General features: G+C 37.7%; 2 protein-coding genes and 1 non-coding gene across 4 annotated transcripts; 1 reads left to right on the forward strand and 2 right to left on the reverse strand.

Annotated features, from left to right (window-relative positions):
• Positions 1–14012: 14012 nt before the first annotated feature.
• Positions 14013–29796, forward strand: LOC145990132 (uncharacterized). 2 transcript variants are annotated; one of them, XM_083125793.1, is made up of 5 exons: positions 14013–14106; positions 20399–20521; positions 20947–21088; positions 22005–22142; positions 29398–29796. In XM_083125793.1, exons 2-5 carry the CDS (start codon positions 20399–20401, stop codon positions 29739–29741), a joined length of 747 nt encoding a protein of 248 aa, XP_082981919.1. In that variant the 5' UTR covers positions 14013–14106; the 3' UTR covers positions 29742–29796. The 2 variants fall into 2 exon arrangements, with proteins under 2 accessions (XP_082981919.1, XP_082981920.1); XM_083125794.1 differs by having other exon boundaries at positions 29413–29796.
• Positions 29797–39006: 9210 nt separating this feature from the next.
• ca (RCC1 and BTB domain containing protein claret) lies at positions 39007–104542 on the reverse strand. Its single transcript, XM_083124992.1, has 27 exons — positions 104369–104542; positions 101826–102025; positions 100092–100231; positions 96726–97033; positions 93555–93813; positions 91406–91593; positions 89505–89672; positions 87441–87784; positions 84921–85098; positions 81865–82070; positions 80003–80214; positions 77921–78048; positions 76103–76246; positions 75819–75956; positions 72908–73037; positions 71115–71239; positions 67133–67287; positions 62385–62481; positions 60741–60926; positions 51458–51991; positions 50303–50539; positions 48079–48264; positions 46648–46806; positions 44731–45552; positions 42186–42292; positions 41253–41362; positions 39007–39810 (listed from the first exon to the last, which is right to left on the reverse strand). The coding sequence occupies exons 2-27, from the start codon at positions 101981–101983 to the stop codon at positions 39323–39325; spliced, it is 5907 nt and encodes a 1968-aa protein (XP_082981118.1). The 5' UTR covers positions 101984–102025; positions 104369–104542; the 3' UTR covers positions 39007–39322.
• TRNAA-UGC (transfer RNA alanine (anticodon UGC)) lies at positions 41991–42065 on the reverse strand. The gene has a single exon. It is a non-coding gene; the product is annotated as a tRNA-Ala (tRNA).
• Positions 104543–122381: the final 17839 nt, after the last annotated feature.

Consider the following 122381-nt stretch of genomic DNA (forward strand, 5'->3'; position numbering starts at 1 on the left):
GTCCTCATTCATATATCTTGATCCTTAGTTGTGATTAGCAGTGGAAAAATTCAATATAACAAATATTCTTTGTTATGGGTATTTTGGAGTGCAAAAAATGTATAATATAATGCGATAGCATGTGCATAATAGATTTTAATGCTAAAATTTAGCTGTGGCTTAAAACATTTTATAGAGCTCTGAGATTCCAAGAGTTGAATTGTAGGCTCAAATAGAAATAAACTTGACAAGAAGCAAAGACGTTTTGATCTAAGCTTAAGTCAAGTAGTAGGTTCCTTTAAAATGCTAGAATGCATTATGGCTCCAAAATGTGTTCACAAAGGGCAGAATAGAAAATTCGTGCCGTGACACTGTGAGTTCAGGAACAACAGTTATTTGAGATTTATAATTTTTGTGCGCACATCATAATTTATACATTTCTTGCATGAATTGATTTGTGATGTAAGAAATCTTAGTTTCGACACTCTGTAAATCTGAGGATGTTTGCTTTTGATGCAGGGACTTAGATTCTTGTCTTGTTAGCTGATGTTACTAGACAAATGGATGAATACACAATGAACCATAGGTAATTACTCTACATGTGGAAAATTATAATTAATATATTTTTGGCTAAATAAAGATTAATATAGAAATTATGCTCTCAGATTAAGAATGAAGCTCTTAATGGTGCTTCATTGTTTGATAATAAATAAAAATGTTATGTAGCTACATTGTTTTATGTAAAAATGGTTCATATGGAACTTCATTAGATAATGGTTGGCATGTAGAACTTGATTTTTTTTTTGTTTGTTTTTCAACATTATTATGTACTAAAAACTCACTATGTGTAGTTGCACTGTATTGGTTCATGATGAACATGTTCTTGTTCTATTGTTGGAAAACAAATATTCAGTTATACTCATTAAAAAAAAAATATTCAGTTATACTCAGTTGATTATAATGCTAAACATGAAAACAGTTTGTAAATATAGAGGCATTATATTAATTATTATATGTTAAAAGTCTCAGTAGTGCTCAGATCTGTTGTTGATCTGTCGTCCCTTGTTGAGCGCCAGTATGACAATATAAATAATACATTGTCATAACAACATTTCAAAAAGGTTAGGCTAAGTTCAAAGTTCTACATTTGTGCAATATTATAATAAGTTAGTCATAACAGTTATTTTTGACTGGCAATATGAAAAACAAATATCTTCAATCATATGTGTTCTTTCAGACCAGAAAGATATGATATATTCAAATTTATAATTAAATTTATTGAAATTGTGTACATTTGCATTGGCATCAAGGTTTATATACAAAGGTCAACTCTTTAAAATTGTTCAATGTCTTATATGATGTCATACTTGGTATTTTGTATCAACATTCAAAAAATGGTAATTGTAATCATTAGATAAGTATATTGTAATATACATAGTAAAATAGCTGTAACAGAGTAAATATGTACATTTACAACACAAACATTCAAGCTGTTAAGCACTTATGGACAAAAATATAAAACAAAAACAATTGAAGATTGCACATACTAAAAGATTTTTCTTGAATTAGTTGCTCTGAGACTAGTTGTCTGTGACTTTGTGAGAAGCTCAAGATGGAACAAAGATAAGTACAAATTTAGCATTATGGAATGGAATTATTTGTACAATAATTGTTGCTTTTAAAGCATTAAACTTGGCAATGTGATAATAACTTGGATGCTAAAGTTATATAGAAGCCTTTTGTGACTTGAATGAACTTTGATCATGATATAATCTGATAAAGATTCGAAAGTTGTGGAATGACACTGATATGTATAATAGAGGCCATGTTGAATTGGAAGCAGTGAATAAGTATCTGTTTTCATCTTGCTTAAGGGACTGGCTTGTGAATGTTACGGTTCCTCAAATGAGTGCTTGGAGGAAGGTCGCATAGAGTGACACTTATATGTTCTACATTTGGAGGTGATTTGAGAAGATGATGAATTTCGAAAACTGAAGCTCAGAATTGTAGATACAAAGACTGGCTTTATCCTGGAAGGAGATAACAAAGATATATATATATATATATTTTCTATGTATAGCATTGATATCTTATAAATATTCTTGTAAACAAAGGCATAATTTGATGCTATTGTAATTTTTGTTGTTTCTAGTTTTTTCTTTCATTTTTATCAATATAATAATTATAAAGTTATCAGTATATGTAAATTTAAATTTCCTTTCAATATAGCAGATACTGAGTTTGAATTATACTGACTTACTTCGTTAAATCGTGAAATTATTTGCACCCTATTAAAGCATTGTTTTCAGCTTGCAAAAAGAATCTATTAAAAATGTTCTTGTTCGCTTCACTCGCAGTATGATTGTTTTCTGTAATGCATTGTAAATTACCAGAGAGAGAGAAATAAGACTTCTCTTAATAGATTTTGACTTAAATGCATGAACAATTGTTGGGGGGAAAAGTAGCGTGCACATTTGAGAGACAATTTATATAACTTTTGCTGTTGGTTTGTTATGAGGTGGATGAATTGATTATGTAATGAACATAAATAATAGACCTATATGCTGTGTGTGTGTGTGTATACAGGGTGTCATTTTAATGGCGCCCACGGACCACAGATTCGTATAGAGGACATTAAAACAAACAACGTTTCTCAGTAACATTTGTCTCATTGGTGCATCGTTTCGGCGCTACAGCCGTTCAAAAAGACCGTTTTGCCACCTGGATGCTGGCAACCCAACACAACATTTGATCGTATCTGTGACGTAATTTCCTGCGGCGAAATGGCGTACAGCATGGGTGCAAGGAACACACAAATTTTGTGAAAAATTATAAACTACCAACCACATTATTAGCTGTAAAACGAAGCGAGAAACACGTCCAGTAGACCGAACATCATAGTCTACCAGCTAGAAGGTCAGCAGTCATCTCAGGGGAAGGGGAAAGTGAACCAACGATATGAGAAATGGTAAAAAAATGTATTCAAAATGAAGTGTTAACATCGGATTTTGCCCCAGCCTATATGTCAAATATCAACAACAATAAATTTTATTGGACTTACAGCTAACATGTGGCTGTTTATGCCCAGTTACATGTCAAATATTTGCAAATCTTGTTGCAAGGTTGATATCTACAGGTTTGTGTCCAGATGCCTTGTGGTACTTTTGGGCTGATAACGGAAGTATCCGAGGTTCACGTTGTTACATTACAGCTAAAACACGTACAACCACAGTAACAATGTAATGATGAATCAGTAAGGAATATACTGACCTGTTTACAGTTGCAAACTATTACATGTGTATCCGGTGCATAGATAAAAACAGTCGTCGGAGAGCTTGTATTATTACTACTTATATCCCTGTATTTTTCAACCATTTTTGCACTTGCCTCATAATGCCCTGAATATACATTATATTATGTGTTGCTTACCTTTGGAATTTTGAGTTCTTTCATTTCTATTTTGTCATCTGTTCAGTGTGACACAGACAACTAGTATCAGGACGAAGTGGATAGACTAAATTGTAGATGCCAACTTGGTAACTAAATTTGCAAATATTTGACATGTAAGCTGAGACAAAATTTGATATGGCCATTTCCAGTTGACTTCTATTTTCTTTCTTCCATTTTTCGTATCGTTTGTTTACTTCCTGTTAGGTTACAGAACATGTTCTCTCGTTTTGTTTTACGGTACATAATGTGGCTGATTGTAGCTATGTCATTTTTCATAGAATGTGTGTTCCTGGCAACCCTGGAACGCATTGCTTCATGACGGGATATGACGTCACAAATACAATTAAATGTTGTGTGTGGTTGCCAGCATTCAGGCGGCAAAACGGCCTTTTTTGAACGATAGCGCCGAAATGATGCACCAACGAGAAAAATGTTAGTGAGAAAAGTTGTTTATTTTGATGTGCTCTATACGTTTCTGTGGTCTGTGAGCGCCATTAAAATGACACCCTGTATATATATATATATATATATATATATATATATATATATATATATATATATATATATATATATATATATATATATATATATATATATATATATATATATATATATATATATATATATATATATATATGTATTAAAGAAACTTTGAGTAAGTACCCAATTTTGTGTTGGCATGAATTTTCTTATTTTACATCACTCCATTTCCATTCAAAAATATAGTTTGTGTGATTGTTTTTCATTATTAATTAATGTGAAATTGTACATTTTTTTTTAAAAAAATGTTTTAAATAGTTTGTTCCAACATAAATGCTTTAACACCGACCTCTACCACCTTTTTGTGTAATTTACGAGGATGGTAACGTTTTTAACACTACCACTACTACTAATAATAATAATAGTCATAATATTGTAATTATTATTATTGGTACGTTTATCGTGGTACTTGTCCCCCCCCCAGACAAAAGTTCGTGGTTGCGCCTCTGGTGCATGTGTGTGGTTGTTGAGAGGCAGTAATACGCAAGGTTGAAATAGAGAAACATCTGATTGTGGCCTTGAATTTTTTGAAAATTTGCCTTGAAAACCGGGAATTATACACGATTTTTATCGTGGTCCTAGAGTACCCACCCTGCAGAACCTTAGTAGAATGCATTTAGGAACTTTATTTTAATGCTAAGAGAACCAAAGCTGGCATGCCTAACCTAACTACGAAAGCATATATTGAACAAAATTTTAAGTAATCACTAAAACTCCACAGTATGTATTAACAGAAGTAAATCGAAATCAAACCATCTTAAACTTGCATTCGTAGCATGATGAAATCGCAATAAAACAAAAGGAACTTGGCCCAATATTTCACTTTCTCTAGGGGGTACAGAGGGTCAAGGGTACCCAAAAACATTTAAAATTTGATTTGGTATCATTTGTGAAACTGTGATTCTTTGCATTTCATTTTCAGCAGTTGCTTAAAATGGTGGCATAAATCAATGATTTCACTATGTTTTCTTCAGGAATCTTTTTTAAGGATCGCATGCCATCTTTCACTTCCTTGCAATGAAATAGATCAATATGCAGCTAAAACTTACCTATCCTAGGAACATCTACAACACTGCTGTGTTTTTCTTCTTCCGCATTCTTCTTGTGATCTTGAGAATGACCAGAAGATACACTTGATTGCTTATCATTTAAATTCACATCAACACACTGATCAACGGCACTTGGTTCTTGCGCACCACTGCTAGTGGGTTGGGGTATTTCCACTATGTACGAGGAACCAGACATAGTTTGCAACAGAACAGCATCCTGGTTTTCAGAACTGGAGGCACTTTCCTTTGAATCAGCCATTTCAACACCTGTAGGAAAATATAAAAACATTGTAGAAACAGGGAATTAAAAAAAACAAAAAAACATTCAAAGCAATTTGTTGTCCATTCATGTCATTTTGGCAGTGAACATTTACAGGAGAACAATAATTTTATGTGTGTTTTTCTTATTGTATGTTGCTTTTCTGACATTCATGGTTAATTGTGGTGATTAGTATGAATGATGATTTGATGAAATTGATGAAGGGGTTGGCTACTCACAAAGGAACTCTAATTTTAATTTCCCCCAATAATACCTTAAAAACGAAGTCATGTCTACTATAGATGATATTTCAATCTCTATCATAAGATAATACGTTCTTCTTCTTCTCATGGCAGAACTTGAACCTGTGACACTTCGTGGGGGAGATCCTGAGTACAATACTCACTGCACTCAGCGATCACACACAGTAAACATTAAATATGGTCTCTTTGCATCAAAACATATGCATATGGTATAATGAAAATTTAAATGATTTTTAAACCTGTGATAAGGCACATTTTATTTTTGATGGAAACATTACATACTGCAATGTTATAACTTTTCACAAGATAGAGAATACACTTTAATATGTGTCATGACAAATTGTGCAAAATATAAAATTTCAAGCTGCACAAAAAAACGTGGGATTAAAAAGGATTTTAAAAAATGAGGAGAAATTATTTTATAATACTGCAGTAATTACAAAACAATCACAGATCTAACCTGTAAAAGTTTATCAAAATTTGTTTAAGCCAGCTTAGATTAGTTAGGCAAATTAATCTAAATAACAATCACCTGTATTTACAGTTATTAAATAAAATTAACTGGATAGATATTTATTCTATTAAGAACACTGAAGCTAAGTTTACAAAATTTATGGAAATATTTCTATGGACGGTTAACCTAACTATTCCAATGAAACCAGTGAGACATATTGAAAATAAAAATGATAATCGTTGGTATACAATAGAACTATATAAACTTAGGGATGAATGTTGTAAGCTATATCAGCTAAGCAAACTATATAATACCATTTATTAGAGTAAACTGTACCAACAATATAAAATACAAGGCTCGTTCAAGGTTGACCGGTACATTTATTTCTGCAGAGGAAATAGGTAGCAGAAAGAAACACCAAACTATGTCAGTTTTTCAAAGTATTCTCCGTGCGCTCCGAGGCACCATTGCCATCGTTCTGGCAGCTCCCGAATTCCTTTGGCGTAGAAAGAACTTGGTTGTTGTCGTAGCCACTGGAGGACATCGCTCCTCAGTGCTTAGTCTGTTGTGAATTTCTTCCCTCCCAGATGGTCTTTAAGGGGTGCAAACAAATGATAATCACTGGGGGCTAAATCCAGACTGTAGGGGGGATGGGGCAGAACTTCCCAGCGCATGTCGGACAGAGTTGTTGTTGTTGTCACATTGGCCGTGTGAGGGCGGGCATTGTCATGGAGAAGAATGACATTTCCAGACAACATCTCAGGTCTTTTCTTGCGAATGGACTTTCGTACAGCTCCACTCAACAATGTGGAGTAATACTGGGCATTAATCGTGCTCCCTTTGTCCAGAAAATCCACATGGATAACGCCCTTCATGTCCCAGAAGACACTTGCCATGATCTTTCCAGCAGACGGCTGCATTTTGCTTTGCTCACACCATTCGTACACTCTTGTCCGCGACATCGTTTGTTCACCATACTGTGCTTGCAATCGTCTGAAAATCTCAGCTGGTTTCACTTTCTCCTTCACGAGAAATTTGATTACACACCGCTGCTCCACAGCCACACTGCTTGCTGCCATGTTCGCTGCAACTGCTGCGCATGCACGAAATAAGTCATGCCGGGCGCTAGTTACTCGCGAAGGAATACATTACGTCACCCGCATGTTTCATCATGATCCGGCTATTCATCGATTTTTTACGTACGAAAATGCCAGTCAACCTTGAACGACCCTTGTATATAGGAAACTGATTAAGCAAGCCAAAATGGATTTTTATAATAAACAAATTAATCAGGCAAGCAATAAAAGTAAGGTAATGTGGCAAATTAAAAATAATTTGACTAATAAAGATACAAGTAATAATGATCTATCAACTGAAATCTCATCAGATGATTTTAATAATTTCTTTATTGATCATGTTAATAGTACAACAGAACGGATTTTGACTAATGATAAGGACTATTCCTATTACTTAGATAAAAATCAGTCAAGGTAACTCATATTTATGCAATAGGACACAGACTGTGTATAGTGAAGGTAACTACTCTAAGGTTAAAACAGTGAAATATGGTGTACCTCAAGGTTCTGTATTGGGACCTCTTTTATTTAATACATATATTAATGACTTACCAGTCAACACAGATAATGACCAAAGTGATGGATATTTATTTGCTGATGACTTTGCACTTAAAGTGAATTCACAGAATAAAAAAGATAACAAATACTAGATAATCGAACAAATATTCTCAAAAACTCGTGTGCAGCCAATAATTTAGCTCTGAATCTAGAGAAAACTAGTGAAATAAATGTTACTTATAATAATAAGGCAGCAATAGAAGGCACGAAGCAATTAAAATTTTTATGTCTATATATTGATGCACATCTAACATGGAATGATCAAATTACTTATACAGCTAAAAAAATATCAAAAGGTCCGTAGACTAAGTGAATGTGCAGATAGTGATGTACTACTGAAAGTATACTATGCTCAGATACATAGCATTTTGAATTATGGTGTGCAAGTATGGGGTAATAACAAGCAAATAAATAAAATATTTAAACTTAAAAAGTTTTCAATAAACAGTATAAATCACCAATACAATACAATAAATCGAGACAATCTAAGTATAAGAAGATACCAACATAGTAAATCTCAAAAAAATATACGACATATATGGCAGTAAAAATTTACAATCATCTACAAATGCGTAGTTTTAAGAAGTTTATTCTAAAAATTTTGAAAAATGAGTGTCTCTATGAAGTTAATGAATACTACTCAATAAATTTTGAGAAATATTTGTTCAAAGAATTTTATACTCAAGATCTTGATACATAATCTTTACAACATGTAACTAGTAATTATTTATTTTATTTATTGTATAAATAAATAATAATACAAAGGCTATCACAGAGAAGGCGAGGCAGATTTTTTCCTGGCTTGGCAACACTGCCTATGGTTTCGGCACTCGTCACGTGGTGTAGGATGACTCATTCTGTTTCCCTAGCAAGTTGTCACATGTTGCGAAACCACGGTAGTGAGCAGCTGTGTTGATTTACGTGGAACGTGATTTGTTTACCCCTCCAGGTTTTTGTGTATAACATTGCTTTTTGCGATGAGTATTCAAGATGAACAGCGACATACCATACAATTTGGTTGGCGTTTGGGGAAAAGTGCAGCGGAAACATATGCAATGTTTCAACAGGCATATGCCGATCAAGACAGACTGAGTAGAGCCACAGTATTACCAAGGAGTCATAGAGACTATGTGCCAGCACGTAGCAAAAAAGAACTCCTTCATATTGCACCATGATAACGCACACCCGCATACCGCGTGGGCTTTTCAGGATTACATGACAAAGAGAAAAATATAAATTTTCCTGCATCCAGCATACAGCCCGGACCTTGCTCCCTGCGAGTGGCTATTTCCTCTTTTAAAGGCAGCTTTACGTGGTCGTCATTTCATGACGAACAAAGAAGTGATCACCGCAGCGTAAGTTTTCTTCAGTTCGCTACCTGACGACGAATTTTCAAAGACATTCACAAAGTGGCAGAAGCGTATGGACGCTTGCTTAGCTGTCAATGGTGCCTATTTTGAAAAAAGATGTACGTCTACTCGATATGGTTGATTCTGAATAAAAATTTTGTAGTTTGTAATTTTTTTGTTTCATTTTAATGATTCTTGGAGGGGTCCATGTACATGCTTGTCTTTTAACTGCTACGCAGTCACGACTTTTTGACCTATTGTGCTCATTTTGGTCTCATTCGGCAGCTAATGAGCCAAATTTTCACCCTAGCACATTTGCTAGCCAATGAAGGTCGCTGTTTTCCTACATGAATTAGTCTCACCTTCTCGGCGACAGCCTTTGTATAAGTTGACAATATCGATGCATTCTTGTAATGTCTTATGGCAATAAAGATCTTATCTTATCTTATGATCAGATAGGCTAATCAAGACTGGATCTACAGTTTAAAGGGATGTCCAGCCTCTGCTGGGTAACAAAATGGGATTCCTTGGTAACAAGGCAACAACATTACCATTACACCATTGAAGAGACATTTTACAAGTTGGCATACTGGAAATAATTGTGGTAGTAGGTTTGAACTTTGGAGAAACTAATTTATGTATTTTAAATGAATTAAAATTTTTCAGTGACTATTTTCATCGAGTGGTGAAGTTAGCTTTTGAGCTATTTTCACTATATTTTAAACCATGCATGTGCATGATCTACAATCTGGCCTACTACATGTATGTGTGCATTCTTTAGTTGTTGACGTGTATCACTTATGTAGGCGTGCATTTATTTTCGTATGGACAAAAACAAATAATTTTTCTGCACACTATGAAGTACGAAAAATACCACAAGGTGTTCCAATATGAATTTGTGCTGGTAATATGTCACATGACGTAAGTATGAAGGGGTATTGCATTCTTTAATGCTTTCATTGTTAGGTCAGGCTTAGGTTGTTAGCATTCAAATTATTTCTGTAAATACTCCCCAACACAAGATCATGTAATTTCTTGTCATAGCACTTCCTGCTATTGTCAAAACTTGGTGACAGTAGTAGTTGCACCCATTTTTAATTTAAATTAACTCCTTAGCAGTAACTTAAGTAATACTGTCAATGAGATTTTAAGACCACTTTATGCAGTTAGGCAAATTGGGACTGGACCTACATTTAAAAATGGATCCGAACCACAATGTGCCTTCACCGGGTATCGAACCCCTTGATTACAAGGTGAAGACGTAACACCTATGACATCAGGAAGGCCCCCATATACTGCCAATGAATGTAATAAAATATTATAAAACAGAATGCTATGGTCAGGTAATTAGTTTTGCTGGTGAAAATAGCCCCATAAGCTGTTCTCAGCACCTGGTGAAAATAGCGGCAAGAATTTACAATACCGGACCCTTTTGTAATTTCTATGCTACTGCTTATACTCACAAAATAATTAGTCACGATGATTTATCTGAGGTTAACATGTTGGGGTGAGGTGTAGAAATTGTTCTTTAACGTGTAGAAGTTGTAAAATAAGCTTTTTTATTCTTGCAATGATTCTCCGTATACAAGTATGGGAACCACATTTGTTGATATGAACAATTGACGTTCACAATTAGTTACGCTGTCTACAGCGTTGCCACACTGTTGATTTCATACTTGGAGAGAATGGATCGTGTAAGAATGGTGGAAGAGAACAGTAAAAAAACTTGTTAATTACAGGTAAGTTTGGAAACAATGCATCGATCGTAAAATTGCAGGATACGAAAATGGCACCTTCGATGAAGTACGTTTGCCGTTAAAGTGCTACGAAAATAAGTTTTTTTATCGGTTCGTTATCACAATTAGCGCAAAACCATTCACGGATAGCCCCACTGACCATTCTCGGTAAGGTTAGGTAGTTAGGCAAGCATACTTAAAATTTGGAGTCGTAGTAATGTCAGGAATGTATATTTCGTTTTTTAAGTATTCGAAACACAAAATCTTCCAGTAAATAATGAACAATCGTGCATGTCTGTTCCGATCACCGAACACTCAATTTAGCTTATTTTGCAATTTCTACACGTGATCCCCAAATTTTAACTTCAAGTTCGTTATTATGAGGCCTCAATTAGTGAGTATGCAAAATATTACAAAAATCGGGGAGGGGTCCGGTTTTGTAAATTCGCTCCAAAACAGCCTTATATGGTATTCTCACCACCTGAGTTTACAATACCGGACCACTCTCCAATTGCTATGAAATTTCGCCTACTCACTAATTGAGACCTCCTAATCATGAATCTGCATGTAATAATAGGCAGTCAAGTATGGAAAGATGCCATTTTCCCAACATGAAAAAATCAGCGAGCAATACACCGTTGCCAAATGTACTTAATCAAACGAGTCCACATTCCTAAATAATAATTTTTCATTGTATTTATGCTAATGGAACCTAACCTAACAGACCTAACCTTGTAGGCATTCCTCGAACACAAGGTAGGAAAATTGTTGTGCGTGTCCCCTGCCATTCTTCCATGCTGAACACAATGTAACTGAGAATGCAACAGTGTGGCAATGCTGGATACAGCGTAACGAATTGGGTCTCACTTATCGCACAACACTTGACCAACCTTGTGTTCTGACGTCCAGGCAGAAAGCTTTTCAATTTGAGTGTGTTTAGTTCTCTTAACGTAAATAATAATTTTTCGTTGTATTTATGATAATGGAACCGATAACGGTTCTGATTGCTTTATGATTTCTCCTAGCACAAAGACTAATTATCGTACAATTTTGGAAATCATTGTCACACGAAATTTGAACCTTCCTTAAAGTAATGAGCGCTGTTTGGACTCGAAAAAAGTTATTTATGTTGAAAAAAACAACTTGAAAATTACCTTACGCACTTCTCATGGACAAGATATTCTCCGTCGACAACCAACAGTAAATATCGTAGAAGCGTGGGAATGAATGTAGAAGTAAATCGGAACCTTAGTAGAAAGCATTTAGGGACTTTATTTTAATGCTAAGGGAACAAAACCTAACATGCCTAACCTAATCACGACAGCATATATTGAACAAAATATTAAGTGATCACTAAAACTCCGTAGTATGTGTTAACAGACATAAATCGAAATCGAACCATGTAAAAATTGCATTCGTATCATGATGAAATGGCAATAAAACAAAAGGAATTTGGGCCATGGAACCTAACCTTGTAGGCATTCCTCGTCTGACGTCGGAACACAAGGTAGGAAAACTGTGTGACAAGAAATGTGAAAGAAACATGGTTGTCAATTGTTTTGTATGGAGAACCATCGTGGTATTTAACAAGGTTATTCTACAACTTCTACACGTTATTTTACAATTTCCATGCTTGACTGCCAATTAGTACATGCAGATTTGTGATTAGGAGGTCTCAATTAGTGAGTATGCGAAATCTCATAGAAATTGGAGAGTGGTCCTGTATGCGAAAAGAATTTTGAGAATTAAACTGCACATGGTTTACACTGAATACAATTATCATTGGTTCTCTGCAACCATTCATACACGCCAGTTAGAAGAATTGTAGTTCAATCACGATTAAACCTGGTCAAGTTCAAATTATCCATTATTATTTTCATTCATCTTTCTCTTACATAAATAAATAAACTTTACTGATGCTGGCCCAAGGGTTGTAAACGGCTTAAACCCAGTACTGCATAAAAGAAAGTGAATTAAGATAGAATGGACAATTTGCCTGGTAATGTACATGCATTCCACTCAATAACGATATGACCAACTGAGAAGATAACACATATTTTAATATGGTAACATCATTACGCAGATTGTTCTCTTGTCAGTTTAGTGCCTGAGATCTAGCCTGGGTGTTATTGTGGAAGTCCCCTTCTCAATTTCATCTCACCATCACTTATCCTCATTGTTGTAATTACAAGAAAGTGACAGAAAAGACACATAACACAACAAATACTAATCGTCTTCATTCTTTGTAGCACCTGATATGAGCCCTCCAAACATTATCTGTACTGTATACTGGGCAAAATCACATTGAATTTAACAAATCAAATATACAAGAGGTATCAGACTTGAGCAACAGGTATCATCGAAATTTTAAGAAAAATTTACTAAAAACGTTACCCCCATAATGACAGTCTCTTTAGAGTTCAATGATGAATAAAAACCATTATTCAATACTTTCAAAATTCAGAACTGTTACCAACATTGAATTTAAGTTACGAAAACGCACCTAACTTTACAACACAGACATGTCAAAACATATGTTTAGCGTTATGTCTCTCTCTCTCTCTCTAAAGTCATGCAAATTAAAATGCAACCACGACAGCATGTAATATCTTACACAATAAATGATTATACCTCAAACGCGGAACTCGTTTCTCAAGACCGTTTGCATTAGGAAATGCATAGAACATGTTTTCTTTGACTGTCACATCATCAATAGACAAGGTGAACGGAAAATTGCAGAGCAGGTAACAGAGAAGATACAGTTACGTATAACTATTCGCATGGATCTTGATACTTTCCCTAAAACTTAACACAAAACATATGCCAGCAAATTTCTTAAAAGTGATGTAGTAGATTAGTAAATGTATAATGTCTTGTTATACTGGAATTATGAATATGTTGTATAATGCGTTGAGTACTTACCCTTGTTATTTTACAGTTTCGTTGTTTATTTTTAGTAGAACAGACCAGGAAGACATGCCATTGGGATTTTGCAGTGTTGGCAACACAGATGTAAATGAAAGAAGCAGGTGTGGACAAATAGCATAAATCTGTCTGTCACCATTTCTCTCATTACGGACTCGTTCACTATCTTCTGGCGAAGAAAAGTACTTTTAGATGCATTAGGATGGAACAGATTCAAAACACAGATACTCTGGTATGTATATAATGATTTTTGAGAGCAACAAAACTTTAATAAATGATTATTTCGTAGCTACCCCACTCATGGGCAAACTGAAGATTATTTAGAACAGGGGCTTGTTGCAAATTTCTACAGCGTGAAATGCTTTACTCTACAGCCTACTCCACAGCTGTGACAAGCAGATAAGCACTTTTTTAAAAAAAATATAGAAAAGAACACTTGTTATACCGTGGAAACTGTTGTTCTCCAAGGTACAGTTTTAGTATTTTTAATGAAATAGAGCATTAAATTAGCATAAGTTAGTTAATGGAATTTTCACGTGCATCGACAAATTTGATAGTGCAAATGTTTGATGTGCATGTTGTATAATTGCTACCCAAGGCATGCATTACAAGTTGGAACCAAAGTATTGGCATTCATATAATATAAAATGAATGTGTTTGTCAATTTGCCCGTAAAATAAAAATTATCAAGACCGGTATACCATGGAATTAACCTTGGTATACTCTACATAAGTGCAAGGATACGTTCCCTGGTGACGCTATATAAAGTACAACAAAAATAAAATTGAGTTTCTGTAGACTTTTGAAAGGTCGTGGAAGTGTTTTCTCCCTTCGTTCAACTTATTCGGCCGGTTTGGTAATATTTCAGTAACCACCAAACTTCTCTAATTCCTTTATTTTCTTATTTTTCACAATTTACGTATTCTGCATTCCTAAGGATTCTTGAAGGTGGCATGTCGTTTTTTCCACGCAAATAATCTCAATTTTAGACATATAGAGTAATTTTGGTACTATTATCGTATGAGGGAAACACCTACGAATCATATATTTCGGACTTCTTTACATTGCTAACGTGTTATTTTCGAATGTGGAACATTTCCTAAAGTGAAATAATGCATATCAATGTCTATTTCTTAGATTGACGAGTACTTACTGTTACTTGTTGTTTCGAATCTGTAACACATTATGGCCGTGATAGCGTACTGGTTTAGGGGGCGTTCTGAGAGTGTTTTGTCGATTTATGCAGTGCTGCAACCTCGTTCACCGGAAAATATCTACTTTCGTGCCCGGATTTGAAATTATGCTAATACCTCGCAAAACATTTACGTTAGCTCCACAAACCATTGACGTTAGCCCCAAAAACCATTGACGTTAGCCCCAAAAACCATTTTCCATAAGATTAGGTTAAGTTAGGTTAGGCAAGCATAGTTAAAAAATAAAAATTAAAAATACTCGACACGTCATGTTCTAGTGAAAACATGGCGAGGCTGAAACACTGGCTACGGGGTTGCATCATCTTAACACACGGAACATTGCACTCTCGTGCAGAAAGCAAATGGCGGGAGCAGAAACAGCGTGTCGGACAGACATTTTCGCAGAAAACAACATGCATTCACATTAAAATGGATCAAATCTACATTCAGGAACTTCCACAATGCTACAGAAAATGATTTCCGTAATTACTTTCTCCTGTAAATTTGAAGGAATCCGATTCCCTCATACAATAATGATACCGTAATTTTTTTATGTTCGCTTTCGCTTGCGTTACATGCAATATGACTGAGAAATCTTGACTAGCGTTGTCGATGATCTGTGGTTATGCGGTGTTACAACCTCCTTCATCGAAAAATACCTAGTTTCGTGTTACTGATTTTGTATTTTTTTCCAGGTTCGAAAAACCCCACGAACCATGCATGGATAGCCCCACGAACCATTCATGCATAGCCCCACGAACCATTCATAAATAGCCCCACGAACCATTTCCGGTAAGGTTAGGTTAGGTAGGGTCACGTATGTGTTACAATGGTGAAAAATTGGTTTCGAAAAAAATATGCATAGCCCCACAAACCAGTTGCGGAAACTTTCCTTCTTCAGTTACAAAAACACATGTTTGGAAACACTGACCGGGATTACGTTATCACACACAGGCTACATCCACCTGGAAGTAAATGGATGCAACAGCTTTCGTGCATGGGTCACACATTTATATCGAAAAATAGATGATTTACCGGCAAAATTCAATGAACCATGGGAGAAAACACTTTCCCGAACTTCCACAATTATAAATAAACTGCATTCGGTAAGTAATTTCTCCTGTAAAATTGAAGAAATACGTTTTGTGGATACGAAAATTTTACCGGTAAATCATGTATTTTTCGACATTAATGTCTCTCTGATGCACAAAAGCTCTTCCCGCCATTCGACTACGTGAACCAAATGTTCCGTGCGTTCTATGACGTAAACCCCGGTCAGTGTTTCCAAACTCGCCATTGTTTTGCCAGAACATGACAATTTTAACTGTTTGCCTAACCTCACAGAATCTAACCTAACCTTGTGTGCATGGTTCGTGGGGCCATTTGGGTAGAACTTTCGTATCCGCAAAACGTATTTCTTCAATTTTACAGGAGAATGTACTTACCAAACTGACCTTCCGTACATTTTTGTAAGGTCGTGGAAGTGTTTCTTCCCATCGCTTAATTTATTTAGCCGGTAAATCATGTATTTTTGAAGCTTAATGTCTCTCCAATGCACGAAAGCTGTTGCCTCTATGTCCTTCCACTATGTGAATCAAATGTTGTGCGTTCCATGATGTAACCCACAGTCAGTGTTTCCAACCACACCGTTGTTTTCCAAGAACATGACAATTTTAACTGTTTGCCTAACCGAACCTAACCTAACCTTGCCGTACATGGTTCGTGGGGCTATTTATGAATGGATCGTGGGGCTATCCGTGAATGGTTTGTGTAGCTATCTGTGTATAGTTCATGGGGCTATCCATGAATGGTTCGTGGGGCTATCCGTGCATGGTTCGTGGGGCTATCCGTGCATGGTTCGTGGGGCTATCCGTGAATGGTTCTTGGGGTTTTCGAATCTGAAAAAAAAAACAAAATCAGTAACACGAAAGTAGGAATTTTTTGATGAAGAAGGTTGCAACACTGCATAACCACTGATCATGGACAACACTAGTCAAGATTTCTACGCCCTAATTGTGTGTAAAGCAAGTGAAAACGAACAAATAAGATTTACTCGATATGTTGAAAATTGAGATTATTTGCGTGAAAAAACCAAATGGCACCTTCAAGTATCCTTAGGAATGCAGAATACGTAACTACCAATGTGAAAAAGAAGAAAATAAAGGAATTTCAGATGTTTGGCAGTTACTGAAATTTTACCGTTTTTCTCCCTTCGTTCAACTTATTCGGCCAGTAAATCATGTATTTTTCGACATTAATGTCTCTCCGATGCGCCAAAGCTCTTGCCTCCATTACATTTGACTAAGTGAACCAAATGTTCCGTGCGTTCGAGGACGTAACCCCCGGTCCGTGTTTCCAAACTCGCCATTGTTTGCCAGAACATGACAATTTTAACTATGTTTGCCTAACCTCACAGAAAGTAGGTATTTTTCGGTGAAGAAGGTTGCAACACTGCAAACCCACTGATAATCGACAACGCTTATCAAGATTTCTCCCCCATATTGTGTGTGAGACTCCGCCATATTGTGTGTGAGGAATGAACAATAACTCGATATGTGGAAAATTGAAGCTATTTTCGTAAAAAAAAGCGAAATCCCACCTTAAACAATGTTTCGCAATGCATAATAGGTAAGTACGAATGTAAAAAATTATGAAATGAATGTGTTTTCCCTATACCATACTGTTACGCCATAATAATATGTCGAATTTTTGTAAATCAATATATTATTTACTGGCATACGCAGAGGGGCTGATGGGACTGCAGCCCCTTCCGAAAATTTTGAGGAAATCAACATTTTCGGTAAATTGAGTGCAAAATGCATGGAAAGGTAAATGCAAATGGTAAAGGTTCGGATTGTTTTATGATTTTTTCAAATTTTCCTAGCAGGAAGACTAATTATCGTAGAATTTTGGCAATCATTGTCACACGAAATTTGAACCTTCCTTAAAAGTAATGAGGTTCTTCATTTTTACAGAAGAAACTACGTAATGTTCTTGGGGCTATCATCAATGGTTAACTATATTTGTATTTTTTGGGCGAAGAAGGTTGGAAACACTGCATATCCAATTAAAATCGACAAAACAAAAGCACGACGCGCAATGATCTACGAAGGTGTACGCGCCATATTGTGTCTTACGCAAGCGAAAAAACCAGTACTCGTAATGTCAAACAATGAAATTACTTTCATGAAAAAAACGTAAGGACACCTTAAAGAATGTTCCACGAAGCAGATAGGTAAGTAGGAATGTTAAAAATGACTGGTAACAGTTCCGTATATCGGAGACATATTTCTTTATTTTTACAGAAGAAACTACTTACGGAAATGGGTTTCTCTAAGGTTTCCAACGTTTGTTGAGGTATTTTCTGTCATCGTGGAATCTATCTAACCGGGAAATAATGTATTTTTCAAGAGAAATATCTCACCGATGGACAAGTGCCATTGCTTTCACTACGTGAACCGGATGCTGCATACGTTTGATGACGTAATCCCCTGTCAGTGTTTCCAACCCCATTTATTTAACTATGCTTGCCTAACCTAACCTTATCGGACATGAACACAATAGTAGGTATTTTTCAGTGAAGAAGGTTGGAAACACTGCATACATACAACGGTAGTCAACCTGTGCCCGCCATATTGTGTGTTATAGAAGCGAAAAAAGGAATAACAAAAACTACTGAAAAATTGTGTTTGTTTTCGTGAAAAAAGCATAATGGCACCTTGAACTATGTTCCGCAATACACAATTAGTAAGTACGAACCATGCGAAACACAAAATATCCGATTTTAATGTGTCTCCGATATAACGAACTGTTACCTGAAAATAGCTATTTATGTTGAAAAAGAACAACTTAGAAATTCTCCTACGCAAGCATGCACACTTCCCATAGACAATATGTTTTCCTTTGACAAGCTACAGTAAGTATCGTAGACTAGTGGGAATTAATGTAGAAGTAAATCGGAGCCTTAGTAGAATGCATGTAGGGACTTTATTTTAATCCCCTGCCTAACCTAACTTTGAAAGCATATATTGAACAAAATCTTAAGTAATCGCTAGAGCCCGGAAGTTTGGCAAAATGCATCTTTTTATCTACTGCATATATTGATAAAATTTTTCCGGATATACGTTTCTTATGTTGTTTCGAATGTTTTGGAAGCCTTTTCATTTTGCCTATTTTGCCTATTTGGGACCCCACTGCCTATTTTTAATTATAATACCTTTTTTAATTAAATTTGGCATTTTTTTTAAAAAAAAATGTGTATATATATTATTTTTCTCCCAAAAAACGTTGTTGGCATTTATTTTTCTTCCGTTTATTATGTGAATAATTTTCGCCTTATTTAAGTAATATTGAACTCACGGATGTTTCAACATTGCTGAAGGAGAAAAGTGTGAGGAAAAAGTATTTCATGCTGAGTCAGGATATTGCCTTTCGGTTAACATTTCTTGTGCATGATTGACTGCTGAAGTGGACAGGTTGATTTCGAACACAAAGAAAATATTTCTGAAATCTCCCTCTCGAACCCGAAAATTTCAGGAAGTTGCGATTGAGCTTAGTTTACCTCAGCAACCAGTCTTGACGAGATAGGGAACCTGGATATCAGCAGCTATATATTATGCTAACAACCTTCAAAAAATCAGTGAAGTGAAAAAACTCCTGTGCTATTCAAGTTTACTTTTGCACATTATGGTGCATTGCCAGAGACAATTACAATTATAGCATCCATGAAAATCTTCGAGGAATCTATGCAGCAGATGATGGAAGTGCCAGGAGAAAAGGGGTCAGCTGTTGCGGAAAAGTGCTAACGGGTAGTGAGTGCAAATGAGGACTTGAAACAATTGAAAACAATTTGTGATATTCTAAAAGGTGAAAATGCTGTTACCAAAATGAGTCCAGCTACATTAGCTTGTTATATGTATGCTCCTATAACTTCTGTCGAAGTAGAAAGATCATTTTCTATTATGAAAAACATTCTCTCTGACAGACGACTATCAATGAATGTTTAGAACTTAAAAAGCACCTTGTAGTTGTGTGCAATCAAGACGGAGAAAATTGAAATGCTCTTCCCAATTCAGATTTTAACATTTTGCTAGAAATTATAGATAAAAGTAAGCGACTTCTAAATGTGCCTTTTTTCGGTTTATTTTGCCTTTTTTTTCATTTTTAGTGCCTATTTACCACATTATAAATGCCTTTTTGCCTGCCTATTTTAACAAAAATAAATGCCTGAACTTCCGGGCTGTAGTAATCGCTAAAACTCCACAGTATGTATTAACAGAAGTAAATCAAAATCGAACCATGTTAAAATTGAATTCGTAGCATGATGAATAAAACAAAAGGAACTATAAAATAACCCCCGATTGTTATTTTTGAGTGTGGAAAGTTCTAATCAGTCCCGATCAGCCTATCTGTGCATAAAGTTGAGTTAAAACGAAATTTAAAACACTATTGTTAATATGTCCTTGATAGAGCAGTACTATTGTCCGAAATTCTTTCATTAATTTTATAAGCCCTGTGTGTGTTTGTGTGAACACTTATGTACATTTTTTTCTCTCCCTTTCTGTTAGATGGTACAACAAAACAAAGAAATACAAGATGGAAACTTTGTTGTTGAAACTAGCGTGCCTCTTTTAAATACCGAGGATGTGACTGAAGACAATGAGTTTTGGCTTGTGCAATGTCCAAAGAATGTGAGTATGCCTTTTCTATCTTCTATCTGGTACTGATTGATTGGTTTGGTTTTTAGTCCACTTTATGCACAGTAAGGCTAATCGGGACTGGACCTACAGTTTAAAGTGGGATCCGAACCACTATGTGCCTCCGCCGGGTATCGAACCCGAGACCCCTTGATTACAAGGCAACGACGCTACCACTGCGCGATCGGGGAGGCCCTATCTATCTGGTACTGATTCTGCCTTGGAATCAAATTGTCATGAAGGGGTCAAATTTCAAATAATAATGAATCTATGGTGTACGTATAAGTGAACATGATCTGCTAGCTGACTGAGGTGCCACTACATTTGTGACCAATTTCACTGTGGCATTGTTATGCAGCATTTCATTTACATAAAATATATTTCATTCTAATTTAAACTTTGTATTATTTTCATTACAGATAGATCCAAATGTTTTTGTTGGGCATGAGATAGAAGAACTTATGTATAACTCTGATAAATATGAACTAGTTTCTCATTCAGCAGGTCAAAATAATTTGCCATGTATAATGAAGGGCGATGATGATGAAACATTTGAGCTAGGTATGTATTTAGTCTTTTTTGTCCCTCTCCATTTATTCCCTATCTTTGTTTATTGATGGTTGCCCGATATTTAAATATTCTGGTATCCATGAAGAGAAGCAAAAAGAAAAAAAAAACAAGTCCCTTAACTTATTTAAAAATCTGGTTTGCACATAGAACCTGAAATTAAGCTTTGAAAGTTTATAACACAAAATAGAAGTGATGTAGGGATGACTAGTAAGAAATTTTTGCAGATACAATACCATCAGCCTGATGTGAAATTACAAATGTTCCTTGAAGAACCTAATTTTTTTTATCTCATTAATTAATGAATATAACCAGGTGGCTGTAGTGGACTTTGCTTTGAAACACCTCTACACATTTACCACCTGATATTTTTATGGAATATCTGTCACATAACATCTGGAAAATTTTATGGCACTGTTTCAGTAGTACTGTAGTATTATACGGACTACCTCCAATTAGTATGCTATACGTACCTAACTTTCATATGTAATTAGTACACCATAAGAACCTAACCTAACTAATTAGATATGAAGGTTAGGTTAGGTACGTACAGCGTACTGATTGGAGGTAGTCTGTATAATACTAAAGTACCGTTTGAATGCATGTTTTTCAGAACTTGCAAAGGCTATATTTTTTTCACTCTGGAAAAGCAGCAAAAGCACAATTTGTTCTTTGACATAAATATTTTTACCAAAACATGTGCATACTACGAAAAAACTGTTCACATATTCATAACTACATACAGAGCTATTTTCCTTGCTGATGATTACCTGAGAAAGAGTTGAAAGCTTGGAGCTAAGTTTTTAATTTGTTTTGTGCTGTGCTTTGGATTTCATAATGATTCATTCAATTTTTTAAAAAAGTTAAGTTGATTTAACAAATTTTAAAAAGATGTAATTCTTCTTTCAAGTTCTCCTACCTGTTGAGGGCCAAGTTTGTGTATCAGAAGTAGTGGCTCCGCCTGACAATCGTCTCGAAGAGTTGCCTCAGCCTAAAAGGACTCCTTTCCCAGAAGACCTGAGGATCCGGCATCCATTGTTTGGGAGAGGTATGTTGGGGAGAAAAAGAGGAAAATACAATTTCTATCATAGGCAAGAACAGCATTTTGTGATTTATAGGGAACTCTTAACAGTTTCCCCTTTCACACAAGGAACTGAACGTGGTGGTGTGTCTTGCATTGTGCCCTTCCTCTTCCACGAAGCCAACCACTGGCAGTATGTTATCTATCTATCTATCTACCTACCTACTTATGAGGGACATTCAAGTTCAACCGGGAATTTTGATTTTTTTTATACGAGGGTCACTATTTATATTTTGAGCCTAACAATGAAAAAACAGGAATTTGGCATTGAAAACTGCTTTATTGTTTTTCGAAGTATTCTCCTTTATGGTCAATACACTTTTGCATTCGTTCAAACCATTTGTCAAAGAAGTTTTTCCAATCTTCTTGAGACACCTCCATAATATGGTTTTTGAACGCATCAACGGCGTCTTCCGCCGACGAAAATCGTTGTCCATGCAATTTATTCTTGACATTCGGGAACAAAAAGAAGTCATTGGGTGCCAAATCAGGACTGTACGGCGGATGACCCATCAATTCGATTTTTTGACTGTTCATAAAGTCTGTTGTTAGACGAGATGTGTGACAGCTGGCATTGTCTTGATGAAGAATGATCCGACGGCGTTTGTTTGTTTTCCGTATTTGACCGAAGACCTCTGGCAAACAAATTGTTGTGTACGATTCAGAGTTGACCGTTCTATGTTCCTCTAAAGGCACAGTTGCCACATGACCAGTTTTCCCGAAAAAACAGGCGACCATTTGTTTCGATGTGCTTCAAGCGCGAACAACTTTTGTTGGATTGGGTTCATCTTGAAACACCCATACAGTCGACTGCTGTTGGATCCAACGAGAACATACCTTTCTCACAGCTAAATGATCATGTAATATTTTATATATGCTGGTGGAACTAATGCCTATGGTTGCCTCAATCTCACAGTATGTCACATGGCGATCTTGCAGTATTAGGTTTTGCACAGCATCAATGTTTTCTTGAACAACAACTGATTTTGGACGACCTTCGCGAATCTCGTCAGTGAGCGAATGGCGACCACGATTAAATTCGTTATACCAGCGTTTCACAGTGGCAAAGTATGGGGCTTCATCGCCAAATGTGGAAGTAAGTTGATCGATGCACTCTTGTCTTGATAATCCACGTCGAAAATCGTAAAAAATCATCGCACGAAAATGTTCACGAGTTAATTTGATTTTATTGTTGTCGCGCAATCTCCAAGGCAACATAAACAACACAAATCAAGCTATTGACAAAACATTTGAAGTACGTTATGGTCAATAATGCCAGACGATTCCATGCAAACGTCAAATCGCGCCTAACTTCAGTCAGTGTTGCCAAGGCTCAAAATATAAATAGTGGCCCTCGTAATGATTGAACATATTTGGACGGAAAGAAAAGATTTTTATGTCTCGATGTAATCCTGTACACTAACGTATCTACCAGTGTTTCACTAGTGCTTGGATACCAGCAACATAGAAAGATTTCTCAGTACCTCGGAGCCATGATTGGAATTCTTGTTTCACCTCTTCATCACTGCAGAAATGCTGGCCTGGGCAGGGGAGGGCAGTTACTGTCAAGACTAGTTCCTGTAGTATGTAGAACAGCCACAGGCTGAACCTCGCCCTTTAATAAAGGAGAATTGAATTGAATTGAAATGAAATCACATGGTGGGCAATAGTGTGCTGGAGTGAGAGGATTCTGCTCAAGTGCTAAATAGTTTGCATGGACGATGCTAGATAGCATATTGAATCAGTAGCTTCTTCACTCAAGCGAATAATGCTCGAACAGGCAAAACGACTGGTATATGCTCGAATAGGGTGACCAGACACATACATGTAAAAAAAAGAGGACAGAGGATGGTGAAAAAGGAGGACAAAGTCATAGAAAAGAGACACCACAAAAAATGGCAACTCATTTGGCATTACTCATAATTTAATCAATATAAAAGAAACCTACCAAGACTTTGCTCACATATAATTCTGATGATTTTCTAAATAATTTCCTCTTACCTTTAAGCAACGAAAGCAATCTCTTAATCTATTATTTAACACATGACAATCATAACTAAGAATATCTATAGTTTGAAGCACAGAATTTTTCATTTTTACAATTCTTGGGTATTAGAATACAATATCACCATAAGTGAATGCAAATGTAACAAGTAAGCTTTGCTTTAACTAATTTCCAAAAACAGAATTTAAATTTTAGGTAGTTTAGATAGGATCAAAAAATATGATTTTAATGCCAGGAACAATTCTACCACTCTTTCAACAGCAGGGGAAAGTGACAGCCACTTTACACTTTACCTCATATTCGTTTCTTCCACCTTTTAAATCCTGGATATTTTCTTGCAAGATAATTGTTGAATTTACACTTTCGCTTCATTATTTCATAAAAGTAAATGTGATGTAATAATCAAAATTCTCACTTTGCGTTTCTGTATCGCATATGTATGACTCGAAAATGAACTGGCAGACCTCTGTGGCAGAGTGGTTAGCACACCGTGTCACAATGTCAGGTCCCGGGTTCGAATCAATCCCAGCCTCGGCATGGCTGTTCTTTGTGAGTGTCCCTTCATTAAAATCATCATATCATCGCTCATCCTCATCGTCACGATTAGTGGCAGAAAAAAGTGAATTAAAATAAACCATATCAGTCAATCAAAAAGGAACTGCTCAAATTAAATGTTTCACAAGTCTCAGATTGTGAAGCAACTAATGACTAGGGGTGTGCGGGACAGAACTTTTTTGGTTGGGATGGGGAATTTTTTTAAATCCCGACATTCGGGATGGGTAAAATCTGCAATTTCGCAACCAAGCTGGGAAATTTTCAGGAACGGGAAATGATAAAAATTTCCCGATGCTGTGGAAATCGCGAATTTTACGTCATTTCCTTTTTTCCCCCCATTTCTGAGAAATGTCAAGACACTTACAATGCAGAAAACATCAAGAACTAACCACTTTTTAAAATGACCATTTGGAAGTTCTGAACTGCTCGGGATCCCGAAATTTCTGGAAATCATTTCCTGAAGTCTGGATTGAGACGTTAATTTTTTTTACAGACTTTTCTGGATTCAGTTGGGAAAGTGATCATGTTCAGCTCCCAGATGCTAGGTGAGCATTGCTCTAATATTTAACGTGATGTGAATATCATTATGCCTGGAAGCATTCTCTATGCAGAACATTTGCTATGGTCGATGCTATACTTTTTCTAAAAAGGAGGACATTTACGAATTTCTAAAAAAAACAACCCGGACGCCGGACAGATACCTAAAAAGGAGGACGTCTGCTCACCCTATGCTCGAAGCCCAGTAGTACATGTATAACCGTAATTTATCTGTGGTAGTGGGTTCTCAAATATGGATCGTTAGGTGAAAGATGCAGTGAAATTGAAACTTAAGTAAAAATAGTGATATATGAAAATGAAACATGATTGTGGGTTGAAACTGCCAGGATGGGTGTTTTACATATGTGTCTACGATTGTTGTCGCATTAAAATTATATTCCATTGTAAATGCCCGAGTGTGGGAAACTTGAACGGGTATGAGTTAGCAAAAGTGATTCCAAGCAGTACTCTAGTGGGCAGTATGCAGGCATGCACTGTCTTGCAGAAACAGAATACCTTTAGTGATGAAACCAGGTTGCTTTTTTTTTTTTTTTTTATTCAGAACCTAACCATTTTAAATATTCTTTACGCCACTGACTAGAAGTTGGCAAATTTTCAAGGTGTTCCACTTATCGAATGTTCACTGGAACATATGTACTCTTACAGGCTTATCTACCATCTCGTTTAACAAGTGACTCACTTTGCCAGCGATGCTAGTGCTCCATGCGGTAATGGGATACACTTGTCTCTTGTAAGTAAAGTGGGTGTGTTTCGTTATTCTGAAAAAAGTCTTAGCTTGACTTGAGCAGTCCTTGTATATAGATAGATATAGCAAAAGATATAAATGCCAAAGACCCAATTTTGATACCAACCCTTGAACACTGTAACAATTAGATGTTCAGAATATGGAATGAAATGTAAGCATTCCATTGCAATTATACCACATCAATTTACTACCATTTTCCTTTAAAGCATTCATGTGATTACATCGGGATATTACAGTAGCTGCCATTTTTCCATGTAATACTGGTTCAAAATAACTTTGAATGTTGTATAATTTCCAGACTACTATAAAATATGTCCAATCAGTTTGTATTAGTTTCTTCATTCATGAAGATTCAAGTAACTAGCATGTGTATGAACACTGCTTAGTATCAGATATTAGAAAAAGAAACTTATTAATATATACATATCTACATGTTTGAATATTGAAGATACATGAATACTTGTAGTAAAAACATTACAATAGTTTATACTCAAAAGTAATTCATATTCTTTATAATCTGTTTTAAGGGGAAAATATCCAAGTACACAAATTCAAAAGACTAGGTAATGGCTGTGAGTGTGTTTGGCTTGCAAAAGTTGTAACACACTTCTTTCGTGAAACTATAGGGTGTTCCGTATAGGATGCCAAATTAGAAAATTAATTTCACATATATGTAAGCAGTAGCATCTTCCATTTACGTATGAAAGACAATGTCATGCATATGTCCACCCCTACCGAGTCCCTTTTCACAAAATTATTGATAACCCCCTCAAAGATGTCTGTCCCGATGCCTCCAATCACCCGTATGATTCACACTGAACCAGTTGACTAAAACTTCAACATTAGTCTGCGAACTGTAGACTCGTTAGGTCTAAAATTCCTTCCGAAAATCGTACGAAGTTTTCACACTGTCTACATTGCACTTTCACCACTTTGGTAAAATGTCTTCACAATGAGAACACATTGCTCAATCATAAACTGGTCCATATCGTAACCACAACAAACGAGTAAAAACAATTGAGGCTACATTAATCGGCATGACAACAGATCTGCCAACCTCTAAACAAAACAATAGCACTCGATTCAAATTCGGCATCCTATACGGAACACCCTAACAGTTGGGCTGAAAAGTTCGTAGGAGGAAAAAGTCACTGGGGGCCAGATCTGGAGAATATGGTGGATGGGGAAGCAATTTGTAGTCTAATTCATATAATTTTGCCATCGTTTTCATTGATTTGTGACACGGTGCATTGTCTCGATGAAACAGCACTTTTGATCGATTGTGAGCACGCGTGGCACCCATTTTGCACACAGCTTTCGCATGTTCAAATATTCATGCACAATATGTCCAACACGTTCCTTTGATATTTTTAAAGTCTCAGCTATCTCGATCAACTTCACTTTACGATCATTTAAAATTATTTTGTGGACTTTTTTGATGTTTTCGTCGGTAACAGCCTCTTTGGGGCGTCCACTGCGTGCATCGTCTTCGATGCTCATTTCGCCTCGTTTAAATTTAGCAAACCACTTCTCAACGGTTGATTTTCCTGGTGCAGAGTCCGAATAATGTTTATCAAGCCAAGCCTTGGCTTCAACAGTATTTTTTTTCGCCAAAAAGCAATGCTTTATTAACACACGAAATTCTTTTTTATCCATTTTTTCACAATAACAAAAGCTGCTTCACTCACAATGCTATATCTCACGAACTAATTATCCGGCAGCTGTGAAATTTATACACGTATCTTTTGAAGGTTAGTACTAAGTAAAAATCACATGGATTTAATTCTAGTAACGCCATCTATGAGTCAGCCTACGAACTTTTCAGCCCAACTGTTATATTTTGCATCTTGTTCTCTATTAATTTCAGTAGCCACTGCCACCATTCTCTCAGGTGCTTGTACTGTTACACCTGGTCCACACAGGCAGAAAGAATGATTAAAAAGTGCTTAACGTCTAAGCATTCTTTCCGCATTGTGTCCGTAAGGTAATGCAGAGAAAATGCTGACAGTCAGCGAAAACTGAAAATACGTAACTTTCAAGTGACAGCCAAATATATTTTGGTCAGGAATGTAAACATTTAAAAAATGATATTTTCACCAAAACAAAAAAGTTGATCCCCTTCCCTTTTTGGGAGATGGGGATGTCTTTTATGTCGGTGTATTTTGAGATATTTATTAGCAACCTTTTTTTTAATTACTCATCCGGAGTAATGTGTTTGCCTGCCGTGTGTTATGAACAAGCTCTCATACATGAGTCGTGACTTACCAACAAACAGATTTCCTCTCTGCATCTGAAAGCTGAAAAAAACGTTCCTGGACTGAAACTGGTTGCTACCATATTGAGCTGCATTATACCTATAGAATTGGCAAATCTACGGCCAGTGAGGTTGTCGGAACAGTTTGTCATGCAATATAGGACACACTACAGAGCCAGTGCTTTCCTCACCTCAACCAATGGAAGAGAGGTGGAATAATATTCCAAACGGCTTCGAAAATCATACTAATTTTCCACACTGCATAGGAGCAATAGACGGGAAGCATGTAGTGTGAATAAACCAAAGATGAGTGGTTCGTTGTACTACAACTACTGAAAGCTCTGCGAAGTTTGGTAACAAAGTACAGCAAATTTCATTCCACGCCGAATCTTTTCTGTTTCTGTCTTTACATTCCTCACACCAAATATCCCAAATACATGGCCTCTTTTCCACTTCCATAATAAATACTTCTGTGTTTCATTTATCTATATCTAGATCACCCATCTTCACTTGCAAAAACAATGTTTATCAGAAACACAACGCTAGAACTCAGCACCACGTGGTGTGAAACAATGCACAAAGCACGTGACGTGATCATTCAGCCCAGCAGATGTTCCACTCGTGTGGACTATACCATAAGACACAATAGAAATAGCAGTCACCCCAGTCTTCGTTCCGCACTTTGTCTGCTATGGGCGATGCTTACGGAATGCAGCAGACGTTCAGCATCCGCAGGCTGGTCAGTCCGTGTGGCCGATCCTATTACTTCCTTCAGCCATAACAACCAATGCTTAAAGAGTGATGAAACGCTAAGCATTCTTTAAGCATTTTTTCGGCCCGTGTGGACCGGGGCTTAATCACCAAGCAATGGCAGCAGTGGGCACCAAAATTCAACATATATATAAAAAAAAAAAAGTTTTGCAGGTGAGTGAGTACTTTCTTACCATTCACCAAAACATAACTTAATACTACTAGCGGATTCTTAACTGGAGTAGTGAATGCCTAAGAAATTATATTTCAAGGAAACCACAAATATTCTAAGATAATCATTATGTTTGAGTTGCATGCATGAACAGTTTTCACATTCCATAATAATTATTTGTAGAAATCGCCCTTTCAGATTATGAATCCAAGATTATCGTCAAGGATACTTTGCCATCACCACACAAGAAGAAGAAAAAGAAGAAAGGGAAGGAGAAAGAGAAAAGGGATTCCAGCTCTTACTGTTTCAATGAGGATGAAATTACTGACGACAGCTTTCAAACAGAGAGGAAAAAGAAGAAACACAAGCACAGTAGTTCATTCACAGAAGATACTCAGCACAGTAGTTCATTCACAGAGGATGTGAAATCTCACAAGAGAAAACGTCATGAAAAAAGTCAAGATTATGAAGAGGAGGACACTACCTACATACACCACAAGAAAAAGAGAAAGAAAGAAGCATATTAGTGATTGCTATGCATAATTTGTAAATATCTTTTGAATAAAAAATTCTGAAAATCTTTAGGATGTTTATATGTAGATGGAAAAGCAGAGAAATTTTTAACTTCTATTTTTGCTTACAGCTTACATGAACTTAACTAATGCATTTGATTTTTACTTAGCATTGCTTTTCTGCCACTTTTTGTTAATCGCGATGATGAGGATGAGTGATAATGATATGAAACTGATGCATGGACACTAACAAAGATGCCCAGGTTTGGATTCGAATCGGGAACCCCTGGTGTCAGTATGAACTAATGAAGAATACAGGGAAATATTCCTGTTCCATTTTGTGAACAATTTATAGATCAGTTTACATTCCTTCCTATTTTCCTTTGATGTCACACTTGCACAGTATCTAACGGATCAACAACCAATTATCTCTGATATTTTTTTAAAAAAATAAGCAGTTAACCTGTAAGGCTTGACTTAATTCCTGTTGTTCCCTGTGGAACATGGGACATCAACAAAGCATCTCCACCTGGTCCTACTGACGGCAGTTCTCTTCACTGCATTCCAGCTCTTTCCTTCCTCCAATGCCCCAGCATGAACAGTTCTTTGCCACGTCTGTCTAGGCCTGCCTCTTTTCCTTCTTCCCTGCAGGTTCCAGTCTGCCTCTATCTCAACAGCCTCATTTTCCTTCCTCAACGTATGCCCTATCCAATTCCATTTTCGCAGCTTTATCTGTATGGACACCTCGGTTTCTCCAGTCTTTCTCTAAAGTTCTTTGGTTGTCATAGATATCTTCTTGTTTTTCCATACTGGATAGAGCCTCACAAAAGTGCCATTTGCTTTTTGGATACGTTGAGAATTATCCTGTGCAGCCCCTCCGTCTTTTGCCACCACACTACCCAGGTAAGTAAAGCTATCCACATTATCAATAATCTCTTCACCGATACTAAATGGGTCTGTTTTTATGGAGTTAATCCTCAGTGCCTTGGTCATCTTGGAGTTAAATCACAAGACCTACTTTTTTTTTACATTTTCTATCAAATCTGCTACTCTCCATTGCTCTTTAATTTTGCCTTAGAATATGCTGTTAGGAAGGTAAAAGAAACTAATGAAGGACTAGAATTAAACGGTGTGACTCAGTTGTTAGCATATGCAGATGATGTAGACTCATTAGGGGATGATATAAATACAATCAAGAATAATGGTAAAATATTTTTCAAAACTGCTAAAGAGATAGGTTTGGAAGTTAACAGAGAAAACTAAATATATGCTTACAGGTCGAAACCAAGTGTTAGGTAATAATCAAAATCTAATTATTGATAACTCGTTTGAACCAGATTACAAATTCAAATACTTAGGAGAAATATTAACATGTGAAAATTATATTAAAGAGGAAATAAAAAGTAGGCTTAATTCAGGAAATGCATGTTACTTCTCTCTTCATAAACTTTTGTCTTCTCGTTTAAAATCTAAGAAACTAAAAGTTAAAATATACAAAACAGTAATTTTGGCTGTAATATTATATGGATGTGAAACTTGGTCCCTTACATTGAAAGTATTTAAAAATAAGATCCTTAGGAAAATATTTGGACCTAAAAGGGATGAGGAGACAGGTGAGTGGAGAAGGTTACATAATTTAGAACTACATAATTTGTATTCATGTCCAGATATTATTAGAATGATTAAATCAAGAAGACTTAGGTGGGCAGGCCATGTGGCACGAATGGGAGAGGAAAGAGGAGTTTACAGGATTCTTGTTGGAAAACCTGATGGTAAGAGACCTGTAGGAAGACGAAGATGGAGGGACAACGTTGAGATAGACCTAAAGGAAATTGGTAGGGATGGAAAAGAGTATATGGATCTTGCTCAATATAGGGACAGATGGAAGGCCTGTGTTACTGCAGCCATCAACCTTCGGGTTTAAGAAGGCTAGAGAGTTAGTTAGTATCACCATGTGCTTCAGAAAAGAAGCACAAATCATCTGCAAAATGAAGGTCTTCTAGTCTGTTATTCAATCCCCATTTTTCCCTCTCATTACATTTTGCATCAATCACAATCTGGAACATTGTGGGTGATAATATACAACCTTGCCTCACTCCAGACTGCACATCTATTGGCTCACGCTTCCTTGCACATTGCCTTTCTGTTGACTGAGTCAAATGCTTTCTCAAAGTCAACAAAAACTGTATCGAGATGAGATGACCATTCTATACATTGCTCCAAAATTATCCACAAGGTGTTAATTTTATCAATACAAGAGCAATTTGGTCGAAACCCTACCTGTTCTCTTCAGAGTTTCAAAGTCTCAAGTTAACATGTTCCATAATTCTGTTTAGGATAACTCGAGTGAAGACCTTACTCGGAATGGAGAGAAGTGCTATACCTCTCCAGTTGTCACACTTTGATGTATCCCCCTTCTTCCAGTCCTTGGACATCTCTCCCTCTATCCATATCTTCTCAAATAAGGGCTGCAACAGATTTGCCGTGGTGTTTATGTCACTTTTCACCACTTCCGGTGGTGTGTTGTCAAAACCCTGCTGCTTTACCATTACATATCTCTTTCAGAGCAGGTTTAATTTCTCCTACTGTTGGAACATCAGTCCTAATTCTTACACTGGGGTCAACATCACCATCTTCCTGCTCAATCTGAGCATCCACAGAGCGATTAATAGCCCAGTCAATGAAGAACAAAAAAAATACCAATGTCTGAAATAATTCCGTAAAAGCTGAATTTTGGTCCATTGTTAGAACACTACTAGTAGTGCAAAGTCCCAAAAGTCCCTGTTCCTCCTTGCGGTGCTTTCCCCCAGCACCCCCCAAACATCAATTTCGCATACACTCAGTTATTGACCCATATCTCCATAACCAATGGTCGTAGGCAGGTAATCCTTTTTTAGTCTTAATTCTCATTAGATGGGCTACAAAAAAAAGATTGTTTAATTTTTCGATAATGTTGGTGATTTTGCTGAAATTAAAAAAAAAAAAATTCAAAAAGTGAATTTTTTCTAGTACTTTCTGAAGTTTTTGCCTTGTAACTTTTCAACCAATTAAATGACAAAAAAATGTTTTGAATAAAAGTTGTAGCCTAATTTATAAGCTTTAAAATGATATCAGTTTTAATATATTTTAATGAAACATGTGCCATAAAATGTGTCTCCAAATGGAGGACAGCACCAAAATCCAGCAGTTAAGTCTGGAATCCTTGACTTTTCGATAAAAGCATGAGATTTGGTAGAATCAATTAATATACCACTTAAGACATGTTCAGTCGAGTAGCCAAATGCTATCTTGAAAAGAGTCTGCCATATTGGATATTTTTTATTTGATATATCTCTGGAACGGTGGCACCTGTCAACTTCAGAATTTTTCAGAAATACTCAAAATAGTGTAAACTTTCATAATATAGCAATAAATTTATTTTTGAAAAAAAAATAGTGGTCTTGTAGAAAAACTCACTATAATACTTTGTGAATATCTCAGTTAAAAGTCTTAATAATTCTCGATCCATACAGTAGTATTGTATATTTGTTAACTTGACGAAATGTTTGTTAGAAGACTTTAGACGAACTAAACCCTTAAAATACTATTTTTTTTGTATTTATAAATTTACCTCAAATAACATTTTTAAGATAAATACAAGATATATAACCCAAGTTGATTTCTGAAAATATGAATGAGAGAAAGTCAAAATTGTATCCTTCACATTCGAATAATGTAGTGGAGGCAAGATTTTTCATTCAACACTTGAAACGTCCAGTCCAGTGTTAACTTGGCGTGTATTTTATGATTTCTCTCTAGTTATCACCAGTAAATACTTACATACATTGTCAGCCATTGACATATCCAAGGACCTCTGTCTCTCTCTACTCCTCTGTCAGAAATCAGCAGAGCTAGTTTAGAACAAAGGCACTTACAAAGATACCAACCCTATGGTTATAAGCGCTGGAGGCTCTTTCATGATACAGAAATGTTATTATTCTAATATCCTCATATTGACAAAAGTGGATCACAATATCCCATTCTAATCATGTCAAAACGAGTAAAAACAATTGGGATATTTCCAATAACTACACATTCCCGGATGGCCTTAACCTCAAAACACATTTCTATCCATGAACTTTTATCCTCTCGCATAATATCTATGAAACAAAGTTAAAATTAACCAAAAACAAAAGAAGACCAGTAATTTTGCCTGTAGTATTGTATGGATGTGAAGCTTGGTCCATTGCATTAAAAGAGGAACGTAAATTAAGAGTATTTGAACATAAAATCTTCAGAAAAATATTTGGACCTAAAAGGGATGAGGAGACAAGTGAGTGGAGATGGTTACATAATTTAGAATTGTGTAAGTTGTATTTATGTCCAGATACGTATTATTAGAATAATTAAATCAAGAAGACTTAGGTGGGCAGTTCACGTGAGACGAATTGGAGAGCAAAGAAGAGTTTACAGGATTCTTGTTGGGAAACCTGATGTTAAGAGACCTGTAGGAAGACCAAGACGAAGATGGAGGAATAACGATGAGATGAACCTAAAGGAAATCAGTCTGGATGGAAAACATTGGATTGATTTTGCCCAGGATAGGGACAGATGGAAGGCTTGTATCGCTGCAGCCATAAACATTCGGGTTTAGAAATGCTAGAAAGTGAGTGAGTCACTTAAGCTGAGTACCTTTCAGCCTTCAAGATCTGATGAATTAAGAACTTGCAAGTAAAGAAACCACCTGTTGCTGACATGTTATGAACTAGATGAGTTGATAGCAATGAGTGGATACCCAAACTTCAACCCATTCACGTGATGTAACAGCACTGCTGTTTTTGTTTCTTAATGACTAAATAAGTCGTAATGATGTGACATGGGTTTGCCGTCACTCAAAATCTGCAAATCTTCTGAAAACACTACAGTTCCAACTTTTGCATATTGATATTGAATATACGTACTGTACATAATATGTATTCAAAATATTGAACTGGGTTTAGTGGTTCCCGGCTAGCCACAACTATATGAAGACGATAAGAGTGTCATGATGTTGGGAGGCTTCACCTTGAAATGACGGCCTTAAAATGCATGGCGGTGTTCTTACTGGAGGAGTCTAGATATAAACTCTGGAGCAAACCAAAATTCCTTGTTATTTGGTACAAGGGATTCATTTAGTAAAGCTTCACATGTGAGGAAAACAGCACATGCCCATCAGACTACAACATATGTACTCTTCAAACTGCACAAGGATGTATACCTTGTCAATTGTAACAGAGAACCTGACTCAAGATATCTCAATTTGGAAGACTAGTGCATGCAAGGAACTAAACGAGCCCAAAACTCTCAGTGTAACAACTTAAATTGAGTGAGAACTTCACATTGTTCATCTGGGAAAGAGCCTTCATGAAATAAACTTCTTTTTATAAATCAAAACTTTTTGAATCTGCAGTGGGTTTTTCACGCTCTAGACCATTACAACCGGGGAATCTGTGGAGCAAGTGAACGAAAGTAAGTCTCTTCCCAAGAGGGGCTCGACCAATGAAATTTTGCAAGGAAACTGGGTTGCGTGGATGGGCAAAAGGGGCTGCAGTTATCAGCTGTTTGCATCAGTGTGTACTGCTTTGCTCGCGTTCTCCCCTTCTTTTAATTTAATATAATCAATTTGATAGAATTTCAATTACTTCTACTTTCAGAAATCAAATTGGGTTGTACATAAATTGAATTTATCTTAAAAAGGTTATTTGAGGTAAATTTATAAATACAAATAATAGTATTTAAACGTAACAGATCAACTACAAATCAAATTTTTCACATCAGTCAGACACTTGAAAAAAAGTGGGAATATAATCAAAATGTCCATCAGCTATTCATTCATTTAAAAAAAGCATATGATTCGGTCAAAAGAGATAAATTATATAATATATTAGTCGAGTTTGGAATACCTAAGAAGCTTGGTAGTATGATAAAAGTATGCACCACTCAAACAAAGTAAAATTCGTGTGGGTATTAATGGGTCTGACAAATTTACAATTCATGATGGGTTAAAACAAGGAGATTCATTATCTCCATTGCTCTTTAATTTTGCCTTAGAATATGCTGTTAGGAAGGTAAAAGAAACTAAAGGAGGACTAAAATTAAATGGTGTGACTCAGTTGTTAGCATATGCAGATGATGTAGACTTATTAGGGGATGATATAAATACAATTAAGAATAATGCTAATATATTTTTCAAAACTGCTAAAGAGATAGGTTTGGAAGTTAACAAAGAGAAAACTAAATATATGCTTACAGGCCGAAACCAAGTGTTAGGTAATAATCAAAATCTAATTATTGATAACAACTTGTTTGAACCATTTTCCAAATTCAAATACTTAGGAGTAATATTAACAAATGAAAATTATATTAAAGAGGAAATAAAAAGTAGGCTTAATTCAGGAAATGCATGTTACTTCTCTCTTCATAAACTTTTGTCTTCTTGTTTAATATCTAAGAAACTAAAAGTTAAAATATACAAAACAGTAATTTTGCCTGTAGTATTATATGGATGTGAAACTTGGTCCCTTACATTGAAAGAGGAACATAAATTGAGAGTATTTGAAAATAAGATCCTTAGAAAAATCTTTGGACCTAAAAGGGATGAGGAGACAGGTGAGTGGAGAAGGTTACATAATTTAGAACTACATAATTTGTATTCATGTCGAGATATTATTAGAATAATTAAATCAAGAAGACTTAGGTGGGCAGGCCATGTGGCACGAATGGGAGAGGAAAGAAGAGTTCACAGGATTCTTGTCGGGAAACCTGATGGTAAGAGACCTGTAGGAAGGCCAAGACGAAGATGGAGGGACAACGTTGAGATGGACCTAAAGGAAATCGGTAGGGATGGAAAAGAGTATATAGATCTTGCTCAAGATAGGGACAGATGGAAGGCCTGTGTTGCTGCAGCCATGAACCTTCGGGTTTAAGAAGACTAGAGAGTTAGTTAATTAGGTAGTTAGTATTTTAAGGGTTCAGTTCATCTAAAATTTTCTAACCAACATTTCGTAATGTTACCAAATATACAATACTATTGTATGGATCGAGAATTATTAAGACTTTTAACTCGGAGTTACTCACATAAAGTATTATAGTGAGTTTTTCTACAAGACCACTATTTTTATTTTTCAAAAATAGATTATTGCTATATTATGAAAGTTTACACTATTTTGAGCATTTCTGAAAAATTCTGAAGTTGACAGGTGCCACCGTTCCAGAGATATATCAAATCAAAAATATCGAATATGGCGGACTCTTTTCAAGACGGAGGCCATCAGCACGCAGATGGCGATTGGCTACTCGACTGAACATGTCTTAAGTGGTATATCAATTGATTCTACCAAGTCTCATGCTCTTATCGAAAAGTCAATGATTCCGGACTTAACCTCCGGTCTGTGATAAAGACGCACTTTTTTGGTGCTGTCCTCCATTTGGAGACACATTTTATGACGCATGTTTCATTAAAATATATTAAAACTGATATCGTTTTAAAGCTTATAAATTAGGCTACAACTTTTATTCAAAACAATTTTTTGTCATTTAATTTGTTCAAAAGTTACAAGGCAAAAACTTCAGAAAGTACTAGAAAAAATTCACTTTTTGAAGATTATTTTTTAAATTACGGCAAAATCACCAACATATTGAAAAATTAAACACAATCTTTTTTGTAGCCCATCTAATGAGAATTAAGACTAAAAAAAGATTACCTGCCTACAACCATTGGTTACGGATATATGGGTCTATAACTGAGTGTCTGCAAATTTGATGTTTGGTGGGGGGAGCACTGCGAGGAGGGGCGGGAACTTTTGGGATTTTGCACTAGTAGTGTTCTAACAACTGACCAAAATTCAGCTTTTATGGAATTATTCCCGACATGAAACCTTTATTGACTGGGCTAAAAGGGCTGCAGAGAAGTGTTCCTTCCAATGTTTCAGTTTGTACTCAATATTTGTAAGGAGGATGCCATCTTTACTTCTCACTAGTCTATTTCTCTGCATCTGTTTCCTTGACAAAACTTTGTCATGTTGTAAAGTTCTTTTAAGATTTCTCTTTTTTGTGGCTTCCTCCGCCTATTGGGACAAATTGTCTACCCAATTTCTTCAATCCCTACAAACACTACTCTTTACTTCTTGATTCTTCTCTGTATACTTTGTGTGTAATTCTGCCTTCCTTGTCCTGCTCGAGTTTATTGCGTCAATTATTTTTAATCTTTTGCCAGGTCTGCTCAGTCATCCCATCTTTTTTCCTCCTATCCTTAAAGCCCAGAACCTTTTTACTTACGGTACTTCTGTGAATGCAGATCAGATTTTTGTCAATTTTCTTTCAATGCTTTCATTTTCCTCATTTACATCGGTCAATACTTGGAATCGATTTCATTGCTAGTTTTAGAAGTCTTCTAAACAACCTGGATGTGTTGAATTACACAAGTACTGTGATTCAGAACTGTAACTCTTTGTCATTTATGAAAAGATTCAGTTAACATTTTATTATCTAAATTAAATTTATGTGCCATTTTTTTGAAAAAAAAATTACCGGTAAGTCCTCACCTGTGTGTGTTTAAGGACAGGAGTCATATTGGTCATACTGGAAGACAGAGGGGAAACCTACAACAGTTTTGTACAACACACCTTTGGGCATATGGTATGGGGGAAATATAGGACTATACACAATGATGATTAAGTGCTTTCTAAAATTTTTGCTCACAAAGAGTGTCTTAAAAGTATCCATACACAGGAAATACCACTTCACATGTACTCAATGTGGTGGCATTTGAAAATCAGGCACAAATCAATTCATCTGCTAGACCCGGTATACATGCTGCAATATCTTCGGTGTCACACGAAAGCAAGTGTCGATGATGCAAACCTGAAGATGGTGTGGGCTTTTCTGATGGTGCACAGATTCTAGTGGAGGCACGTAGTGGTGTGGATCCCACTTGAGACTGTAGGTTCAATCCTGATTGGCCTACATGTGCATAAAATAGACTTAAAAATTCAGATTCAGGAAACACTCAAGTTCTTGAGTTGATCTCATAGGGGTGAGGTCTGGCGAGCAGAGTGGCCAGCTGGTTGTCATTGGCCAATCCAATGGTTGGGAAACAGATTGTCTCCTATGTACAGAGACTTTTGGGACATACTATACACACAATTTTTGCAAGTAACCTATAGGCACTTTAAAAGTGCAGAGCACAGATATTAACCTAACAAGTCACAAGTCTTATTGTTTTTAATACACTACTGTTGTGGGATCAGCAAATAAAATATAGATGTGAGTAAAATTTTAATATTTTGATCTCTTATGCACATTCTGGTTTATATACACATTATGTTTATATTTCTGATGGAAAAAACCAACAGAAAAAAAATTACAGTTATTTACACAAAATACAAAGTCAGCTCCCAAGAATTATCTATGTAACAGTCCTGTATATACTGTGCAACGTGCACACTATCTCTGTTAAAGCTTAGCTTGTACATTTCATAAAACATCTTTGGCAAAATAAATTACAAGGAGAAGTCTATATGTTTTACAAAAAGAAATAAATGTGGGGGAAAAAAATATAAACGGACATGGAAAGATCTTTATACTTGAGATTGCAAATGCTGCAGAACACATTTAGGGCAAACGACATCGATTGTTTGAGATTCGGAAAACAGTCCTCGCAACAATTTGGCAGTGTTGGGAAGTGGGTGATGGAGTTGCAGCAAACCAAGTTCCATATCAGGTAACACTGATTTGTAGAAGACGTCGGAAGTGTAGTGATGGCCACAAGAAAATACCAACACCTCTGAGTCTTGATAGTGTGATGTTTCTTGCAGTTTCTTGTGCGCTGTTTCCTTACCTTTCTCTTGAGATTTGCAAACCTTTTTCCCCATTACGTCATAAACAGAGGTCTCCCCCAAATTGATTGATGACTGGAGCCCCTCCATCCCCAACCCTTCCAGAATCCCTTCCATCATCTGCTCGGAGGTGAGCCCTTGAGAAGTTAAAACATTGGGGCTTCCTGCGACGGGAGCCTGCATTGATGTTACCTGAGCCAGAAGTTCTATGTATTCTGGGTAGGCCTTTTCTGCAAAAGAAAAGAAAATTCAATATTCTGTACTCACATTGGTGTTGCTTAGTATTGGTATGAAATACACAAGAAATAAAGAAAAAAAAACAACTTTTGTTCTTGCTGTGGTACAAGATACTGTCTTATGCCTTGAACTGAAAATGCACGTTATTAAAAATTTATACCAGGGTCTTTCTAAATATGGCACATGGGTCATGTTAAGGATGTATTTAGAGGGGTTCAGATACTGCCACCCCCTCAAGATTTACCAAGTACTAAAATTAAATAATCAGAATAATTTTTAGCATTGTTGTATAATCAAGCATTATTTTCATCAAACTTACAAGAAGGCAATAATTAGATTAGGATCATATGAGTTTGAACTGAAGATGCCTGCAAAAATTTATACACACTACTACAATATGATGAAGAAATGCCTCACTGTCAGCTTCATAACTGAGCAAAAGCTCCCTGCACACATCAACACGTCTCTCCTTCATTTCCGGTGTCAAACGTTTCAGAATCCACTTTCCTGAACCTCAGTATGTCATGACTGATATGGTGGGCTGATCCTACACTTATTTCCATCTGGGAAGCAATTTCACCGATAGTAATATGCCGGTTCTCCCGTATCAAGTTCTCCACTTGAGCAAAGTTGCTTTCCGTGACTGCAGTGACAGAGCGACCTGGATGCGGAGATTCTTTAACACTGGTTATGCCCTGTTTGAACTTCTCAGCCCACCCGTACACTTGTGATCGACTGATACAGTTGTCACCGTACTGAACTGTCATGCAGCGATGGATTTCTATCGGTTTCACGCCTTCACTCAACAAAAACCTCAACACTTCGCTGCTCCAGCTTGGAGCACTCCTGTAAGGGTGATGGCATCTTGTGTAACTGTTTCCCAGCATCCCGTGCGAACAATCACGGTCCAATTTTAGATTTTTTTTACTACTTTTCCGGTTATTTATTGAATGCACCTTGTATAAATAGCTTGCAATTTATTTAAGAAATTCTGCCATTTTGTTTTATTTTTTATGGATATAAACACATAATTCATATGACCTGGTTTTGTAAACATATAAATACACAGTTTCTTTTTCAAAGCATTTCAGGCACCTGGTTACATAAATTAAGGGAGATTTCTCACCAAACTGACAAGTGACATGTGACACATGCTATTTGGGAATCTACCAATCCACAGCAACTTTAAACACTGTAGCAGCATGATAGACTTGACAAGCCTATAGTGGTTGGTAAAATCCTCAAGTATCAGCCGACACATGTTGCTTTGGTGTGAAATCTCCCGAGGAGATCACTACACTATTCATGATTTTCAAGAAATATTTTTCATTTTGATGTCAGATCAGTTATAACCTTGGCTTGACAGCATGTTATGTGATAGCACAACTTACGAATCAATATGTACATAAAATTACTGCTGCTGCTTACTACTTACTTTCATTTATGTATTTCAACAACGTAGTACACAACTGAAGGCAAAAGCAGGTTGACAAGTGACTCAAAACCACCGTGTTGTCAGTTTCCCCTTCCATGTTGCTACCTTTGCTGAAGTAAAATAAAAGAGTATATTAGCTTCATATCACATCTGTACATGCAAATAAAGCACAAGACCATGTGCCACATGATGCCCTTACCATTTGAAAATCTGGAGGTAATTCCAAGATGGCCACCATGATGCACACTAGACCCATCTGGTGTATCCCCCACTCCCATTACCCTTACCGAAGTTTCATCCTTCTCCGTCAATCCATTTTCAAATTAAAAAGGTGGTGCTTGACTTTTGCCTCACCTTGTAATATCTTGCCACACCTCAATGCCATTTTATTCCAGACTGTACTTGATCAAATGTTAATTTTACATTGTCCTGCATTGTATGTTCTTTTGTTGTAGGCTTCTGAAAAATGTAGAACCCATATTCCCCTGCATATAAAAGTAAAAAGACAAACTTACAAACACAATGCACAAATCTGTTTAGTTCTGGTATGAAATGACTTCCCCTACAGCAACTAAAGATACTACTCAAACTTGAAAAATGTGCTAAAGAAATGTTTTTTTGTTCATAAAAATAAGTTATTAACATGGTTTGTTTGAGTTGTTGTTTTAAGTCCACTTTATGCACAGTAAGGCTAATTGGGACTGGACCTACAGTTTAAAGTGGGATCCGAACCACTTGTGCCTCCACCGGGTATCGAACCCGGGACCCCTTGATTGCAAGGCAATGACGCTACCACTGCGCCATGGGGGAGGCCCAGTTATTAACATGGCAAAATGGAAGAGGAAATGAAGGGTGAACATAATATACGAAGAGATGACATCAGTCTAATTTCCCTAACTAGTAAAATAATAAGATTCTATTAAAAATACGTACCAAAATAACATCAGTCCAAGAGGATAAAAGAATTTCGACATGTGACGCACCAGGAGGTCTTCCAAATGATGCACTGGTAGAGAGTGGCTCAACCAAAACTTAATACCCTGAAAAGAACCAAGAATGCATATCTTTTCACATGATACTAGTAAGTGGAATGGCAAAGTACCAAGCAAAAGAAAGGAATGCCTTTGTTAGTTTCTATACATAAGATAATGATGGGCACCAAGAGTGGGACGTGCCCCTTAGGAAACTAAACGGCAGTCTAAAATTACACATTTCGCACATATACAGGATGTCGGAGAAGTCCCTGTGCCCATACTTGCATGTATCATGTTGCAACTGTGTTGAAATTTGGCTGGTATTCTTTAATTACAACTTTACATTCACTTTATACTCGCAGGAGAATTGGTAGTGAACTAACTCAACCTGTTCATTACAGTCCCTAGGGTGTTCACAACTTTAGGTCTTGAACATTATTAAAATAATTATGTATGCATACATGGGCTGATCCACCATAATTAACACTTTTATTTTTTATATTGTTGTCATCATGGTAATATTCTGTGGTTGATTTGTTTGCTAGCAGGTATGTTAAAATGTAAATACATATATTATAATGCATGTCATATACGACGGCTATCCAGAAAGTAACTCACGTTTTGGAATAAAAAGAAGACAAGTGAAAGTAGACATTTTTTATTATATACATTTTGAAGCGACACTTTTACACTACTTTTCGACATAATCGCCGTACAAGTTTAAGCACTCATCATAGCGATGGACAAGCTTACAAAGTCCATTGTGATAAAAAAATGGCGGCTGTCACTTCACCATTTCTGCACACCAGCCTGAAGGTCTGTGTCGTCATCAAAGCGCTGCGTTGCTAGCCAGGTCTTCATGTGGGGAAAACAAGTGGTAGTCACTTGGTGTGAGATCAGGGCTATATGGCGGATGGTCGAAAACCTCCCAATGAAAGGTCTGTAAAAGTTCCTGCGTCCGGTTGGCTGAGTGTGATTTTCACGAATCTTGTCATTGATTTTTGCGACCAGTTCATGTCACAATCCTTGGTCGCCCACTTCGGTCTTCATCGTGAACGTTTGTGTGACCATCTTTGAACATGAGGCACTAATGCCTCACTACAATTTACCGTAAACTTCACACAGTTGTCGATGAATATCAATCGCTTTAGTGTCTTTGGCTAACAAAAATCGTATGACCGACCTCACTTCACAACTGGCGGGATTTTCAATCGGATCACTCATGTTAACAATGTATTATGAACAGAGCAGAAGCGACACGAACTTCACACGTCCACAGCTGGATGCGCACTGAACGGGCGAAAGTCCCTGCACAAAATGGCGGTGCTCGCCCCGCCGAAACATGAGTGACTTTCTGGATGACCCTCGTATAACAAGGGAATATACATAAAATATGATCTAGGGGTACAGGGACACTGTGCGTTCATTTCAGTCACAGTAATTTATGCTCATTATTATAAGAATCCGATAATTTCAAGCAATACGAGTATATAAATCTCGCAAAAATAAGACTTCAAAGTGAAGTAGTGTTGGAAAAAAATGTCTCCAAGGTACCAGGTGACGCAAAAGTCAGTTTACCCAAAAAGCACATTGATAATAGTATTACGATAGTGTATGTGCTTCTTGTACTAAGTAATATTTTTTAGGTATACGGTTGGGAACATTGGGAACTTGAAAACAACCCCACTTATTCAGATCACTGTTTTGTATTGCAGCAAGATGGAGCTCCTCCACATTATGGACGTGATGTTCATTTTTTTTTTAGATGACACATTTGAAAAGTGGATAGGATGCCGTGGTACCATTGATTGGCCTGCGCGTTCTTGTGATTTGACGCCATGCGATTTTGCTTTGTCGGGAATTGTTAAGGATGTGGTATACTCATCATCACCGGCAGATTTGGGTGTACCGAAAGACTCAATTATCAATGTGTTTCATGTCATCAACCATGATACAAGGTTACTGCATCGTATTTACAATTCTGTTGTTGATCGTTGCACACAATGTATTGCAAACAATGGAGGATACTTTGAACAAAACCACTGAAACTGGAATTTTGTGTATCTGCTTGTATTTTGTATGTATACTTGAATTTTGTGTATAAACTTGAATTTGTATATGGGTAAACTGACTTTTGCGCCACCCTCTATATTTGTAACATTATTTTTTTTAAAATCACCAAGTTGGCAGAAATCTAACTCATATATACATGTACATAAACAGGGGCTTCACTGATGATGGATGGTAACATCATTGTCTGGTAATGAAGAGGGTCTGGGTTTGATACTTGGTGTAGGCACATCCTGATTGGCCTATTTGTGCATAAAGTAGACTTTAAACAAAACTCAAGCATACATAAACACTATTGTTACCACTATTATAAATATAAAATACAATCATTTTATAGTAAAGGTGTATATGAAAATACCCACAGAGCAATAATCACAGTACTATCATTGTAAAGGGAAAAAGTAGGAAGGAAGAACACACAGAACAATACTAACCTGTTCCAACAAACGTCTCATCATAGTGTGACTGTCTTCTTCCATCACAGACACATAATATTCAACAACCAAAGAAGCTTGCAGAACCAAATGATTCTTCTCTTTGTCGAGTTGGTTGTTCTTCATGTGATCACCAACAGGTAGCTTGATCCCATTTCCAACCGGCGTACCGTCGCCGTTTGCCTTGTCACGTGAGTTCGAATTGCACCATGCCTGTTTATTGGCTGCTTCCGGACTTTCCTGCGCACTCAACTCCTTTTCTGCATCGCAGGGTGAGTTGTTCTCGGTCTCCTTCGTCCCGTTCATCTTACAAACTTCGAGCTCCTCGTCCTGTCTGCCATCACCAGGTCTGGTTTGAGTGTGAACCTCTGCTTTTGCACCGTCAAAACCATACATGTAATTTCTTTCAGACATCTGTTCCTTTCCCCCTTGAATTGCGAACGTGTGCATTTCCTGCTGCTTGCTCTTGTTTTCAGGAACTTTAGATGTATTCGTGCCACTATCCTTTTCGGGCAACTTTTCACTTTCTTTAACGTTCCTATTCTGCATCATCACACTTAACGTCTTTCCTAGTTCGGATTTCAGAATATCTTCTGGTGATGATCCCACGGAAATGTTTTCTTTATCACCACCACTACCCGAGTCGGCTTGATTAACATCCGTGACCAAATGGCTGATGTTTTTGTCTTCGGAAGATGAGGTTTCTGCAGGAGTATCTGAACTCAATGCAAGGGCTTTTAGTTGGTATGCTAACGCCAGGTGATAATTCCTGTCAAGAGCTGCCAACTTTGCTACTGCTTGGTAATTCCTTAATTCCACACACTGAAACAAAGCAAAAATTAGAAATGTACTATTAAGAAAGCACTAGAAGCTTAGTTGCTAGGCTGAAAGAAACACTTCATTACTTGAAAGTATTTGTATTTTCTATTTCTCTTACTATATGTGTATATCGCTGTTCTGCTCTTTTGGCTAATTAATGTAATTTCAAGCATTTTGCTGACACAATGTATGAATATTTCATTTTATAACTCAAAACTTTGCTATTGTGGTTAGTAATGGTTAGAGGCACATATTTTTGGTAAATAAAAAAGCAAAATTTCGGTACAAAAACAGTCGATTTCGGGTTCAAAAGCGGTAAATAAAATAAAATTTCGGTGTTATAGTGGTGAAAAAACGGATCAAAAGTGCTATATAAAATTACATTTTGGTTTTAAAATTGTGAATATAATCCTAAATTTGATTTAAAAACTGCACTTATTACACAAAATAAACTTACCCCTTATAATAGCACATTTATGTAGTTACCAGAGTATTAAGTTTATTCCTGTGTAAAGGGGTCTATTTTTGCTTCTCAAATATTTACCGCCGAATTAATCAATTTTCCGTGAATTGCCTAACTCACAGGATACTTCAGACTTCAGAAAGTGTCGCGTTGGTATATAAACGGTAAATTTCGTGTTTAGGAGTATATTTCGCATTTTACAGTTCATTTCGCATTATTTCGTGACAAAACTTTGTAAAAAAATTCGCCTCACACCTTTCAGAAACATGGAAAATGAACATTACAGAATGTTATTTCATATTTCGCGTTTTCGTCAATAACGAAATTTGCATGCCTCTAGTAATGGTTCACCTTTACTCATAAAACTCTTGTGAGCCAATTCTTTTTAAAATAATGGCAATATTTTGTTGTAAAACTCAACATTTTGATACTACAAATGTGCAGTTGTTTTCAAGATATACGTGGAATATATAGAAAAATTATACTACAGAAGGAATATTTTTTCATATCATGAATCAAAGTTTATGCACAAAAATTTGAAGTAGTCTAGAATATTTATAAATGTTAATATACAATTATTAACATAAGTGCACTTGAACTTGTTTAGTGAATAGAACCTTAACTTATATACATACTTTATTAAAAACATAGGGTTTATCATAATGTCCATAGAAAAATTCCAGCACATAATGAAGTGTTCGAAGGCCATAGGAAGACTCCTCAAAGGTTTTTAACGAAGGCATGTGGAGGAACCCATGGGTTTTCTGCATCCACTTTTCATTCTGCCTCTTCATCTGAAATGAAAGTGAAATAAATATTCCATGCTATTTTGTATTTATACGCTACCATTCAATCTTAATAGGACATTTATCATTGTTCATTTTTGTTTCTATTCTAACACTATTCTTCTTTCTCCAACTGATAGTGCGAACCAAACAAGCAACTTATTACTGATTCAGTGTGCAAATCACTACTCTATCTCACCCCCAGAAATCTTTACCTCTTTTTCATTTATTTTGCAGATTTTTATTTGTATTTTTGTTATTTAGCATCCTTTTTGACATTTTTGGCTAATCACAACTATGAGAACTAGTGAAATTGATGAGGGAACACTCACAAAGAACACCCATGCCAAGGCTGGGATTCGAACCCATGGACCTCAGTGGCAAGATCAAAAGCCAACCACTTAATGTGCTCAGCCACCGAAACAGCTTATTTAACTTATTTTTATTTATTCAGTAGGTACAGCCATTCCCTTTTGGCACCCTGTCCTGTACACATGGGTGGGTTAAGGGAAGAAAGCAAAGGATGAAACTGGCCCCATCCCTGGAGACAGAGCTATCCCTCACCTCAGAAATCTAAGTTAATTATATCTGCTCTTTAAAATCTAAAATTAAACAATCTTCCTTTTCTTTAGGTATAAAATTTAGGTCCATGAAACTAACAACAAATTGCCAATTAAGAAAAGAGCATAGCAATAGCTTCCCCATATCACCTAAAATTAAGTGACTGTTCTAGGTGTGTCAAAGATTAAATAGTCATAAAATAGGTAAATCGCAATCATCCCTCAAATACAGGTGTAACAAAAATATGAAGCAATATATCAGGAATGTATTCCTCATGCTTCGAGAAGAAATAAAGTTTATATCTACATGGGTCTGGTAATAACAAGTGGTTCCTCTACGGAGCCCTCTGAAGCCCGTTCAAAGCATTGGATTGTGGTGAAACTAGGCTAGACACAGAGGTTATGGAAACCAGGTTGAAATTTGGCGCTGAAATAACAACCAGAAGTCAGACATGCAAAATTTTATTTTTCGTTTGTCAGTACAGTAGTGTTCAATATGCACGCCGTCAACGTGAATGACCCTTTGGAAGCATAAGTGATCAGTGATTTAGCAACAGGATATTGTTCACTGTGCATCATGCCAACCTCCGTGTGGCGGAGTGGTTAGTAGCACAGAGCACTATGGTGTCAAATGAGTGTTCCTTGTGATTGTCCCATCATCGATTTCACCATATCATCACTCATCCTTTTACTTATAACTTATATTTACTTAATAACTTACCCAAGCATTTTCATCATGCATGTATCCACTTCCAAAGCAAGCTGCGGGTGGTAAGCCCGGGACTTCTTTGGGTACATCACAGGAGTTCTGCATCCCATGGGGGAGCTTGATCACCCTCTTTGTGGTCTTCAGCATCACGAGCTTCCCTTCCAAGTTCTTGTTGTCATCGTGAGGAGGCCTGCCAAGCTACACACAAATTTTTCTTTCTTAATTTTGTGGGAAGGATATTCATATTTCTTTTATGAAGCAGATTGATGACAGCCATACCTCAATAAAATACGAGGCACATTTAAAAAATAAGGGCCGATAATTTACAAAAAGTGACTGGCAACAGTGATCAAATCGTGCCTGTGCAGTAACATAAACTAGTATATTAATAACCCAGAAATTATATTTTCACTAGTCAGCTGTTGATTATCTGTGAGTTAGAGCATGTTAAAATGGCTGGCCGATTACACAATCCCTCCAGTTGAGAAGTACGGTTTGTGATTCAATTTTCTTAATGCCAAAGGTCATAATGCTGCTGAAAAGCACTGACATTTGTGTGAAGGGTATGGTCCGAGTGTAATGAGTAAAGGAAAAGTACCGTAACAGTGTGCATTCACACCCAAAAAAGGGCGAAAAAGTTCAAGCAAACTCCATCTGCACGAAAAGTCATGGCAACTGTTTTCTGGGATTAGTAAGGTGTGCTTTGGTGGATTTCATGGAGCCGTGGTAAACAATCATATCGCAAGCGTACTGTGACACACTATGAAGTGTGTCACAAAACTAACGAAGTGGAATGTTGTGCTCAGGAAATGTTATCCACGACAATGCTACACCACACACACTCCAGATGATTCAGAGGTTCGGATGGGAACTTTTTGATCACTCCTCGAATAGTCCAGACCTTGCACCTAGTGAATATCACCTCTTCCTGCACCTCAAAAGAGGGCTTGCATCTCAACGATTTGAATAAACTGAGGTGTTGAAAACTGCAGTGTTGGATTGGCTGAACTCCCAGGTAGCGAACTTCTATGCAGAGGGTATAAAAAACATTGTTCCATGGCACCAAAAGTGCTTGGAAAATAATGGTGACTATGTTGAAAAATGAATTAGATATGTGTATGTTTGTAAGCACTAATAATGTTGCTACACTTCTTTTCTTGCTGATATAATTAATCGGCCCCTTCTTTTGAAATGCGCCTCATACAAAACCTGGGTATTTCATTTGGTAAGATCATCTTGCTTAGTGTTAAAATACATCTACTTACAAAAAATACAGGACAACACCCAAAACTCTACAATGATATCACAGACTTAACTTACATTTTTCTACAGTCATGGCTTAAAAACTGGTTTAAAATACAAGAACTTCATTATATATCTATATTCTCCACACGTGTCTTTCGATATGAATGTGCGTATGTACATACAGGGATACGAGAACAAGTATGTACATGTGTTAAAATTAAATTCCTGTTTAAAATAATAATTGAGACAATTACTCAAGAAAAAATATTTTAATGACATTGATTTCAATGAGCCTTGCCTCACTCACAAAAGGTTGTTAGTGAATAAATAATTTAAAAAAAAAACTTTTTACAAGTAACATGGAATTATTATTTTAAACAAAAGCAAATATGTCCGAGGTGTATGAACGAAAAGAACAAGCTGCAAACAATTGCAATTATATGTGAAAAAATTAAAACATACGAATAACATTTCTTAGGCAAACAGGAAATAAAATAAAGAGCAATGTTTTGCCTTTAGTTTCTAAAGACGACATGGACATTTAACATGTTCGGATGAACATGGATATGGGCCTCCTGAATAACATAGTGCTTAACATCTTTGCCTTACAATGAAGGAGTCCATAGTTCAATCCCTGATGCAGGGAGTGCCAACAAGTGTCCACACAGTTTGATTTAATTTATTCACCTTAAGAATTAAATGAATCCAGGGCTTGTCAAAATGAAGAGCAGTGTTTTGTTTTTAGTTTTTAAAGACGACATGGACATTTAACATGTTCGGATGAACATGGATATGGGCCTCCTGAATAACATAGTGCTTAACATCTTTGCCTTACAATGAAGGAGTCCATAGTTCAATCCCTGATGCAGGGAGTGCCAACAAGTGTCCACACAGTTTGATTTAATTTATTCACCTTAAGAATTAAATGAATCCAGGGCTTGTCAAAATAACACAAGTAACACACACATTTGCAATTTGATAAATTCCATACCTGTGCTTGGGAGTTGTTACCCCACACCCAAATCTTCCCTCCGTTCTCCAAAGCAGCTGTAAATTCACAGCCACAGGATATATGGACAAATTTTCTCTCGGACATTGTTGACAAGGGAGTTGGAATCGGCACCTCCTTTCTCGAGCCATTGCCAACCTGCCCATCCAAGTTTCTTCCCCATCCATATATGACTCCATCCCCTGTCACTAGAGCTGAGTGGTGGCAACCACAGGACACCTGAAATCATTCAATTAAAATACCAAGGTATCAAAATAAAAATTAATATTAAAAAAAAATATTAACATTTCAACATTCAGGGTGCCTTAAATTTTGTACAACCAAAATTCGACTTTTTCAGCTTTTCCAGAACAACTCATTAGGACAATTCATGTATTTACATGTGTGTGTGAGAAGGTTACTACATTTTAGTTAAACACTGTTAAATATAAAATGTTGGATAGATGCTACATAGGTGAACTTTTATGTAATACTTGTCACATATTGACTAATGGTAAAGAATGTATTTTTATAAAAAAATCGTAACAATTATAGCATAAATAATACATAGAGTAAAATTTAATAACATATGTATTAATCCTAATATCAACAAAACAACCCAAAAGTACAACAAGACAGTGGTAAATGCCAATAGGCACTTACTACAGTGGTTTTCTACTTGAAAATAGTTCAAAACATGACTCCTTTTCCTAGAGTATATCGTGTGCAATTTGTACTGTAACTACCGAGAATACTCAGTGTATCAAACTGAGGAATAGTTTGTCCACAACAAATTTAAAATGTCTTGTTTGTCCTTTTCCTCTTTGTTCAAAAACCTACTTTTAGTGCACTTCCACAAAAATATTAATTTGTCCACAAAAAGTAAACTCAGACTTTTCAAGGATTTCCAGACTGGCAGATACCCTGAACATTTTGTATTAATAATAATAATTACTCTGACACTGAACTATGAGATCATTTTTTTCTGTTACATGAGTGGAATGTGGGAATAAAAAAAAATACAAATTATTTGTCCTCTGTCTTTAATTTACTCAATGTTCATTGAAAATAACAGTTGCAAAGCCTGGCTACATCACTAATTCATAGCATAAATAGACACACCCGCTTCATCTGAACACTATCAAATGGTGTACATACCTGAACAATGGGGCCTACAACAAGAGAAGTATCCACCAACTGAGGCGAGAGATGAGCCTGGTTTTCTTCACACTGCAGATGAGCAGGATGCACTTCACTTTGCTTTCCATTGCTTTTCGTCGATTCCTCCGTCTTGGAATCAACAATGGAATCACCTGAAACATCACTCTTTTTTCCCACATCTTCCGCATTGGTGTTCACGTTACCAAATTCCTTCAGTTCTGCACTTGGACTACACAGCTCACCGACAGGCAGCGGGTAAGGGTCCACCGGGGAAGAAGCACCCTTCGCTGGAGAATCAGAGGCAGGCTCCACCTTTGACTTCCTGTCTGAAATATCCTGGCCACACAGATTACCCACCGGTGGACAAATTTCACTGTTGGATGGTGCCACTACATTTGCTGGATTGCTTGCCAACTGCTGCTGCTGTTGCTGTTGGTATATTCTGGCCTTTTTGTGTGCCTGTGCTTGCAGGCGTAGAACTTGAGGGCTTGATCCCCAGGTATAAATTTTATTCGATGCACCAACTGCAAGCTGAAAATTAAAAAGAAAAAAGCTACAGTATTTCCTTCCTTTTTTGGTCACGTTCTGATGTAGTTCCTTCAACTCCTGATGATACAGACTGGATGTTTGTGAAACAGTGTTTCAATTTGTGGGTGCTGTGCTTATCAAGATTATATATAAATTAGGAATGGGACAGATTAAATGGGACTCTATTGGTATAAGCCGATACAAGCATATTGGTGTATCGATTTATTGGTAAAATTACTGATTATTTTACTAATCTGGTACATTTATTTATTTATTTATTTATTTATTTACTTCTTCTTTTGGATGGCGAAGTTAAGGCACAAGCCTTTTCTTACACTTAACCATCTACTTCACATTTTACAAATTTAGTTGAAATATCTAAAAGTTTGCGAAATATAAAAGATCAAAATACCAAAGAAAAAAAAGAAAAAACACAAAAAGAGAAAAAACAAAAAAGAAAGAAGAAAAAACACAAAAAAGAAAAAAAACACAAAAAGTCAAAACACAAAAATACAGATATATGCTGTAAGAAACGTAAAAAATGCACGTACAGCATGAACACACACATAACAAAAATACTTAAAATACAGAAAAGTTGGTCGGTGTTTGTCCTGCAAATTTAGATAAAGAAAGGTTTCATTCTATTTTCTTTCCTTGTTTTCAGTACTGGTAAGTTGCCTCCAGAAGATGCTTTCTTAATTTTGATTTGAAATTGCAGAGAGAAGAAGAGTTTCTTATGTCATTGGGGAGGTCGTTCCACGTTCTGGTGGCAGTGACAGTGAAGGAATTTCCGTAAAATGCTGTCTTGTGGGAGGGGATGGTGAGCAGGGAGTTGTTTCGTGAATGGGTAGCAAAGGTGTGTGCTGCGCTTAGGGGTTGAAATCGTGAAAATAGGTAAGGGGGTTCTCTTGAATGCACTATTTTGTAGAGCGCTGTAAAAGCGTGGAAGCGACGGCGTGTTGAAAGGTCGAACCAGCCTAGGTCTTTGAAAGCCGGGGTAAGGTGGTCAAAATGTTTGATGTTATAAATGAAACGTACACATGCATTTTGTATTCACTGTAAACGTCTTGCTAGTTCACCGTTGAGGTCAACATACGTCAAGTCGCAGTAGTCTATTTGCGACAAAACTAGCGATTCCACAAGTGTTTTCTTTACCTCTCATGGTAAGATGTTTTTTAGGTGGTACAGTGAATGTAATGCTGCGTAAGATTTCTTGCATATGGCCTTCACATGGTCACTCCAGGTGAGGTTTTCGTCCACAACAATTCCCAGGTCTTTGACCGAGAGTGATAGTGATATGGGTTTTCCGTCTACAAGAATGTCCGGGATGGAGGACTTCGCTGTTGTGGATATGAGGTGCTGTGAGCCAATTAAAATACATTTAGTTTTCTCAGCATTTACTCATAGACCGTTTGCCTGAGACCACTTGCAGACGTTCATGATATCAGCGTTTAGGGCTTTGATGGCCATATTGATGTTTGTTTTAGGGAACGATAAGTAACATTGGACGTCATCAGCGTACAGATGGTAATTCGTTGATTGAAATGTTTCCGATATATCATTTATGTACATGGAGAACAGTAGCGGAGACAAAACGCTTCCTTGGGGAACACCGCAATTTATCGGCAGCCATGACGACTTATTTTCAGAAACTAATGTGCATTGCTGTCTGGCTGCTAAGAATGATCGAGTCCAGTCAACAGCGGGTTGGGAGAAGTTGAAATAAGATGACAATTTTGCCAGCAGGATATCGTGGTCGACGGTTTGGAAGGCTTTGCTGTAATCGAGGAGAACCAACACTGTCAGACATCTGTTATCCATTGCTGACCTTACATCATCCACCACTTTAATGAGCGCTGTGCTGGTGCTGTGTTGTGGGCGAAAACCGGACGGGAAGGGGTTTAACATATTTTTCGATTTTACATAATTAAAAATTTGCTCGTGCACGATGTGTTCAAATACTTTTGACAAAGTGGGGAGAATACTGATCGGTCGAAAATCTTGAGCGCTTACTGGGTTGGTGATTTTAGCCAGGGGGCGTATGTGAGCGAGTTTCCAAATATTTGGGAACGTGCCAGTATACAGGGATGTGTTGAAAACGTCTGCAATTGCAAACGAGATGTGGGAAGCGATACATTTTAACATGTTTATAGAAATTTCATCTGCTCCGGTTGCATTGGATTTTATTTTATTAATTGCAGTTTGGACCTTAGCATGAGTTATAAAAGAGAAATCAAAACAATTTTTGTTTTTGCTTTTGTGAACACTTATGGAGTCGATCGCACGTTTCTTAATTTTAGGATTTATGTCTGATGAGTTCTGAAAATGACCATTTAGTTCTTCAGTGGAAATGCCAATTATTTCATTTCTATCACGTTTTTTCCCAACGCCGAACATTTTAAGTTTGTTCCACAGCGATTTCGGTTGCGATCTATAGTTTAAGAGTTGTCCGGCAAAGGAAAACTTTCTCTTTCGTATTTCCTGCGTGCACCGATTCCGAAGAATGCGGTATTCTTCGAAATAATCACGCACTGACTGCAGGTTCGATTTGAGTGCGGACTTATATTGCCTGTATGCTGCATCCCTGCGGGACATCAGCTGCAGGATCTCGGGGGTAATCCACGGGCTGGGAGGTCTCGCAACTCTCTTTCTTTTCACGGGCGCGTGCTTGTCGTAAATCTGTAGGATGAGGTAGTTTAGGAAGTTCACTTTCTCATCCACCGTTTGAAAAGAAGCGACCAGGTGCCATGGCATATTTTCTGCTTCGATATTCAGGGCTTGAAAGTCAAGTCGTTTAAAATCTCTGAGGGAGATTACTTTTGGTTTGTATTTATATGTTTTAAGAGAATAGGACATAAAAATAAGATCGTGCTTCGATATGCCTGGGACTGGGAATTGTCCTAAATTTAGAATTTTTTGTGGGTTAGTTGTTAATATGTGGTCAATAAGAGTTTCGCTTTGTTGAGAACGATGTGTAGCTTTTAACGAGCAGGCTGACAGGTTGAGAGACAATATGGTGTCTTTGTAATTCCGTACTTCCGGTTTGGAGCTCAGGAGGTCGAAGTTTAGGTCGCCTAATATAACACAATGTTCGTATAATGGTAAAAATTTGGATATTTCCTTTTCAAAATTTTCAAAAACTGTTTTTGGGGGTCGATACACTCCGCTGAGGAGGATTTTCTGGTTGTTTATATTTAGCTCAAGTATCAAATATTCCGAACTACCCGAGTATTCTCCTTGAGAACAAGAGAGGATTTTTACGGGAATGTTTTCTTTTAAATATATTGCGCAGCCCCCTCCCCTTTTGTTTATCCTGTCGCAACGATAAAGCCTGTATCCCTGCATTTCGACCATGTGATCTGGGATCGCTGGAACAAGCCAGCTCTCAGAAACAAGAATGGCATCGAAGGACAGAGACGCAAATATCGTCCGGAATTCATCGTAGTGAGATAAAAGACTCTGCGAGTCGACGTGCGCTGCATGGAACGCCCTCAGGTGTTTGACTAGCTCCTCCTTCAGTACCGTTACAGCAGGGTGAGAAGGGCAAGGGGAAAGTGAGGGAGGGGAGACAGGGGGTTGAGCGCTGGACTCGCCTTCCATTTGGCATAGCTGCCGAAAATAGACTGTGGTTGGACTTAGTGTTGCCATATCTTCTAATTTGTTACCCAAACACAGCGCGTCTGGCCTGGGAGAGAGGGAGAGAGAGAGAAGAGAAAGGAGATATATATGTATAATATATTGTTGGACTTACCAGTACTGAAACCAGGATTCCCTTGCGGCATGGATAGAAGTAGACGTCCACTGGAGAACACACTCATGTTGTTGATTAACATTTGCACAGATTTAATATATATGTATATGCTATATATTTTTGGAGGGACACACACAGACTCGACACAAGCACATAAACTTCTAAGAAAACACATACACATACATAAACACATACACTTAGATACGAAGACACAAACTAACATATAAAAGTAAGCAAAAACACGCAAACATAGATAAGTATCTGGCTTGGTGGCGATTATGCAGTTCATCATTGCACTTGGCTTCTTCTTCACGTTAGCGTTACAGAAGAGTTTCAAACTCGCGAGCCGTGTTGATAGTTTTTCTGCCGTTGCTGCCCTGGATGATGATCCGGCCATCGGCGGTCCAGCAGTTCCTCACCCCGAACGTCTCCTTGGCGCGGCGGAGAAGATGTTGTCTCGTCGCCGTCAGGGACTCTGTTATCAAAAGGCCGCTTCCTTTTAGTTTCTTTTTGTTTTTATATACGTGTTCCCGAGTTTGGTACCTCAAGAACTTAACGATGATGGGGCGGTGTCCCTGCTGCACAACTTCGGCCGACGTCCGAGTACGTTTGGGGCCCAACCTGTGCAGGCGATCCACATCGAAGGCGTTAAGAGTGATGCCGAGTTTCGATGAAAAAGTGTCCGTGACAACCCTCATCGTGTTCTCGTCTGGCGTTTCCGAGATTCCATGGAGGAGAAGGCAGTTTCTCCTGCTATACTGCTCAGCAGCGTCTGTAGCTTCCTCCTGTGATAGCATTCTGCTGTGCAAACTATCCATATCTGATCGCAGCTCCAATATCTGGTTCTTAAGATCCTTGATTTCTTCTTGGAGGCATTCGAAGATGGTGCTGTTTGAAACTGTCTCTGCGGCGGCCGTTGTTACCGTGGGCTGACACTGTGGCAGGGACTTCAAAGCCTCCGACACTTTGGAGTCCAATTTGCTGAGAGTTGCCTCCAGAAAACTGCATCTCTTGTCCAGGCTGCTGCTGTATCTATAAATATCTATAAATATCTTATAATTTAGTGCAAAATTCTGCCATTTTGTTATAATTTTTATTTGATTTTATTGCCTTTATTTTACTTTGCCTTTTTTGTGCCACTTTTGGCTAATTTGCGAAGATGAGTGATAATAATAATAATAATAATAAATTTTCTTTATTCAGCGGGCGAGGTTCGGCCAAGGGCTGCTCTGCCACCTAACCCTTGTCAATATGATAATACATATGAGATGATATAAACTTATGGAGCAGTAAGCTAAACGTAAAAAAAAAAAAAATAATAATAATAATAAAAAAATAAAAAAAATTAAGAAAGAAAAAAAAATACATAGGAATTAGTTGGATACAAAGGAATTATGATATGATTCCATGCCCAGGCCAGGAATCGAACCCGGGACCCCTGGCATCGTAGTGCGATGTGATAACCACTCTGCCACAGGAGCTGGCTACAGCGAAGAAGTTGCATATTTAGACATTTACTTTTTTAAAAAAGTAGGGAATCGAGATTATCCATAAAAATTATAAGACAATGGCAGAATTTTGCACTAAATTATAAGATATTTATGGATATATCGGATCAGTCAAGTAATTGGTAATTTTATCGATACATCTATATCGGCCAATACCGATAGAGTACCGATTAATCTGGCCCATTCCTAATTTTTATGAATAATCTCAATACCCTATCTTTCAGTAAATGTCTAAATATGCAACTTCTTTTGCACTGCAGTCACCTGGAAATATCCATTAATTAAGGAAGTCAATGAACCATTCAGGTTCTTCAAGGACCATTTAGAATTTCATATTGGATAGGTCGAATATCAGTTATCGGTATTAGTAAATTTTATATCAATACTTTATCGGTATCGGCAAAAATTTCATATCGACCCATCCCTAATATAAATATGTGTTTACAGAATATGGTATCACAGTGCATTTGAAATTGAAAATGTCGGTCAATGAAACTCATTTTTTTTCGGTCATTTCTCTATGTCCCGATGACTTCAATATAATAAAACAATGTTTCAGTGAGGATTTTAATTGGGCTATGCCTTTACCTTTCTTCCAGCCTGAACATTTTAAGCTACATACAGTTTCCTTCAACACATTACAGTTTAACTGGTGTGTACTTTCCTTTTTCAGTCTGAACATTTTTAGTAGGGCTGTGCGATATTTTGATATATCACTATCGAGTTGATATTTTTAAAATATCAAAACATCAATATCATAATCAACCTAATCATATTGATATTGATAGTAGCATTGTCAGTATCAATATTATTGAGATTGGTGATGACCAGTGCCCGAAAACATTTCTTCACAGCTAGGCGCCAGCTGAAAATCAGGCGCGAGGAAACTACCTACTAGCAATTGTGCATACTACAGTGTGTTTCAAAAGTTGCACAACCCAAACTTTGAAAATGTATATCATGAAATCCGTAACAAGCATTTACACCAGGTTTTCTGCACTAAACTTACACCAGGTTTTCTGCACTAAACTAATCATGTACACTATCACTGGGTTAATACATTTATGTTAGCATCTATCCAAATAAAAGCAATTACATTATTTTAAAAAATATTGTTAATTTGCTGAAAACATCTGAGAATCGATTTTCAACAATATATACTAACGTAGAAATTGTCAGCGCAAAATGCAGGTTCGACCAGGACTCGAACACGGGTCTCTGATACCGTGCGATTGCTCTAACCACTGAGCTACTGAGCCAGCCTGGCCTCGCCTGATTATTCACTGTCGCTGTTTTATCTGTGTGGAATCTTCTCTGCCAGTGCTACCGCAACAGGATCTGTTAGCTTTGAAATACAGTAGACTTCGACATTGCCTGGTTCCTCCCAGCGTAGAGATGTTAATTATTGAAGATCAGGCACCCACGTAGAAATTTTAAGCGAAAAATGCATTAACATCTCTACGCTGGGAGGAACCAGGCAATGTCGAAATCTACTGTGTTTCAAAGGCAACAGATCCCGTTGCGGTAGCACTGGCAGAGACGATTCCAAACAGGTAAAACAGCAACAGCGAGAAATAAGGCAAGGCCAGACCGGCTCAGTAGCTCAGTGGCTAGATAAATCGTACGGTATGGCAGAGACCCAGGTTCGAGTCCTGGTCGATCCTGCATTTTTCGCTGAACATTTCTATGTAGTAAATCTGTGTGTGCCTAATATTCAATAATAACACCAACTCTTAACAATTTGTGGGATCATTTGTTGGTGTTTGACTAGTCGTAAAACAGTTGCTTTGTGAGGTACAGCAGAAGGGGATTTTTCTTGGAAAACCTCTTGCACATGAGTGTAAGAATGAGTAGTAAAATACTCTTCAGCAATGCACACGCGCTGCTCCAAAGAATACGCCATGCTGAATAAATTAAAAGAACAGGCATAGTAGCGTCGGAAGTGAGCGAAGATAATTCAGTGTAACCAGAGGCAGACTAGGATTCTCTCAAGAGTCCAATTTCGGCACAAATCTTGGTTTATGATTTTTCACGTAAATGTATAGCCAATACTTAGGCAATGTGGCATGCGTCTGTTGAAAATATTTCGACCTGCTAGCATTGCCAGATATGTCCCAAAAATGGCACTTTTTCACTCAACCCATAATAAATCCATCAAATGTTGAACATGATCAATATTGGTCGCAAATGACAGATTGACATGGCATCAGTCATCTAATTATGATCCTTCGATAATTTCTTACGTATTTTTATAATTCAAAAGTGCATTTCTGGAAAAATCTTAACGTTGCCTTCCGCCAGTTATTAATTTATCTAAATTTTCTGTATGGAGAAAACTGATAATTTTAAGCATTGAAAAATATCTCAATGGATGAGACTTTATAATGCAGAAAACCCGGTGTAAATATCTCTTACGGTTTTCATGATATACATTTTCAAAGTTTGAGTTGTGCAACTTTTGAAACACTCTGTATAAGAAGCTGAGCATCACTGTATTCAAAACATCGCTAAATCATTCGAGAAAACAGGAAATAGGGTGTTGGAGGACAAAGAGTAAGAAATTATTACTGACACTCTGGAATGTTCACAACGTTGATTTTTTTTTAAAAAATAATAATTTGCTAACTTACGATGTACTGCAATTTGAACTTACACTCATCAAAATTTCGTACATATTACAGTATAAGATCACAGTCGCCAGGCTGAAATTTCTAGTCGCCATGGCAACCATGCGACCAGGATTTTTCGAGCCATGGTGATGACCCTCATGAACAACCTTGTGCTTCACTTATACATGACAAATGCAAGAGCTCTATTCATTCTCGCTTATTTCTACTTCCTTGATAAGAGAGGTGTGGGTGGGGTTGTTGAGAACTACAGACTACAGAGGGAATCACTTCATTCCATTGTGTTGTGGGACTACCATTCTCGCTTATACAACAAGCAACATGATTCTGTTCATCCTAGTTAAAATTACAATTCAAACATTGGCTGAAAGATATTTAGTTTTATCGATACCATCAATTTTAGGGCTGAGCTGATATTGCTTTGAACCGATACCGATGCCAATACTCATACCGATTCCCACCAATACTGACACATTAAAATTGCAATAATTAAAATTTCTAATTTTTATTGCAAAATTGGAGCAAAATAAAAGGGAAGTTTCAATTTTGCATAATTTTCAGAATAATTACACTCCACGAAAGTGAAAGTATCGCGCGGAATTTTTGCGGTCCCTGTGAAACACAAATATGCCGAAAAGGTATCGGTAGATGAACTTCAACCGATACTTTCGAATACCGACACCGATACATCGGCTTGGCCCTAGTCAATATTGATATTGTTGTTATCAACATAAACATTTTGGATACTCAATATACTGACTTGATATCAAAGAATTTCGACTTTGGTATCACACATCCCTACATCTTAGGTTAGGTACTGCTCCTTTAAACACATATAACCATAATATCATCAGGTAATTACTTACATTATGAAAATACCCTGTGGCTATTAGGCTTATCTTCTCAGGCAATTTCACTAGCATTGGGTGTGAACTTTTCGTCACCATACACACTCCCAGCTGCCCAAAGACAGATGAACCAAAGGTGTACACTTCACCATCTGCTGTCAACACAGTGCTATGGCCATGTCCTCCACACACTTGAATCACCCCCTGCAATTATTGTACATGTACAGATCAAACCCATTTTATGAAACCAAATTATGAAAAATTATTTACATTATAGATGACTTTTGGTATATTAAAATAATTACATAAATACATAATATTTATTTTATGTATGTATTTCTTACAAGCCAAAACCAAGTGTTCAGTAATAATCAAAATCTAATTATTGATAACAACTCATTTGAACCAGTACCTAGGAGTAATACTAACAAATTAAAAATACATTAAAGAGGAAATAAAAAGCAGGCTTACTTTTCTCTTCATAAACTTTTATCTTCTCGTATAATATCTAAGAAACTAAAATTTAAAATAAACAAAACAGTAATTTTGCCTGTATAGTCCAAGGGTATTTGTAATCCCGTGGGTTTTTCAATGAAGGGAATATATGACTACCAGTAATATGTTGCTAGTGTGGTACACAATAACATACTACCAGGTGTTTTGCCCGCAATTGTTGCAGAAGGCCTGTGTGACATCATAAATCCAAAATGGCTACCGCTTCATGCACTACATAAGAAAATCCATCATAACTCCTTTAATAGTGGTTTTGGAAAAAGTTTTATAGATACATGTATATAGTCATATATTCCCTTCATTCAAAAACCCACGGAATGGGTTTTGCAAAACCTGGTCCCTTACATTGAAAGAGAAACATAAATTAAAGAGTATTTGAAAATAAAATCCTTAGAAAAATATTTGGACCCAAAAGGGATGAGGAGACAGGTAAGTGGAGAAGGTTACATAATTTAGAACTGCATAATATGCATTCATGTCCAGATATTATGAGAATAATTAAATCAAGAAGACTTAGGTGAGCAGGCCATGTGGCACGAATGGAGAGTAAAGAAGAGTTTACAGAATTCTTGTTGGGGAACCTGATGGTAAGAGACCAGTAGGAAGACGAAGATGGAGAGATATTGTTGAGATGGACGTAAAGGAAATTGGTAAGGATGGAAAAGAGTGGATAGATCCTGCTCAGGATAGGGACAGATGGAAGGCCATTGTCGCTGCAGCCATAAACCTTCGGGTTTGAGAAGGCTAGAGAGTTAGTTAGTTTCCCCTTTTGGCTTTCTGCATGAACAATGCTACAGCAAGGTACATATAATTTAGAATATAGATACAGGATAAGACTGGAAGTACGTTGTTTTTCAATTTTTATTCAAATTCTTCTCCTTTTGGCAGCTTTCATTCCAGAAATGTGAAGATAATAACTTCAATGAGGGACAGAATGTAGAATTTGGGATATTCAGGGTTACGAAAATTTCGAACATTTCCCATCCCCAAAATTTTCCATTTTATATGACAGGATTTTTAAAATTTCCCATCCAGACCAAAAATTTCAATCCTGCACACTTCTAAATGAGTTCTCCTACTTCATACATGTCCAAAGATCCCAGCTATGCTTGAATGCCCCTCATAATAAAAGACAAACGTCCCACTTACCTTTCCCATTAGTTTCTTGACTGGTGTAGGATGAAGGCAATCTTCAACAGAGCCATGCCCAAGCTGACCATGTACGCCCCAGCCCCATGTGAAAACCCTACACAGGAGAATTATCATATACATAATACTGTAAATTATGCAAGCAACGAAACACATACAACAGAATCCTGATAATTCAAGGTAGACTGGACCAAGACATCAAATTACAAAAATAATCAGAGTTTTTGATTCATTGATTGATTTAGTTTATTTTACTTCGCTTTTCGGTCACTTTTCGCTAATTGCAATGATGAGGATGAGTGATAATATGATTAATTTAAAGAAGGGGCACTCACAAAGAACACCAATGCCCAGACTGGTATTCCAACCTGGGACCACTGGCGTTGCAGCATGCTATATCATCTGAATAACAGATTGTTGGTAGGTATTGCCTTTGGCTGCTGTTCTATGTAGCGCATTAGTGCCTTGGATTACACAGAACATTGGAAATTAATTATCAAGACTTTACTGTACAACAATGCTATTAAAGTATCATTACTTCACTATTCAATTTTATTATAATGCATCACATATTTCTCATATGAATTAGGGATGGCCAAACGGATACGGATCCGAAAAATCCGGATCCAAAAGTTACGGATCTGGATCCGGATCCGAAAATTCCGGATCTGGATCCGGGTCTGAAAGTTTCGGATCTGGATCCGGATCCGAGAGTTCCGGATCCGGATGCGGGTCTGGATCTGGATCCGGGAGTTCCAGATCCGCGGATCCGGGTCTGAAAGTTTCGGATCTGGATCCGGATCCGAGAGTTTCAGATCCGCGGATCCGGATCCGAAAATTCCGGATCCGGACGTGGGTCTGGAAGTTTCGGATCTGGATCCGAGAGTTTCGGATCCGCGGATCCGGGTCTGAAAGTTTCGGATCTGGATCCGGATCCCAGGGTTCCGGATCCGAAAATTTCGGATCGGGTCCGAAAGTTTCGGATCTGGAAACGGATCCGAAAATCCGGATCCGGATCCGAGAGTTTCGTATCTCAATCCCATTATAATATTACCACACCTTAGTCCTACAAGAATTTTTTTGCTACGCATCGGCTAACACACTCGTGCACAAATGTCCGAAGTGATTTTGTAAATGCCATTGAAACGAATATGTATTCATTTGAATGTATTGGAAATGAAAACACACATAAATGTGAGACATTCCATTCCAGGATGAAACCTTTGACACATATAACAAGATAGAAATGTTATACAAAAATTATACAATTGTTCTACAATTACAGTTTTACAAATTAAAATAAAACATTATAATATATGCAGTGTTAAATAATTACAAAGTGTAAGACTAACAAGGGAGGTTATCTAAGTGTCTCCCTCCGATTTCCATGAAACTTGGCAGTATAGTGGGGCCCAAAGGAAGAATTAGGTGTTTTTTTGTTTCAGCTAAAAAACGGTTTTAGGGGGCAAAACCCCCTCAAATGTCAAGATGAGGACAAATTGAAGTGAGGATCGGACCCCTGTGTCCCCCTCCGATTTCCATGATACTTGGTAGGTGTGTGTATAAACGGGCCCAAATGAAGAAATACGTGTTTTTTTTGTTTCGGCTAAAAAACGGTTTTAGGGGGCAACCCCCCCTCAAATGTCAATATGAGGACAAATTTAAGTGGGCATTTGATTTATGTGTCTCCCTCCGATTTCCATGAAACTTGGCAGGTGTATAGGAAGAAATACGTGTTTTTTTTTTGTTTCAGCTAAAAAACGGTTTTACAGGGCGAAACCCACTGAATTGTCAAGATGAGGACAAATTGAAGTGGGGATCTGACCCCTGTGTCCCCCTCAGATTTCCATGAAACTTGGCAGGTGTGTGTGTATAAACGGGCCCAAATGAAGAAATACGTGTTTTTTTGTTTCGGCAAAAAATTTGTTCTAGGGGGCAACCTCCTCTCAAATGTCAAGATGAGGACAAATTGAAGTGGGGATCTGACCCCTGTGTTCCCCTCCGATTTCCATGAAACGTGGCAGGTGTATAGAGGGGCCCGAAGGAAGAATTACGTGTTTTTTTTTTTTTTGTTTCAGCCAAAAACTGTTTCAGGGGCAAAATCCCCTCAAATGAAAAGATGAGGACAAATTGAAGTAAGGATCTGACCCCTGTGTCCCCCTCCGATTTTCATGAAACTTGGCAGGTGTATAGAGGGGCCCAAAGGAAGAAATACGTGTTTTTTGTTTCGGCTAAAACTGTTTTAGGGGGCAAAACCCGCCTCAAATGTCAAGATGAGGACAAATTGACGTGGGAATCATCTGACCCCTGTGTCCCCCTCCGATTCCCATGAAATTTGACACGTGTATAGAGAGGCCCTATGCCCCCTGTTTCGTCCTATGCCATATTTACGTGGTTTCGGGGTCAGATCCCCACTTCAATTTCTACTCATCTTGACATTTGAGGGGGGGGGGGGCTCTATACACCTGCCAAGTTTCATGGAAATCGGAGGGGGAGACTTAGACCTCCCTACTAAGTGTATTAATTAATTACAAATCGCGCACGCGCACACACACACTATATGTATATATATATATATATGTGTATGTATATTATGTATATATGTATATTAGCAGGTAACAATATGTTATAAGCACATTCTTACTTTCCAAAGAAGCACATGTGGGATGGCAAAACGGATCCGGATCCGAAAATTCCAGATCCGGATCCGGATCCGAAAGTACCGGATCCGAAAGTTTTGGATCCGGATCCGAAAATTGTAGATCCGGATCCGAAAGTTCTCGATCCGGATCCGAAAATTCCGGATCCGAAAGTTCTGGATCCGGATCCGGATCTGAAAATTCCGGATCCGGATCCGCAGATCCTAATCCGAAAAATTTTAAGATCCGGATCCTAAGGATCCGGAACCAACCGGATCCGGATTTCGGATCCGGATCTGGCCATCCCTAATATGAATAGGGTGACCATAATATTTTGCCCCCAAAACGGGACATCCGAAGGAGGTCAGTTTAACCCCTCCTGAAAAATCGGTTAGGCCTAATTATAAAAGTATTATTATTATTTATTAAGGTATGGACTGCATAAATGATTCATCATAAAATATATCATCCCATTGTCAAAAGATATTAATTTTATAATCTTGGTATGACTTACATAGTGTTTCTGGTTCCTTCTGATCAAATATTGATGTTAGTCCTACGCATTGTGCAGATTAAACTTTGTGCTTTGGGGTGAGGGGGAAACCCACTCCAAGGCCGCATGCAGGGTATTTTTTCTCAGAGGTGGAGGCATAGTAAGATTTTATATCTTGCCCTTCACGCATTAAAACTTGTATTGTTGTTTTATTATTATTATTACTATTATTGATATTATAATAATATTATTGCTATATTATTATTGCTATTATTATTAGTAGTAGTATTTTACAAATCATAAAATTCAAATTGAATTGAAAATACTTTGCATTGTAACAAGTTCAGACTATATCCGTTGGCCCACTCAGTGCCGTATTTGTGATTTCATTTTGGGAAGTGCCCACTCCCCCCAGACCTTTCATGGCGAGGTGCTAAGCACAAGGGAGCACTTTACCTTTTTTTTACCTTTAGTTGTTTTTTGGATATGCAAACTTGCATATACAGGGTGGGCCAAAAAGGTAACCGAAAGTAGAACCGTTGTATTGTGCTTGGTTGCCTCTTTTTTGGGCCACCCTGTATATCACCAGTCAGTAAACTAAACTATTGCCTTGCGGTTTTAAGTACCTTAGAACACTGGTTCTAACCTAGGTCATTAAATTAACTTAATACATTTTTTTATGATGTAATTTAGAAACAGTGTATTTATGTTTTAAGAAAATTCAAACTCGTACAAAAAAAGAGCTATCAAAGTAGTAACACCGCAAACTTTTTCAGATTTCCATTACCAGATTCAAACTTAATATAATGTCCATTTAACCTACCTATGCAAGTCTCTTGCGAACACTTTGCTACATATTCGGTGAGGTTGGTCAGTTGTAGAATGGTCCTTCTCTAATTCACAAGAGTACATACTTTTCGGCATGACTGGACCATTAATGAACACGAATAATTGAATGATTGATTTCGTTTATTTTACTTCGTTTTTCTGCCAAATGATTCTTCAGTTGTGTTTCTTATGTAGTTAGGAAATGATATACTGTATGCTTTAAATTCCATTTTGTTTGAGGGGTATAAAAATATTTTTTTTTGCAGGGATAAAATGTTTTGTGGGGGTTAATCCCCGGCATTCCCCTGAAAAGGTAGTTGAGATTTCACTGTAAATCTTATCTTCTACATTTTGTTACATGAATAACCTTATATAAGCATGCTACATGTAAATTTCAGAATACAATTTCTTACTTATGTGGAAAAACACCATCACCAAATTTTAACAGAATGTAGAAGCCATATGGAATCTCAAATATCTGAAATTGGGCAAAACTTTGAACATTCAACACTTGATCAAAAAATATTCAAAATACCCATTTTCCCAGATAATATGTATTATTGATTCTCTGTCTTTAAAATAAGACCAGTTTCAATTTTCTAGCTTGATTCGTTCCTGAGATATGTGAACTTTCAAATACAGTTTGCATTGTTTTTTTTTTAAATCCACCCCCCCCCAAAAAAAAAACAAATTTAATTTTTATCCATAAACTTTTGTAGAGAATTTCGTAAAAATACGATACGCAAATCAACTAAATACATAAGAAACACTAGAGATTAAGTGCCCACCTGCCATCCTCGGTTAGGGCCATGGAATGGTACTGGCCTGCAGAGATGCTGATGATCTTTTCTTCTGCCAGACTTTCCACCAGCTGTGGGTAAGGGCTTTGGCCCTTATGCCCAACTCCTAGTTGTCCAAACTGTGATGACCCCCACGAATAAACCTGCAAGCAAAATATCACTATTTTAATGTTCGATCTAATTACAGTGTACATGGTATATCCAGAAATTATGTTCCAATTCCACTACTTCTTTTGATGTAGTGTCCACCGTTATTGGGGTATCAGAATTTGTATTCCCTTATCATAGAATGATATTGCCTGTGACAAACAGGGCTTAGAAGTTGACAAAATGTCATCTTCTTTCTTTGAAAGGGGGGGGGGGGGTGCATTAAAGATTATATTAAACACAATAGCAGCAGACTTCCTTGGATCAATAAGGTGACCAGTCTCTTTTTTTTTTTGATTCTCTGTCCCAATTCCTTCAAAACGTAAAAAGGGATGCCAACTGCAACAATACACCTTGGCATAGTTGGGTAGAAATTAGTTCACATTTCAATGTCAACAATGTGCCACATTCCAATTTTTCTTAAAATATTGGAGTTTCTTCTCTGTTTACCTGGAACTGAGGCAACACTGCGACTTTATAGCTTGAGTTTGCAAACTTGACCCTGCTAACCGACCTAATAGATATATAGGCAGACAGGGAGCCATGAGAGCTTATTGGCCTTAAAGTTTTCGGTATTCCATTCTCCCCTTATACAGTAAAGTAGGCTCTGCTACAACACTTTTAAGGAATCTGATTGGTTCTGATTTTATAATTGGTAGAGCATCGAGAACGACGATCTTTATCTCATAATGAAAAATCTCTTCTATATCCGTTTACATGTGAAAGAGGATCAGATCAATTCTTGACTAAAATGGCCAGTCCGGATATTTGTCGGAGTGAGGGAGTAGAAAAGGTTTGTGATCTCTCTCTCATTCTCATCGATCGTGTTGTCAAGTAGCTGGATTTGCTAATCTTTCTGAAGAATTAGTTCTTCTCAAAACGTGTTTGATTGATTGGTTTATTGTACTTCGCTTTTCTGCCATTATTGGCAAATCGTGAAGACGAGGATGATTGATATGATGAAATTGTTTCCGTACATGAATGGTTTGTGGACAAGTGAACAAGAACGCTCATTCAGTGCAAACTTTGAAAGCTATGCTGGTGAATAAGGTGAACTTTAAATCACATGTGTGCAAACATTTACAAAATGTTACTTGAAAAGGATTTACTGAAGAAGATCCATTCATTGGCAAAATATCAGTTAATGACTTCTAATTCTAAAGGACTGGTTGGTTGGAGTGCAGTGCATATCACCAAGTTACATAAGTTACACATTATTTATTTATATTTTATTTGTTTTCAAATATAAGTATTTATGACATAACATTCCTTACATTAAAATGTGTACATTTTGCAATCCTGTTTTGTCCAATTTTTCCTTAAGGAAGATATGAATGTCCAGTTTTGTTGTTTTGAAATTCTGGTCATCTTAATCTACAAGTTATTTAAAAAATGACGGTGGTTTGGACTCTGTCCCATTATAATGTTGTACATATTGTTGTCATTATGCTTTAAATTGTATTTGTTACTTCAAAGTTCAATGGAAATTTCAAATAATCAGAGTTTAACTCTATATATTTGTCACATAATAGTCAACTCAATTTGTTATTCGATGTAAATGCCAACCTGTAACATATATATACATCACCGATTTCAGATAATTTTTGTAAAGTTACTGGCTAGAACTACCAGGTAACCAAGAAAGTTCATGCGGTTTTTACAACTGCCCGTAGTTTTCATGGGGTAGTACGCAGTTCAGCCGCCAGGGGTACATGTATGTGTGATTGGCGGAAAGCTCATTCCTTGGCACGTCGGCTAACGTAGATAACAGGTCGCAGTCGATAGTTCGGGAGCAAGTATTCGCAGTGAACCATGGCTGTGTCGAATGCAGTAATCATGGCGTGTTTACTGTATGAGTACAAGTTGGGCACAAAAGGAGCGGAAGCAGCAAGAAAAATATGTGCAGTGTTTGGAGAAGGTACAATTAGTGAACGGACAGCGAAAAAGTGGTTTCAGACCTTCTCGAGTGGCGATGAGACACTGGCAGACAAACCTCGATCGGGCAGACCGAAATCTCTCAATGTGGACGAACTGAAGGCAGCAATTGAAGAGGATTCAAGTCAAACGTGTCACGAACTCGCTCAACGATTTGCGGTAAGTGCTGAAACAATTCGTGTGCGCTTGCATGAGCTTGGCAAATCATGGAAACTGAGTAAGTGGGTCCCGCACGAGCTGACCGCTGCGAACCGTCTCCAACGACTGAACATTTGCGCTTCCTTGCTCACTAGGAACAACAACTGTCCAATTTTGGACCGCATTTTGACGTGTGATGAAAAGTGGGTAATGTACGATAACAAGAAACGCTCATACCATTGGCTATCGTCAAATGACACCATACCTTTAACTGCAAAACCTGCTCTTCATCAGCGGAAGGTGCTGCTGTGTGTCTGGTGGACTACGGCTGGGATTGTGCATTATGAATTCTTGGAAAGTGGTAAAACCATCAACAAAGAGGTGTACTCCGCGGAATTGCAAAGAGTGGCCGAACAGCTTGCAAAAAAACAACCTGCATTAGTGAATAGGAAGCGTGTTCTTTTCCACCAAGACAACGCTAAACCTCATACAGCAAAGATGACCCTGGAGGTGATTTCTTCTCTCGGCTGGGAACTTCTGCCACATCCAGCATATTCACCCGACATCGCTCCATCAGACTACCATTTTTTTTTGTCTATGGACAACCATATGCGCAATCGACATTTCCAAACTCGCAAGGAGGTTGAAAATGCGGTGGTGCAGTTTTTTGCAGCCCTACACAAAGACTTTTTCAAACATGGCATCTACAGGCTTGTACAAAGATGGGAGACGGTTGTAGAAGCGGATGGTGGATATTTTGCGGAATAAATATAAGGTAAACACATTTGTTTTGGACCTTTTCTTCTTTGTACTAAAACTGCATGAACTTTCTTGGTTACCTGGTAGTTGCATTTGATTATTTCAAGGATTCTCATGTTAATGTCTTAATGACCAAATAGAATAAGTGCACTAAAAATGGAAATAATTTAGATGTATGATGAAATATTTACATGTCATTAAATTTAGGTTGTCCAAATGTATTGGGTTGATGCATAAGTTCATAGCATTTTTTTCACCATGGCAAAAGTATTTTTCTTTTATTCAATTCAACGCCTGAAGAAATCAACTGATTTGGGGTTAAAAGCGCCATCAAGCCAAGTTTGAAGAGCATTTTCGTCACCAAAGGAGCTTCCTTGAAGATAGACGGATTGAGAGCTGAAAAGGTAGCAATCTGAGGGTGCAAGATCAGGCGAGTAAGGGGGATGTGGAATAACTACCCAACCAAGCTCCTAGATAGCAGCTTTTGTCATGTTAGCAGAGTATGGATGTGCATTATCATGTCGCAGCACTTGATGCTGTCATCCTGGCCTATTCGCTGATTTGGTTGCTTTCAGTGCCACCAAGACAGACAGAAGAATATGTCGGAAATGTTTTTTTCCCCCACTGGACACTTATTTTTCTTTAGCCCATAAATAACACAGTCTTTCTTCAAATCTGTAAAATTCAATGTGTATTCACAAGCAGAACAATGCCACTCCAATTGATGAACATTAAATGATAAATAAACTTGTTGCCATACCAAGCAGAAATGCTACGTACTTATGCATCAACCCAATATAACAGTAGTATATTTAGTATAGATTATTAATCTTTAGCCGACAGCTGTTTCAAACGAAACAACACAAATTATGTATTTCAGACAGGACTGGAACAAAAGACTTTAAGAGTACTCGTATTAGTACAAAATCAGTACTTCTTCAGTCCTAATGAATACATTAGATACAAATTTGAGAAATAGAGAGACACTTACACCATTACTTGTTAATGCCAGAGTGTGCTGCCGTCCACACGAAACGCTCACAACTTCTATTTTTAGAGATGGGAAGAGACCAACAGGTTGCCCACAGCTGTATCGTGACATTGTTGGTCCAGTGCCTGGAAGAAAGATTGGGAATTTCAAGTGACCAACTGCCAGAAGCCAGACACCACTTTCTCTTCAACTGTATTGCTATTATGTATTGTGTATTGTATTGTATTACTCTTTTGCAGTTGTACTTTAGTGTAAATTGTGAGTTCATGTTTCAAAATGGATGTTTGGAAAGAAGTAGTAACACACTTACATAAATGTTTTCTATTATACATGACTTGAATTACGACTGAATTTAATAAGGTAAAGTTCCCCGTGCATATAGCACTGTGCCATGAAGGCACATTTAGGGGATGTGGGGGTAAGGCCCCACATATTCTCGATCTCGGCCAGTTTGGAGGTGACCGACTCGACCACCGCAGCTATTTCTACCGATTAATGTCTCATCCCTACTACAAATTGAAGGGCTCGGGTGTAAAACATGTTAAGTGACATTTTGGTCATTTCTGAGTTCATTAAGAATAAAGGTTATTAGAAGCTATACTGTAGATAATTTGTTTTCGTGTTGTGTTTATCAATTTCAGAAAGCTTAACTGAGTCCAATGCAAATTGCATGACCTGGCAATTTCACTCGAAAATTGAAGGATGGCACATTTTACTTTGTAAGTCAAAAAATAAACAAAATGTCACTTACCATGTTTTACACCTGAGCCCTTCATGTTATTCATAATTTCACATGTATAATCATTACTCTTCCGAGTGAGAGAGTTGGTCAGTAATGAACAATTAACCATTTTCGAATTGATTCAATATTAAACAAGTGATTTTATTCCAACTCATTGAATTGATGATACATATGACATGTGACATTATTATAAAATAATCAATGTGCTGTTTATAAATACATAATGAACAATAAAACATTTTAATGCATGTTTGGGGAATAAAAGATGTGGTTGTATAATATAACATTCTTATTTCTGTTAATGCAGGGTGGCTACAAGTACAATTCCCAGTTTTCAAGGCAAACTTTTCATGTTTTCTTTTCCCATTTCAACCTCTTATCACCCACACAAATATTTTAACAATATAATTCCAATGTATCCAAAAATTCTAATTCAATTCAATTAAACGGTATATATATTAAAAATATTTAATTTAAGGTGCAAAGTTTATGTTTGCCATTTCACATACTCAGACTCGAATTACATCTACAGAAACAAGTCACAAATGTTACGCGATACTAATGTACAAAAAATTATTATTGTAATTGTGTATGAACTTCAGACTCAAATTTAACTAATCAGCTTTAAGATATCTTGCAATAATCTTCCAGGGTGTCAGATAAATTGTTCTGCAAAGGACACTAACGAAGTAAAAGGATTCAGGGAATTCTGCTTTATTTTTCATGCAGCTTCCTTTTCCTTCCTTGACAAAAATTAAAATTAAACTGTGAATAACTTGTCTCAGGGCATTTATAAATATGTATAAATTCAATGGAAATTGGATTAATAAAAGTTGCAATTTTTCACAAAAAATTCATGCAGAATTCACACAGAATTTCCGGTGCCAATAAATCACGCAGAATTCTTGGAATTCAAGGTGAGTAGCCACCCTGTAATGCGACCAACATATGCTGGATAAGTGATTAAAATACTTTTTTTGCCCATAAACTGAATTATTATTCTCTTATACAAAGAACTGGATATGTTGTTTCTTACATAAAGGATACATACCTAAGCAACCCTGAACGGTGGCTCCCCAAGTGTAGACTCCTGAGTTCCTAACCACTGCCACATGGGAGTAACCAGCACTTAATGGGGTAACGTGGACTGACAGCGAAGGGAGGGGTTCTCTGGGAAGTTCCTGGCAAGGGGAAAAAGACAAAACTGGCGAAAATCCTCGGAATATTAACTAAATTCTCTGAAACATGCAAACAAATAAATTAACACTGATCTTTATGGAAGCCAGTAGTATCGGAGATTAATAATAATAATAACAAATTAATTATTATCAATATTATGTAAACAGTATGGATGGATTGTTAAGAAATTATTACCGGTAAAGTTCCAATATAAAATTACAATTTTGTTTAGGTGTCTGTTGTAGCGCAAGTACTCTGGATAGGTTATGTCTCATATTTCGAAATTTGCAAATGCTGAGTCATCCTGGCCTCATTCTAGTGAACTCCTATGCATAATCTTACTTTCTGTCTTGGGGTGTAAGGGGCAACCATTTATGAAAAAAACACCTAAATGCCAAACTCTCTTCAACATAGTACACCTTAGACTGCATTTAGCATACTAACAAGGCTCTGGAGTCACAGCAGTTATAATCCTCTGTTGCACTTGTGTTGTTCTGTCCATTTGTGTTTGTGATTGCACCTTCATCCTTTTCATCCTATCGACATTCATCCTCACCTTCACGATTAGCCAAAAATGGGAGAAAAGTGAGGTAAATTAAAACAAATCAATTATCTTCCATCTTCCTATATAAGGAGGAGCTATGCTATGATATAACTCTGATAACTGCGAAGCAAAATGTGGTAACGCTGCCTCAGCCTCCCTACAGTCCAGACCTGGCCCTGCCTGGCTTCTTTCTCTTCCCTCGACTGAAACAGCCTGAAAGGACATCAGACTGCAAGCAGCTTTGATGCAGTGCCTGAAGGAGATTCCGGTTGCAGACTTCCAGGGGGCGTACCAAGTGTGGCAGGAGTGCTGGCAACATTGTATTGACGCAGAAGGATCTTATTTTGAAGAAATTTTTAACCCATCCTACATATATCTGCAATATTTTTTTTCCCTGAATGTAGGCCGGATACTTTGGACTGACCTTGTTTTTTTAATACATTTCTCAACATATACTCCATTATTCACACAATAACTACATATCCCCGTGTGACCAAAAGAGTTGGATGAATTTCTTGCGAATAACTGACAAATTTGAAATACATTCCCATTACTTCTTGCGATATTGATATTAGTCAATATAAATCTTTATTAAGTGACAACAGAAGGAAATTCACGTTCGAACAATTTCAATAAAATTTTGTTATTCTCTGTTTTGGAAACAGAAAATGACAACACATTTTGTGTTGTTTTACAATTAATTTCAATGTAAGCATACTGTATTTTATGTAGCTCATGTAGTGTCTTATATTATTAAAAATGTGAATTTTTACAATTTTAAGTCCATATTTAACTCCATCTTTTGGTGAAAATAGCTAAATATGTATTTACATATTCAGCACATTTTAACAACATGTAAATCCATTCCCTGCTGATGTAGATATTCAGTATAAAAAACTCCTGATTTTGAGGGTGGCTAAACTCTGATGACTATGTATTCTGTATGTGTAACATACTTCCTCAGACAGTAATTTCCATCAATAAGGAAACTGAACATTGTAACAATTCTAGTGTGTTTAGGAAAAGGTACATAAGCCATAAACTGCAATTTTCTGTTGCCTTCATTTCACACTGAATCAATTAAAGAAAATATTATCAGTATAATTTGATATTAGGCATTTGTAAAGCTTCTAAACAGTTGAGCCAACATGTTTGTTTTTAAAAGCATAAACATTAATAACTGTCTGTTACATTTTTGACTTAAGTTCTTTTTCCTAAACAGCCTAGAATTAATATATATTCCACTGCAATTATATCACATCAATATTTTAGTTTTCCTTTAAAATATTCCAAAACTTCCATCACAAAATCCAATTTTTATTTAGTAATAATGCAAACTTTCAAGGAAAATTCTAAGGTGTTCGAGAAACATGTAAGTTACATACTGCAATTTTCCGTTGTCCTCATTTAAGTAACACTGAATCAATTAAAGAAAATATTATCAGTATGTATATAAATATAATATATTTATATTTGAAATTTACAAAGATTCTAAATAGTGATGATCTAACATGTAGATTATGTCCGTAATGTTTGCTATTAAAAAATATATATAAATAACTGCCTTCTGTAAAATTGCATAGAATTAGGGAGTGTTGTGCAGTATTCTTGTTGATCCGCAACACACCAGGACTAAAGAAAAGTATCAGCTCGTATTGTAGATTAAATTCTTTTGGTGGTGGTGGTGATTACTCTAAACTAAATTTTTTTTCTAATTTGACTTTCGATTGGCTTACTACAGTATTTTCTTTAAGAGATGGAGCAATATGAAATTTTGACCAATACCAATATAAAATATACCAATAATGATAACCAATATTCTACTGATTCAATATATAATTCCAAATGGTTCCTGAAGAACCTGAATGGTTCACTGACCTCCTTTATAAACATATGTTTCCAGGTTGACTACAATGCAAAAGAAGCTGCATATTTTGTTATTTACTTTTTAAAAAGTAAGGCACGGAGATTATAGTTTATATCAATAAAAATCGTGGCAAAATATTGCACTAAATTATAAGACATTTATAAGACATATCAGATTGGTAAAATTATTGGCAATTTTACAGATAAATGGACACACGAATATGGCTATTGGCCAATATTGGTAGATTACCGATTAAATGGCCTCATTCCTATTTTTCTTAATATTCAGTTCATGAATAACATTGAGATTTGTATGCGAATATTGAAAAATGTATACAGTTTTCAAATTAGCAATGATAAATGGACCACAAACCTGTTCATCCTTTTGAGTCTTAATATATTCCATTAGCTCTGGGATGTATGCCATTTGCGATGAACGTTTCTTGGCGAGATACAACAAGACGGCAATAAAGGTTTCAATAATTTCTCTGACGGGAGCAGAAGATTCGTCCTGAAAAGAGAAATGATTTACATTAATTACACAAATTGACAGGCACATAAGGAGATACAATTAATAGCCAATTTACTGGAAAATTTATTTTGTAATTTTGTTATTAATGTCACTTTTAAACTTGAGTCAACAAAACATATACTCACATCATCGGTGTACTCCATTGTGTTGCTGTGCAGTGACGAACCAAGAGATCCACTGGAATACAAACGATGGCGAGACTTGTAAAGTATTCTCTTCAGGCAAGGTCGGAGACTTGGGGAGGACGGATCGTACAGAGCTGCAAGTCTCTAATGGGAGAGAGAAAAAAAAACACTGTAGTAATCATAATTTGTATTTCACATACATTAAATTAAAAAAGTTGATATTAATACCTAGGGCTGAACTGATACAGATTCTGATGTATCAGTATCGGTCATTGCCAGTAGTATCAGTACTAAAAAGTACTGGATTTTGTTTACCAAACTGGCAGATACTTTTCCGGCATTTTGGTCTTTCATGGGGTCCGCAAAAATTCCGAGTGATACTTTCATGAAGTATAATTATCCTAGAAATTATGCAAAATTCAAAGCTAGCATTTCTTTGAAACAATATTATGTGAAAAAAAGGGATTTTGAGATAGCGTAATAGATATTTTAATATTCTGATGTAATTCTTGAATATTTTGGAGCAAAACTGTGATAAATTGATGCATATAATTGGGGGAGATTACTCACCTATTAATATTATTTAACATTTTGAACTTTGTTTCAATTTTCAAGCACTGGCCTTAGTATAGGTTAAGAGTACTGACATCCACATAGGTGTAAGTTCAAAGTAGTCTCGGGTCAGCCCTATTAATGCCACATGTGGATTTACAAACTGAAATGAAAATATCTCTTCCGTGCATCAACAGTGCCAAGTGTGTTTTCCAAAGTTTTGTTACAATAGTATATATGTTTGCCATATTTAATCACCTTACTGTTTTCCAGAGCAGTATTCAAAGTATTGGCTGCTGTGAAAATTTAAGATCAATTTTAGGGGCGTTTATGTCATCAGAACATAGATTTACTAATGCACTTCGACAATCTGCCACTCCCCAACAACAGACTAGAGTTATAAATAACTTCCATTACCAAACTAACACTTAAGTAATGGCCAACAGTTTCTTTCAATCTCTGAAAATGACAAAACAGAGATTTGAAAATATCATAATAGTTCAAAATGCTGGGAACATATGTAAAGTCAACTTTTGTCAATTTTACTTACGTAAATGCAAAACCAGATCAGCTGTCAAAGGTATCGTCGCTATGTGAATTTCAGCTTGAAACTTCCAATGTTGCTACACAGTTTTCATGGTCACAAAATTGGTAAATTTGTTCCCATGCTCAGGCAAAGATTCGAACCCAGTACTCCTGGCATCGTAGCTTGCTGTGCTAACCATTCTGCTACGGAGATCAGGGGCAAAGCTTATTGTTTGTTTATTTATTTATTAAAATTTGGATTGGGTGAGTCAGCACTGTAGGCTATTTGCACCCGTGGAATTGTTGTTTATTGGTGTGCAGGAACTGATAAAATGAGCTTATTTGTAACTGCAGGACTTGTTACATGCATGAGCATCAGGAACAACTGGTTATGGCATCCATAATTCAAAGCAGTAATATATCAGTTCTACTTGAAACTGACAAATAGTACAAAGCTTCTTGGATTTGATTAAACTATTTCCAATACCTAATAAAACACTAAAATCTGACCAGGACAAAATTTATTGTAAAATAAGATACTGTGAACATAACGTTTCCATCCTCTAATAGAGTCTTCTTCAGACAAAGATTCACAATAAATTGCTACTTATTTGAAGAAGACACTGTTAGAGGGTGGAAACATTATGTTTATAGTGCCTTATTTTACAATAAATTTTGCCTTGGACAGCATTTTAGTGTTTTATTAAACACGGAGACAAGGCTTAATAGTGTTTCCATTACCTCTAGAAGAGCTAGCTCCAGCTGGGGAAGAGATGTTGAAACAACTTGCAAGTGAGCCCTTGCCACCTGTGGTTTCGCAAGCAATGACTGAAGGCAGGCACGCTCAGTTAAACAAAACCACATACCAGCTGTGGAAGACAGGTAAACAAGCAGATGCAATTAAACTGTTATTGATCACTTGCAAAATAATTACGGTTATTTTAAGTGTTCCTTATTTTATTTTTCATGCGACATTTTGTCCTGGCTTCCCATAACTCTTTCAAACCAAGATAAACACATAACACACGACCTTACATGACTCTACACTTCTGCACATAAGGTTGTGTGTTGTGTGTGTGTGGTTATCTCGGATTGAGAAAGTTCTGGGAAACCAGGACGAAACATCACATGAAAAATAAAATAAAAAAACACTGTATATTTAACAGGGTACATATCAAAATAACAAATCCAAAATTCTTAACTTCTTCTTGATCATTCCTTCTTGTTTCTTAAGGTTTATTTAATCAACCCCTACTTAGGTACAGTTGAAAATTAAGAAAATATATATTTTTATTCAATGAAAAAAAACCCTACCACAAGGCCGGCTAAGATGAAAACTGAAGCTGTACTTTAACAAGAGATTTAGACTTATTTCATTCTTAATGCCTGTAAAAATTATTGTTTCAGACCCCGTCCTTGATGGGGAATGGCTACATTACTTTATTTAATATTTCTTAAAAACTTTGTGCATACAAGAATGTAATTCTTAAGAAACAAAGTGGACAAATCTTAACCACAACTCAATACAATTTTAGATTTCCAAATATTCAATTTTATCAAATCCCAATGCAGGTATATAACAACGTAAATTCACTTTACTGAATAAAAAAATAGCAAAAATTCTTGACCACAAGCATAATTTCTTGACATTCTTGACCTACCCGTTGATTTCTTGACTGGTAGACACCCTGTTTAAGAACAACCTAAATAATAATGCATAAAAAAAACATGGTAAGGCCTATAAGAATGTTTCAAATGCAAATACAATAAAATACACTACTTCTTTTTCCTTTATAAGTTAGCTGCTAATCAGTGAATAATAAAAAGGCATAATGCACAAAAATGTTGAATGTCTGGAAAATTCCACCTAACTTTGCATACATTTTACAATGGTGCATTTTACTCACTATCAATTCAAATAAAAATATATAAATAACTTATGTGAGTAAGTAGGAATGTTTCAAAACGGCGTTTTGGAAGTCTGTACTACTTCCTTCATCAGCTAATAAAATAAAAAACTTTAGGTGCCAAACATGGTACCGTGTTGTTAAATCGTAAGTTGAGGATTTAGGTTGAGGATGGAAAAGGTAAAATACTTACGGTGACAGCATAAAAACTCCAATGGAAGTCTTCGCTAGTTAAAAATTCCCTATGTTAAAAACAAAAACCACAACTAAAACAAATAAAAATTGAAGACCTATTAGAGTCCCCTAGTGACTTCCGTCAGCGTTGGGTAGAACACATGGACTGTGAGTGCTCCTATCCTGCATGGAAGTAAAATTTCACCTCCAGCGTTCCCCTCTTACGATCCTATATGTCACCATTTCAAGGTGAACTACCTCTCTTCTTCGACGGCCTTCACAACCTTCGGAGTGATATGTAAACCCATTTTAGTGTCTGTATTTACCGCTTTATCCCACTTTTTAAGAAAAGCGATCCACTCTTCCTCCAGATTAGCATCATCTCTATTAAGCTTATTCCTTTTTTCCTGTGCATATAAATGGAGCATCATAAACATTCCTGTTTAATTTATTCTCCTCTTTCCTAATTACTTTCCTTTTTATAATCCTATGTCCTATGTCCTGAACTTATGATTTAACAACGCGGTACCAAGTTTGGCACCTAAAGTTTTTTATTTTATTAGCTGATGAAGGTAGTAGTACAGATTTCCGAAACGTCGTTTTGAAACATTCCTACTCACTCACGTAAGTTATTTATATATTTTTATTTGAATTCTAACTTTGCATGTGGTAAAAACAAAGATAAAGAATGACTACACCATGATAGAAATAATTTCCTCCTAGATTTTTCAATACTACTTACTGTCCAGCGACGCTGCTACATTCTTTGGAACTGTAGAATGCTTGTTACCATCTGACTCTAACGTTTGAATCAATTTGATAAGCACTTCCAGGACTTCTTGGTAGAGGCCTCTTTGTGTGGCAAGGAACTGAAGAACCTCCCACAAACCAGTCTGACTAGCAACGTTAATCGTCAACACTTCATCATAATTCAGGTTCTCACACAGGAACTTCCTGGAAAAAAAAAGATGTTTTGATAAAAGAAGAAATGTTGAATGATTCATTCTTTCATAATAAAAAAAAAGGTAAAGGTAAAGTGCTCCCCTGTGCATAGCACCATGCCATGAAGGCGTATAGGGGGTGTGGGGGTAACGCCCCACACTTTCTTGATCAGGTCGTGAGTGGGGGTGATGTGATCAGCATCACACATGGTAGTCAGACGCGTTACCGACTGTGCCACCGTGGCCACATCTTTCATAATACCAGGGGCAAAAATTATCATTTGCATTATCTTGAAACTGCAAGATATAAAGTTTTCGAACCAGTTCTCAATAATAGTTAAGATGTGCACCAAAACATGTGTAATAATCTTCATTGTATTGAGATTTTTATGTGAAATACAGTTTAGTATATCTTAGAGGGATTATTTTGCCCTGATCTCACCTAGTTTTTACAGGCATTTGCGAGGCATGTTCAGAAAGTAGTATCCGTTTGGTAATAAAAAGAATAAAAGAAGTTATTTGAACAAAACCTTTTTACTCTGAAAGTACAAACCTAGAGCTATTTTTCTATAGGCATCCATGCCATTTAGGCACTTACCGTACCGGGAGACTATATACCATCGTAATACACTTCTGCTACCAGTTTATCGAGCCATTCAGCTACAGTTTGCTGAAGCTCTTCATACAGGGTGATCTTGGATGACATCTGCACATCCTTCTGCTGACACAGTATCCTTCCACCAATGGACTGGCAGCAGAAGTGTATGACGAGGGTATACAAAAAAGTGTCTCCAGGTACAAATGCCTCAATGCCATGGATACCTACGTAGAGAAATACCTCAAGATACGTACTTTCAGAGTAAAAATGTTTTGTTCAACTAAGTCTCTTCATTCTTTTTTTATTACAAAACAGTTACTGATTTCTGGAAATATCTCCTAGTATTAATGAAGAATAAATTGCTTTAAAATTAAGTATGACTTTTAGTTATCTAGACTGTAAGCTAAATTTGTCTGCAGAAAAAGTGAAGCCTACAGCCTAAATACATGTCCATTATGAAGTATACAACATTTTAGTGTCAATGGACCATATATAGAACTAAATTATAAATTAATGTGCACACAAATAACTATGGCACAGTGGAAAATATAGGGTGTAACATAAAAATGGGCTATTTCTAAATACAATGAAACTAATACTATGTTTTATTATTAACATTATTCATGTTTTGAAAATTACGCTCTGCAGGTAAATACCATTTCGTCTGACACTCGGATGATCTGCAATGAAAATCATCCATGGCAAGTTCCAACATCCGAGTACGAATGTTTCTGCTTCAATACATTTCCCGTAGGTTCAAAATTATGCACCCACATCCTGATTTCATTGGCTGATGGAATAAGATCATGTCTCTCAAGATAAAAATAACATCGATATTCTTGTCTCAGAGCCACCACTTTTATAGAATGCCCTTACAGCTACCAACACGTTGTGCATCACTCCAGGGATCCATCTCTGCAAATGGCGTACAGTGATGACGCAAATGACAAATCAATAAGTGTTGCCAACACATTACAGAAACAATCCCAACGAAAAAACAAAAACATTTTTATGGCACACCCTCAAACATATCTAAATTACAAAACACTGCATTTCTGTACTCACATGAACTGCTTAAAAAGTGTTATTTTGCCAACACTAATCCTAAGCACTTGCTCTACGTAACTCATCACTGCCAGATTTGAAAGGTGGATTTTTTCCGACGTTGAAAGATCCAGGCCTGAACTTGAAAACAGAACTTGTATGTAGCTTAGCAACTCGGCAGAATGTCCAGCTGCAGCAAATTTCAAGACACTCTTCAAATGACGACACTGAAAGGTAAATAGGCATAGCAAGAAAAGCCATTACGATACACAGGAGACTATTTCATTCACTTCTCACATAAAGTGCTCCCCTGTGCATAGCACCATGCCATGAAGGCGTATAGGGGGTGTGGGGGTAACGCCCCAAACTTTCTTGATACGGTCATGAGTGGGGGTGATGTGATCAGCATCATGCCCCTGACCACCTTTACCCCCCAGGGTTTCCCCCAGGTACCCACGTTATTCGACGCTGGGTGGGCGCTTCCATCGTTAGAAAAGTTCCCAGATTTGAACCGGCCGGGGATCGAACCCGGGACCTTTAGCATGGTAGTCAGATGCGTTACTGACTGAGCCACCGCGGCCACATTCACTTCTCACATACGATAAACAATGATACAGTGTAATTTGTGAACAACAGTTTATTTGCCTATTGATTTCTGTGGTTCAACTCTTCTTCATCTTCTTGGTTCTCTTGTCATTCAGCCAAGTTTTTGTCATGGTTACTATTTGCACTGACTGACCTTAAGTGCCATCTGTAAAGTAGTGATTGCAAAACTTTATATAAAGTGGGATATCCTTGTTTTCGTTGTAGCACTGATATTTTCACAAGTGTATCAATCAGGGATGAGCCAATACTGATGCTGATGTATCAGTATTGGAAAGTAGAGGTAGGATTTCATTTACCAATACTTTCTGGCATTTAATTGTTCACAGGGTCTGCAAAAATGCTACACTTTCATGGAGTATAATTATCCTGCAAGTTAATCAAAATTCGGTTTCCATTGATTTTGTACCAATATTATGTAAGAAAAACTGTATTTTGTGATTACATAACAGGTATTTTAATATTCTATTGTGGTTCTTGAATACACTGAAGCAATACTCTGATATATTGATGCATAATATTGTAGTGGAATATTTACCAACTAATATTCTCAAACCTATATACAAATTTAAATGTTAAACGTTAAGAACATAGAGGTCGTAGTTTTTACAGCGATGGTTTTAAACAAACGAGGGAACATGGGGTAGTTAAGGTTTTAGAGATGTTATTTTCAGCATGACAAAAGTAAATTTGCTATGTGCATTTCTATTGTATATCATATGTACGTATATACATATATATTATCAAGAGATGCGAATGTACATTTGCATCTACAAAAGGTTATGTGAACCTTTAAGAAGAACATGGATTCTCAAGAGATTAAACATTAGTACTCAGGCAGTTCTTTGAAATGCAAAATGAATTCCTGTTCTGCCAGATTCAACTTCAGAAATACGAGATTTGGAAGCACTTCAGGAAGTAACCTACTTCTTCTCTTATCGCAAATCTGTTCAGCAACACTGAACACTCAATCACTGAATACTGATGCGGCAGGTATGCCCAAGTATTTTCTCAGCACTTGCTTCAGGTTTGAATATTCATTTTTGAATTTCCAATACAACAGCAAATCCTGGTTCAGAAATGTACTGTTTTATTTCAGATTTATAGTTAGGTTGATCCTCTGAATGAGTTTACAATAATTTTATTACAAAAACTCTACAATAATGTCGAATCATAACCAAATTTTCAATAAATCTTACAAAACTAGAATATAAAACTTATTAGAAGGTAAAAACTCTAGTATAATCTGTACCGGTTTAAATATCGGATTTTTGCCGATTCCGATACCGATGCCGATGTGTCAATTTCGGCCGATTTTCATTCATCTGTAATCGGCTTCAGCACATCCCTAATCTAAACTGTACAGTTTCCTTCTTTCTTGACGTTTGAGATTATTTGACGTGGCTATGACATATTCCTGGTAGCCGAGAAAAAGAACCTGAAGAAGGGAACAGTTGTTCCCGAAATGTCGTTTGAAATAATATATACTCGCTAGACGTAAGTACAAAAGTTTTGTATTTTTGATTAATTTATTGAAAATACGAATTAATCTTTATAAAAAGTGAGTAAGTCGCACACATCATAAATTATGAATATATATTTCAAATACATGATCATTATATATTTTTATATGCCTCTCTTTATTCACAAATCTTTTTCCATTTCCTTATGGACGAGTTCACTATGAATATAATTTGGTTTCCTTGATCAGCAAAGTAGAATAATACAAATACAAAATAGGATCTGCAAGGAGACTGGAGCTTGATAACACTCAGGCGATTTTACTATTTTCAATTTATGTAGGTGATTATTTGTTCTTATACATCCTGATGAACCATGTACTTTTGAAATTTTATAATGGTGAACTTCATATTAGTATTTTATTAGTACTGGCAAACATTTCATATTGGTCCATTTCTGGTTTTACATCTTGTGGTGGGAAATGAAGTGTGATGTTTGTGGCTCATTAATAATTTTATATTTAAAAAAATAAATATTGGATCAGGCGGCATGCATGTAATTTGTTTTTGACAAAAACACTAAATGTGAAATAACATGTAATGTTCATTTTCCATGTTTTTGAAAGGTGTAAGGTGCATTTTTTCTACCATGTTTTGTCATGACGTGAAATGAACTGCAAAATGTGAAATAAACTCTTAAACACAAAATCTGAATTATCCTGGGAGTTAAGAAAATCACACAAAAAAATATTAACTTTGCTGTAAATATTTGAGAAGCAAAAATGAACTCCTTTACACAGGAATAAAGTTAATACTCTTGTAACTATACAAAATGTGCTATCAGAAGGGAAATGTTTATTTTGTATAATAAATGTAGTCTTTAAATAAAATTTAGTATTATAACACCGAAATGTCATTTTATGTACAGCTGTCAATTCCAAAATGTCCCAATATCTTGATCTTATACTTACCATAAATATATGGCCGGCCCTATGAATCAGGAATGAAACTCACCCGTGACAACTTGTACAAAGAAATTGCCTGGGGAAATTCTTTGGCTGCCAGCTTCAAGTCTCCAGCTATCTCCAGCAGATGCTGTAAATTTAGTCCAAACACCACAGCCAATTTCTCAGCTTTGTCTATCTCGTGATTCCGTAATGCTAAATCCATGAATAGCTCTGATGGCGAATGCCTGAAAAAGTTTAACAATGTTAGTGAGAGCAATAAAAAGGAATTGAAAAATGTACAAGTAGTAATAATATTGAATGTTGAATTGTTGTTTTAAGTCCACTTTATGCACAGTAAGGCTAATCGGAATTGGACCTACAGTTTAAAGTGGGATCAGAACCACTTGTGCCTCCACCGGGTATCGAACCCGGGACCCCTTGAACACAAGGCAGCGACGCTACCACTGCACCATCAGGGAGGCCCTAGAAAAGACAGACCTACACCTACTGCATACATGGACGAAATCTGCTATCAGATTTCAGCTAACGAACAAAATGACTCGTTGTGTCCTGTCACTTCGTCTCTCATCGTGTTGCTTTGCTAGTCAAAGTAATCCCCATTGATATCCAGACACTGCTCTGAACATGTGGCCAAGTGTGAACCCCATGCTGAAACGAGAGTTGTCGCTGTGATATCAAGAACTCATCAACTGCATGACACACCTCTTGATATGCTGAAACTGCCTACTACACAGAAAGTCATACAGACACCAATATAGACTGGTATAAGTTAGAATTTATTTACAAGAATGCTATGCTACACTGGACTTTGTCGTTACATAACTCGTATTTTAACATTTTGTTTTAATATTTTTAAGCAAAACTCTGGAAAATTGATTTATATAAGTGAAGTGGAATACTTATGTACTAATATTAATCTAATTTGAACAACATTCAATTGTTACAATTTTCAAATACACTAAAACCTCGTTAATCCGGACTAATGAGGGAGATAAGTTGACCGGTTTAACGAAAGTCCAGATTAACTGAAATATCCTCAAAGAACAGTAGAAAGTGTATTAAAACTCCGTTTATAGCAACAAAACATGTTTATTATGGTGTATTTAAAGGGCACAGGCCTAAATACACAATACAGTACAGTATAAAGTCTGTGGGAAACAGAATTTCATCAGTGGTTACCTGCCTTTTCTTTGTGAAGTTCTCTTGTTGACTTCTAGCCACATTTAAAACCTTGTTGTTGTTTTTTTTGTTGTTTTTTTTGTTTTTTTTTTGTTTTTTTTTTGTTTTTTTTTTGGCCTGTCCGGATTAAGCAAAGTCCAGCTTATCGGGGTGTGGATTAACAAGGTTTCACTGTATCTGTATTTGTGAGAATTGTAAGAGCATTAGCATGGATACTGGTTCAAAGTGGTATGAGCTCAGCCCTAACTGATATGCCCACTGATAGGGTAACTTCGGTGAATAACGCCACCAATTGGTCATTTTGTTCTATAACTCATACATTTTTATTGTTAGGAACATGAAACTTACATGTATAGGAGAATGAACTTTCCTATATTGTGTAATAATAAAATATTGATTGCACTGTTATAATGAAAGCAATAATATACGAAATTCTGTGTTAATGCAAAATGGCATTATTTCCAGACCTGTCGGGTAATAACGCCATGTTCTTAATTACAAGTAAAACATTCACATTATCTTAATTACAAATAAAACATTCACATTTTCTTTACTAAACTGTACTATGAAAAATAATTAATGTAGTAAGTTATTAGAAAAAGCATGTCTTTTTTGTCTTTTTGCGATACCCAGTCCCTCAAAGTTCTGCGAGGAATTTGGAACAAATGTGCAGCACATGCTATCTTCATTCCTTGTTTGACGGCTGGCATAGATTGCCTAAAGTCATCTACTGACCATTTGGCCTGTATATTTCTACATTTTCTCGCCATCTGAAAGTGGAAATTAACCGAGAATAAATATCTGTACGCCTCAAAAGTAACTGAGCAAGGATAAACCTATTTTCAAAATCAACATTTCCTTAAATTTGAGTTTATATTGAGTGGCGTTATTCCCCGACACGATGATGGCGTTATTTCCCGAAACAACAGATTGCAGTTTAACCAACTGTTCTAAACTTACGACACCGACCATGAAAACCGTACACACATAATTCTCTTACGTAATAAACATATTGTGTACGTACAACATTGTTAACATTTAAAATCTAATCCTACAATAGAAAAACACTCATTTTGGTCGGCGCGATGAAAATGTGGACCCTTTTTCCTCGAAACGCAACTCAAACATCTACGCTGTTCAAAGTGTTTCTCTTAATTGAAGGCTCGACAATGGCAACCGTTCTTATCAGCAATGCTACCAGGCACCATTGTTTATCGCAAAACGGTGAGTCACCCCTTAACTTTACATGCGTCCATGCTTTCAGAGTTGAAACTTTGAAATGGCGTTGTTTCCCGCCTGGCGTTATTCACCGAAGTTACCCTATATCAATATAGAATACCGATTAATATGTCCGACACCTAATAAATATGGTATTAACATATTTTACCTTAATCTGACCTCATAGGCTGCCAAATTAGTGACTACTACACAAGTGTCTATAGGGGATGAGTTTATGTTCAGCTCTCTCAATTCCTTTTGCAGAAATTGCCTCTGTCGTTCTTTTCCATTGTTGTTGGTTTCGTGTGAATTGGCGTCACTTGTCATGTTGTACGAACTGTTCATATCCTGCCTGCCTTCTGACGAGATCACATGTTCCACAGTCCTTTTTCTCCATTCGCTACTCTTGGTCTCGCCATTGTAATAATTAGACCCACTTTTTTTGTACACAGCTAAGATCTTTTCATTGGATGAGAATTCAAATCTTTGTAAGATGGAATCTGGATTGTATACCTGCAACACAAAATTTAAAGTTAGCATATTCACCTGAACTTAAGGACAATGTAATAAAAATTAATCATTTTCTTAAATTAATAATATATGACCATTAGTTGAGTTGATCAGATCAGTTTTCATTTGCACTAATGAGAGTGGCTTATTCTTCATGTTACGATGTTTACCGCCAGTAAAACAACTTTCCATATACACTTAGTTTTAACATATGGGTAACTGCTTGCAAACTATTAAAACAAGCTTGTAAACCAAAATTTAAGTAAATTATTTAAAGAATTTAGACTGGTTTATGTACGCCACTGAACTTTCTCCATCGCACCCTTCTGACAACTTGGTTCCATCCCCGATTGTAAGCTGGGAGGGTGAGGGAGCTGAAGAGAAAGTGGGTGAGCGGCTATTTAAAAAAAAAACACTGCCTGCATGGTCAGTTCCACTGCACCAAACAGCATTGGCGAGAGAACACTGCTTGTTCCTTCCTGCTTTCTGTGCAACACTTGGCGGAGGCAGTGTTGCTACATGAAGGGAAATTTCCCTATCCAGGTCCAATTTTAGGTGAAAAGGGAAATTTTATGAAAAATACAGAAATTGCCAGAAAAATTCAAGTTGTTGGACTTTTGTTGTTGTTTTAATTGCATGCCTGCATTAGTCTTCTATTTCTATTATACATAATTAATCTACAGGGTGTCCAAAAATTATCTTTACAACTTTGCACATAAATTTACGAACACCCTATATTATGTACATTCATGGTATTTGCTGAATAATGTAATGTAAATATCAAAGTTTTAATTGATATAGCCATTGTTTGTTTCTTGTGCCCGATGACGTATATTATGACAAATTGGTCCCCCAAGAGAACGTGCAGTGCATTGCTTTATTCATCAAATCAACATCTGATACAAAAGCGCAGCGAGGGCCTCCCCCATGGTGCAGTGGTTGCGTCATTGCCTTGTAATCAAGGGGTCCTGGGTTCGATACCCGGTGGAGGCACAAGTGGTTCGGATCGCACTTTAAACTGTAGGTCCAGTCCCGATTAGCCTTACTGTGCATAAAGTGGACTTAAAACAGCAACTCAAACCAAACAAGCGCAGCGACATTTCCGGACTTTGCATGTGAAAACTCTGCTAATAGCACCAGTAATATCCTCTCCAACATCCAGAAATGTATCTGCATTTGACTCTCAGATGTTGTTTCAATGAATAAAGCGACGCACTGCACATTCTCTTGGGGGACCAATTTTTCATAATACACATCATAAGATACGTCACTGACACACCAGATACAAACAACGGTTATATCAATTAAAACTTTGATATTTACATTACATTATTCAGCAAATACCATGAACATACAAAACATAGGGTGTAATTTACGTGTAAAGTTGTAAAGATAATTTTTGGACCCCCTGTAGATTGGGTGTATAATAAATATATACAATAAATAAGAATTGTTGCAATAAACTAGGTCAAATTTTCAGAATACGCTGTTGATAATATATTATCTTCTCATACATCACATTGGTGAAGAAAAAGCAAACAATTAACGAAACATAGTTTGAAATGTATGGGAGACCTATGCAATCAGCACAGGGAACTTTACCTCACTTATTATTAGGAGACTATAGGTATTACTCTGTCTACAACCTTTATAATTTATGTTGTACGTTACACAGAGACAGTTTGATAAGCTTGCAAAGAATTTTAACAGATGTAAAACTTACCATATTGCCATCCAGTCTGCTTTCTGAGAGTTGGCAGGAGATAATGGTCAACACCTGACACGCTCCATTAGTCGTAAACAGAAAACGATCCGTGAGCAAAATATCTTTGGTATCTGGAGGAAGTTTATGAATAAACAATGGTACAACTTCCAAACCCATTCCATGTATCTGAAACAAAAACATTCAGAATATTATGTACTAACCATGCTACATCTACAAAGTGTCAATATCAGTAGAACTAGGATTTTACATTTTACCACAGAATAAACTGCACTGGGCCTTTGACCTGCACCAGGGAAATTGTTATCGAAAATTTCCATCCTTTTGCAAGCTTACCTACACCCTGAAATAACTTACGAACAAGATGGCTGATTGATTATTGAGGACAAAAACGTGATGTCATACTTCTTGTTGATCTGTTACTGTTGGTGATGTAATTTTTTTACTCTTGGTACACGTAAAATAAACATTTAAAATTCATTGTAGTTTAAGTTATTTTTTGAGTTTACAATACTGATACATATGTACTGGAAATTCATTCTTTTACAGGTTTCTTGTTTTTTTCGAAAATATATGCTTACAGCTACATCATATTTGCATTTTTGTAATTCAACATCGCTTTCTGCAACATTTGATTAATAATGACTAGGGCTAGGATTTTAATGCAAATGCATCTTTTTTTAGTAAAGCAGAAATGTTGCATAAGTAGATAGGAATGTGTTTTACACGTAAGTGAATAAATTGGGATGCCTTTGTTAGGGCATTTTTTGCATTTTTTTACCCTTCTTGGAGTAAAGGTAATTTTTTAAACTTTTTAAGTCATTTTTCGGCCTTTTAAAAGTCTTCTTATGCAATTTTCTACATTTTTATGAAAGAAGGGACATTTTACATGCAAATGTAACCCTTTGAAGGAGAAAGGTTCAGACTCTCGTCTCATTGCCTTCAGTGCAGTTCTGAATGAATGTGTTTCAAAAACAAAGAAATTCTGTGCATAGTTTTTGATACAGGCTGTTGTGTAACAATTCAGCTCAAACAATATGATTTTCCCCTATATCAGTAAATACATTGTCGCGGAACGGATTACTGTTCAAAATTCCTAATTGGTTGCCATGCCTTTGAAGGCCGGTATTGTAACGTTGCTGCACATGCATGTGTACTTAGAGAGCACGAGGATAGAACATATTCTTTTTAAGATTGTAGTGGACAGCAACAACAGTGCACATGCAGGTTCATTGAGTTCATTTCCTGCAGATGGTTTTCTTGTGTATTGCATTTTATCATTGACTTTCATGCTCTGTATCAGACATTTTGTCAGGGAAAGAATTTGCACTCCATGGAATTGAAAGTGACTTAAGAGCAAGTTATATTGTTCATTTTAAGTACGCTCCTCTTGTGTCAGTGGAAGTAGAGAGAAGTTTTTCCATGTACAAGGCTCTCTTGTCCGACAACCAACAATCATTCACTTTTGAAAATTTACATAGGATTTTCGTTCTGTACTGCAACTCGGTACTTAAAGCGTAAAATATGACAAAAAGTGAACTTGTTAATTTGTAATTTGAATTTCTCTTGGTAGTTTGTTCTACAAACCTTCAGAATTTTTAGGTCATTTTTCTAAGTTTATAGGGCATTTTCTTGCATATATTAGGTCATAAATGCATTTTTTAAAGGTCATTTTTTGGCAATTTTAAGGTCATCAAAATCCTAGCCCTAATCATGACTATGAGAACGAATGATGATTAGATGGAATTGATGAAGGGACACTCACAAATACCACCCAATCCAGGCAGGGACTCAAGCCCAGGAATTTCATTGGCAACTTTGAAAGTTGACTACTTAACATGCTGGACCACTGAGGGAGCTACAGCTACATTGTAATTAGCTAGATAACTGTCACTGCTTACCGTTAAAAGGTTGGAGGGAGCATAGTAACCAGAAAAAAGATACCGCCCTCTAGCATACTGTGGTGTCAAAAAGGTATCTCCAATGTGACTACTTAAACGCTCTGGGTGCTGACTATGACTCTGTTCTTCGCTACTCGTTTCACTAGATGATTTCTTGTGCATGTCATGATCTTCTCCAATGCTAACGTCTAAAGAAAATAACAAGCATTAATAATAACATAATAATAATAATAATTTACTTCTGTACATATGTTATGCAGTGGAACCTCACTTTTACATATCTGGATTTGACATTTTCCCATGTTATACAGGGTGATCCATAAAGAACACAAAATTTAACTGCTAACTGCAATTTACAGATACAACATTGTAAGGCAGTCTTGGAAGTTTGACAGAGTATATTTCAATCATGTTTTGAAGATCACATCATGCAGGTGGATGCACTTCTGCAGACAACAAGTAGTGTCCCTCGTCAGACAACATGAAGCTGTCAAGAATCCTTAGATCTGCCAACATTTGCAGAAACGTGTCACAGAACTTCACACGTGCCAATTTGTTAGCAGGGGTCATTGCTTGCACTACTTGCATCTTGTACTAGTTCGTGTAGGTTCATGAGCTAAATTCAACTGATGCTACCGCAGCTCATGTGCAATCCCTACGATCTGCGGCATAGTGATTATTATAGACCCATCTGGATAGATGCCCACACACAGTCAATGTTTAACTGTGCCTTGATAGTTTGGGGTCATCTAGGAGATCTCATATCATGTACCTACCCCTCCTTGTGCCACTTCGCTATCCAGCACCTTATGGTATGGCTGTCTGGGACGTTTCTGTGGTAGACCACTTGGCGGAAAGCTTGTTGAGTTGCTGCTACAGACTTGGTTTTAATGAACAACTCCCACTGCAAGAACACAAGTTTTGTACATTCCACCTCCCCATAGCAATTGAACATTCCAACACTGGTGTGTACATATGTCACAGACTACCGTGTGCCTGCTCACCACTCAATTGCAGTAACATAGAAACTGGGTGGTCTTTATGGATCACCCTGTACATTCCATCTCTATGGTCTCAATACTCATGTTGTGTGTTATAAAATTTCCCCATATTTCAAATTTTCTCCCATCTAAGTTTTCTCACCCGCATTCCCCGAAAAATGTAAAATAAAAGTTCCACTATACAGGATGTAACAAAAATATGTAGAAAATACTTCAGGGATTGCTCATGCTCAATTTCCGAGTAATAAGACCTCCAAGTAACAGGTGGTTATAATTAAGGTTCCCTTACAGAGGGAAGAATGGATTGCAGTGTGCCCGCATTAAATGCTAAATCAGCAAACACCAGCCAACTCCCCGGTGACGAGAGGTCGCTGGGACAGTCAGAAGTTAGTGGGCAACAGAGTCGGAAGCAAGTAGTAGCCTTAGTGTGTGCGCCGTAGAGCGGGCCCGTGCAGAGCTTTAGGCTGTGCCCAATGTAGATGCCCTCCACGAGCCAGCACCGTGAGAACATCAACAGGTGACAACTGGTTCTTCTATTATCAGTGTTTAATTACCTTTTGATCCAGCTCAGGCATGAACTTTCCCGTTGTTAAGTGAATTCTAAATAAATATTGGTAAGGGGTATTGGTAGTAAAGGTCAAGAGCGTTAATTATTCCGGTTCCTCACTTATAAATACAACCTCTCGCAGTCAAGCAGTTTAAGCCAGCAAACGGCCTAAAACATAACATTCTTCCCCCCTTACCAACAGTCTATGGAGACCATCAGGTGGAAATTTGGCACTGAAATATGATGTACAGTTATTTGGTTTGGTTTATTTTACTTTGCTTTTCTAACACTTTTGGCTAATTGCGAAGATGAGGATGAATGATGATATGGTGAAATTGATGAAGGGACACTAACAAAGAAGCCATTCTCAGGCCAGGATTCAAACTGGAACCCCTGGCATCATAGCATGCTGTGCTAACCAATCCACCGTTGAGGGAGAAGAAGAGGTTAAGCATATACACACACACACAGAGGGACGAGCATATGGAGACGATTAACAGAAACAAATTAAAAACAATATCAAAAATCCAAAAATATGCCTTGAATGATGGAACCCAACCCCTAACAGAGAAGGGAACGGAGAAAAAGAAGAGTCTGTTACCTCTTCTACTCAGTGATGCACCTCTTCTAGTTTCAGACAACTTCTGCCTCAAATTCGCCAGCTTCTCAACGGACAGTTGCTTCAGTCCCTGCAGCCTTGTCCTCGCAGGCAGAGGCATTAAGCAGGACCCTTGGTGGACGTCTGCTTCCACTGATTGGCTCCTCGTCCCCTCCTGCGACCCTGTCTCCAGGGGCCAGCAGTAGCCTGACGTGCGTTGTTCAAGCACAAGCTTGTACTGGTCATGACCAGTGCTTGTAATCTGAAAACAAAAGAACAATTCAATTAAACAATAGCATTTGAATAGTTTTATTTAATAATAATTTAAAGAATTAAGAAAGATTACCAAATTAAACTGTCAAATAGATTTGATGTTTTGCAGGATTTAAATGATGATGAAAATATAAATGAAACAGGACGTAAATAAGAATTGGGAACACATATGTAGTGCAACAGAATCAGCAGCTAAAGAAAGTATAGGATACCATAAACAAAGAAAAAGTAAGCCATGGTTTGATAACGAATGTCATAATCTAATAGAAATAAGAAATCAGGCTAGACTTAGGTGGTTGAATAACTCTGATGAAACAAATCTAAGCAATTATAATAGAATAAAGCGAGGAGTTAACCACACGTTTAGAAGTAAAAAGAGAGATTACTTGAAAAGTAAAATTAACGAAATTGAAACCAACAGCAAAAACAAAAATATCCGAGATTTATATAAAGGTGTAAATGAATTTAGAAAGGGGTGGCAACCCAAAGTAAACTTGATAAAAGATAAAGACGGTGATTTTTTGGCCGATCCAAGTGATATTTTAAATAGATGGAAGAACTACTTTAATGACCTCTTAAATGTTCATGTAGGAGACAAAACAGAAGTAAATGAAGATCACACAGCAGAACCTTTAGTTCCAGAACCTAACTTGACTGAAGTTAAAGATGCTATTAAAAGGCTAAAGAATAACAAAACACCTGGCATTGATATAATACCAGCTGAGTTAATTAAATATGGTGGAAATTCGTTAATATGTCAAATTAATATGGAATAAAGAAGAAATCCCTCAACAGTGGAAAGAATACATAATTGTTCCTGTGTTTAAAAAAGGTGATAAAATGAACTGCAATCATTACTGTGGAATTTCCCTACTCTCAACAACATATAAAATATTATCTAACATTCTTTTAACAAGACTAACCCCATATGCTAATGAAATTATAGGTGATTATCAATGTGGATTTAAATGTAACAGATCAATTTTTTCACATCAGACAGACACTTGAGAAAAAGTGGGAATATAATCAAAATGTCCATCAGCTATTCATTGATTTTAAAAAAGCATATGATTCAGTCAAAAGAGATAAATTATATAATATATTAGTAGAGTTTGGAATACCTAAGAAGCTTGTTAATATGATAAAAAGTATGCACCAGCGAAACAGAAAGTAAAATTCGTGTGGATATTAATTAATATCTGACAAATTTACAATTCATGATGGGTTAAAACAAGGAGATGCATTATATCCATTACTCTTTAATTTTGCCTTAGAATACGCAGTTATGAAGGTAAAAGAAACTAACGGAAGACTAAAATTAAATGGTGTGACTCAACTGTTAGCATATGCAGATGATGTAGACTTATTAGGGGATGATATAAATACAATTAAGAATAATGCTAAAATATTTTTCAAAGCAGCTAAAGAGATAGGTTTGGAAGTTAACAAAGAGAAACCTAAATATATGCTTACAGGTCGAAACCAAGTGTAAGGTAATAATCAAAATCTAATGATTGATAACAACTCGTTTGAACCAGTTTCCAAATTCAAATACTTAGGAGAATATTAACGAGGAAATAAAAAGTAGGCTTAATTCAGGAAATGCATGTTACTTCTCTCTTCATAAACTTTTGTCTTCTCGTTTAATATCTAAGAAACTAAAAGTTAAAATATACAAAACAGTAATTTTGCCTGTATTATTATATGGATGCGAAACTTGGTCCCTTACATTGAAAGAGGTACATAAATTGAGAGTATTTAAAAATAAGATCCTTAGGAAAATATTTGGACCTAAATGAGATGAGACAGGTGAGTGGAGAAGGTTACATAACTTAGAACTACATAATTTGTATTCATGTTCAGATATTATTAGAATGATTAAATCAAGAAGATTTAGGTGGGCAGGCCATGTGGCATGAATGGGAGAGGAAAGAAGGGTTTACAGGATTCTTGTTGGAAAACCTGATGGTAAGAGACCTGTAGGAAGGCCAAGACGAAGATGGAGGGATAACGTTGAGATGGACCTAAAGGAAATCGGTAGGGATGGGAAAGAGTATATATATCTTGCTGAGGATAGGGACAGATGGATGGCCTGTGTTGCTGAAGCCATGAACCTTCGGGTTTAAGAAGGCTAGAGTTAGTTAGTTTATTTGAATAGTCTTACAAACTAATAAACTATTAGACTTACACGAAAAGGGTATTAAGTTACTGAAAATTTGTGGATGAACCTACAAAATCCTTTGAAACGGTCTAATGCTAAACACAGACCAATGATAGGCCCACCAGCTGTGGTAAATAATTTCAAAGACAACTACAAACTGACAACAAAAGAATTGCAACATATGTTATGATAAGGGGAATGTCAAAACTTGTCAAGCAATTTTTTTGTGAAAAAAATATATACAAGTGAATACTAGAAAACCAGCCTAAAATCAAGAAATATAACTATGGGCAAAATTAGTCATATGCTGTGCCATAAAATTTATTAGACAGTATAACACAGAGGTTTATATTGTTATTCGAGTATTTTTTAGTAAAAAAATATATTGTAGGGCATATTTATGAAAATTTTGACCCAATTATTAGAACATAAAAATTCTAGCATTTATTATTAATATTAATGAAGGATAGATTCATTGTAAAATAATACTTTTAAAATGGCTTTTATTCTTGTGGAGATGTTTAGTACTGGTCCTCCAGAACTTTCCCAAGCTTGCATGACCAGGAAAACTGAAACGAAATGTTGATACAAGAATAAAACCACTCTAAAAGTAAGATATATATTGTACCATTTAGTAACATACAAAGTGGTTATGCATCAATTTTAAGAGGAACATTGATTCATAGATTACTTACAATAATAAATCATATTCAATTACTTCAAAAGTAAGTCACACTAACCAGAAGAAATATTGAATCCAAGCAGTTGTCCTGACACAGCTGCAGGTGGCTGATCCCTGCCTTAATGCCTGTATTTCCCACCTCCAAGCCTGTCGAGAGGTTAACAAAGGTTATTTCACCTGTGTCGCTTCCAACAATGGCCAGGCACTGGCAGTCCAAGGTCTGCCACCAGACGACACTGCTCGGAAGGGATCTCTTTGCAGGTGGGGGAAACACAGTGATGTCGTCGATAGGCCATTTATGGTCTGTAGCGACCATTGTGTCCACAATGAACAGTGCAGGAACTAAGAAGATCGTTGCATCTAGACCTAAAATGAATAATTTATGTAGGTGGAACATGGGGGAAAAAAAACAAGCATGAAATTAAACAATGTAATGCTCTTACCTTAATGATTGGCACACACAGGATATCACAGAACTCACACCTGGGTCTCTGGCATACCGTGCCATTTCTCTACTGTTAACCGAGACAGCCCGGATTTCACCCGATTCTTTGCTGAGATTTCTACATAGTACATCTCTAGTATGTGCCACACAATAAGGTAATTTACAACTCTATGTTGGGAGAAACTAGATACAGTCAACGTCAACAGTGTCTCAAAGGCGACAAATTCTGTTCTGCACTGACAGAAATAGTTCCACCCAGGTAAAAACAGCAAGAGCAAAAAACTCAGTTGAAACCAGGGCTGGGTTGGTACCTCAGTTGGTAGAACAATGGCATGGTACAGTGCGTCCATTTCGATCTTCAGCCGAGAGATCGGGAGAAGCGTGGCGGACGGCGCTGGCGGAGATGCCGACATTTGCGGCCTGTAATGCTCGCTTATTTTTATGAACATATTCAGACATTCATATAAATATTGCAAAACGAGCACTAACCTGTGTTATAATTTATCATCTGTAATTCATCCAAGTTCTGCCCTTATATACACAAAAAAAAATACGCTTTAGAAATGATGTTAAGAGCCACAGATAATAAAACATTTTAATCATAGTTTTGACCAGTAATGTCCTGCTTAAGTTTATATCCTTGAAAGAGTTTTGTGCCGATGGGGATCGTTTGGAGGTTTCGAATGTGCAACACTGTATCAAGATTACGCAGTAGACGAAACCATTAAAAGTCAATGGTGTTCGTGAGCTTCCTTGCAATCCGAAATCTCCCAGCTCGAGTTTTTTGTTCCTTCGCGACAAAGCTGTGAATATAGTGGCGAGCAAATGTAAACCAAGAGTGTGTTAATTTCGTACTGTGCGCAAGAGTGTTATTATTGGTTACTTGCCGTTACTTGTTTGTGTTATTGCAGTGTGTATGTGTGTTGTGTCAGTGAAAGGATTGGAATACCAGCCGCAAGGTTCACGTTACGAGGGGGCTGATAAGTTCTCGGCCCGACCCAGAAGGACTTTAGCTACAGGCACGAAAGTTTCAGGCTATTCAACGTATTCTCCCCGAAAGTCTACACACTTGGCACTTGGTGGATATCAGTTTGAACAACTCTTATAACACAGGTTAGTGCTCGTTTTGCAATATTTATATAAATGTCTGCATATGTCCATAAAAATAAGCGGGCATTACAGGCCACAAATGTCGGCATCTTCGTCAGCGCCGCCCGCCACGCTTCTCCCGATCTCTTGGCTGAAGATCGAAATGGACGCACGGTATTTCACAGACTTAGTTTCGAGTCCTGGTCAAGCCTGCATTTTTCTCTGAAATTTCTATGAAGTAAAGGGAAATAGAAAAGTGAAAACTATTCATCTGATTGTCGCATGTACCTCAACAAACCACCTTCCATGTTCACAAGACATTCTAACATTTGGTGTGTGCAACATAGTACTAGATATCTTCGGAATAGCTCACAAATGTTACAAATCTGACTGGTTGTCAGTGAAGGATGGTCTATATTTGAATTCATAACAACTTTGAAAAATTGTTGGTGATGAAATAGCACATTACCTCACTGTCATCAGGTCATCCAATCCATATATTCCATCTTGTGAACTAGAGGTTTTGAATTCTTTGACACTACTTTATACGCAGATTGAAAATAAATATTTACAAAATTATGTTCATTACAATTATCCCTAACTAGACTTGATGCAACAGCCCCATGAGGCCACAGCCTGCCAAGTGTTTTTTTCAGTGGACACATCCAGTCCCATTGCCAGGGTTTTCTAGCGTATGAGACTGGAGTCCACTGGAGTTCAAGTAGCTTCCCAATTGTCCTAATATCAAAATTTTTGAGCTGTCATACCGGGAATCAAATTTTTCCAGCCTTGTCCCTGCATAAAACAACTCTGGGGGTCACCTAGCCTCAAATAAATGGGCACCTGGGAGCAACCCTGGGGGGTAAAGGCAGCCAGAGCATGGTGCTGATCACATCACCTTTAAAAATGGCCACATACGAGGGTGCGAAATCATGTAAGACTGGTGGGGGAGAAAGATCTTAATCTACAAAACCCCCCTTACCCACAAACATACATATCAATTATACGATATAGGTACATATTTATAATGTTATTAAAAGTAAAAATAAATTACTAAATTAAAAATATATTATTATTATTAATTACACAAAAATAAATACATTTGTTACTTTTAAATATATCAGATATTATAAAGTAGCAAACCACGTCCTTTACTAACTGGTTAAAGATGTTAATAAATTATGAAATAGTTGAAGTGGTTTTATTATATGTAAGTTTTTATTAAGTTCTTGCTTTATGTTAATATAAATCAATTAGATTTCATAGTTATTATTGTTTTGCATTCTTGTTTTAATTGTGCGTATTGATGTAGATTTGTTGATAATCTCTTGAGAGAGAAAAAGGATTGAATACTCACAGCTACACTAATTTGTGTATGTTTTCGATTTTATTCTTAGTACAGTATATTTGAAATTAAAAGTAATTGTTTATCTTTTGCTTGTGGTAACAAAAACTCTCCCTCCAAAATTTTTTGGTGGGGGGATTTTTGAGGCCAAGATTGTTGGTGGGGGGAAATCCCCCATCCCCCACAAATGTACCCGAGTTCTCTTTCCTATTTGGAATTATACCATACCAGAGTTTTACTTTACGGCATTCATAATCTCTCATAAGATAATTATTTCATCACAAAATCCACTTCTTCCTACAATGTTGTTGCCAAAATAATAAAAATTATGCTTTTTGTATAATTTCAAGGATATTTAGACTCAACAAAAGTGTTGCATGGCATTTTTGGGGACCACGTGAGATTCCCAAACTTCAGAAAAGTATCGGTGAATAAATCTGGACTGATACTTCCCGACACCAATACCGATAGTTCTGGTCAATACGAATACATCGGTACAGCCCTACACAGAAATAATACAAAATATCAATGCACGTAACACTCACCAGTCAGCAGAAGCCATGTTCCAGATGGGTCAAAGCATAGGGCCACGATCTGCTTCTCAGCATTAAGAAACCACGGGACCTGCTTCACAACTGGGAACTGCTTCTCACCCACTGAGTAATGCAGGAGCAGGTCGCCATTTCTATTCATAAAAAATAAATTTATTGTTTCACATCTGTGTAGCCATAATCATTTGTAGAAATAACAAAAACAGTACTTAATACTGACATTTTCGCAAGCCTGTTTTTTCAAAATTTATATTAATAATAAAATTTCCCATCAATGGAAAAATTTCTGAAATCGCAAGAATTTCACCTAGAAAGGAAAATAAAGAAATTTTAAATTTGACTGTGAATTTTTTTACACCTGGCAACACTACTTACATTATGCAGTCGAGTAATAGTTCTATCTTACTCCAATATAGGAAGAGAGCTTGGGGAAAGTCAACCAGGGTAGCAGTTGTCTCCCCGATGGTGCAGTGGTGCGTCGTTGCCTTGTAATCAAAGGGTCACAGGTTCGATACCCAGTGGAGACGCATAGTGATTCAGATCCCACTTTAAACTGTAGGTCCAGTCCGAATTAGACTTACTGTGCATAAAGTGGGCTAAAAGCACAAACTCAATCAATCAATCAACCAGGGTAGCCAGTTGCAACCAAGATTCAGAAGTGCCACTTCAGGATAAAATTATAGTCTATGATCTTTCAGTGCAGTGATTGAAGGCCAGAAATTTTGGCAGGAGGAGGGTTGTATGGTCGGTACTTGCAAACATGTTGTCAGCATCTCCTTGCCAGCATTTCGTTTGCATGCATATTTATTTACACACTTAGGTAAAAACAATTGCACATACATTTTTTTTACTTCAATAAGATTTCAATAAAAAAATTCACAGGCTGTGCTGTAAATTTTTTGACTTTATCTGTGATCTTATGTGCAACTTTTTATGTTTTATATGTGAATGTTCGAGATTCTGGGTTTGATCCTTGGTGGAAGCACATTATAAAGTGGTTTGGATTCTACTTCAAATTGTGCTGGCCCCCGTGGCAGAGTGGTTAGCACATCGTGCTACGATGCCAGGGGTCCCGGGTTCGAATCAAAGCCTGGGCATGGATTCTTGTGAGTGTCCATTCATCATCATCACCATCTTCGCAAATTAGCCAAAAGTGGCACAAAAGGCGAAGTAAAATAAAGCAAATCAATCAATAAATCAATCTACTTCAAATTGTAAATCCAATCTTGATTTGCCTATCTTAGCATAAAGTGCACTTAAAACAAACTTAAACAAATATTTTTTCACTGTGAAGTCATCATGTATCTGCATATTCCAGTAGAAAAAAAATGTGACAAATCATGAAAACAAAAAAGTTGCTTAGGGACCAATTATTAAAATACAAATAAATTACATATCAAGATAAAACTACTGGCTTTTACTGACCATTTTTTCTACCCCTATGATAAGAGTACCAAACCCAACCCTCCTAACCTACTCATGTACGCATATAAGGGTAAGATGGAAAAAAATCATTCTGCACAAATAAATACAGTCAGAAATTAAAAACCTGTTCAGCCCTTGCTCAGAGAGATGAATGAGATTAGATCCCTGTAGTGATCCAAGGGGGGTGAAATCAATGCACACCACTGTGCACATACACAACATAATTGCCCACCCTTAAAAAAAAAAAGTAACCCACCAATTTCCAGACTCCTCACTATGACACTGCCTGCAGTGTTTACATACCTGAGGACAACAGCCAGCAACTGCCTGCATCCCACTTCACTCACAGCACATAGTTTTATGTCTCCAGCAGAAAGGAAACACAGCAGATCAAACAAATTCTTCTCCCTGTCAGTCTCTTTGTCTTCATGATCGCAATCGTCTGAGATTTCAGATACCATACTTGAAATGAACTGCAATTAATCCATATGGAATAGCATATTCTGAAAAAGAAAATGAAATGCTAAAAATTACAAACACACACACAGATAATACAATAATACATTGAAAAATCAGTGAATATTATGGTCTGAGCAGAATTATTTGAGATAATCTGCAAGTAAGGGGTGGACATATGCATGTCATTTCCCCCCCTCAGGAAAAATTCATATGCTTCAACAAATTAATTAATTTCATGATCTGGAACTCTAGAAAAGTCTTATCCTGAAAATGTTGGAAGTAACGATGCAATCATTCATACCTAGTTTGTCTCCTTTACTATTCCTGTGCCCAAATTTAAAAATAACCTACATTGTTTGGTCACGGCTCAAGGACATCCCAAACACTCAGTGGTACAGGAGTGTGTTCACCCAAGGTGACTTCAATCTTGTGCGGTGGAGGCACGTAGTGGTTCAGATCCACTTTAAACTGTAGGTCCAGTCCCGATTAGCCTTACTGTGTATAAAGTGGACTTAAAACACCAAATCAATCAATCAATCAAACTTGAATCGTGCATGGTATATATCAACCAGATTTTTTGATCTGTTGACAACCCCAGTGCATAGAAGTCCCATTATTTGAGATAAAATATAGAAGACACAAACAACTAGTACCCATTTTCTGCTTCAAAAAAGTTTATTTTCAATCCTCACACAAATAATAGATATGCAACAATTTTTCATGCATGAATTTTGCAAGTTGAAGAAGGATGAGGAATCCATGTAGAATACTGGAAATGAGTTTGAAAGTAAGTTTAAAGTTCAGAAAAACTAATTCAATAGTTTCTTTGTACACTCTTCTATACTACGAATCAGACAGATTACTCAATACTTTATTGATATAGGCATATCCATGTCCAGTAAAATTGCACATAATTTTATCCAGTTGGTTTTTCAATACATCAGTGTATAATCCTGTCATTTCATTTCGGTAACAGTCTGATATAGTAAAAAAAAAAAAAAATCTTCAAATTTACAGGAGAAAAGATGGGAATTTAGTTCCTGTGGACTTTTGGAAGCTGGGAATAGTGTTTTTTCCATTCGTGCAACTTATTCGGCCGGTAAATAATGTCATTTCGACATTAATGTATCTCCTTTGCACAATAGGTCATGCCACCATTACCGTCGACTACGTGAATCAAATGTTCCATGCATTCGATTATGTAACCCCCTGTCAGTGTAGCAACCACACGGTAGTTTTACAAGATGACGTGTGAGTGTCTCTTTTTCCAATTTAATTTTCTGTTTGCCTAACCTAACTGAACCTAACCTAACCTTCCGTGAATGGTTTGTGGTTCAATTTTCGCTTAAAAACCTTTTGTAAATAGTTTGTGTGGCATTTTTCGGTTCATAAGTTTGGAAACACTGCATATCAGCTGACGACTCTGCATATCAGCTGACGATAGACAACGTGAGTCAAGATTTGCCCGCCATATTGTGTGTAACGAAAGCAAATTAGCAACGACCAATAAATACTTATAATGTGAAAAATTACGCTTTCTTCAATGAAAAAAACATAATCCCAAGTTGAAAAATGTTCCGTTATGCATATAAGGTAAGAACAAATGTAAATAATTCGGAAATAAACGAGTGAAATGTGTTTTCACTATATCAGACTGTTACCTTCATTTCTTTTATTGATATAGAGGTATAATTAATGTAACCTGGTAAATATCTGAACATTTATCTACTTTTCTAAAAGAGAAAACCTATCCGAGTTGAAATCAAAGTTTTTGTTTTAAGGTCGCCTTGTACTCAGATTGGCTAATCAGGACTGGACCTACAGTTTTAAGTGGGCTCTGGCCCATTATGCACTGTGCCTCCACCGGGACCGAACCCGAGACCCCTTGATTACCTGCCCCATTAAGCAGTCACCTATTTATATAGATTAACGAATGAGGTGAATGAATCATTAAAGTTCTTCACAGAACGTTTCTATTTAAAAATATTGGATCGGTAGTAATCGATATCAATTAAAATTTCATGTCAGCCAACCCCTACATATATTAATGGGCTAGAATGTACATGACCGAGTTCAAACCTTAACACTGACTGTACAAAACTCATCATCCGTAAACGTACATATATTACTTGTCAATGATACAAAGAGAGAGAAGCGGGAAAAGAATTCATAAGTGATTAGTTACGCAGGCACCTTTGTACAAACAGATCACATTTGTTTAACGTGATACATTGAGCCTAACGCAATACATTGGCTTCATAGAAGGACCTACAGGAACTTTCAGCGGTATATCCATTTACATTTACAGTGTACCAAATATATATATATATATATATATATATATATATTGTTATAATTAACTAAAAGTAAAAAAAATCTATACATACGCAATAGATAAATACTCCAAGTCGAGTAGAGGGTTACGAAAACTTAATATACTTGATCATTATGTATTACAAATGCAGTCACAGCGGTTATATTTAATGCAATGTGTATAAATTTCTTCGCATTTTTCTCAGGATTTTCGCTTGTGTCCCTTTCTGTCTTCGGTGTTCGTCTGCTCCTTCTGTTGGGCTGGGTTCTACTAAATGTCAAATGTGGAATATTATAACCAATAAATGGCCTATAGAAAGAAACAAAAATGCATCGTTCTGTAATGAGATAGCGCATTAAGTAAAAAATATATATATCAACAAATAAATCACAATTTATAATTTGTTTAAATGAAAGTGTATAAATGCGTTATATTCCTGATAATTACGCAGTATAGGACATATTGGCAAAATTATGTGCATCACCTGAAACATAATCGGACATCATTCATAAGCAATTCTACATCCACCCACTTTTGCCATTTCTTATGTTTAAACAATAGATCTATTCTATGTTTAAACTTCTGTTTGCTTTTGATACAACAGACAAGACACTATTTGAGATGGTGTGGTTCTCATGGTTTGCTTATGGGGAGGGGAAGGAATAAAAAAAGGTAACATCATCTTAGCAGACGAATTACGTGGCAGCAGCAAATTTGACGCTTATTCTTACTGCTGACACGTTCTTTTTCTGCTGGAACCTCAAAAAAGATGCGAGTGGCAGTAGACTCGGTCTTTGTTTTATCGTGATTTCATCATGCTATGTATGCAATTACGTCTGTAACACATACTGTGAAGTTGTAGCGATTACTTTCACAAAAATGTTTTAAGATTAGTCCCTCAGCATTCTTCTAATAATAACTAATAATAAACCTAAATGCTCTCGTAGTTAGGTTAAGTTCTGTTAGCATTAAAATAATATCGCTAAATGTTTTCTAAAGATAAAGGTTCTAAATTACCTGTACATTCATTCCCACTTATCATAAACTTGCATTTCTCTAGTCTTAATTTGTTCTTAAGATTTGTAACATCATCTTAGCAGACGAATTACGTGGCAGCAGCAAATTTGAAGCTTATTCTTATTGCTGACACGTGCGTGGCAGCAGACTCGGCCATAAAAAAATCTCCACCAAAATTTATTTACAAAAAAATTGAAGAACAAACGAGATTTCCAAAGTTGCGAGAGCAGACGTGCGCTCAAAATGGGATTCTCCATGTTCATATGTCACGAATCTGCTGTTTAAGTGTTCGTTTTGAGTTCGCCTTGTGCTTCGGTGTGGGCAGGGCCGGCTCTACCGTACGTGCAAAACACGTGCATTTGCACGGGGCGGCAATAAAGCAGAAACGGATAAGAAAAGCAAAGAGTAACTGCGAAAGAAAGCGGTGCCGAAAGTTTATATTAGTTGTCTTCTTACAAAAGCAGCTATTATTTTTTGTATGTGAAAATGGTAAGCAACGTATACTGTGCGTGTGCGGTGCCAAGTTACAAAGCTATCTATTGCATAGAAAAGTTTGTCTATTGTTTGATCGCGGGCCAGTCCTCCGCCCCCGCCCCCTGTTATCGAGGTTTGAGTTAAACTGACGTGTCGCATTCGGTAGTCGGAAATAGAGCTGCATTGTTCTTTGACGTGTTGATCGCAAAAGGTGGTGATGATACGTATTGCCGAATCGCGCGAAGGTGCATATACATGTTCGAACCGAACCATTCGCGAACCGCTTGTGGACCGTTCGCTTAAATTATTCTTACAGCGAACTTCTAACGATCCATGGGAAACCGCGAACAACCGGCAAATTTGTTCAGTGTTCATCTTGTCATCATGTCTTCGCGTGAGGAAAAGTATGAGATTTTGGTGATGAGTGGTGCGGCTTCAGTGATGGCTAGTTTGTGCAAGATAGTAGATAGTAAATGTGCCTTCTAGGTCAACCCTGATTTTTTGACCTCTAAGAAAATCGCACCAAAACCTCAAAAACTCACTTTCTCTCCACGTTCCGCGCCTCATTTATTGCGCTGACGATGTTTCACAGCGCAGAAAAGCCGGTACGAGAAAATGCACTTTCTCATCCTTGAAGTACGAATGCACCTTATCGTAATTTTTTTCTAAGTCCCGACCAATGTTTATATATCGTGACCTTTGTAAACCTCTCGGGAACGATGTGATATTTCTGCCACACACACATGCGCGTGCCTCTCATTATTTCTGTATTGTGACGCAAGCAAACAAACAAAGAATAATTGTTTTTTAGGATTCCTGGCTCCTATAACCCCGCCAGGGTGCGTGGTGGCGAAATCGTCACGATTGGATTTTGTATTGCGAATGTTGCCAGAAATTTAATCAACGTTGTTCGTTCTGGATGCTGGAATCTTATGTAGATTACTCCATGAAAAACAAATTGATAATCCTGTGCGAAGCTCCCAAAGCGTTCGCGCAATTTTGATGCTTGCGTGGATAGCAACGCTCGGTCGAACGAATCTTTCAACCCCGATACAGAAATTGTGTTCCATCGCTCAACGCAACGTCTTCATCACGGACCAAACGCTTTCGAACGATCCGGATTTTCTGCGAAGCGTTCGAGAAGAGAACGAACGAATTCCGAAATACCAAGAATGTCGCTCGAGAGTGGGAGAGAAAAATTGAAATTGATTTTCGATTCGATGAGAGCGACCCAGACGTTGACCATTCCGGGGCTTGCACGGCAAGAAACCAAAATTGCAGTTGTTTGCCCGCAACGTGCGAAGCATCTTGCAACCGTTTCCGAAACTATCGTCGTTAAACGACGCAACTTTGGAAGCGATATGCGATGATGCGGAAATCGAACGTTCGTGGCTTCGAAACATCACTCGCTTTTTCTGCTCCGCACCTGCATACTGGAACGATTCGCAGTTTCGCTCGCAAGCTTTGTCTTTCTTGCAGGCGTGTGCTCGATTGGAGAATAATGTTATTTTTTCGAGGGAACTAAAATCGCAAGAAATAATCGTTTCGGCCGCATTGCCCATGCTGCCCGCTTCTGCGGTAAACGACCCCGCCTCCGCAACCCCGCTACAACAACGGCAACTCCCCGAACCCATTCAGCTCGCATCCTCTTCCACCCGAAGCGAATCTATTTTTTTTTCCACCTCCACGATCATGAACGAAGAATCCACATCCCCGATAACGATCGAATCAGAGGAGGCTGTGGAAGCGAGCACAACATCCGCTTTGGAAGATTACCTATCCACATTATGCTCGACCACAAAAAAGCTGTATTGCTGCACGTCGAATTTTCTAACCTTTTCGCGTACTGGTACCACGAATTATTTTTATGGAATCACAAACACGAAACAAGTGGATGCCTCCTTTCGGGCGTGATTGAGTTTTGTGCTGGTTCTCGCAGAGCGGGGCCACCCGTTTCATGCAATTAGTTTGGCCAAACCCTTTGGGACCGAAACAAAAAAACGCTCGTCAACTTGCTGTTCTGGATTTTAAAACCACACCACCCTGACGGGCGTGGAAGAGGTCGAGGAAATGATCGAATACCATGACAACATGCATGGGTGGAACTGTCAACGAAGTACTTACCCGTTCATTGCCATTTGTCCCCCAGGACATGCGCATCAAAAGGTCTTTGTTGAAAAAAAAAAAAATAGGAAGTATAGCATTGTTCGTTTGTACCAGGGCAACACACACACGCATGAGTGAATCGGTCAACGGGGTTCATTGCTAGGACATTTGCTCATTGTGTTTTAACCAGGTGGTCGCGTGGTTGGGGGTTCCTATATAACGCACCAGTTTCTCTTTTTGTACATCATTATCATAGTGAACGTCAATCGTGTCAGTTCAGTATCCTTAATTGTTTGTCTGACAGTATACATACATATCATCGTGGAAGTTCAGTGAGCTACAAGTTTTTTTTTAAGTCTCTCTCTCTCTCTTAAAAGGTAAGTTTTTTTTCAAGTGTGTTTTTTTTCATGATATATTTATTTTGTTTTGCGTCTGACACACACACACATATTCAGAGGAGTCATAAAAATATTGACACACACACACACACACATGCCACATTTTTTTTACCTCCTACAACAGTGCACACACACACACACACACACACACTGTTCGCGTCTAATATATATATATATATATGCACTGTTGTAGGAAGGAAAAAAAATGTCTAGCATTTTTCAGCTTTTTTTGATTCCATTTTTTTTCCTTCTGTTTCAGTGCGCTTTCCCCTACCACCACCAACCCCCAAAAAATTTCGCGTATATAAATAACAGAGTATATATATATACAGAGAGAAATGGAACCGCAACCAGGCCTCTCAGGGCTTTGTGGGAAAATGCCATGTCCCAACTGCGGGAAGGTGGCTTCTAAATCGAACATCTCGAAGCATTTGAAAAAAATGTCGTCTACAGGAACATGATGTCCCCCCGGAAAAGAAATCTCGCATTGATGCGCATGAAGGCGATGCTTTGAATAAAAGTGCACGCATCATGACGTATAAATCTGGAAGTGACGAAAAGTGTGACTCGACCACGTTCCTCGACAATGTGAAATCTCTGGTAGTTGATAAATTACGGGATTGCCTCATTAATGTTGCAGTTAAAATTCATCTCATCTTGACCCTGCTCTATGAGAAAGTTGTCTCGTCCGAGACAAGCATTTTCAGCTTTTACGTAGGGTGCGAAGACTTACATGAGGGCAATCACGACGATCTTGACGAGATTGTGACACGGCTATTTGAGCATCTGGGACAAAAACAAGATTTTGAAGGACGCGGAAGTGGATGGAGTCTTTGCGGTCGCAGCCACATGTTACAGCTTCGAGTGTGCAACTTCAAAGCCTTACGCAGCACACAAAAAACAAAAACAAAAAATGCTGCACCAGACATTAAAAAAATAAGCCGTGTTAAACTTACAAAGTAAAGATCAGAAGAGTTTCTTATGGTCTATCATCGCCGCATTACACCTAGCTAATAATGATGACCCCCGTCGTCTGTCGAATTACAGACGATACGAGAGGAGATACAAGAATGTAATGAAAGGAATTTCCTATCCTGTGGAGCTGAACAACATAGATCAATTTTTAAAAAACTATAGAGAGGAAAAAAGAGAAGATCTCGATATTTCTGTTTTCGGGGTTGACGATTGCGGCGACATTTGTGTGTTAAGACCTGCGAGAAGCCAGAATAATGTAATTCGACTCTTGCTTGTAGATGGCCGTTACAGTTTGATTCGCAATTTTTCTCGCCTAGTCGGAAGACAGATCAGCAAGAATCACGATAAGATTGAAATTTGCGATCGGTGTTTGAGATTTTTTCGCGAAGGAAAGAAGATGAAAGAACAGCACAAGTGTTTTGGCTCCGTGAATGCAGAACCCGAAGATGTCATGCCGGAACCCGGAACCAAGATGAAATTTCAGAAACACCAGGCTCTTTTCCACCATCCCGTCGTCCTTTATGCCGACTTTGAAAGCTTCCAAGTTCCCATGACGTTTTGCAACCCTGATCCCTCTACCTCAAGCACAATACAAATTTTTCACCACGAACCTTGCAGTTTCTCCATCTACGGAGAAAAATTAAATGATGTCATCTTGTATTGCGGACCCGATGCGGCAAAAAATTTTGTTAAGAAGATAGCGGAATGTGCAAGAGAACTTGCACCCAGCCTGAAAGGCCCTTACGTTTCTCCACCTCCTCTCACAACGGAACAACAACGGAGACATGACACGGCGACAAGATGAGCGGAGTGTAACGAGGCTTTCACCCCCGAAAATCACAAGGTCGTACACCATAACCATCAGAATGGATTTTTCCTGAACACCATCTGTAATTCCTGCAATCTTAAAATTAAGGAGTCGCATCTTGTTGCCGTGTTTCTGAATTACACAGAAAAATATGATACGCATCTGTTCATCAAAGAGTTGTACAATATCACGACTCGAATCAGCATCATCCCTAGAACGAGCTAGAAGTATATTGCAGTAAGAGTGTGGATCCCTCTTGAAGAAGGAGGAAGTGTGGTAGTTAGAATCCTGGACTCTTATAATTTCCTGTCCTCCAGCCTCGCCACCCTTGCAACTCAACTTGGCGACGAAGATCTTGTGGCCACCAAGCAAATGTTTTCGGGAGATGAGAATATGAATCTGTTGCGTCGCAAGGGTGTCTACTCCTACGAGTACGTCAATGATTTCAACAAATTTGACGAGACAGAACTTCCACCCCGGGAGGCATTTTATTCTCATCTCACGGAGGACGTCTGTTCCGAAGAGGACTACGAACACGCTCGTAGTGTGTGGACGGCATTCAATTGCCAAACTTTTCGCGACTTTCACGATCTGTATCTTAAATTAGACGTGACCCTTCTCATGGACATTTTCGAGTCGTTTCGCAAGAGATGCATCGCGATCTACAAGTTGGATCCTGCGTATTTCTTCACGACGCCGGGATTGACTTTGGAATCTATGATGAAATACACCAACTTGGAACTGGGGCTCATCGCAGAGAAAGAACAGTATGCCTTCATGGAGAGTGCGATACGCGGTGGCATTGTCCAATGTCCCCGACGCCATGCTCTCGCAAACAATCCTCATACGCCTGGTTACGATGCATCGAAGCCCAACACCTACATCGTCTACTGGGATGTCAACAACTTGTACGGCCATTCCATGTCCCAGTGTCTTCCCATCAGCGAGTACGAATGGATGACCGAAGAGGAACTCTCCTCCGAGGATTTTCTCAACTGGACCGAAAATAACGAATGGGGCTGTTTCTTGGAAGTGGATCTCGATTATCCCGAAACGCTTCACGAGAAACATCACGGATTGGCCCTGGCCCCCACCAAAGAGAAGCCACCTGGAGAATCGGAGCCAAAATTGATACTAAGCATGGAAAACAAGAGGAATTACGTTGTGCACTACCGACTCCTGCAATTCTACGTGAGTCACGGGTTGCAGCTCAAGACAATACATAGAGGATTAAAGTTTGTACAGAGTAAGTGGCTGGAACCGTACATAGCCGAGAACACGCAACGCAGAGCGCAATCAACATCCCCTGCAGACAAGGATCTGTACAAACTATTCAACAACGCCATCTACGGCAAGACGATGGAGAACGTGCGCAATTACATCGACGCAACGTTGGTCACGGACGAAAAGAAATTCGAGAAGATTGTCGCGTCCCCCTACTTCAAGAACTTCACCATTTTCGACGAGAATCTGATATTCGTCGAGAAGAACAAGAAGCAAGTGATGCTCAACAAGCCGATTGCCATAGGTGCCACCGTCCTTCAACTCTCTAAATTGCACATGTACCAATCCTACTACGATCAGTTTCAAGCCTTTTATGGAGATAACATTGAAATATGTTACATTGACACGGATAGCTTCGTTTTTCTAATCCAAACACCAAGCCTCGAACATGATCTGAATTCGATGAAGCATCTTTTTGATTTTAGCAATTTACCATCAGGCCATCACTTGCATTCGACAGAAAATAAAATCACGATTGGAAAATACAAAGATGAAGTTGGCGGGAAGTACATCAGCGAATTTGCGGGGCTTCGTGCCAAAATGTACTGCGTGAAGATTGCAGATAAGAAAGAGATCAAGAAAGCAAAAGGGGTGGGAAAAACAAGCACTGGTAAATTCACCATGGAAGACTACAAAGAATGCCTGTTTCAAGGTAAAAGAAAACTCAGCACCGATCATCGCATTGCGAATACATTACACGAACTGTACACGACGCGCGTAACCAAGGTAGCATTGGATGCCAGAGACAACAAGTTACGTGTTCTTGATTGTCAAATCCACACAAGAGAGTGGGGCCACTGCAATGGAAGCGACAAGTGTGACGTGTGCCACACTCTAACCACATAGCCATGAAGTTCACTGTCTTTTGCCTTCTCCAAAAACATACAGAGGAAAAGAGGAAGCCCTCAGACGATGAAAAGTTGGAATATGTTATTATGTCGTTAAGCTCGCTCTAAACGAGGCCTCGTTAAATTCAACTCTTACTTTTTTTTCTTCATCGTGATCTAATGACATAATTACAAGTTCGAGTCTTTTCGAATTGCATCGCTGCGATCTACACGAGGCACACCATGTAGAAATTTAATTTAAAATAACTACCAAGGGACAATTAAACTTTTTGGCTTCCGAAAACAGATCAACATGGAGACTGTACACCGCATGACATATCTACCTTCCGTGTTAACTAAACTCGACGGTCTACTGATCGTTCACCTCAACAGCATTTGGACAAAATTGGATGACGATGTGGGCAAGATTTTTTATGTCTTCAATAACAATTTACATTTTTACGAAATTCCGATCGACGGGAAACTTCGGATCACCGTGAATCCGGAGAACGAAGGGCGAAAAATCAAAATTTCTAGCGGCAAGAATATTTTTCGAATGAAGCACGACAAGTTACTTTCTAACATGGCATACGATGTGTCTGCTGGAGATTGTTTATACGTGGAACTCCTCGGAGATTACGACAAACTCATTCCTCTCTTCGTAGAATTACGAATCACCTATCCTATTATAAATAACCGTTAACAAAATGCCTAACGACATTTTCGGCCACACCAAGCGTGTAGACCACGCAGAAGAGATTCTCATGCTGGACATTCGAGTTAAAAAGTTGAGGAGCAATTTGATCGCTTTGCAGGAGACCTTAAACAAAAGTTTAGAGTCAGAGATCGCTACGCTCCAAACGCAATGTCTCGATCCTATTCTGAAAATCGATTCCGAACTGAAAACGCTCATAAAAAATTATGTTGATGTACCTTCTTACGACAACGTTCAAAATATACAGTTGAGCGTGGATTCGCTTAAAAATGATTTGGCCAAATTACAGCAATTTGAATCGAAAGATTTGGAAAAATTGAAACTCGAAATCGAAGAACGAACTTCCGCAATTGAAAAGAATTTCTCTGAACTTCAAACCGTCGTGAATGATATCGATGTAGAACGCTTGCATGTCGTCGTTTACAAATTACAAGAAGAATTCACCAGCACGTTGGAAGAAACTAAATCCAAGTTACAGACTTTGGAAGATACCATGACAAACCTACCATCGTCAGACGAACTGCAGGTCATCGGTAAAAGCGTTGCGAACATAAAAATTCAATTGGAGGCTTATCAAGATTTCGAACACATTCAAACCACCATCGCTACGCTTCAGGCGTCTTTGGAGTTGATCAACGAAGAAATTAAAAATATTCACGTTCAAGAAAGTGCGTTGACGAGTATTCAAGACACGTTAAGCACGGTTCAGCAGAAGATCGAATATTTAGAAAATTTGAACGTGGAATCGAACCTTGCTCATTTTCATCACGTACTGGACAACATACAGGGTGACTTTGAATCGTTACAGACGAGTGTGCTTTCGAAGGAAGATTTGGAAAAATTGAAAACGGCGGTGACGGCATTATCCGATTCGAGTGACATCAAAAGTTCATTGAGCGATCTCGAAAGTACGGTGGCCAATCTCCCCACCTCCAAAGAATTACACGCTTTGAAAAGGAACATATCTCGAATGCTGAAACGACTAGAAACGGAAACGGCAAACATGGAACAGATTCGAGATGAAATTACTTCGCTGGTGTCGACGTTGCCCACTTCGCAGAGCGTCACGGATCTTCACACGCAGTTTACAGAGATGCGAAGCATCGTGAACGATCGTACCGAGAAAAGCTCGAAATTGAATCAAGTTGAGAACCTTCAGAACATTGTCGTCAACATCAGAGATCAAGTTGGAGTGCTGGAATCCACGCAGGAATCGACGCTGGCCTCTTTCGGTGCAAAGTTGCAAGAACTGAACGAAAACTACAAGCAGTTGAACGTGGAAGTGAAAATCAAACCGTCATTTTCTGCCGTAACGGATACCATAGTCGAGCATTTGTTGCCCATTGAAAATAAACTTGGACACGTTCACAGCAATCTGCTCAGCGTCGATACTAAAATCGCCAAATTGTTCACCTTGCAAGCCATCGAAATCAACATCGTACCCAATCAACAGAGAATCTCCACGTTCGTCGAAGGTAACAAACTGTACATGTTACATCCTTATCATCCGTATTACAAGTGTCTCCTCGATGGCACGATTCAGATAAACGAATTTTCGTACTGGTCTCACGGCAGAAAAGCTAGCGTTCCCACCATGACCTCGATAGCGAATCGTGGTGTCCAGAAAGCAGGAAACATTCCTCTGGCACGTTGCCACCCTCTTTGAATCCCATCACGCTTGTGCTTCTCTTCAAACGTAATCTCTAAAAAAATGTCTAGGCAAGCCATCGTCGAAGAATTGCATAAACCTGCACGCCGCAACTACGAACGTTTGGGTGTGGTAACCAAGGGCATCGATGACCTCTGGGAAAGTGACCTCGTGGAGATGAGTAGCGGCAAGTTAAAAAACGTACATAAATTGAACAAGGGCAACAAGTACCTCCTCATCGTCATAGACACATTTTCGAAATTTGCATGGGCAGTACCTTTGAAAGCCAAAACGGGAACATGCGTCACGGAAGCATTCAAATTAATTTTTCGCGAAAGCGGCAGACGACCTCGGTTTCTGCACACGGACAACGGGAAGGAATTCTACAATGCCACGTTCAGACAGTTTATTCGGAAACACAACGTTCAACATTACTCGACCTTCAGTGACGTCAAAGCCAGCATCGTGGAAAGATTCAATCGCACTCTGAAATCGCGCATGTGGTCACGCTTTACGCTTCAGGGAAGCTACAAGTGGGTCACCATTCTTCCGGAACTCGTTAACGACTATAATCACACGGTGCACAGAACGATAGGCATGAAGCCAGCTGACGTTACGAAGTCCGACAAGCAGCGCTTAATTTCTACCGTTTACTGTCCAAAGTACACACCCACGACAAAAATACCTAAATACAAAATTGGAGACCAGGTGAGGATCAGTAAATAGAATCGAACGTTCGACAAGGGTTTCACACGAAACTGGAGCACGGAACTTTTTACCGTGGTTCGAGTTTTACCCGGGAACCGTCACACGTATATAATAAAGGACAGTGGCGGTGAAATTTTATTGGGGCGCTTCTACGAGGAGGAACTCTCTAAAACTAAATACCCCGACACGTACCTTATCGAAAAAGTTTCGCGTAAGAGAGGTGACAAACTTTTGGTGAAATGGCTGGGACTTCCGGGAACAAGTTGGATCGACTCGAACGAAGTGATTCTATGAGTACTTGGAATGTTGTGAAACGTTTACCTGATTCGGAAAGTCAAATGAAAAAAAGGAACGGCGAATTGCTCCCCGACAGCATACGGTGTCTGATCGTAGGACCTTCGGGGTGCGGAAAGACGACACTGCTCATTGATAATTTTATCCTCGCACCCAATTGGTTAGACTGGGAAAACAGACACCTCTACGTATTTTCGAAAAGTCTCGAACAAGCAAAATACCAGCAACTTATGAAACTGTACGAGGGACTTGGCATTGCAACTTTCGCATCTGAAATCATTCCACTGGACGATTGTCTCGAGAATTCCGTTGTGGTGTTCGACGACATGATCTTGGAAAATCAAAACGAGATTCGTAATTTTTTCACTCGAGGTCGTCACAAAGGATTAGATTGTTTCTACCTGGCACAAACTTTTTCCAAGGTTCCGAAACAACTGCTACGCGATAATGCTAATTTTATTTGCTTGTTTCGACAAGACCACACCAATTTAAAACACGCACATGATGATTACGTAGGGGCTGAAATGAATTACAATCTGTTTTCTAAATTCTGCTCCCACTGTTGGAACCAAGGTCATTTCGGATTCGTGACCATTGATATGACTCGAAAAGCAAACCATGGAAAGTATAGGAATAAAATAAACGTTTATTTAGACGTCTCAGAGTATATTAATCAACCTGAAGCTAACAAGAGGAAAATTTCAGGTTTGCAACGAGAAGAAAAAAAATCCAAAAAAAATCAAAGGTCGAGAATCTAAAAAATAAAATTTGAAAAAAAAAACGTTCTTTTTTTTCAAACGTCTGACAAGCATATATATAAAATAACCATTAAACAAAAAAGTGAGTGTTAGAAAAGTGGATAGTCTCAAGCGGGTGACGGCAAGAAAACTACGAGAACCGAACGTATAGGCTGAGAATTCGACGTTTCAGAAACGTTCCGACGTATATAGAAAAATGTCAAAACGTCAATTTCAAGAAGACGAAAATCTCAAGTTGCGGGATTACCTCGCGAAACGCTTCAAAGGTTGGAAATCCGAGAATCGCGGATTCTACGAAGAGAAGAAACGTCAGGATCAACCTGTGATCGATGCCATCAATGGTCTAGGTAAAGAAATTAAAAATGTCACGGAACAAAATAAAAATTTGATCAACGAACTCGTACCACTTGCAGCTAAAAGTTACACTGTACCCACGCCCATTTCAAGCATTCCTTCGTCGCCGTTCGAACTGATGGACGTACCACGACGTCAAGCCATAAGCAGTACCTCTTCTTCGGATAAGATCGAGTTGGGACCTTTGGCACGAGACTACCTGAGCACGGGGAAAGTCGACAAGGATGAAGTGTTTGGATTGTATCCGAGCATGGAAACCAACGAGGGTTTGATTTGGAAGATTGGGAAATCGAAAGTCACCTTCGAAGGCAACGACATTAAAGTTAATTTAGGCGATAAGAATAGTTGGACCAGGTATCCGGGTACGGTGGACAGTGGGAACTCGTTGCAAAAAAATATCCGAAAGATTACACGGACGAAGATTACCAGAGTAACAGGGAAATTCTAATCATGACGGATGCCATGTACCAGAACTACGATGCCTCGCAGAATAGGGTGAAATCGAGCAGCGGTGAGAAGTACAGGAATCTCATCAAACCGATTTGGAACGAGGTGAAAAGTGGAAGCGGCGTCAAACGCTACAACACGTTACCCAAAGAATTCGTTTGGGTGGACGACGTGAGGAAACTCATCCACAGATTGTTAGTGATAGCTGGTGAAGAGAATGCAGGCAATCGTAATTTCTACAACGAGAAGGTTGGCATCGTGGACATGATCAGCACGAAACTTTCCAACTTCATCGTGAACGACGACTAGGGCATAGGTTACCTGATCAAAATTATCAACACGCTGCCTCCGAGATTCTGGAACGTGGCCGAAGGAAAGGGACTCGTGAACGACATCATCAACAAGTTACCTTTCGAGATGCATTTACCTGGCTACCAGTATTGCGGACCGGGTACCAAACTCGAGAAAAGATTGGAGAGAGGAGACAAGGGTGTGAATCCGTTGGACGCGGCATGCAAAGATCACGACATCGCTTACAACACTCTCACCGATCTGGATGCACGTCACGAAGCAGACAAGAAATTGGAGCATGCCGCTTTGGAAAGATTCGTCAGCAGAGACGCTTCTTTGGGTGAAAGAGTTGCAGCATTGGGCACCACCATCGCCATGAACACGAAACAAAAATTTGGATGGGGTGTATAAATAAATAACATACAGTAAAAAAAAAAATAATAACAACATGTCTTGTATAACCGACTTACCGCCCGAACTGCTATGTAAAATATTCAAACACGCAGTAAACGGAGATGTAGGGAAACTTTTAATCATTGCAAGAACAACACCGGAATTTCGTATCCCTTGTGAAATGGTTGTCAAGGATTATCTTTGGGAGATCAGTGGCATGAGGTGCGGTGATCTCGACACTCTTCTTTCGGCTGCAGGGGAAAAATTAAACGAGAGGATGGATAAACTTCACGAGGCGAGGCAGGGGAGAAGACGATACACGGATGATTGGCGCAAGTCTAAACAGGAGACCGATGATATCATCGCGTTTTCCGAAGCACGAACTTTCTTCCTCTGTGAAAAAAAAGAATAATATATACGTGTCAAAACTTGATATATAAATAACACACATCGTGAAAAAATCTTCGGTATATAAATAACACACATTGTGAAAAAATTTAAAATTCTATAACACCCTGAAATTTCTCTTCGATATGACTGAAAAAATGAGTGACCTCCAAGCATTAAAACAAATGCTAAATTCATCAGTCGAATATGTAAAAATTCAGGAATTGGAAGTAGGCAAACCTTACACGATAACTTCCGGTTCAATTGTTTCTACCCAGTATGGTCCCAAGGTGCGTCTGTTGCTCAACGGACAATACAGTCTTTTTTTACCAGATCGATACGCTATCATGTCATCCGACGAGAAGCTAGCTATTTTAATCGAGAACAAAACTCAAATCGTGTACAAGGGGACAAAGGAACTTCTTGGTAAGAAAACGAAGCATGTAATAGAATTTGTGTAACGGCTGCGCGGAGTATATAAAATAACATACCTTGAAAAAAAAATACACGAGAGAGGGAAACAAAAAAAATCTCAGAACATATATATAAATAACATACCGTGAAAAAAAAACCATGAAGCCCAAGGGTGTCGTGTACCAGATACCATATTCGAATCTGAAAACGCTGGGTGCCCTCGATGGGTTACTCACCAAGAAACAACGCGAGAAGAAAGGTTCTTGCCTGTCCAAAGGACATGGAATGAAATTACTTCTCAGCACACCTCAATTGAAAAGATTGCAGCGTTCGCGGAAACAGCAAAAGATCGGAGGTTTCATATTCAGCATCCCGGCCATCCTGGCAGCATTGGGGGCCGTTGGAAGTTTGGCTGGGGGTAGCGCCGCCATCGCGAAAACCGTCATCGACTCGAAGAAGAACAAGGCGGAATTGGAAGAACAGAAACGTCACAACCTGGCCATGGAGAAGAAGGGGAAGGGCGTCATGAGGAAGTTTAAAAAAAAAGAAACAGCACTCACCAACCGAGACATTGAATCTCTGATCAATCCATTACAAATCAAACACTTCAGAGGCGTTTTCATGTCCGACTCGTTACCTTCAACCGTTAAAAGAAGAGAATGCGGAGTAGTCAACTTGGACAGTCAAGAAAATCCAGGCACGCATTGGATATGTTACCACAAAAATGATAAAGCATTCGTTTTCGATTCTTTCGGAGGTGTTCCACCTACAAATTTAGTTCGTTATCTGAAAACGAACAATCCTATATACTACAACGACGAACGCATTCAAAATTTCGGAGACGTGAACTGCGGTCATCTCTGTCTCTCCATGCTCGCGTTTCTCTCTAAAATAAATAAGCCACAGGTGGAAGATTTCCAGAAAGCATTGTGGAACCTAAAGCATCATGATGGGCGTGTTCCATCTCACGAGCGAATCTTCGATCTTGAAACTCACGCTGCACGACGACATCGTCTATCCTAAATCCATAGCTCTGCGTGCATTCTACAGCATGTACCTCATACCTAACGTCACGCAGCACAACAACAAAATTAGCGTCGGAAGCGAACATATCGTCGTCACGCCAGGTCAATACAATCTTTCTACTTTGCAAGATCAATAACCCAAAGTCACGTACCTTTCTCAAAATTCGGTCACGCACAGAGTGGAAATCGTATCGGCGACGGAGACCGTGGACCTGGGCACCATAGGAGAACTTTTAGGTTTCGAGAACGACACCAAACTCGAAGCTGGCATCAAGCACACGGGAGCAAACATTCCTAAATTTCTAGCCATCGAAACTTTGAACGTTCACTGTAACGTAGCGGAAGGCATGATCACGATATCCGACGGATTGTTGGGAAGTCACAAGCAGACGGGAATCATAGCCACGTTCAAACCCAGTTCCGAATTCATGGAACCTATCATCTACACACCCTCTTCGCCGATCTATTTTCCAGTATGTCGCAACCGCATAGACAACATAGAGTTGGTGGTGACGAACGAGAAAGGAGACGTGGTGGATTTCGCAGGTGCCACGACGACGGCCGTCCTGGAGATCAACGTATAATAAATAACACACATAGTGAAAAAAAATGGAGAAAATCGAAAGTTACGAATTGCAATCTTTCCCTCCCAACCGTCGCACGTTCGCAAATTTGAACGAAGCGAACCGGGAGATCGAATACGACGTGGACGTAGGCAACGGGTTCGTTCATCCTCACAGAGCGGACCTTTACCTTCAATTTGACGTGGTGAAGAAAGAAAGCGGAGAAGCGTTCCTCGCAGCAGCAAATTTGATACTCGTGACAACTTCGTGCCTCACCTGTTCTCGCAGGTGGAGGTGAGAAAACACAACACCGTCATCGACAGAATCGATTATCCAGGCATGACGTCGACGACAGTGGGAACATTGAAATTATCCAAAACGGACGCAGCATACTATCAGGCGGGAGGATTCGAAGCGGGGACCAAAATATCGACGAGAAGTCACACGGTGCTCTTTCCCATGCGTCTGCTTCCGGGATTCTTCTCGGACTACAAGGAGATCATGTGGAAGAGAGGACTGAGAATCACATTTCGAAGAGCGGCCAACGACAACGACGCACTGATGCGATACAGCAACTTGAACGCGGACGGTATCACGCCGCTGCCCAACACAATACCCGAAGCAGCCAAGTGCGTCATCCGGAGCATGGAGTTGAGAATGCCGGTGGTGGAATACGAAACGAACTACGCCCTCAAGTACAAAGCGGAGATCTTGAAAAGTCCACAGGTGCCCATTCACTTTCACGGTTACCAGTGCGTGCAGAAGATAGCGTCGGGAAGTCACATGGAATTCGACGTGACGACGCAGTTCAACAACATACAGTTCGACATGCCAGATTTCGTCATTGTACTCTTTCACACCGGGAGGGACAAGAATCAGGAAAAAGATTCCAGCAAGTTCGACGACTGCAAGATCAAAAACGTTTATCTGAAGAATGGCAGGAACGAAGTGTTCCCGCGCGAAAATTACAACCTCGACATGACCAAAGATGATTATCTATAAATTTACGAAGCTTACACTTCTTACAAGCGCGTGACCGAGGGAAGCGTGGACATGTACTACACGCCCAGCGAATTCAAAGCACACAGACCCATGTTCGTCATCAATACCACGAAGCGGAAGCAGGTCGTGGTCAACGATCGAACCAACATCAAGGTCGTCTGCGAGTTCCACGACGCGCTGCCCGAGGATACCGTGTGCAGTGTCATCCTGGTCGCCGAGAAGTCCTTCATCCATGACGTGAAGAACGAGAGGGTCACAGAGCAGTTTTAACATTTTTTTTTCTTGCACTTGCACAATCAGTTACAATAAGAATTTTGTACTAGCACAATCAGTTACAATAATAATACGAATTTCACTAGTTCAGATCAGTTACAATGTCAATTTCATCAGTTTTTTTGCACTATCAGTTACAATGTTTTTTTCATCAGTTTTTTTGCACTATAGCACTAGACAATCAGAATTTGCACAAAAAATTTGAGAAAATTAACAATGAAATTGTTTTTTTTTACTTTATCGTTTCAGATGCTGTCGAACATCAAAACACATATACATACACACTAGAAAAAAAGCATGCAATTTTTTTGTTTGTAACACATTCTCCAACTTCATCAAGAAAATATTATAATAAACATAATTTTTTATCTATCTCACAATAAACTCTATATCAAAAATACAACATCAAATAACACTAGAGTCGTTAGTACACGTTGCATGCATTACGGAGGTCCTCTGTAGAGTTTCATGGAAGTTTGAGAAAAAAAAAAAAACGTGAAACTCTACAGAGGTGTGTTTATCTATAACCGCAGCCGTTAGAACCTTTTTTTGGTTGGGCACCACGCACCCTGGCGGGGTTATAGGGGCCAGGAATCCTAAAAAAACAATTATTCTTTGTTTGTTTGCTTGCGTCACAATACAGAAATAATGAGAGGCACGCGCATGTGTGTGTGGCAGAAATATCACATCGTTCCCGAGAGGTTTACAAAGGTCACGATATATAAACATTGGTCGGGACTTAGAAAAAAATTACGATAAGGTGCATTCGTACTTCAAGGATGAGAAAGTGCATTTTCTCGTACCGGCTTTTCTGCGCTGTGAAACATCGTCAGCGCAATAAATGAGGCGCGGAACGTGGAGAGAAAGTGAGTTTTTGAGGTTTTGGTGCGATTTTCTTAGAGGTCAAAAAATCAGGGTTGACCTA

Source organism: Lepisma saccharinum, chromosome 7 (assembly GCF_977018435.1).
Source record: "Lepisma saccharinum chromosome 7, izLepSacc3.1, whole genome shotgun sequence".
NCBI classification, from domain to species: domain Eukaryota; kingdom Metazoa; phylum Arthropoda; class Insecta; order Zygentoma; family Lepismatidae; genus Lepisma; species Lepisma saccharinum.

Excerpts from the sequence above, each read along its gene's own strand:
- ca (XM_083124992.1), bottom strand. The coding sequence starts at position 101,983 with ATGGTATCTGAAATCTCAGACGATTGCGATCATGAAGACAAAGAGACT. Across the intron at positions 93,814-96,725 it reads TGGATTCAATATTTCTTCTG|ATTACAAGCACTGGTCATGA; the intron begins GTTAGTGTGACT and ends TTTTGTTTTCAG. Across the intron at positions 41,363-42,185 it reads CTTGGACTGATGTTATTTTG|CAAAGGTAGCAACATGGAAG; the intron begins GTACGTATTTTT and ends ATTTTACTTCAG.
- LOC145990132 (XM_083125793.1), top strand. The coding sequence starts at position 20,399 with ATGGTACAACAAAACAAAGAAATACAAGATGGAAACTTTGTTGTTGAA. Across the intron at positions 20,522-20,946 it reads TTGTGCAATGTCCAAAGAAT|ATAGATCCAAATGTTTTTGT; the intron begins GTGAGTATGCCT and ends TTTTCATTACAG. Across the intron at positions 21,089-22,004 it reads TGATGAAACATTTGAGCTAG|TTCTCCTACCTGTTGAGGGC; the intron begins GTATGTATTTAG and ends TCTTCTTTCAAG.